Consider the following 121,415-nt stretch of genomic DNA (forward strand, 5'->3'; position numbering starts at 1 on the left):
ACACTTGCAGTTGAATCCAAGAAGCTGTTCCACCAAGTTCTTCTAAGCTCTTCTAGCAGAGAGAGGTAGTTGGGCAGAAGCTGCTGCCTTCTCCTTTTTGTGTGCTGATCTGCTGCTTAAGATAGGGCAGTAGGAGGCTCCAGGAAGGGGCATTTATTATGAAACATGATTTCCCTAGTAGAATCCCATAGCCATGTTTAAAGTTTAAGCTAACAATCGGAGTTCATACGTTTTTTTTATAGCCTTAGCTGAATGGCAGCAGTTTTTCCAATGGTTTACAGATTCAGTCTTGAACTATTTACCCTCCATTCCCTCCACTTATACAAGTGTCTCTAGTCCTGCAAAAAACATATTTACTTAATCCCTTATCAGTGAGAGGCTGGGTTACCCATGGGTTCCCTGTAACAGCAGAACACAACACTATGGAAAGTAGAAGTATTGCCGCTCCTAATTGTGCGTTGCGTGCCATATAGTAAAGCACATGAAAAGCTTCTTCAGTCACTTAACGTGTTCGTTTTGCGGTTACGTGAGGCACTGCATGCATTGTCTTTATTCTTAGGGAAAGTTATAATTAATGACTTCTTTACTGTATCGGCTCCATTGGGGAACACAGAACATTGGGTATATGCTGCGGTTTCTAGGAGGTTCGACACTATGGCAACCAAAAAGTCAGCGCCTCCCAGCAGGATATACTATTTCTGTTTTCAGGTGGGGACTCAGGAACGCACTGTTCACGGTTTTCCCATTGCGAGAGGTGGCAGGCATCTTGGATGTACTGTTAACCCCTTCTCGCCAATGGTCAGTGCTTGGGGTTGTACCTCATGTACCCTACCTCCCTGTTCGCCTCACTATGAGCTTGGCTTGCCGCAGGTGAAAATACTGACTGAAGACTCCATGAGGTAAGTTCTTCAGACAAGGTGAGAGTATCTCCCTCTCTCTACAGGTCCTGGATGAGCCCTTGCAACCTCTGGAGACCCCTGACTTGTGACCATTCTTATACTATTTTTCTGGGGTCTGCCTGGAGGGTATTGTTCCCTCCTTATTCTCTATATGGAGCCCCCCTTTTTATATGGAAAGGGGCTCTTTTTATTAATGTGGGAAAGTACAGTGGTGCTTTTGTGTAGTTTTTTTTTTCCCTGCACTCCGGGCCAGGGATTACTATTCGCGCGGCTGTCGGCTTCAGCGGCAGCAGCGCTTTTACTTTCATTTGTCTCGGCGGCCGCGTGTGTGCGCTGGCCGCCGTCAGCTGGGAAACGGCCGGCGGGTTATCTCCGCTCCCGTCCTTCACACATGCGGTTCGCAGGTGCGCTCGGGGCCGGGAGCGGGCGCCATTACAGGGGCGTCACAATAGTGCGGGTAGCTCCGCCCACCGCCTTGTACTGTTCTCCGGCGCGAAAACTCTCTCCTATAAGCGCTCTGCGCGCACAGACTGTGGAGTTTTCTCAGCCAATCAGTGTGCCCTTACTCTAGCCCAGTCCCCCCTCCCCTGCTCCTTGGTCAGTCCCAGCTAGCTCACAGGAGTTCTTCCAGCAGCTGCCTGGTTCAGGGACCAGACTTGGGTGAGGCGGTTTCTTTCACTTTTAAAGGCTTTTAACCCAAAAATGTCTGGTTCTGCAGAACCAGCTTGCTCTGCCTGCACCACTGCTCCCCCAGATCCCCTGGTTTGTTTTTGTTCCAGATGTCCCATCCAGTCCCTGTGGTTTCGGCCGTCCTTCCAGCCTGGGTTTCTCCCTGGCCCTCCAGAGGGACCCGTTCCTCTCCCCCCTATGCTGACCGCGCTCGTAAGAGTCATCGGGGTGTTTCTTCAGGGTCTTCCCCTGAGTCTCCTGGCAAGCATGGACGCTCCTCTGAGGAATCGCTCCCCTGCTCCGCAGGTTGTAGAGGTCTCTCTTCCAGAGGACGCTCTCGTGGTCGCCGCTCTGGCTCCCCAGACCCGGGTACCAGGTCAGCCTCTCCCTCATCCAGGGCCACCTCAACTCGCTCCCATTCTCCTGGAGAATTTGCGGATGAAGTCTCCAATTTGGCATCTGATTCAGAGGACCGATCGTATATGGCTGACACAGTGAACTCGTAGGTTTTTGCCATAAGAGACACCTTCCATCTAGAGGACCCAGGATCTTCGGACTTAGTTCCTGAATTAGCCTTTCATCGTGTCCGTCCAGCACCCAAGATGTTGGATGCTGGAATCCGCCTGGAGGCATTCTGACAAGAGGTTTCAGGAAGCAAGAAGGTTCTGGCGCAGTTTCCTTTCGCCAAGGACCTCATCTCAAGTGGACTTCTCCTCCTTTGACGGACCCGCCAGTCTCTTGCCTCTCTAGGGCTACGACGCTGCTGCTGGCAGATGTGGCTGCCTTCAAGATCTGGCAGACAAAAAGGGTAGAGACCTTGGCAAAGTTTGAATTCGAAGCGGCGGGCTCCTCTCTGCTTTCCCGCTTCTGAGAAGTCTCTTACCGAGCTTCCATTTGCCGGCTCCCGACTTTTTGGCTAGCGACTTGATGTAATCATCTGAGGCGATGGGCGGCAAAAGTTCCTTATTACATTGGAATAGAGCTTGCACTACTTCCCGTAGGAAGTCCTTTGCCTTTAGGACTGCTAGTCCCAATAACTGGTCGGGGCAGGTGCCCTCGTGGGACAAAAAGGTTCCCTCCTTCTGGGCGCGCCCCTCTTGAAAATCGGAAAATCGTTCCGGCCGTTTTTCAGCCAGGCAACTGCAAATCCACTTCCGCATGAATGGACACCCCCCACCCGCAAATTTTTCTCGGGTGGGAGGTCGTCTTTTATTTTTTCAAGACTTCTTGGCGGTGCACATTCAAGTCTCCTGGGTCAGGGACATGGTGTCCAATGGATACCGGATCGAAATTGCTTCTCTCCCGTTGCCCCCCGGTCTCCTTCGCTAGCGGGGGAATTGGGGGGGCGCTTCAGTCCCTTCTCATCCAGGGAGTCATTGTCCCGGTCCCTTCCAGGGAGCGCTTTCGGGGTTCCCAAGTAGGGCGGTTCTGTGCGGCCCATCTTGGGTCTCAAGCGTCTCAATCAACACCTTCTAATCCGCCATTTCCGAATGGAATATCTCCGCTCAGTGGTGGCGTCTATGGATTAAGGGGAGTTTCTTTCCTCAGTGGATATCTAGGATGCCTACCTCCAGGTTCATATATTCCCGACCATCAGGGGTACCTCCGCTTGCGGTTCCGGAAGGTCATTTGCGATTTGTGGCCCTCCCTTTCGGTCTAGCCTCTGCTCCGCGGGTCTTTACCAAGGTCTTGGCACCCGTCATAGCCCTCCTACGGTTGCGGGGTGTCTCAGTGATTCCTTACTTGGACGACCTCCTCGTCAAGGCTTCCACCAGTGCCCAAGCTTGGGAGAATGTGATTTTTCCCTCTTCAGACCTTTTGTCGCTTCGGGTGGATGGTCAGAGACAAGTCTGTTCTTTCCCCCAACCAGTCTCTGGTCGTCTTGGGGCTTCAGTTTCGACTCTGCCTCTGCTCGGGTTTGCCTCCCGCGGGACAAACGTCTGGCCCTCTTGTCGGGAGTCCTCTCCCTCCGGATACCATCCCCAGTCACCATCCGTACTTTAATGGAAGTCCTGGGCCGGATGGTGGCATCCATGGAGGCCGTACCCTTTGTCCAGTTTCTTTTCGTCCTCTTCAGCTGGCGATTCTTGCCCGGTGGGACTCTCTTCTCTCGATCTCAAGATTGTTCTCCCTCTTCTGACCCGTCGGTCCCTGCGCTGGTGGCTCTGCCTTCCCCAGTTCGACAGGCTGGCATCTGTCGTGACCACCTGCCAGTGGAGGGGGAGTGTTTTCAGGGATCAGACGGTTCAAGGCCCCGGCCTCCCCGAGAAGCCTTTCTTTCCATGAACATCCTAGATCTGAGGGCGATATATCTTGTCTGAAGCATTAGGAGTCCCTGCTTCAGGGCCTCCCTGTCCGTGTCCAGTCGGACAACACCACGGCCGTGGCGTACACCAATCGGCAGGGTGGCACTCGCAGCTCAGCAGCCATGTCCGAGGTGACAAAGATTCCCCTTTGGGCGGAACGCGGCGTTCCGGACATTTCGGCTTTTCTCATTCCGGGAGTGCTCAACTGGGAAGCGGGTTTCCTCAGTCGGTCCTCACCCGACCCTGGAGAATGGTCTCCTCTTCCGGAGGTGTTCGCACAGATCTGCGGCCTCAGGGGGACCCCGTACGTGGCTCTCTTCGCGTCTCCACACAACCGGAAGATTCCGACGTGTCAAAGTCCAGGGACCCCCCCTGGCTCTGCCCTAGTAATTTCGTGGTCGGGTTTTTTTTCCTGCCCTATCTGTTCCCTCCCCTCCCTCTTCTTCCAGGGTTTGGAGGAAGCTCAAGGTGGAAGGAGTTTCTGCCATTCTGGTGGCTCCAGACTGGCCCCGAAGGGCATGGTACGCCGACGTGGTCTAGCTACTGGACGACGTTCCGTCTCCCACTTCGTCCAAACCTACAGGGTCCACTCTGTCTCCCCTTTTTACAATCGCTGCATTTGACGGAGTGGCGGTCGAGACCGCAGTTCTAAGGGACCGTGGCTTCTCTTCCCAGGTCATCCACACCTTGCTCAGGGTTCGCAAGTCCCCCTCTGCAAGGATTTATCATCGTACCTGGTGGGCTTACTTTCGTTGGTGCGAAACTCAGGCCTTTTTTCTCCAGTTACCGTTTCCGTTTCCCGTCTCCTCTCCTTTTTGCAGTCAGGGTTGGAACAAGGGCGGACTCTCAGCTCCCTTGAGGGTCAGGTTTCGGCCCTTTCCATTTTCTTCAGCGTCCTCTGGTTTCCAATTCACATGTCCAGACCTTCCTTCAGGGTGTGGCACACGCTGTCCCCCCCTTTACCGGTCCCCTTCTCCCTCTCGGGACTAGAACTTAGTCCTAGATGTTCTCCAGGACGCACCTTTTGAGCCTCTTAGGGAGGTCCCCCTTCACCTCCTATCCTGGGAGATGGTTTTTCCTTGGCTATTACTTCCATTAGTAGAGCATCTGAGCTGGCAGCTCTTTCCTGCAGTTCTCTTTTCCTGATAGTTCTTCAGGACAAGGTTGTTGTCTGGCCAGACCCGTCCTTCTTGCCTAAGGTCTTTTCGCCTTTTTCATCTGAACGAGTACATCGTCCTTCCGTCCCACTCCTTCTCATCCAGGGAGCGCTTACTCCACAAATTGGATGTGGTACGGGCTGTTCGGACTTATCTTTCTGTCACCTCTTCCCTCCACCAGGTGGATCCGATGTGCTATTTTGGAAGCTTACCGCTGCATGTGGAAGGTCCCGCTCTTCAAGGTTTTTTTGGGCTCATTTCACCGCTCTGTGGGAGCATCCTGGGCTCTCCGAAACAAGGCCTTGGCCTCGCAGATCTGTAAACCGGCCACCTGGGCGTCTTTGCACACTTTTTCGAGCCTTTACCAGGTTCATGTCTTCGCATCGGCTGATGCTAGTCTGGGCCGTAAAGGGTTGCAGGCGGCGGTGGTACAGCCGACTGCCTGACCTTTTTTCTCTGACCACCCAAGGGACGGCTTTGGTACGTCCCAAGGTTCTGTTTCCCCCAATGGAGCCGATAGAGAAAAGGAGATTTTTTTAGACTTACCGTAAAAGCGCTTTCTCGAAGGATCCATTGGGGGACACAGCTCCCACCCTTTTCTGGGGTTCCTTTTCGGTTATCTGTCCGAGGGAGTGTTCAGTTGATTTTTCTTCTGGTACTCGAACAGTTTGTGTTTTTTTCCCCCTTTGACCTGTCGGTCTCCTCCTATTGTTCTGGGACTAAAACTGAATTGCTCAGTGGCCTGGAGGCGGGTATATCCTGCTGGGAGGAGCCGACTTTTTGGTTGCCATAGTGTCGAACTTCCTAGAGACAGCAGCATATACCCAAGGTTCTGTGTCCCCCAATGGATCCTTCAAGAAAGAGATTTTATGGTAAGTCTAAAAAATCTCCTTTTTTGTGAATTGGGACATTTACACTTGCTTTTTTTTTATTTATTCCAATTTAAATTTAGTAGGAGTCGAAGTCAGTGCATTGTTTTCCGACTCCAGGTACCCAAAATTTCGTCCGACTCCACTGCTTCTGACTTGAGCCCGCGTCATACAGGCCGGCCCTCAGCTGATTGCTGTAGCTGGGTGCCGGGGTTAATAGCAGACATGTGGCGATTGCTGCGCGCGGCTATAAACCCTTTAGATCGCCGCTGTCAAAGCTGGCAGCAGCATCTAAGTGGACATTTAAACCATTACTGGTGGTCCATTAGGGACCTCATACATCCCTGTATACGGAAAAAGAAAAAACATTTTAAACATAAAATTATAACTACATGTACCAAAATTTGTAAGTATAATAAAACCTATATAAATTAGGTATCCTTGTAACTGTAAGGACCTACAGAATAAAGATATGGTCTTTTTACCAAAAAGTGCACTGCATAGAATAGGAAGCCCCCAAAAGTTACAAAATGGCTTTTTTTTTTATTTTGCCCCACTTTTTTTTTTTTCTGGTTTTGCCGTAAATTTTGTGGTGAAATGATTGATGTCATTATGAAGTAGGTGGTGCAAAAAAAATAAGCCATCATATGGGTCTGTAGGTGCAAAATTGAAAGCGTTATGATTTTTAGAAGGTAATGAGGAAAAAATGGAAAAACCCTGTGTCCTTAAGGGGTTAATTGTCAGATCGGTGGAGGTCCAACAACTCAGGCCCCAGCCAATCTCTTGTAACATTAGCACCTAGAATGAACAGAATGGGACAGCTATTGCTCCATTCATTAAGGGTTTTCTGAACATGCAGCATTTGGCAATGTTCAGAAAGTCTATAGAGAATGAATGGAGCGTGGCCGTGCATGAGCTTCTCACTTTGTTCATTTGGGGCGCTAATGTTATGGCGGTCTGGGAATCAGCAGGGGTCTGACTGTTGGACCCCCATCACGAATGTGAAAGTTATCCCTTATTCTAAGGATAAGAAGGATACCGTTCTGAAATGTGAATACCCCTCTATGCAACTTGCTAAGTGTTAATTTGTCTGGTGCCGCTTCTCCCCATTTAAAGACATGGGGGACACTTATGGTGTCCCAACAGCAGTGATCTTCTGTATGGCGCCCCAGCTCTCCTTGTGCACATAGCGAAGGGGGGGGGGGGGGTTGACACCCCCTCCATCCATCTCTATGGGAGAGCCAGCAGTACACGAGCTGGTGTCTAAAATACTGAATCAGTTGCTGGTAGCTAAGTGGAGCTGATTTGGACTACTGCAGCCAACCCGTGTGCTCCTTATTTATCAGTTGAAAGGCCGGTGGAGTGTCCCTACCTGCCTCTATCCTGTTGTTGCTCCAACTCTGCAGGCAGCCTGTAGAAAGTGCTGATAACGCTGATCAATGCTGTGCTATGAAACTACTGAATAAAGATTGCCATTTTTACCAAAAACTGCACTGTGAAACAAAATCCTCCAAGTTGCAAAATGTTTTATTTTGCCCCCACTTTTTTTTTTTTCCCCCACCATAGATTTGAGGTAAGAGGGATGTCATTACAAAGTACAACTGGTGGCATAAAAAAAAAAACAAGCCCTCATACCACTCTTCTCAAACACAGGTTTTTAATAAATCTTCCCCAAAGAATCTAAATAGTGCACTAACCAAGATGGATACGTGTTTATAAAAAAAAAAAATACACTGTAAGCAAATAAGTATAGGTATAATTAGTCTCATAACTAACTTTATTATCTAAAAATCTCATGAATTGCGAGATGAAAAACATGGGTTTACCTTTTAGAGAGATCGTCAAACTAATCTTAACATTTTTTTTGATTGACTAAAATAATAGATGGTGGAGATGCAGCAGATATCACTTCTCTAGATTTTAGTAAGGCTATTGATACGGTCTCACATAAAATACTATTCACTAAACTGCAGTCTTTTAGCTTGCACTCCCATATTGTTGAATAGATTAGGCAGTGGCAGGAGGGACGGGCAACTAAAATTTGTGGATGATACTGTACTTGGGGCATAAAAACCCAAGTGCAGAATATATAATGTTATTTAGTCCTAACCTCAGTATCTGAGGAATGGGATATAGGGGCAATTATTTCAGAAGACTTAAAGGGGTACTATGGTACTTCAAAACCTATTCCCTACCCACAGGATGGGGATAATTGTCTGATCACAAGGGGGGGTCTGACCCCTGTGATCGCCTACCTGGTGCCCTGGCTCTCCCCATGCACTGAGCGGGTACTGCTCCATGCATGGAACTGTGTCGACCACTGCACGGTTGTTGGCACACCTCCTTCATGTATCTCCATGGGAGACCTGGAGATACAAGAGCGCTATATCTCCGTCTCTCCGTTAGAAATGTATGGAGGGGGTGTATCATGCGATGGTCGCTCAGTGCGTGGGGAGAGCCAGGGCACAGGGCAGGAGATCGCGGGCATCTTAGCGGTCCGACCCTCTGCGATTACACACTTATCCCCTATCCTGTGGACAGTGTAATAGAGCAGAAAGAAATGCCAGCAGAATGCTTGGGTGTATAGGGAGGTATTAGCAATAGAAAGAGGTAAGTGCTCACACCGCTGTACAGAGCACTGGTGAGACCTACTTCCAGCATATGGCATAGTAATATGCTGTAACAGACAAACTTAGTTTACTTTTATACTGGTATATTTTTCATTTAAGGGATAAAAGCATTTTAAATATTCAGGCAAACATCTCCAAAAGACCACCCCTTGTCCTATGCAGAAGTTTTCTAGGCATGTTCTGTGACTTGTGAAGGGAGGAGGTGAGCTGTAACAATCAACTATTGCTGGTGCCAGAAAGTTACACAGATTTGTAAATTACTTCTATTTAAAAATCTTAATCCTTCCAGTACTTATCAGCTGCAGAGCAGTGATTCCCAAGCATGATTCTAAAGCCCCCCCAACAGGTCATGTTTTCAGGAATTCCTTCTTTCACAGGTGATATAACTATCATCATTGCATCAGGCTTCACTACAATTATATCACATGGGAAAATCCTGAAAACAGCATTTAGAAACGCTGCTCCAGAGAAAGTTGTGTAGTTCTTAGCAGTCTGACCACAGTTCTCTCTGCTGATACCTCTATCCGTGTCAGGAACTGTCCAAAGCAGGAGCAAATACCCATAGCATACCTCTCCTGATCTGGATAGTTCCTGAAATGGACAGAGGTGTTAGCAGACAGCACTGTGATCAGATTGGAAAGAACTACACAACTTCCTCTGAAGCACACAGCAGCTCAGTACTAGACGGCTTAAAGAGAACCAGACAGCCTGTTTACCTGCACTAAGCTCAATATACTGGGTTATAATGCTGGTAAATAGCTCTAAAAAGAGGAGTTACTCACTTATAGGTATAGTACTTGCAGAGTTATGTCCATTTATTTAGTCCTTGCTTTTGCTCGATCTTGTCCCGGAGTTTTAACCCCTCCCCTGAGTAATGGCACCACTTCTGACCAGTTCCTACAGCCTACATCACTGTCATAAACATATCTATCTTTATTGGGACATTTAGGAAGAATGAAGTGTGTTTAGCGTTGTGTTGCACAATGACACAGAGGAGCTGACAGGGAATGACTAGCAGGTGCTGCAGCCTTACTGATTATGCAATAGTCTGCTGTGAAATGAGATGTTCTTGATGGGAACTGGCAGGAGTGCTGTTGTAGGGGAGAAGGCAGAGTGGGGGGACTGTGATGGAGCTGAGTGAAAGCATTGCATTCTGGGAAGTGTAGTGCTGAGCAACTGCTCAACCAGGAAGTACAGGACTAAGACCCTAAAATTAGATTTTTGGTGGTTTAAGAACTGGGGAAGACAGGTAAGCAATGCTTTATGCTTCGCCAGCATTTTTTGTTTTCTAACCTGATGTCAGGGATAGCCCTTTTAAGTGGGTTTAACCAAGCCCATTTTGGCCTTAACTGGTTAACGACCAAGGACGTATATACACACCACCTTTGGCCAATAACTGTGTATGGCGCGGGCTCCCGACTCGAGCCCGCGCCATACCGGCAGGCCCCCTGCTAATTCTTGTAGCTGAGGGCAACAGTTAATAGCAAACATGCGGTGGTCGCCGCGGCCGGCTATTAACTCTTTAGATCGCCACTATCAAAGCTGACAGTGGCGTTTAAAGGGACCTTTAAATGCTCCTTGGTGGGGTGGATTGAAGCCCCCCCCCCGGCACTGAATGATTTGAGCTCTCTGCAGATCATTCACTAGGTCCCCCGTGGTGTGGTTCTGGGATTTTTGCTCACCGTTCTTGTGATCATTTTGACATCACGGGGTGAGATCTTGTGTGGAGCCCCAGATCGAGGGAGATTATCAGTGGTCTTGTATGTCTTCCATTTTCTAATAATTGCTCCCACAGTTGATTTCTTCACACCAAGTTGCTTGCCTATTGCAGATTCAGTCTTCCCAGCCTGGTGCAGGTCTACAATTTTGTTTCTGTTGTCCTTCGACAGCTCTTTGGTCTTGGCTGTAGTGGAGTTTGGAATGTGACTGTTTGAAGTTGTGGACAGGTGTCTTTTATACTGATAACAAGTTCAAACAGGAGCCATTAATACAGGTAACAAGAGGAGGACAGAGGAGACTCTTAAAGAGAAAGTTACAAGTCTGTGAGAGCCAGAAATCTTGCTTGTTTGTAGGTGACCAAATACTTATTTTCCACCATAATTTGCTAATAAATTCATTCATTAAAAATCAGACAGTGATTTTATGGATTTTTTGTCTTTCTCATTATGTCTCTCATAGCTGAGGTATACCTATGATGAAAATTACAGGCCTCTTGTCTTTTTAAGTGTGAGAAATTGCACAATTGGTGGCTGACTAAATATTTTTTGCCCCACTGTAGTTATATGGAACTACATTGATCTGTATGAGGAATATAATGATTCTTCCTAAAAGTCCCCTAAGGGGACTAATAAAGAGTAAAAAAAAAAAACACCCATCACCCTCCTTTTCTCAAATTTCATATAAAAATATATAAACATAATAAAAATACACATGTGGTATTGCCGCGTGCGTAAATGTCCGAACTATAAAAATATAACTTTAATTAAACCGCACGGTCAATGGCGTTTATGTAAAAGAAAAGGTCCAAAATTGCATATTTTTTGGTCACTAACCGATCAAAAATTCCCATGAAAACAAATGGTACTGATAAAATCTGATAAAAATGAGCCCTCACATCCCCATATATGGAAAAAATCTAAAAGTTATAAAATGCTTAAAGCTGCTGTCGGATAGCAGTTTAAGCATCCCGGGCAGGTTCGCTTACCTATTCCCGCTGCTCCGGGTCCACTTCGCGATCCTCCGGCATCTTCCGCATCTTCTCCAGGATCCGGGCCTTGCTTTCCAGCGTCGTTATTAAGTCACTACGCACGCCGCGCCGGCGCAGCAGCGTAATAACGTCACCAGAAAGCGAGGCCAGGACACTGCAGAAGATGCGGAAGAAGCCAGAGGACACCGGAGCAGCGGGACAGCATCGGGAGCGGTGAGGACCTGGTCCGGAGCGGCGGGGAGCGGTGAGGACCTGGTCCGGAGCGGCGGGGACAGGTAAGTACAGCTTCCTATACTTAACATTGCACGGATCCCTCAACATACAATGGATTCGACAAACGATGGGCCGTTTGGAACGAATTACCATTGTATGTTGAGGGACCACTGTACTGATAATGTACAAAATCGTGAATATCGGCCGATAATCTGTCGATCCCTAGTTAAAATCAATGCGCTCTTCGGCGCTGGGGTTTCCTTGTGTGTATCCCACTCTACCCTGGCGGCACAGGGATAGAGATTGGTGAGTGGGATATAGATAGTCTCTTAATTGTAATCCTGTGGGTGCATGAGGCTGCGCTCTGCAGCGCTGGAGGCCCCTCAAATGTGGACCACTCTACCCCGGCTGCACAGGGAACGTTTTGAGTGGATTTGGCACACTGTGCCTCTTACCAGCAATGTCCTGGAGCCTGGTTGCCGGAAAAAGGTTTTCGCTGGGGAGACGTCCGCTGGCAGGCGGGATGTGTACAACCCCGGAAGCCTGCTCCGGTAAATTTCTTGCAATCCGGTGAATGATTGTAAAGATCGTCGGGTTTGCCAATACTGGGGTACAGGTGATGGGGGCTAGACGCGTTTCGAGGTACTCATCTACCTCTTTTTCAATAGCAAAAATTGGAAAATTGAAAGCGTTATGATTTTTTGAAGGTGAGGAGGAAAAAATGAAAGTGCAAATATGAAAAAACCTGTGGTCCTTAAGGGGTTAAACACATTGGGCTATTTCTAACCCACTTTAGGCCTCTTAGTATTTTAGTCAGTATTTTGTATCAGTCAAAACGAGTTAGTCCAAAACGCAGAAGACATGCAAATATACTATAGATTCCATTAATGGTTTTGATTAAATAAATACAAAAATACTGGCGAAAACCTGTATGTGTTATTAATTCCTTAAAGTGGTACTCTGGTGGAAAACAAATGTTTTCAAATCAACTGGTGTTAGAAGTAATTTACAAATCTGTTTAACTTACTATTTAAAAATAGGGCTGCAACAAACAATGATTTTCAAAATTGATTAATCGACTGATTTTTAATCGTGAAAAAAAACAGCAAAATGACAAAATAAGTATTTTTTTTTTTTTGTATTTTTTGCTTTTATTTGAATCCCTGATGCCCTGGTACTTAATGCACCAGGATGTACATTTACGCATCATGAACGGCAGGTCCCAGCTGCTATCAGCAGCCAGGGACGCGCCGGTATTGGCGGACATCAGCGATCGGCTGATGTTTGCCATTAAACCCCTCAGATGCCATGATCAATACAGATCATGGCATCGGCAGCAATGTGGTCGTTTAGCCGGATCATCGGATCGCCCGCAGCGTTGCCACGGGGATCCGATCATCCAACATGGCTCCAACCTGCTCCAGCCCTCATCCCGGGGTCTTCTCTGGTCTGACATCGAGCAGACCAGAGCAGAAGATTGCCAATAATACTGATCAGTTCTATGCATAGCACTGTTCAGTATCTGCAGTCTGTTGATTGCTAAAAATAGTCCCCTATGGGGACATCAAAAGTGAAAAAGTAAAAAAAAGTTACTAAAAATGTGAAAAAGCCCCTCCCCAATAAAAATTTAAATGGCCCCTTTTTCCAATTTTTTTCCCAAAAAGCGTAAAAAATTATTAATAAACATATTTGGTATCTCTGCATGCATAAATGTCCGAACTATCAAAATATGATGTTAATGATCCTGTACGATGAACGGTGTAACCGTAAAAAAAATTGTCCAAAATTCCTTTTTTTGTGAAATCACATTCCATAAATTTATGAAACGTTATATATACACATAAAAGTGGTACCGATAAAAAATACAGATCACAGCGTAAAAAATGAGCCCTCATACAGCTCTGTATACAGAAAAATTAGAAAGTTATAGGTGGTCAAAAAAGAGTGATTTTAAACATACTAATTTTGTTTAAAAAGTTTTCAACCCCTTAAGGACATGTGCAGTAAATGTACAGTGCTGCATAGTGTCACTTAGCGCACATCGCTGTTCATTTATGGTACGGCTGTGACGCGAGCGCAGGAGATGCGCTCGCTTCATTCCCGGCGGGTTCCGGTGGCTGTCAGTAGCCGCGGACCCGCCGGTAATGGCGGACATCAGTGATCGCGCTTATGTCTGCCATTAACCCCTCAGATGCCGTGATCAATACAGATCACGGCATCTGCGGCAGTGCCGCACTTATAATGGCTGATCTGATCGCCCGCGGCACTGCAGCAGGGATCAGATCAGCCAAGATGGCGGACGGAGGTCCCCTCACCTGCCTCCGTCCGTCTCCCGTGGTCTTCTGCACTGATCTGCCTTTCAGCAGACCAGAGCAGAAGATCGCCGATAATACTGATCAGTGCTATGCCCTATGCATAGCACTGAACAGTATTAGCAATCTAATGATTGCTATAAATAGTCCCCTATGGGGACTAATAAAGTGTAAAATAAATGTAAATAAATTTGAAAAAGCCCCTCCCCCATAAAAGTTTTAAATAACCCCTTTTCCACATATGAATACAAAAAAGCGTGAAAAAAAGATAAATAATAAACATATCTTGTATTGCTGCGTATGTAAATGTCCAAACTATAAATATATAATGTTAATGATCCCGAACGGCGTAAACGTAAAAAAAAAAGTCAAAAATGTCTTTTTTTGTCACATCAAACTGCAAAAATATTTAACAAAAAGCGATCAAAAAGTCACATATATGCAAATGTGGTCCCAAAACAAACTACAAAAAATGAGCCCTCACACATCCCTGAATACAGAAAAATAAGAAGGGCAATTTTAAACATACTGATTTTGTAAAAAAAAGTTTGATATTTTTTATCAGCAATGAAATAATAGAAATGTATGTAATCATGGGACCATTTTAATCGTATTGACCCAGAGAATAAAGAAACATAATTTTTACTGAAAAGTGCACAGAGCGAAATTAACCCCCCCCCCCCCCCCCCCCAAATTTGCAAAATTATGATTTCCGGTTAAATTTCCTTACACAAAAAATATTTTTGGGGTTTACCATACATTTTCGGGTAAAATGAGTGATGTCATTACAAAGTACATCTGGTCACGCAATAAAAGGTGAATTTTAGGAAGCGAGGAGGAAAAACTAAAATGCAAAAATAAAATTGTCCTTAAGGTCAAAATGGACTGTGTCCTTAAGAGGTTAATCTTATTAACCCACAGAATAAAGAGAACATGTTATTTTTACCGTAAATTGTACAGCGTGAAAACGAAACCTTCCTAAATTTACAAAATTGTGGTTTTCTATTCAATTTCCCTTCACAAATAATATTTTTTTTGGTTGTGCTGTACATTTTATGGTAAAATGAGTGATGTCATTACAAAGGACATTTGGTCGTGCAAATAACAAGCCCTCATATGGTCTGTGGATGAAAATATGATTTTTGGAAGGCGAAGAGGAAAAAATGAAAATGCAAAAATAAGATTGGCTGTGCCCTTTAAGGGGTATTCCGGAGGAAAACTTTTTTTTTTTTTTTTTTTTTTTTTAAATCAACTGGTGCCAAAATAGTTAAACAGATGTGTAAATTACTTCTATTTAAAACTCTTTAACCCCTTAAGGACTGAGCCCTTTTTCACCTTAAGGACTCGGCCATTTTTTGCAAATATGACCACTGTCACTTTAAACATTAATAACTCTGGAATGCTTTTAGTTATCATTCTGATTCCGAGATTGTTTTTTCGTGACATAATCTACTTTAACATAGTGTTAACATTTTGTGGTAACGTGCATCCTTTCTTGGTGAAAAATCCCAAAATTTGATGAAAAATTTGAAAATTTAGCATTTTTCTAACTTTGAAGCTCTCTGCTTGTAAGGAATGGATATTCCAAATATTTTTTTTTTTATTCACATATACAATATGTCTACTTTATGTTTGCATCATAAAATGTATGAGTTTTTACTTTTGGAAGACACCAGAGGGCTTCAAAGTTCAGCAGCAATTTTCCAATTTTTCAAAAAATTTTGAAACTCTCTTTTTTTCATGGACCAGTTCAGGTTTGAAGTGGATTTGAAGGGTCTTCATATTAGAAATACCCCATAAATTACCCCATTATAAAAACTGCACCCCCCAAAGTATTCAAAATGACATTCAGTCAGCGTTTTAACCCTTTAGGGGTTTCACAGGAATAGCAGTAAAGTGAAGGAGAAAATTCACAATCTTCATTTTTTACACTCGCATGTTCTTGTAGACCCAATTTTTGAATTTTTGCAAGGGGTAAAAAGGAGAAAATTTTTACTTGTATTTGAAACCCAATTTCTCTCGAGTAAGCACATACCTCATATGTCTATGTTAATTGTTCGGCGGGCGCAGTAAAGGGCTCAGAAGGGAAGGAGCGACAAATGGTTTTTGGGGGGCATGTCACCTTTAGGAAGCCCCTATGGTGCCAGAACAGCAAAAAACCCCACATGGCATACCATTTTGGAAACTAGACCTCTCGGGGAACATAACAAGGGGTAAAGTAAACCTTAATACCCCACAGGTGATTCACGACTTTTGCATATGTAAAAAAAAATAATAATTTTTTACCTAAAATGCTTGGTTTCCCAAAAGTTTTACATTTATAAAAAGGGTAATAGCAGAAAATACCCCCAAAAATTTGAAGCGCAATTACTCCCGTTCAGAAAACACCCCATATGGGGGTGAAAAGTGCTCTGCTGGCGCACTACAGGTCTCAGAAGAGAAGGAGTCACATTTGGCTTTTTTGAAGGAAATTTTGCTCTGGGGGCATGCCGCATTTAGGAAGCCCCTATGGTGCCAGGACAGCAAAAAAAAATCCACATGGCATACCATTTTGGAAACTAGACCCCTCGGGGAACGTAACAAGGGGTAAAGTGAACCTTAATACCCCACAGGGGTTTCACAACTTTTGCATATGTAAAAAAAAATACAGAATTTTACCTAAAATGCTTGGTTTCCCAAAAAATTTACATTTTTACAAAGGGTTAAAGCAGAAAATACCCCCCAAAATTTGAAGCCCAATTTCTCCCAATTCAGAAAACACCCCATATGGGGGTGAAAAGTGCTCTGCCGGTGCACTACAGGTCTCAGAAGAGGAGTCACATTTGGCTTTTTGAAAACAAATTTTGCTCTGTGGCCATGCCGCATTTAAGAAGCCCCTATGGTGCCAGAACAGCAAAAAAGAAAACCACATGGCATACTATTTTGGAAACTAGACCCCTCGGGGAACGTAACAAGGGGTTAAGTGAACCTTAATACCCCACAGGCGTTTCACGACTTTTGCATATGTAAAAAAAAAATTTTTTTTTTTTTACCTAAAATGCTTCTTTTCCCAAAAATTTTACATTTTTAAAAAGGGTAAAAGCAGAAAATACCCCCCAAAATTTGTAACACAATTTCTCCCGAGTACGGCGATACCCCATATGTGACCCCTGCCTTGAAATACGACAGGGCTCCAAAGTGAGAGCGCCATGCGCATTTTAGGCCTGAATTAGGGATTGCACATAGGGGAATTCTACGCCAGTGATTCCCAAACAGGGTGCCTCCAGCTGTTGTAAAACTCCCAGCGTGCCTGGACAGTCAGTGGCTGTCTGGTAATACTGGGAGTAGTTGTTTTGCAACAGCTGGAGGCTTCGTTTTGGAAACCGTGGCGTACCAGACATTTGTCATTTTTATTGGGGAGGGGAGGGGGGCTGTGTAGGGGTATGTGTATATGTAGTGTTTTTTACTTTTTATTTTATTTTGTGTTAGTGTAGTGTTTTTAGGGCACAGTCGCATGGGCGGGGGTTCACAGTAGTTTCTCGCTGGCAGTTTGAGCTGCGGCAGAAAATTTGCCACAGCTCAAACTTGCAGCCCGATACTTACTGTAAACCTCCGCCCATGTGAGTGTACCCTGTACATTCACATTGGGGGGGGGGGGGGGACATCCAGCTGTTGCAAAACTACAACTCCCAGCATGCGCTGACAGACTGTACATGCTGAGAGTTTTAATTTTGCAACAGCTGTAGGCACACTGGTTATGTATCACTGAGTTTGTGACCTTACTCAGTGTTTCAAAACCAGTGTGCCTCCAGCTGTTGCAAAACTACAACTCCCAGCATGTACGGTGCATGGTGTAAGGTGACTGCTGGGAGTTGTAGTTTGCAACAGCCGGAGGCACACCGGTCGTGAAACACTGAGTTAGGTAAAAAAAAACTCTGAGTTTCACAACCAGTGTGCCTTCAGCTGTTGCAAAACTACAACTCTCAGCAGTCACCGACAGCCAATGGGCATGCTGGGAGTTGTAGTTATGCAACCAGCAGATGCACCACTACAACTCCCAGCATGCACTTTAGCTGTTTGTGCAAGCTGGGAGTTGTAGTTATACAACAGCTGAAGGTACACTTTTCCATAGAAAAAATTGCGGGAGTGACACCCGCAGCAGGCGCCATGATTGGTCGGCCGGTAAACCGGCCGACGAATCAGGGCGATCGTGAGGTGGCATCAGTGCCACCTCACCCCTGCTGGCTCTGGCTGTTCGGGGCCGTCAGAGACGGCCCTGATCAGCCAGTAATTCCGGGTCACTGGAGACCCGATTGACCCGGATTCGCCGCAGATCGCTGGACTGAATTGTCCAGCGATCTGTGGCCATCGCCGACATGGGTGGGCATAATGACCCCCCTGGGCGATATGCCGGGATGCCTGCTGAATGATTTCAGCAGGCATCCGGCTCCGGTCCCCATCTGATCGCGGGGGACCCCCGCTCTCTTGCATGCAGCACCCACCTCTGGGAGCTGCACACAGCGATGCAGCCTCGGAAGTCTGCTTGGTCACGACTCCGGGGCCAGTATAATGATGTCACGACTTCGCCCCTGTGACAACACACCCCGCCCCCGCAATGCACGTCTGTGGTAGTAGGGGTGGCGGCCGACTCCGAGGCTGCAGCGCTGTGCACAGTTCCCAGAGGTAGGTGCTTCATGCGAGATAGCGGGGGTCCCCAGCAGGACCAGAGTACCCCTTTAATCCTTCCAGTACTTTTCAACTGCTGTATACTACAGAGAAAGTTTTTTCCAGTCTCACCAGTGCTGCCACCTCTGTCCGTGTCAGGAACTGTCCAGAGCATGAGCAAATCCCTACAGAAAATTCCTATGGCATATCTTGTGGACATGGAATATTTCCTAACAATTGTAAGCAGCTCTGTAATCTTTACAGTGTATACAAGAAAGAAATGTGTGCTCTTTACTTACCTGTAACCTCAGTCACCATGTCTAGAACACACAGGCAAGTCTCGCTCCTCATTACCATGACGATGACTTGCATTCCGCTCATGCCGCAATGCCATTTTTGTGGCCTTTGTGGGCTCCGTTCTTTTGTTCCTTCACCTGCTGTTATTTAACCGCACTGTTTCCTCTTGTACAAGCTATTATATACACTCTTCTTTGCCTTCCCAAAAACCACAACCTCAAGTAAAACATCAGCAAGTATGAGTATTGTGCTTGGCCTGAGTGTGCCTCCCATTGGGAATGGATTTATGATCCCTGCAGGTCTCTATCATGTCACCTAAAATAATGCTGACTAGAAGATCTGTGTGACTTAAAATTACAGCATCCTATATTGTTTCTTTTTTCTTTTTTTATTAAAATACTCTGTGCAATAGTGATAACATGCAATCTCTGTGTTTTTACCCTACATATTTTTGACCCCCACATGTGCCAATTTATCACCCCTTCATCACCTACTGTGCCATTTTATCACCCTCTGTACCATTTAAACACCCCTTCATCACCCCCCCCCTGTACCATTTTATCACCCCTTCATCACCCCCCCCCTGTACCATTTTATCACCCCTTCATCACCCCCCCTGTACCATTTTATCACCCCTTCATCACCTCCCCTGTACCATTTTATCAACCCTTCATCACCCCTTTGTACAATTTTATCAACCCTTCATCACCCCTTTGTACCATTTTATCACCCCTTCATCCCCCCTGTATAATTTTATCACCCCCTTCATCCCTGTGCCAATTTATCACCCCTTCATCCCCCCCTGTATCATTTTATCACCCCTTCATCCCCCCCTGTATCATTTTATCACCCCTTCATCACCCCTGTATCATTTTATCACCCCTTCATCACCCCCTTTACCATTTTATCACCCCTTCATCCCCCCTGTACCATTTTATCACCCCTTCATCCCCCCTGTATCATTTTATCACCCCTTCATCCCCCATGTGCCAATTTATCACCCCTTCATCACCTACTGTGCCATTTTATCACCCCCTGTACCATTTAAACACCCCTTCATCACCCCCTGTACCATTTTATCACCCCTTCATCACCCCCCCCCCCTGTACCATTTTATCACCCCTTCATCACCCCCCCTGTACCATTTTATCACCCCTTCATCACCCCCTGTACCATTTTATCAACCCTTCATCACCCGTGCCAACTTATCACCCCTTCATCCCCCCCTGTATAATTTTATCACCCCTTCATCCCCATGTGCCAATTTATCACCCCTTCATCACCCCCCTGTACCATTTTATCACCCCTTCATCACCCTCCCTGTACCATTTTATCACCCCCCTGTACCATTTTATCACCCCTTCATCCCCCCGTGCCAATTTATCACCCCTTCATCACCCCTTGTACCATCCCCCCCTGTATCATTTTATCACCCCTTCATCACCCCTGTATCATTTTATCACCCCTTCATCACCCCCTGTACCATTTTATCACCCCTTCATCCCCCCTGTACCATTTTATCACCCCTTCATCCCCCCTGTATCATTTTATCACCCCTTCATCCCCCATGTGCCAATTTATTACCCCTTCATCACCTACTGTGCCATTTTATCACCCCCTGTACCATTTAAACACCCCTTCATCACCCCCTGTACCATTTTATCACCCCTTCATCACCCCCCCCTGTACCATTTTATCACCCCTTCATCACCCCCCCCCCCTGTACCATTTTATCACCCCTTCATCACCCCCCCTGTACCATTTTATCACCCCTTCATCACCCCCTGTACCATTTTATCAACCCTTCATCACCCGTGCCAACTTATCACCCCTTCATCCCCCCCTGTATAATTTTATCACCCCTTCATCCCCATGTGCCAATTTATCACCCCTTCATCACCCCCCTGTACCATTTTATCACCCCTTCATCACCCTCCCTGTACCATTTTATCACCCCCCTGTACCATTTTATCACCCCTTCATCCCCCCGTGCCAATTTATCACCCCTTCATCACCCCTTGTACCATTTTATCACCCCCTGTACCATTTTATCACCCCTTCATCCCCCCTGTACCATTTTATCACCCCCCTGTACCATTTTATCACCCCTTCATCCCCCCGTGCCAATTTATCACCCCTTCATCACCCCTGTACCATTTTATCACTCCTTCATCCCCCCCTGTAACATTTTATCACCCCCTGTACCATTTTATCACCCCTTCATCCCCCCGTGCCAATTTATCACCCCTTCATCACCCCTTGTACCATTTTATCACCCCTTCATCCCCCCCTGTATCATTTTATGACCCCTTCATCCCCCTGTATCATTTTATCACCCCTTCATCACCCCCTGTACCATTTTATCACCCCTTCATCCCCCCTGTACCATTTTATCACCCCCTGTACCATTTTATCACCCCTTCATCCCCCCTGTACCATTTTATCACCCCTTCATCCCCCCTGTACCATTTTATCACCCCTGTACCATTTTATCACTCCTTCATCACCCCCTGTACCATTTTATCACCCCTTCATCCCCCCGTGCCAATTTATCACCCCTTCATCATCCCTTGTACCATTTTATCACCCCTTCATCCCCCCCTGTATCATTTTATGACCCCTTCATCCCCCTGTATCATTTTATCACCCCTTCATCACCCCCTGTACCATTTTATCACCCCTTCATCCCCCCTGTACCATTTTATCACCCCCTGTACCATTTTATCACCCCTTCATCACCCCTGTACCATTTTATCACCCCTTCACCCCCCTACTGTACCATTTTATCACCCCCTGTACCATTTTATCACCCCTGTACCATTTTATCACCCCTTCATCCCCCCTGTACCATTTTATCACCCCCTGTACCATTTTATCACCCCTTCATCCCCCCTGTACCATTTTATCACCCCTTCATCCCCCCCTGTACCATTTTATCACCCCTTCATCACCCCTTCATCCCCCCTGTACCATTTTATCACCCCTTCATCCCCCCCTGTACCATTTTATCACCCCTTCATCCCCCCTGTACCATTTTATCACCCCTTCATCACCCCCTGTACCATTTTATCACCCCTTCATCCCCCTGTGCCGCCGACACACTAATGTGTCCCAACACTCAGTTTGGAAAGCACTGGTCTAAGGTGTACGGCAGCTTTGATACCCAGAACCTCTTTGGGCCAGCCTGGGCTAAATTGAGTTTAGTGTGGGACATGCCTCCCTATTCTTTGGCAGTGTGAGATCAGCGGGCCAAAATAAATTATTCTTTAAAATCACAATACTGTGTGCCAACTATGAAGCACCTTTCTATGCCAATTTTATGCCATCTATTTTTGTCTGTTTTTAACTGCAATCCCCTCAGGGCAATTAAATTTAAATGACTATTATAAGATTTTTCTTTATTTTGAAACAAAAAATAAAATTAAAATACTTTTCCTATAAATAAGAAACCAACTTCAGCATGGTGTTTTCCTGTGCTGATACAGTGTAGCAAATCCTCACCACAGGTGAAAGGGTGGTGCAGCTGGATTACAGCCTTTGGCTGTCCGGGCATGCTGGGAGTTGCAGTTTTGCAACAGCTGGAGGCACCCTGGTTGGGAAACACTGAAGTAATGCTTGAATTGCCATATTCTCTTCACATACAGGAGACAGTGTTAGTTTCTGTAAATAAATCCTAATGACAGGTGAGCTAGTCAATAATTATATCCTAATGGATCCAGTCATCGCTCCCACAATAATAAACACATTCCCCACATATGAGACAGCAGAAAGCTTCACACACAAACACATATATATATATATATATATACATATACACACACACACACATATATATACATATATATATATATATATATATATATACACACACACACATATATATATATATATAAATATACATATATACATACATATATACACACACACACACACACACTCACTGTGCAGCTGTATACTCCACCTGCGTGACGTCACTCTCCCGCCGAAAGGTGTGTCCAAAATCTAGGAAAAAGTTCTCAGAGGAAGTCCCGCCCTCAAACTTTTTCCCGGAAGCCGATTGGTCGGTGACAAATCAATCTCCACGAACGCTGGAATCTGATTGGTCGTCGTTAGAGGAGCGGTTCAGAGCCAAAGGGAAAATATAGGGAAAGTTTAGGGGAGTGAGTCCGGGAGTGAAGAAAGAAAGGAGACGGGGTACAATGAACTGAGAGCCGGGGACTGAGACTACCGAGAGCCGGGTGAGAGAAAGAGCTCCGAACCGCCATGAAGAGTCTGAAATCCCGGCTGAAGAAGCATGAAGTCACCATCACAGTGAGTGCAGGCTGGGTGGGACACACACATGCTTTAGGAAGGGAAACAGACCTGAAGGACTACAACTCCCAGTAGGCACCTGACATAAACTGGGGATTGTAGTTTCAGCTGATCTAACTACTCGTCGTCTTACAGGGTTGCAATGTATCAGCTGCCATTTCTTTCTGAAATCGGTGACATGCTGGGACTTGTAGTTGGAGCTGGTCTAACCACCTGGTGCCCTTAATAATTTCTGATGACATCTGTAAAATGCTGGGAGTTGTAGTTACAACTGCTCTAACCAGACAAGGTCCTTTAGGGGTTACAGTGTATTTATTTATTTTGTTATGATTTCTTTATAAAAATCTATAAAATGCTGTGAGTTGTAGTTGCAACTCATCTGCCAATACAAGGTTTGCAGGGTATCTTATTTTTTTTTCTTTATGAAATGCTGGAAGTTGTAGTGGCAACCGACCTAACCACACAAGGCCCTAAAGCAGTGTTTCACACAAGGCCCTAAAGCAGCCTTTGGCTGTCCGGGCATGCTGGGAATTGTAGTTTTGCAACAGCTGGAGGCACCCTGGTTGGGAAACACTGCCCTTAAGGGTTAATGACATCTGTGAAATGCTGGGAGCTGTAGTTCCATTAGCAGTTGATCTAACCTTCAGAGTTCTATGGGTTTGCTAGATATTCCTTTATATAAAAAAAAAAATCTATGCTGGGAGTTGTAGTTGCAACGCATCTACCAACACAAGGTCCTAAAGGGTTTGCAGGGTATCCTTTTTTTTTTCTTTATGAAATGCTGGGAGTTGTAGTAGCAACTGATCTAAAGGGTTAATGAATTCTGTGAAATGCTCGGAAGTTGCAATATATAATTTCTTTATGAAATCTATGCTGGAAGCTGTAGCTGATCTAACCAGACGAGTTTCTCTTATGATTAGAGATGAGCGAACTTGCAGTAAATTTGATTCGTCACGAACTTCTCGGCTCGGCAGTTGATGTCTTCCTCCATAAATTAGTTCAGCTTTCAGGTGCTCCGGTGGGCTGGAGACTCTTTCCTAGGAATGTATCCACCTTTTCCAGCCCATGGGAGCACCTAAAAGCTGAACTAATTTACGCAGGATAAATCATCAACTGCCGAGCCGAGAAGTTCGTGATGAATCGAATTTACTGTAAGTTCGCTCATCTCTACTTATGATGTCTTCATGTAATGCTGGAAGGTGTAATTCTAGTTGCAGTGGATCTAACTATTCAGGGTTCTACAGAGTTTTAGAATATATCATTGGCCATTTTTTTTTAATGAAATCTGTGAAATGCTGGGTGTTGTAGTTCACTACAGCAGCATTGTTGATCACTTATATGCACGCTCTGGGTCTTATAGGTTTACAATCTACCTGTTGTTTTTTTTATTTATTGTTAATTTTAAGTTCATTTATTTCTTTAAGTTTTTAATTGTAAGCTCCCATTTAAATGGGTACTCCGGTGGAAAACTTTTTTTTTTTTTTTATTATTATTTTTTTTTTTTAAATCAACTGGTGCCAGAAAGTTAAACAGATTTGTAAATTACTTCTCTTAAAAAAAAAAATCTTAATCCTTCCAGTACTTATTAGCTGCTGAATACTGCAGAGGAAATAATTTTCTTTTTGGAACACAGAGCTCTCTGTTGACATCACGAGCACAGTGCTCTCATCTCTGTCCATTTTAAGAACTGTCCAGAGTAGGAGAAAATCCCCGTAGCAAACATATGCTGCTGTGGACAGTTCCTAAAATGGCCAGAGATGTCAGCAGAGAGCACCGTGCTCGTGATGTCAGCAGAGAGAACTGTGTCCCAAAAAGAAAAGAATTTTCTCTGCAGTATTCAGCAGCTAATAAGTACTGGAAGGATTAAGATTTTTTAATCGAAGTAATTTACAAATCTGTTTAACTTTATGGCACCAGTTGATTAAAAATTTTTTTTATTTTTTTTTAAATTCCACCGGAGTACCTCTTTAAATGTAAACCTATAGATGACTTTGGGAATACAGTGGTTAAAAGGCTAATCCCGATCCCATTTGTCATAATAAATGTCCTAATTATAAAGCTAATAAAATAAGTAATGCTGTGCCTGGTGCTGCACCAGCCGCCCATGACTCAGCAGCACATCGCCTCAAGCCTTATATTCTTATTCTCCTTTTTAAAAAGCGGAGGGTGGAGTTGGGCATCAATTTCCTTTTTGCTTTGACCATCCTGCTTGTAATGTTGTTTAACTAGCTCGGGCAGTGTGACATGGTATACAGGGGTGAGCATCACATTGCATGGGTTGCAGGGTTTTACTGGGCTGCATCATTCCGCCATTCATTGTCATGTTGACACATGGGAGTATGGTTATTGTTTGTTCATGTAAAGCTGTATGGTTTAGGTGCGTCAGGTCAAGGTGACAACGCCTGCTCTAATTGTTTTCTGCCCAGCAATGCCTATAAATACCTATACATTGAACAGGGCGCCATTCATTTGGCTCTATGGTTGAATAGTAGCTGTAGACATAAGGTGATGGGTGCGTGCTCCATCAATATACAATCCACAATATACAGGGTTATGTTTAGAGATGAGCGAACTTACAGTAAATTCGATTCGTCACGAACTTCTCAGCTCAGCGGTTGCTGACTTTTCCTGCATAAATTAGTTCAGCTTTCCGGTGGGCTGGAAAAGGTGGATACAGTCCTAGGAAAGAGTCTCCTAGGACTGTATCCACCTTTTCCAGCCCACCGGAGCACCTGAAGGCTGAACTAATTTATGCAGGAAAAGGCATCAACTGCCGAGCCGAGAAGTTCGCTATGAATCGAATTTACTGTAAGTTCGCTCATCTATTATGTTAAATGCATATCTTAGGACAGTGTTTCCCAACAAGGGTGTCTCCAGCTGTTGCAAAACTACAACTCCCTACATGCCTGGACAGCCGTAAGCTGTCCAGGCATGCTGGGAGTTGTAGTTTTGCAACAGCTGGAGGCACCCTTGTTGGGAAACACTGTCTTAGGAGGAAGCTCCTAGAAAAAGGCATTGGTGCCAACCTGTGAAGAGTATCTGCTGGTTGCGTAATAGGTGTAGGTGTTTGTGTAATATATATATATCTATCCCCAGGAAAAAAAACTTATATATATCAACTGGCTCCAGAAAGTTAAACAAATTTGTAAATTACGTTTATTAAAAAATCTTAATCCTTTCAGTACTTATGAGCTGCTGAAGTTGAGTTGTTCGTTTCTGTCTAAGTGCTCTCTGATGAACTGTCCAGAGTAGAAGCAAATCCCCTTAGCAAACCTCTTCTACTCTGTTCAGTTCCCGAGATAAGCAGAGATGTCAGCAGAGAGCACTGTTGCCAGGCAGAAATGAACAACTCAACTTCAGCAGCTGATAATTATTGGAAGGATAAAGTTTTTTTTATAGAAGTAATTTACAAATTTGTTTAACTTTCTGGAGCCAGTTGATGTGTATATTAAAAAAAAAAAAAGTTTTTCCTGGAATACCCCTTTTTAGGGTGCGTTCCCACAGGGCGTATAAGCAGCGTATTTGACGCTGCGCAAATTTTACGGCAGCAGCGGGAAATAAGCTGCGTATCCCTTGCTCACTAAACACACAGGGCTTTCCGGCGGCAGCCCTATGTGTGTAGTGAGTTTTGGAGGCGGGGCCGTGTGCCGGTGAGAGGTGTTTTTTTGCGCCCCCGTAGATCCATGCGTCTGCTCCTCCCCCAGCTCTCCGAACATTTCCGAAGCTAGAACTAGTCCACGCCCCCTCCCTCATCTCCCCTCCCTGAGCTCGGCTGGACGCAGATCTCTATGGCACGCCCCCTCCCTGAGGACATAGATCGCCACGGCAGGTCCCTCCCTCATCTCCCCCAGCTGAGGACGTAAATCTCCACGGCAGGTCCCTCCCTCATCTCCCCGAGCTGAGGACATAGAGCAGTGCTCCCAATGAGCTCTATGTGTAAAGGGGGACATACTGCATGGGCTAAAGGGGAACATTTAGCCCGTGCAGTATGTCCCCCTTTAGCTCCTGCAGTATGTCCCCCTTTACACATAGAGCTCATTGGGAGCACTGCTCTATGTCCTCAGCTCGGGGAGATGCCGTGGAGATCTATGTCCTCAGGGAGGGGGCGTGCCGTAGAGATCTGCGTTCAGCCGAGCTCAGGGAGGGGAGATGAGGGAGGGGGCGTGAACCTCCTCCCTCCCCTTGCTCTGCCCTCCCTCGAGCTCTAGCTTCGGAAATGTTCGGAGAGCTGGGGGAGGAGCGGACGCATGGATCTACCACCTCACAGGGGCGTGTCTGTGACGCGCGGCCCCGCCTCCAAAACTCACGCCCTGTGGGAACGCACCCTTAAGGTCAAGTTTTTACCGGTCAGTTAGGCTGTCAGAGTGCAAGGGCCTGTCAAAAAAAAAATGATGCTGACGTTTTTCCTGACGGGTGACCAATGGGCCTGTAGACTTCAATGCGCCAAACACATTCTGAACGTATGAGCAGGGCTCAAATTTGTGGTCAACCATGATGTATCACAAAAGAAATTTCCTGTTGCCATCCCATCATGGTAGGATAGTCTCTGGTGCACCTATGGTATTACCAGCCTGCCTGCTGTTAGATGTAGTATGCTTTTTTTTTTTTTTTTTTGGCAGCTGATGGATCCAGCAAGGATAGAAAGAGGTGTCTTCGGCTATGTTCACATTCCGCTGCAGCAGAGTCCCATTGATTTCAGTGGGTTTCTGCTCCACTGTTCACGTGGCATAATTTCCGTGCCAGATGTTTCTGCTGCAGAAATTCTGATTTCGGAATCCGCAGAAAGAATAGACATGCCCTACTCTCTGCCAAATCCGCAAGGAAATGTATTGCCGTCTATGAGACTGCACATTTCCGAGCGGTCCTTGCGCCTGCTGGATCGGGCATATGTGTGGAATGTCCGCTTGTGCTTTCTGTGTGGACATTCCGCACATTTTCTGAACATGTGAACATAGCCTTTAACGGGGTACTCTGGTGACAATTTTTTTTTTTTTTTTAAATCAACTGGTGCCAGAAAGTTTAAAACAGACTTGTAAATTACTTCTATATAAAAACCTTAATCCTTCCAGTACTTATCAGCTGCTGTATGCTTCACAGGAAGTTATTTTCTTTTTGTATTCTTTTCTGTCTGACCACAGTGCTCTCTGCTGACACCTCTGTCCAGAGAAGGAGAGGTTTGCTATGGGGAATTACTCCTTCTCTGGACAGTTCCTGAAACACAGAGGTTTCAGCAGAGAGCACTCTGGTCAGACAGAAAAAAAATTCCTGTGGAGCATACCACAGCTAAGTATGGGAAGGGTTCATGGGCTAAATGGATGAAGCAAAAAAAATCCTGGAATACCCCTTTAAGAACGCAAGGTGCCTCTATATAAAGTAAATGTACCTGCTTGTGGTTTAGTACCTTATGTTAGATAAAAGCTTTTCTAACATATCAGAATAGCTGACTCATGCACAAAAGGCTTGGCTATAATCTTTTGTACTTGCAAGATTCAAACATGCTCTATTAACACCTTAAAGGGGTACTCCAGTGGAAATTTTTTTTTTAAATCAACTTGTGCCAAAAAGTTAAACAGATTTGTAAATTACTTCTATAAAAAATGCTTAATCCTTCCAGTACTTATCAGTTGCTTTATACTGTAGAGGAAGTTAAAGGGGCATTCAAGGAAAAAACATTTTTTTTTATATCAACTGGCTCCAGAAAGTATAACAGATTTGAAAATTGCTTCTATTTAAAAAATCTTATCAGCTACTGAAGTTGAGTTGTTGTTTTCTGTCTGGCAACAGTGCTCTCTGCTGACATCTCTGCTTGTCTCGGGAACTGCACAGAGTAGAAGAGGTTTGCTATGGGGATTTGCTGCTAAACTGGGCGGTTCCCGAGACACATGTCATCAGAGAGCACTTAGAAAGAAAAGAACAACTCCACTTCAGCAGCTCATAAGTACTGAAAGGATTAAGATTTTTTTAATAGAAGTCATTTACGAAACTGTTTAACTTTTCAGAGCCAGTTGATATATAAAACAAAGTTTTTTCCTGGCTAACCCCTTTAATTTCTTTTCGTTCTGACCACAGTGCTCTCTGCTGACACCTCTGTCCATGTCAGGAACTGTCCAGAGCAGGAGAGGTTTGTTATGGGGATTTGCTCCTGCTCTGTGCAATTTCTGACATGAACAGAGGTGTCAGCAGAGAGCACTGTGGTCAGAAAGAAAAGAACAACTCCACTTCCTCTGTAGCATACAGCAGCTGATACGTACTGGAAGTATTAAGATTTAACCTTCTGGAGCCAGATGATATGAAAACAATTGTTTTACACAGGAGTGTCCCTTTTCAAGGCTCACAAAACAGGGTAATTTTTTTCCCAAAAACTTGTCATCAGGATGTATGTGGTATTACAGCCCAGTTCCCATGAAGCAAAGTTGTAATATCACACAAGTGTAAAAGTGTTCTAACTGAGCTTCCTTCAGAAAAGTGAGCTTATATTAGAGATCAAGGACCTGAGCTCAGTGAAACCTTTAATCTGAAAAAAAGGATCACAGTTCTGTGTACAAAGTGTGCATTACCAAATAACTGAAACTAAATGGGACAAACACAAAGGGAAAGATTCATCAAAACCTGTGTTGCCCATAGCAACCAATCAGATCACTTCTTTCACTTTTGAAAAGGCCTCTGAAAAATGAGAGAAGTGATCTGATTGGTTGCTATGGGCAACTGGTCAGCTTTTTCTTAATGAAACTCCCCCCAAAGTCCTTACATATGTATTGGTGCATAGAAGTCCTTGTGAGGGATCTTTGATGGTAAAGTTTTCAAGGAGTAGTCCAGTGGTGATTCAGTGGTGAGCAACTTATCCCCTATCCTAAGGATAGGGGATAAGTTGCAGATCGCGGGGGGTCCGACCGTTGGGGCCCCCCGAGATCTCCTGTATGGAGCCCCGACAGCCGGCGGGAAGGGGGCGTGTCGACCTCCACACGAGGCGGCGGCCGACACGCCCCCTCAATACAACTCTATGGCAGAGCCGAAGCGCTGCCTTCGGCAATCTCCGGCTCTGCCATAGAGATGTATTGAGGGGGCGTGTCGGCCGCCGCTTTGTGCGGGGGTCGACACCCGCTATCTCGGCGGAGAGCCGGGGCCCCGTACAGAGAGATCGCAGGGGGCCCCAGCGGTCGGACCCCCCGCGATCTCAAACTTATCCCCTATCCTTAGGATAGGGGATAAGTTTTTCACCACTGGACTACCCCTTTCAAGTTGTCACCAAGTTTACTGGGTTTGTAATAAAGAAATTCCCTCCGTTCTTCAGAATTGAGGCCCAGGCGACTGACCTCCGAATCACCTCAAGTCTCCAAGTATTGCTGGTCCAGGGCTGGGATTCCTAATGTCATCCTTAGTTATTTATGACTGGTGGTGTCCTGGGTCCTGATCAGAGGTATCCAGTCAGGTCATCAGGTTACAGTACATGCCCCAATAAGACTGTACAATACACAAATACACATAAAATACCTCAGTATTTATTCCAAACTCAAACCTTGGGCCTGGCGGCCTTTTTTTAATGTAATTGGCTGTAATGGGATGGGGAAAGTAATTATAAGAACCATAAGGGGCTGGAACTAATGTATGTACGTTTGTTTGCACAAGGCTAAGGCCGGGTTCACGTTACAGAATTTCCGACTTGAATTCCATTTCTGAATTTCGGTCGGAAATTCCGTTGCATGATCGTAACGTTTCTGTTTTCCATTAACCCATTCACACTGCGTAATGTCCTTCAGAAAATTCCAATCAAATAATTGCGCCAGAACATTGAACCTGCTCCAGTGTTCTGGCGGAATCCGCGCTGCAGTCAGTATTTCCGTAGTGGGAACCTGGCCTTAAAGTAGTATTCCCATCTTAAACGGGTACTCCGGTGAAAAACATAATTTTATTTTTTTATTTTTTTTTTTTAAATCAACTGGTGCCAGAAAGTTAAACAGATTTGTAAATTACTAGAAGTAAACAAGAAACAACAGTGGCACCGATACCTTAGGCCTCCTTAGACCACGAGATGGAGACGGCGTCCCGCTAGACTGGAAATCCACCCTGGCAGCGGAGGTGCTAGGACAATAAAGACCGTAGTCACTAAATTGTAGTAAATAAAGAAAAAAGGTGTCCTGCACTCACCGCTTCTATCCAGGTAATCCTGCTCCCATCTCGGGTCACGACTCGAACACGGAGGACATGGGTTGTGGAGCGCTCAGAGGCCTCTGAGCGCTCCACAACCCATGTCCTCCGTGTTCGAGTCGTGACCCGAGATGGGAGCAGGATTACCTGGATAGAAGCGGTGAGTGCAGGACACCTTTTTTCTTTATTTACTACAGATTTGTAAATTACTTCTATTAAAAAATCTTAATCCTTCCTGTACTTATTAGCTGCTGAATACTACAACGGAAATTCTTTTCTTTTTGAAACACAGAACTGTCTGCTGACATCACGAGCACGGTGCTCTCTGCTGACATCTCTGTCCATTTTATGAACTGTCCAGAACAGCATATGTTTGCTATGGGGATTTCCTTTTAACCTGGACAGTTTCTAAAAATGGACAGAGATGTCAGCAGACAGCTCTGTGTTTCAAACGGAAAAGAATTTCCACTGTAGTATTCAGCATCTAATAAGTACAGGAAGGATTAAGATTTTTTAATAGAAGTAATTTACAAATCTGTTTAACTTTCTGGCACCAGTTGATTTAAAAAAAAAAAAAAAAAAAAAAAAAAAAAATTTCACCGGAGTACCCCTTTAACTAACATACTAAAACTTGTAGGACATGTCAAGTTAAATATTTTTACAAATACATTAATTTACTAAATTTGCCTCTTCTGTATATTCTGCTCCTTTCCTCCCCTTGGTGACAGCACGTTGCTTAGTTTATAGACCAGTGTTTTCCATCCAGGGTGCCTCCAGCTGTTGCAAAACTACAACTCCCAGCATGCCCAGACAGCCTTTGGCTGTCCGGGCATGCTGGGAGTTGTAGTTTTGCAACAGCTGGAGGCATCCTGTTTGGGAAACACTGTTCTAGAACATCGCTCCACTCTAGAAGCTGTGGTTGGGCTGTTGTTTGTGTGTATTTGCTAAATTAATGTAGTTGCAAAACTTGACGTGCACTGCAAGTTTAGGGTGCGTTCACACGCTCTTTGTTTTTGCGGGATTTCCGCTGCATATTTGAAAGGGGTCGGGCTCTTCTCGGCTGTCCGCAGCAGATTTTCTGTGGCGGAATTTACAGTGCAGAAAATCCGCCTGCAGTCCCTACTGACTTCAACGGGGCTTGCGGCGGATTTTCCGCAGCGTAGCAGTGGAAAATCTGCTGCGGACAGCCGAGCAGAGCCCGCCCACTTTGAAATTCGCAGTGGAAAACCTGCAAAAACAAAAAACCTGTGAACGCACCCTTAAAGGGGTTTCCAGGATTAGACTAATTCTGTTTCAATCTTGCAAAAACAGCACCAATCCTGCCCATTGGTTGTGTGTGGTATTGCAGCTCGGCTCCCTTGTAATTAATGGGACACACAACCTGTGGACAAGAGTGGTTCTGTTTTTGCAAGATTGAAACAGAATTTGGCTGATCCCAGAAACCCCTTTTAAGGCTGGGTTCACACCACGTTTTTGCAATACAGTTCCCGTGTACGTTTTCAATGTGAAAACCATATGAAACCTTATTGAAAACCGTATGCCAAACGATGTGTCCGTTTCGCATCCTGTCCTTTTTTATTTATTTATTTTTTTTCCCCGTACCCAAAACCGTAGCCTACCACAGTTTTTTGGTGGAGTAAAAAAAAAAAAAAAAACGTAAGGAAACAGTATACCCTTTTTTTTATTTTTTTTTAAACATGGGAGTCAATGGAAACCTTACAAAAACGTATATGTGCGTACGGTTCCATCCGGTTTGCACCATACGGTTTTTGACACTGAAATTTTGTATTTTATTTTTTCTCTGAATTTCAATCAAACAAGTGAAACTTTATTCATAATGAGTAAAAACTTATTTTTGTTTTTCTTAAAAAAAATGGATTCAACTGGACATCACTTTTTCAAACCGTATATAGGTTAAAATTTGTACACATGTTTTGGTACAGTTTAGTCCGGTTTTGAGGAATCCATTTTTCATCATAAAGCTGATTGCAAAAAAACTGTATTGCAAAAACGTGGTGTGAACTTAGACTAACTATGTCAGTTGCTATAGGAATACCCCCTACGTCCACACTTGCGTTTTTTGCTGTTGATTTTTTGCTTCTCTTTGATTTCAGTGGTTAGCAAAATAATCTGCAGCAAAATACGCTCGTGGGAACATGCATAAGGAATTTCCGAACGTAATTCTGCCTAGAAATTCCGATGCAGCGGTGTTACATTGTTGGCAATAGGGTTCTGCTGCACAGTCAACAATATGACATCTAATTATGTCATTCTTTTTGGCGAAATACATTGCAGTCCATGGGATGGGAATGTCCACAGGATACCCTTGGATTTCCAACATGCTTTTTGATCTGTCCAGAGGTCATTTCACAGGAGGAAGCTAAGATCTGAACACCAGCTCTTGTGAATGGTGGTAGATCCTGTGATATCTATCTACTGGTGTCCCCTTTACTGTACTACTGTCTGAGATGAGGACGACACTGCTAATAAGAGATTTGTACAGATCCGGAAACCTCAGATTATTAGCTTAAGGGCTTTTTTACGCCTTTGATTATCTACAGAATAGGAAGACATCAATATATGTAATAGGGCCAAGGATCAGTCGAACAAGCAAACACTCATTACTCGGCAAACAGGTTAAACAATATCTCCATCAGCAAGACCCAGCACCATAGAATTACATTACACTGGATCTCGCTGCTGGAGAAGGGTGCTATGGAGACGCAAAGGGAAGCTAGCTGAAAGCAGCGAGGAGAGGAGACATTTAGGTGCCAATTAAGTCAAAAAAGCACTAGTGGAACACTACAGTACTTAATAACTTTATTTATTAAAGAAAAATGGTCATCCCAATCACGCACACTAAAACCAATAGACTGGGTTATAGTGCGGGTGAACAGGACACTGATGAGGGGTCTCTAACATACGTACCTTCAGTCCGGCGCCCTGTCCCTCTGAGGGTCCGCTTCTTTCTTTGCCGAATTGCGCACTGGAGGCGGGCCTCCTGGGTGAATTTGAATATTCATGGACGCTGGTCAGGTGAGCGCTCAGTAGGCGCAAGTGCTCATGTGACCAGCACCACATGAATATTCAAATTCACCCCTCATCGGTCTCCTGTTCACCCGCACTATAACAGTGTATTGGGTTTAGTGTGGATAAACGGGCTGACCATTTTCCTTTAACTTTATTTATTTACCACAGGTCCTTTTTAAGAAAAAGAAAAGTCGAATAATAACCATATGCTTTGTAGAAAAATGAAATGATGTTTTAGGAACTACAACCATATGTTACAAAATTGTTAAGGACGTGTGGGGACCAATGTTTCTTAGCAATTCCTTACTCCTGAACCTGAAAGTACCCCCGAAGGCTATGAACAGACAGTATGCTGCCTATTAAAATCATGTCATGAGCACAGCGCTGGTACCCCTTGGAGACATGGCATGTACCCCCTGCAGCAGATTGAGAACCTAGGATGCAGGCCGTTGGTCTACTGTATGCACAGAGATTCCAGGAATCTGTTAACTAATGCACCTCTGCCCTGGAACACTTGAGATGTTTAGTATTGATGTATGTGGATGGTCTCTACTGTCTGACCCCGAAAGCTTAGATAAGATACTGTAATTGTCTTACTGGCATCCTAAATCTATAAGGTTTTATATGATGGTACCTGCAAGTAGCATGTATGGAATCCTTCTTAGGCCTGGGTTTGAAAAATTTCATAATCTAGCAGCCAGGATGTCGCATGTCATGTGACGTCACACAACGGGACATTGTCACATTAACAGAAGGCCTGTAGATTGGATGGCATTGTCAAAGAGCTGAGCATATTGAAATATACAGGGGTATTTATCAAACTAGTTACACTGCTTTTATCATCTACATTTTTCGGACCATGAAGTTATCTGATTTAGATCACCTGGTCACTAATTTGTCATGTGCGACTTTTCTGAGAAAAGTCACACGAACCAGATATAGAAGAAATCACAGGGCAATTTAACCCTGTCCCTGACAATTGTATTAAATGGATTATCCAGGAAAAAACATTGAGATATATATATATCAATCAACTGGCTCCAGAAAGTTAAACAGATCTGTAAATTACTTCTGATAAAAAAATCTTAATCCTTTCAGTACTTATGAGCTGCTGAAGTTGAGTTGTTCTTTTCTGTCCAAGTGCTCCCTGATGACACCTGTCTGGATAACTGTCCAGAGTAGAAGCAGATCCCCATAGCAAACCTCTTTTACTCTGTGCAATTCCCAAGACAAGCAGAGATGTCAGCAGAGAGCACTGTTGCCAGACAGAAAAGAACCCAACTTCAGCAGCTAATAATTATTGGAAGGATTAAGATTTTTTTTAAATAGGAATAATTTACAAATCTGTTTAACTTTCTGGCGCCAGTTGATATAAAAAATAAATTCCTGGAATACCCCTTTTAATACAATTTGCGCACAGCCCACCACTGCTCTGCAATGCGACATTTAAACAGAGCAGTTCAGCGGGCATTCATCAACGTCTGAATGCCATGCTGGGAGTTGTAGTTTTACAACAGCTGGAGGCACCCTGGTTGGAAAACACTGCTATACTTGATCACAGATCCCATGTTGTTTATCACCTCTCCTATTATATTAGACTTTCCTGTGTACACATTCTTTCTTTATTGAAGTACTTGCTGCACTTGGCCTGTATATTCCAGTATCACAGCTTGCTTTCTGGGTTCTTTCTCCCACATACATCCAAGGACCTTTTAGCGTTCCTTGGATTCCATCTGCAGGGTGTGTGTATCCGAGGGTGGGAGCTATTATTCTTTCTAGTCATCTTATTCCAGAGGATCTTCTTTTTTATGCAGGAATACATTCCATATGATGACAAGCTGATCTAATCCAGATGTTAAACTACCTGATGCTGCCGCTGATCTCACAGGAGTTAGGCTGAATGGGGGTGAGTGTTAGATCAAGGCCCTGTTTGGGGGATGAGCAGAAGAACAGTCATGTGTATATAATGAATTTAGTGAAAGGCTTTTTTCTTTACCACACCCTGATTTTACAACAGTCCTGGAAAAATCACAGGAGGCAAGTACTTCTTTTTTTTTTTTTTTTATAAAACTGTTTATTTGTAGTTTTTACAATTTTACAAAATGGTAACAAAGGAAAATAGAGCTAAGGTATAAAGACAAAAATGGAAATTAAAACATATCAGTGTCATGTATATATATCGCAAAGTTATGACATCACAATAACAATGAGTAGCATTGTCACAATGCTTCAATATACAATACATGCTATTTAATAATAATATTTTTTTTTTTTATACCTAATTAAGTCGATAGAAAATAGATTAAGCTTACCATTCTACACATGGCAAGTTAGCTTATCTACATGACCAGTATAACCGCCTTGCTGAACATATTCCATTTTAAGTAAAGAGAGAAGAAAAATAAAAATAGAAAAGAAGAAAATGAAAAATAAAAATAAAAAAAATAATCAAGAAAAAAAAAGGAAATAAAAGTAGTTATAGATAAAATTAAAAAACACAAACTAAAAAGACAAGCTGCATGATCCCCTTCAACCTTTTGGTAGTTTTTTATTTTATTTATTTTTTTAATTATTTTTTACTTCTTAAAAATCTGCTGCTGAAGTGTAGCTGCGCTTTAGGTAGCTGTTCAGGATATGCTGTGAGATGTGTGTACGGGAGTAATATCAATATTTCTGACCATTAAACTGCACATAAAACTTGTTTGTGCAACTTTTCACTTTAAAAAAAAAATGTTTCCACTGCATGCTCAATCTCTAAGTTTGAGTTGACCCTGATCTAGTCGGTGGAGACTAGCTGCTACTATATCTCCCATATACTGCACGCACACATATAGAGGACATCCTGCTGCAGTAGCATCTCTATGCTATCTCTACACTGCGGTACTCCGGTGGAAAACCATTATTTTATTTTTTTTATCAACTGGTGCCAGAATGTAAAACAGATTTGTAAATTACTTCTAGTAAAACATCTTTACCCTTCCAGTACTTATCAGCTGCTGTATACTACAGAGGAAGTTAAGTTCTTTTCTGTCTGACCACAGCAAACCTCTCCTACTCTGGACAGTTCCTGACATGGACTGAGGTGTCAGCAGAGAGCACTGTGGTCAGACAGAAAAGAACTACACAACTTCCTCTGTAATATACAGCAGCTGGTAAGTAATGGAAGGATTAAGATTTTTGTAATAGAAGAATTTTACTAATATGTTTAACTTTCTGGAGCCAGTTGATATTCAAATTTTTTTTCCACCGGAGTACCCCTCTTAAGTTTTGAAAACAAAACCAGATGTGAATCATGATGAATAAGATAATGTAACAAATTAGTTTTTGTTTGTTTTATTTTATTTGTTCTGATCCACACCTGGTTTTGACAGGAAAACTGTACTGTCTGCAGATATGTATGTGTGAATGTACCCTTAAGGTAGGGTCACATGTTCTGTATTTGCTGTTGCGTATTTTTCTACCATCACCTTTGTGTAGCCGACAATGATGAGATTAAAGGTCCACACGATTGGTCCAGCCTTGTGAAGGCTCCGCTGATAAGAATTTTATGGGCACATCAGCCCACCACTGTCTTATGTATATGGCCACCTATAGCCAAAGCCTTGTGCATGGAGCCTATAGGGCAGCATATGGAGTTCAGTATAGTTCTCTGTTCATTATTAGGGAGCCATAGGACCTCTCTGTGCTTCCAGATGGTACCTCTATAGCTCACAATGATTTTATTTTTATTTTTTCCCAATGTGGAATTTGTGAGGAAAAATATCCCAATATACACTGCTCAAAAAAATAAAGGGAACACTAAGATAACACATCCTAGATCTGAATGAATGAACTAATCGTATGAAATACTTTAATCTTTACATAGTTGAATGTGCTGACAACAAAATCACAAAAAAATTATCAATGGAAACCAAATGTATCACCCCATGGAGGTCTGGATATGGAGTCACACTCAAAATCAAAGTGGAAAACCACACTACAGGCTGATCCAACTTTCATGTAATGTCCTTAAAACAAGTCAATGAGGCTCAGTAGTGTGTGTGGCCTCCACGTGCCCGTATGACCTCCCTACAACACCTGGGCATGCTCCTGATGAGATGGTGGATGGTCTCCTGAGGGGTGTCCTCCCAGACCTGGACTAAAGCATCCGCCAACTCCTGGACCGTCTATGGTGCAACGTGGTGTTGGTGGATGGAGCAGGACACAATGTCCGAGATGTGCTCAATCGGATTCAGGTCTGGGGAACGGACGGGCCAGTCCATAGCATCAATGCCTTCCTCTTGCAGGAACTGCTGACACACTCCAACCACATGAGGTCTAGCATTGTCTTGCATTAGGAGGAACCCAGGGCCAACCGCACCAGCATATGGTCTCACAAGGGATCTGAGGATCTCATCTCGGTACCTAATGGCAGTCAGGCTACCTCTGGCAAGCACATGGAGGGCACATAGGCAGCAGAACATTCTCCACGGCATCTCCAGACTCACAGGGCGCCAGTGGCGAATTTGCCAATCTCTGGCAAATGCCAAACGTCCTGCACGGTGTTCGGCTGTAAGCACAACCCCAGCTGTGGACATTGGGCCCTCATACCTCACTCATGAAGTCTGTTTCTGACAATTTGATTGGACACAGGCACATTTGTGGCATGCTGGAGGTCATTCTGCACTGCACTGGCAGTGCACCTCCTTGCACAACGGTGGAGGTAGTGGTCCTGCTGCTGGGTTGTTGCCCTCCTACGGCCTCCTCCACGTCTCCTGATGTACTTCCCTGTCTCCTGGTAGTGCCTCGTTGCTCTGGACACTACGCTGACAGACACAGCAAACCTTCTTTCCACAGCTCGCATTGATGAGCCATCCTTAATGAGCTGCACTACCTGAGCCACTTGTGTGGGTTGTAGACTCCGTATCATGCTACCACTAGAGTGAAAGCATTGCCAGCATTCAAAAGTGACCAAAACATCATCCAGGAAGCATAGGAACTGAAAAGTGGTCGGTGGTCACCTCCTGCAGAACCACTTTTTTTATTGGGGGTGTCTTGCTAATTGCCCATAATTTCCACCTGTTGTCTGTTCCATTTGCACAACAGCATGTGAAATTGTCAATCAGTGTTGCTTCCTGAGTGGACAGTGTGATTTCACAGAAGTGTGATTGACTTGGAGTTACATTGTGTTAAGTGTTTTTTGAGCAGTGTACATCTGTATATGTATACAGTATGGGCCCATAGATTTTATTTGGGCAGTTGTATCATGAGTCCCTAGTATGGCTGTGTACATTAGCCCTCACTGTCTTTGGCGTTGACCTTTTTAGATCTTGCCGTCCTTTCTGCAGGTAGTATTACTGTGGTGACACATGGCCATTTTGTCCATGCACTTGCAGAGAGTGTTGGCATTCTCTCCCCTGGCTTACATCATGCACCGGACATTCCACGTCCAGCAGACAGAACATGATCTCCAGGATTACGAGCTGCTGTTAGATCTGTTTTCACCAGTGTAAAAAAACTACAAGCTTACATTTTAGATTTTATATAGAGCACTGTTGCCCAACCTTTGTACCTCCAGCTTTGGCAAAACTACAACTCCCAGCATGCCCGGACAGCCGAAGGCTGTCCGGGCATGCTGGGAGTTGTAGTTTTGCCTCAGCTGGAGGCACCCTGGTTAGGAAACACTAATATAGAGACTGCATTTGCTTTGATAGGTTATATGTATGAGTACATTTTTAGCATCACTTGTTTTAAATCACTTCTTTACATGAGACAGGTGCGTTACTTTGCTCCCATTGGTTCATACCTAATATAAATATTCTACTATCTGATCACAAACCATACTCCTCGAGAAAGCCCCTTTGCGGGCGAAACGCGTCGGAGATCCATAGCAGGTGTGGGGTTTAGTCTGGTATCTATATGTCCCTTTTTATCTGCTCAGCTGCTGTTTCTTTATTGCACTTTTATGTTCCTTTTATTTATCAGCACAGCACGTGTTATTTCTTCTTTTTTATATCACTTTTAGTCAGCACGTTATACTTTGCCTTGTTATGCACTTTGTGATATTTTCTACTTTTGCAGTGAATGACTTTTGTTTCCTAGCACTTGCACTTTAGTTGTCTTGGCAGCTCGGGCCACACTATTATAGTACGTCCCTGTATATACTTACCTCAGTATATTGTACTTTATCATTTGTGTGTATATATATATATATATATATATATATATATATATATATATATATATAGATAGATATAGAGATAGAGATATAGATAGATAGATAGAGATATATATATAGAGATATATAGAGATATATAGATAGATATAGAGAGAGAGACATATATATATTTTTTAATTTTTTATACATATTTTTTATTTTTGTTTTATATTTTTTAAGTAATATATACATATCTTTTTATACTCTACTTAACCGGACTTCACCCTCCCCTACGTTTTATCCTGCTTTAATTATTAATTATTATATGTTGAATTTTTATTAACTAACAATTATGTATCTATGTTGACTGTGTATGAATTTTTTATTCCCGTCTTATATGCATATATTTTTTTAATTGATGTTTCTATATCCAATAAAATTATACATATATTTTTATATCCAGATTATTTGTATTTTATTTCTATTGGGGCATAAGGGTTACGCTTTCTTTGGCGTGACTGTAGGTTTATATTCTTGTTTTATCTTTACTATATGTTGCCTTTCTGCTACGTTGACTGAAGCACATGGGGGGAGACTCATCAAAACCTGTGCACAGGAAAAGTTGCCCAGTTGCCCATAGCAACCAATCAGATCGCTTCTTTCATTTTGCAGGGGTCTTGTTAAAAATGAAAGAAGCGCTCTGATTGGTTGCTATGGGCAACTCGGCAACGTTTCCTCTGGACAGGTTTTGATAAATCTCCCACATGGTGTCTATAAAGGGCAAAGTGCTCAGATTGCAAAGGAAAGAATGTCTCGTAGGGTATGTTCATAATCAGCGGAAAATGTACACCATGTACGCCATATGTTAGATACAGATTTTTGCATTGCAAGGGATGAAATCCACATAAAAATGAGTATCTTTTGGGGATGCTGTGCAGCTGATAACTCATGGCGTGACCTGCAAACGGGATCCCTTGCCAGATCTGTCTTCAGCTTCAATGAGATGGAGATATTTATAGAGTGTTAGAATCTAGTCTGGAAAATCTTGGGTGATATCACTTATAGAAGTCAGTCCACAAGTGTCTTAGATAAAAGGGAGAAGCACGACCACCATATCTACATATGGATTTATATAGAATGCTGGTAGGTACATTTCATTGCTAAATGAATATGATCGTACTTTTATCTATGTGGAAGGATAGAGATAACATGAAAAAGATGTCGTCATCATCCTCATTTGAACAGGATGATGTGTGATGGCTTCCAGGCTTGGTTTGCATTGAGACGTATGTTCACACACAACAGAAATCTGTACTATACAAGTCAATGGGGCTTTTTCTGCTGCATGTGCATGGAAACTGAAAAAAACTGCAGACAGGTGTTAGCTGGAAGTCTGGAAGGAAAATATAGAACACTGAAATGCATTTTTTCTGTTTTGAAATTTGGAGTGTTTTTTTATTTGTTATTTTTTTGTGTGTGAAAAATCACATAAGCAGTCAATATTAAAAAGAAGAAAAAAACTGAAAAACAACCGAAAATGTACATTCTAAAATGCACTTGTTTAGTTTGGAAAAATGCTACAAAAACTGCATGAAAGAAAAAAAAAATTTAAGCGCACAAATACCCACTACATACATTTTTGTAACCTTTTTTACATGCAAATAACACCACAGCAAAAGTATCTCACGTGAGGGAGGCCTTACCAACACAGTGACCAAATCAGCTGCGTCTGACTATACCCGTTTCCAGCATAAATCTAGCATTATTATTTTTATTTTTTTAAAGCCATCGGGACCCTGGGAAGGCGGGAAGGGGGCGTTAGTGCTGGGCTGTTTCCTGTCCTGAGTGACTAATCTCTCTATACACTGTTAGGGTGCGTTCCCACACTGCTTATACGCGGCGTATTTGACGCTGCGCAAAACTTACGGCAGCAGCGGGAAATATGCTGCGTATTCTTTGCTCATCATACACACACAGGGCTTTCCGGCGGCAGTCCTATGCGTGTAGTGAGTTTTGGGGGCAGGGCTGTGTGCCGGCGTGACTGTGACGCGCGGCTCCGCCTCCAAAACTCAATACACGCATAGGACTGCCGCCGGAAAGCCCTGTGTGTATAGTGAGCCAGGAATACGCAGCGTGTTTCCCGCTGCTGCCATAAATTTTGCGCAGCGTATACGCCCTGAGGGAACGCACCCTTAGGGTATGTTCACACTGAGGTATTGGAGAGGAATTTACTCAACTAATTCTGCACGTTTAGGCAATATTCAGGCTACGGAATATCTGCATGGAGAATCTCTGTGCGGACATTCTGTACACTGTGGGGCCCCGGCATAATCTGCCGGTGCTAGGACTGTGTGGGAATGCGCCGTCTCAGACAGCTATGCATTCCTTGCAGTTTCTGCACAAAGAATGAACGTGTTCATGCTTTGTGCAGACATGGGAATTAAAATTTCTAGGTTGGAAACATCTGGCACAGAGATTCCACCGTATGCACAGTGCAGCAGAATCTCGTTGAATTCAATGTGACTCTGCTGCAGCAGAATTTCCATGCAGACATTCTGCACGGAAATTCTGATGTGTGAACCTAGCCTTATTCCCTCCAAATCATCCAACATTGAAAGTTCCATTGACTTAAATGGACTTTCCACTGCCCTGTCCACACTGAAGAATTTCTGCTAGCAGGATTCTGATGCTAAATTCTGTTCCGCCTTAAGGTTTGGTTACACTGAGGAATTGGAGCGGAATTGAAGAGGACTCATTTCTGTCAGGAAGATCTTGTTTTTTGGCATTTCCTCCTTTTTGAGGAATTTGTGCGAAATACACATGTTCATTCTTCAGGTGGAACAAAATTCAGCATCAGAATCCTGCTAGCAGAAATTCCTCAGTGTGAAAAGGGCTGATAAAAGTCCATTAAGGGTGCGTTCAAATGCTTTTAGTTTTTGCGGGTTTTCCGCTGCATATTTGAAAGTGGGCATGCTCTTCTCGGCTGTCCGTAGCAGATTTTCCGCAGCGGAATTTACGCTGCGGAAAATCCACCGCAGTCCTTACTGACTTCAACGGGGCTTACGGCGGATTTTCCACAGTGTTAATTCCTCTGTGGGAAATCTGCTGCGGACAGCTGGGAAGAGCCCGCCCACTTTCAAATACGCAGCGGAAAACCTGCAAAAACAAAAGGCGTGTGAACGCACCCTATAGTCAATGAAACTTTCGTTGTTGGATGATTCGGAGTGGAATTTGAGTAAATTCCTCTACAGTTCCTCAGTGTGAACATACCCTAAAGATAGAACAGGCAGAATCAATGCCCAAAGGCCCATTGAAATCAACAGGATTTTTTTTTTTTTTTTTTTTTTTTTTTACCGACAAAATTAGTTTTGTACAGAAATACCATGCGGAAATTCAGCATGAATTCTGCTGAAGGGAGAAAATGCTTTTCTTGACCAAAGTTATTCCTTTGCAATTTCGCTTAGGGAAAAACATGTCACTCAGGGCTGTCGGAGGGCTTTTTAAGGCCCCTTTCACACTACAGGTATCATCCTGCTTTTCTACTGTTGTTATTTTATAATAATGGATGGGGGAAAAAACGGATGCAATAACTGGTAATAATGGATGATAACTGATGAACATCATCTGTTATTTGTAATTTTTTTTTCTTTAAAAAAAAACTGATGATGTTTATCTGTTACCAGTTACAGCCCTTTTTTATTTTTTTTAATCAGGTTTTTAACCCTTTATTTGTAAAGCTGAACTGTACTGCTCAGTACAAAAAAAAAACGAATGTTAAAAAACCTGACAATAACTGATGATGATGGATGTTTCTTTTGAACATTCGGTTCCCATAGACTTCAATGTAAAATTTTAAAGTCCGGTTTTTCACTATTTTTATTGCCGGACCAAAAATAAGTGCATGCGCCATCTTTTGTGCCGGCAAAAATAACTGACATTAGTAAAAAAAAAAACAGACATGCCTGATGCAAAAGAGTGTTCAAAAAATCCCATTGATATGAATGGGATTTTTTGACGGCCATTTTCAGGACTTTTTGCCGGGATTAATAACGGAGGTTTTTTTTACAGGATGATACCTGTAATGTGAAAGGGGCCTAAAACTGTTTTCCTGAAACCCCCCAGCATTGCTAAGTAAATCCTAATGTGTCAGTACCCCGTTACCTGTATCTGTTCCATGCTGCCTGTGGTTTGGGGAGTGTAGAACAGGTGACAGGGTTACCTTTTGGTGATTCCATAATGATCTTGCCTAGGGTGGTATTTGTATATGATGATTTGTTCTCATTTTTCCACTAGTGTCACAGATTTTGGAGAGAGATGTCGGTCTCGGACAACATAAACCTGATGATAACTGAGCTGTAAGGTCTTATATATGACAAGAGGGGTGTGTAGTTACAAGTTCAGGTCATGAAGAATGAATCTGACCTAACAAAAGGAAGGTGGCATGGGTCTATAGGTGAGGCCTGCTTTACAAACACTTGCATACATGTTCACAAAAAATGCCTGTTTAGAAAAACCTTCATATAAAACCCGTTAAGACTGCAGGGCTGTCCAGATGTCCAACTATTCTGTATAGGACGCTCAGTTTGAAAACCCATACTTTTATTCTGCTCACACTTTATATCTCTTGTCCGTGTAGCACAGTGCTTCCCAACCAGGGTGCCTCCAGTTGTTGCAAAACTACAACTCCCAGCATGCCTGGACAGCCGAAGGCTGTCCGGGCATGCTTTGAGTTGTAGCTTTGCAACAGCTGGAGGCACCCTGGTTGGGAAACACTGGACTGTAGCATATCAATAAAAGGAGTTTTTAGTTTTGTGGTTCTACATATGAGCTTCCTCATAGAATCCGGAGTATGTAGCATGTTTTTATTTTGCAGTGTTTTGTGGCATTTCTTTATTTGTATTTTTTTCTAGTGGCCTCTCTATAGACCAGGAAAAATGAATGTACAAGAGAACACTATATAGAAATAAGAAAAACATAAAATGCATATTACATTTTAGAAAACATTGGCATTTTAAACTGCATTTGAACTTGTCATACCCGGACTCTGCTGGAGGCCTGAACAGTAGAGATGAGCGAACTTACAGTAAATTCGATTCGTCACGAACTTCTCGGCTCGGCAGTTGATGACTTATCCTGCGTAAATGAGTTCAGCCTTCCGGTGCTCCCGTGGGCTGGAAAAGGTGGATACAGTCCTAAGAGACTGTTTCCTAGGAATGTATCCACCTTTTCCAGCACACCGGAGCACCGGAAGGCTGAACTCATTTACGCAGGATTAGTTATCAACTGCCGAGCCGAGAAGTTTGTGGCGAATCGAATTTACTGTAAGTTTGCTCATCTCTACTGAACAGTCACATGCACAACCTGTATTATTAATGCTGCTTGTATGACTTATAGTAGTATCTAACAGCTGGAGCTTGACTTGGATTCTTATCCCTTACACAGTAAATAGAGCAGTGGTCACACAGGCATGATATTGCTTAATTCGCACCTGAGATACAGGGATTGCTGTTAAAGGGGTAGTCAAGGGATTTTTTTTTTTTTATCAATTGGCTCCAGAAAGTTAAACAGATTTGTAAATAACTTCTATAAAAAAAAATATTAATCCTTTCAGTACTTATCAGCTTCTGAGGTTGAGTTGTTCATTTTCTGTCTAAGTGCTCTCTGATGACACCTGCGTCGGGAACTGTCCAGGGTAGAAGCAAATCCCCATAGCAAACCTCTTCTACTCTGTGCAGTTCCCGAGACAAGCAGAGATGTCATTCGAGAGCAGTTAGACAGAAAATGACTCAACTTCAGCAGTTGATAATTATTAAAAGGATTAAGATTTTTTAATAGAAGTAATTTACAAATCTGTTTAACTTTCTGGAGCCAGTTGATATAAAAAATATATTTTTTTTTCTTTTCCTGGAATACCCCTTTAATGTGATCGGTGGTGGTCCCAGCAGTCACACCTCCCCCAGCCATCATACACTCAACTACTCTGCTGTGCATAGGGGATAAATGTTGTTAGTGGGCCAAGCATTTAAAACCTAGACTTTGAACTAAGTATTATGAATTGCAATCGCAAAGTCTCATTGCATACTATGGAGACGAGTGTAATACTACCTGCTACAATGTACCATCCTGTCTACTTTACAGCTATTATTAGATTCTGTGTCACTTTACACATGGGCGCTATGTGCCACAAATACTGTTACTAGCAAAATGCATAGTATACGTATGTGCAAATGTATGTGTCAGATATATCATTGATGACCCATAATATTAAAGGGGGACTCCACTGGAAAACATTTTATTTTTATTTGTTTAAATCAACTTGTGCCAGGTTAAACAGATTCGTAAATTACTTCTATTTAAAAATCTTAATCCTTCCAGTACTTATCAGCTGTTGTATGCTCCACAGGAAGTTCTTTTCTTTTTGGATTTATTTTCTGTCTGACCAGAGTGCTCTCTGCTGACACCTCTGTCCATTTCAAGTACTGTCAACAGCAGGATAGGTTTGCTATGGGGATTTGCTTGTACTCTGGGCAGTTCCTTAAATGGACACAGGTGTCAGCATAGAGCGCTGTGGTCAGACAGAAAAGAAATTCAAAAAGAAAAGAACTTCCTGTGGAGCATACAGCAGCTGATAAGTACTGGAAGGATTAAGATTTTTTTTTTTAAATAGAAGTAATTCACAAATCTGTTTAACTTTCTGGTACCAGTTGATTAAAATAAATAAATTCCAGTGGAGTACCCCTTTAATGCCAGCATAGGTGGCTGTCCCGTGGTTGAGGAGTGACTCGGGCTGCCTGGCAGCATATATTGATGGGCCCACTGGAGTTACTTTATAATATAAATAAGGTCTATATTGTAATATAAGATATTTTTCTTTTAATTTGATTATTTTATGTATGAAAGTTTAATGTGCCTTCACTGTGCCTTTTAAAAATTGTGAGCAGCAACCCCTAAGTGACCATGTCAGCCAATGAGACCCTTACAGCTCCTTCTGTATAGTGAGGTACAGAGGAGGAGTGAGTACGCGTTAGTCCACCCCAGTGTGTACTCCTGAGCACAGCTAAGCGCAAGTGTGTGTTGTGTTTCCCAAGCTGAGGCCTACTTCAGTTTATCCCTGGTCATCCTACAAGTGTCGCTCATGGGAGAACTCAGGGCCCTGCTGAATCAGTTAGTGCCTTGGAAGGACCCTAGCTACCAGAACCTCAAATCTTACAATTCCGTCCGGTGAAAAGCACCACTAGTCTCGGAACAGCAACAAGGCTCGCAAGGGGTACGCTGCACTCTCACACTAAGGCCAGCTGTTTGTGTTTTACCAACTTTACAAGCTTGGTAAAAGCAGTTAACCGTAACCCTACGTGGCCCAGGAAGACTGCTTCATTCCTTTGGACCGTGGTTTGGTTAAACGGTGCCCTGGTGTCACGAAGTATTTAAGGTACGTCCTACTAATACCCAGTGGCTGCCACATTAAAACTGACTGGTGAAGATTGTCTTGTGATATTTGCCAGCCCCTGACATATGGGTCTGAGCCATGTTGACAGGGAACAAAGTGTATATATTGCTACTCAAAGTGGTCCAAGGAAGCACAGTCGGTGACTGGGTCATGGATGCCTAAGGCCCTTTGATTCTTGTGGGGAATGAAGACTAGCACACTTAGTCTGAGCCCTCAAGAGAAATACTGTACAACAAATTGCTGAAAAGTTAACAAATATCAGAAAAAGTCATTATCACAGCTTGCCGTGCATGGTCCTGTGCTGCCACACACCAGAGTGCCCAGTGTCTATGTATAAAGCTTCTGCAATGGGCACTGGAGCATTAGATCTGTAGCATGGTGCAATGAAAGATGGCGGCCTGGTCTGATTAAATCACCTTTACTTTTACATTGTGTGGGCATAAAGGTATGTTTGTGTTACTTACCTGAGAAATAAGTAGCACCAGGATGTTGTATGGGAACAAAGCCAAGCCGAGGGAAGCATTGCGAGGCTTTGGGCAATGATCTGTTGAGAGACCACGGGTCCAGGAATTTTAGTGGATTTTACAAATACAACCTACTTAACCAGTATCTCAGTCACCCACCTTAAATAGCAGTGGTATTGCCGAATAGCCGTTACCTCCAGCAGGGTAATTCCCTGGCCACACTTCAAAAATTGTTCAGGAATGGTCTGAGGAACATGACAAAAAGTTCTGGGTGTTGGTCTCCATCTATGAGATGTCCTGGAAAAAGAAGTCCGACCCCTGTCGGCCGCATATCACAACTTATAGGCTTACAGCATTTAAAGGATCTGTTGCTAATTGCTGTTCCAGATACCACAGGACATCTTCATAGGTGGAGTCCATGCATCTATGCAGTGTTTTCCAAATGGTGTGTCTCCAGCTGTTGCAAAACTTGGCTATCCGGGCATGCTGGAAGTTGCAGTTTTGCAACAGTTGGAAAACACTGCCTCAATGGGTCACAGCTGTTTTTTAAGGTTATGGCTTTTTAATGTGTGTATATAATATATTATGTGTGTATAGATGGATATATTGATATACTTGCATAGATGCATATGTAAGCAGGGCAGGTAGCAGCCTATAAATCAAGAGCTGCTTGGAAACTGCTACTATCAGCATGTGTTGGCATGAGCAAAAGATTTGGGCATCCACCCTAGACTTGTTTTATGCAAAAAAGAACAGCTTGTCAATATACAGAGCCTATAATATTTTCTTTAACAACTGATGCATTATTCATTTTAAACAACAACAAAGACGTGGTCTCAAATGGCTGGAGGTGCTCAACCAAATGCAGATATGCATTTATACTGGGGGAGCAGATCCTGTACTTGTGGTCTGTTGCTAGGGGCAATCGCATACAATGGGGGGGGGGGGGGGGGATGCCTGCAGCAGATAAAAAGTGCCACAATAGGATCCTACACCAGATGGAAGGTGTGGATGTGTAACAATTAGAATAATACAAGAATTTAGGTGCACTACTGGTAGATATAAACAATGACATATGGATATCCCTCAAAACTGATGGCAGACTATAAGCCCCACCCTTTGTTGTTTAAATCTTATATTTGGAGGTGTATAAACTCCACATTTAACCTCTTAAGGACGTAGGGCGTACCTGTACACCCTGCGCCCGGTCCTGGCATTTAAAGCGAGGTCACGCCGTGACGCCGCGTCATACCGGGTCGGTCCCAGCGGCTAATGATAGCCGGGACCCTGGGCTAATAGCGTGCGGGGCCGATCCTTGCGCTGCACGCTATTAACCCTTTAGACGCGGTGATCAAAGTTGATCGTCGTGTCTAAAATGAAAGTGAAAGCTTCCCGGCAGCTCAGTCGGGCTGTCCCGATCAGCTAGCAAGCGAGTGGAGGTCCCCTTACCTTGCTTCGTTGCGTCTGATCGGCGTTTGATTGCTCCAAGCCTGAGATACAGGCTTGAGCAATCGACCGCCTATAACACTGATCCATGCAAAGCTATGGCTTTGCAGGGATCAGTGTAAAAGATCAGTGTGTGCAGTGTTATAGTCCCCTATTACACTGCAAAAAAAAGTGAAAAAAAAAGTTAATAAAGGTCATTTAACCCCTTCTTTAATAAAAGTTTGAATCGCCCCCCCCCCCTTTACCATTAAAAAAAAAGTGTAAATAAACATATGCGTGCGGAAATGTCCGAATTATAAAAATATATTGTTAATTAAACCAATGGCGTAAGCGAAAAAATTCCAAAGTCCAAAATAGCGTATTTTTTGTCACTTTTTATATGGTGAAGAAATAAATAAAAAGCGATCAAAAAGTCCGATCAATACATAAATGCTACCGATAAAAACTTCAGATTACGGCGCAAAAAATGAGCCCTCATACCGGCCCGTATGCAGAAAAATAAAGTTATAGGGGTCAGAAGATGAGAATTTTTTACGTATAAATTTTCCTGCATGTAATTATGATTTTTTTCAGAAGTACAACAAAATCAAACCTATATAAGTAGGGTATCAATTTAATCGTATGGACCTACAGAATAAAGATAAGGTGTCATTTTTACTGAAAAATGTACTGCATAGAAACAGAAGACCACAAAATTTACAACATGGCATTTTTTTTCTTCAATTTTGCCGCACAATGAATTTTTTTCAGTTTCGCCGTGGATTTTTTGGTACAATGACTAAAGTCTCACTGCAAAGTAGAATTGGTGGCGCAAAAAATAAGCCATCATATGGAATTTTATGTGCAAAATAGAAAGCGTTATGATTTTTAGAAGGTAAGGAGGAAAAAATGAAAATGCAAAAATGGAAAAACCCTACATCCTTAAGGGGTAAATGCACCTTGATCACTATTTATAGGTAGCATTAAGGTCCACCTGTGAGGCCGGCAACATATTGGCCAACTTGGGTGGGGCTTATAGTCTGCCTCCCTCCTCCCATTGAATGTGGAGGTAACTGGGAGCAGCCACACTGGAGGTAACTCGGACCTAAGGGTATGTTCACACTGGTTAAGGTGTGAGCGGAATGCTCGCTTAAAAAATCGGCTCAAAAACGCAGGTTTTTTTTTTCCTGCGCGGAATGTGCGCACTGAATTCCGCGCGGTATTCTGCTCGGAAATGAAAGAGGATAGGACACACAGTTTATGCGGATTTTCCGCGCGAAAGACTGCCAAAATTTTTTACATTCACTTCATGTTCATTCTTCATGCGGAACGGAATTTTGTGACAGAATTCCGCTAGTGGAATTTCCTCAGTGTGAACTGAGGAAAGTTAACTACATACTATGGGCTATGGCACTGCTGAATGAATTGGAGAGGAATAAATGGGCAAAATTACTCGTGGAAATTCCTCTCTCAGTGTGAACATACCCTAATGCTGCTGTATTTGCCCACTGGCCCCTGGTTTTGCTTATCATGCACAGGTAGGTTAGTGTTAGGTCCCGTGCCACTTGAGAAACCTTGGCGTTGGTGTGCGGGCTCCGCTATGTCCTTCATATAAGGATATACTGGCGAATGTCTAAATTTTAACATCAGTTTTGAGGGATAGCCATATGTCATTGTTTACATCTACCACAGTAGTGCACCTATATTCCTGTATTATTGTATTACATTATTCATTTTAACAAATGTTTAAGCAATAGATCACCTTCCACTATTTAAAGTTTGAGTTATGCAGCCAAAGGCTGTCCAGGCATGCTGTGAGTTGTAGTTTTGCAACAGCTGCAGGCACCCTGGTTGCGAAACAGTGGTCTAATGTAACAGCTGCCAGAACCTTCTAGGTGTACCATCCAATGCCATCACATGTGGAAACTTGTGAACCAGAAACACATTGATTAGAGATGTGTTCATAAAGAAAGGGAAATTTGGTGGAGCCTTTAGAAAAAACAAACTTTGTATTTTTTGGAAAGAAGTTCAAGGAAAACAGCAAGAAAGCGGAATGATTCCAGGATCACACATGTGGGAGAGGCCAGTATGGGACACATTAAAAGATTAGATACAGAATGCAGTGGAAAAAATAGAGGGGGATTGGTATGTAAAGCAAATAAGTATGTTAGAGCTAAAGGTTAATACAAGATTGGAAGATTATTTATAATGTTTACTCATCTATCTTGGCTATTGATCTTATAAAAGTATATTGTATTTTCTGCAGAAAACGTAAAGTACTTTTTTGTGCAGTTAAAATAATTGAAATATGCTGTTAATGAAACTGCATGGCCAATAACGTAGAAAGGTAAATAATAAAAATATATTTATTTTATTTTTGATCACTTTCTTATCAGAAAAAAATAATAAAAAGTGATCAAAAGTCCTTATCTAAAAAGAGGACAATTTTTAAGCATACTTATTCTGTCAATTTACATACGTATTGCTTTATTTTACAACTTTTTAAACTTTTTGTAACAGAATATTACAATCCTATAGGGTATGTTCACACTACGGAATTCCACAATCGGAATTACACGTTGTTGTGACGGACTGTCTCTGCCAAAAGTGTCTTCTCCTTCCGGATGACAAGCCCCAGCATATCCCAGGCAATATCCCCAGGCAGAACTAGAGATTATTGCATCCTTGTACCCAAAGAACCAGGCAACACCAGTCTTCAGGTATAAAATCAGAACTCTTTTATTGAGGAACAAGTGTCTTCTTTTATAGGAAGGACATCACAGGGGGAAGGGTCAGTAAAGACAATAGAAGTGAGTCTGTGAGATAATCCAATAAAGGTAATCCAGGTGACAGGTAGTCTGGGAGATAATCCAATAAAGGTAATTAGCTCTCCCTATACAGTGCCTTGAGTGCCAAAGGTGTATTGTGCACAGAAAGTGTATGAAAACAGTAAATAAAAGTATTTTCACTCTGAGCTTTATGTCACTGGACAACATAAACTGAGGGGTACAAATAGTGATGTCCTAAAGTCCATCCAAGTAGATAGGGTGACTCTAGGATCCGTCACAGTTGTGAATATAGACATCAGTGTGAATGGGTTTCCGCGAAACCCGTTCACACTGAGCAATTCCAGTGGCGGACAATTCCGCCACTGAAATTGTTCAGCGCAATGAAAGAACATCTACTGCCAAAGTATTTCTGCGGCGGCCGCCAGAATCGAATCTCCGCTTGCGGAATTCTGCTAGCGGCGATTCAGTTCAAACTCCGAGTGTGAACATACCCATATAACAGAATAAAGATAACCTGTTATTTTAACCGCAAAGAGCTTTGCATAAAGACAACCCTTTTGTCATAGTTTTTGAGCTAAAATGAGTGATATCATTTACAAAGTACAATTGGCCCTGCATAAAACAAGCCCACACGGGTCTGTAGATGGAAAATTGGAAGAGGTATGGCTATTGGATGGCTAAGAGAGAAAAAAAACGAAAAATTGATGCATCCTTAAAGGGATTGTGTGGTAAAAGAAACAACCTGTGTATGGTGTCAAAATGTCAAGCGTATACACCTAACAGATGAATAGGGCACTTACCATAAAGGCTCAGTGCTGTCTTATCTAAGAATGACTTCCTGCTGCCTTAAAATCGAATGAGCGGTAATATGAGCTCCCCTCTTATCATCACTGGGCTCTCCCTGAGTGGACAGGAGGGAGCATGAATGGAAGCTGTGTGTTAACTTATGTCACAGCTATGAGCTGATAAGGAGAGATCTGTGCACTATGGAGAATAACATTATATTAGTAAGTGGCTTAATTATACTCTTCAACACCATACACAGGGTTTCATTGCTGGACAACCCCTCTGACAGGTTAAATAGTCTTTCCGCTAATAAAAACAGTATCTCTAGAATGTCACTTCCATTTATTTCACTTGTGACACAATAATGTCTGCACTATTCAGCCCCATCTAGTAGTGTACATAAAAGGACCTTCCAGCCATGGATAAAGATAGAGAGGACTAAACACAATATTTGTCAGTCTGTCTTTCAAATGCATAAGACATTTGTCTCCAACAGATAGCAACCAATCACAGCTCATCCTTCATTTTACCGGAGCGTTTTGAGAAATTAAAGCTGAGCTGTGATTGGTTGCTATCTGTCTGATGAACATTGGACATCTGTCTGAAAGATTGATAAATCTTGGACATTGTCTTGATTGTATTAAAAAGTACCTGTCACCAAATGAACTGTCCTAACTCAGGCTATATTCCCTAACTACTTCTAACACCCCTCCTACCCTTACACAGATTTTTAAAACTCTGACATTTTTTATATCATGCCTTTTTTTTATTCTTGCGCACACAGTGCAATTTCCCAGCAGGAGATAGTTAGTGTTTCCCAGTAGGCATGACATCACTAAAGCCTGCTGGGGGGACCACTTCTGCCCTCACATGGTTGCAGTGCTGTGATGAATAGAAGACCTAAAGCTCTGTGTAGCCTTCAGCGAGGCTCTGTGCAGCTTTCAGCGAGACTCTGTGCATAGAGAAGCACTTCCTGAGTGGTCTCCTGCCAGGCTGGGAGGAGACCAAACTCACCATTAATCGTGGCAGGGAACAGAACCTAGCCACCTAGTGGCCGTTTTTTCTAGTACATTTTAAACATATTGATGTTGATGATTTAAAAGCAACTGAATGGGAAAGTGTCTGCTAATTACACAAGGAACACTATATATTAAAAGTTTTATTTGGTGACAGGTACTCTTTAAGGGTCTAACCAGGGTACCCCCAACTGTTACAGAACTAAAACTCCTATCATGCCCGGACAGCCTTTAGCTGTCTGAGCTAGCTGATTTGTAGCTTTGCAATAGCTGGGGGCTCCCTGGTTGGGAAAAACTGGTATAAAATTGACTTGATCACTGCAGGAGCTTGAAGGGACATGCTAAAGAAAAATAAATATCATAGGATATGCCATAAATGTGTAGTCACTGAGATCCTGATGACTTGCCATATAGCTGCCCTGACAATGGGGGATGTATACATCTGAGTGAGAGTGCATTCTATGTCAGCGTCTTCCATAGAAATATATGGTCAATACATACGCCCAACACTTTCCCTTGTATGTTTTTTACGTCTTTCATCATAGACCTCTATGGAGACTGCTGTGTAAATACCCAGTAGGAATGCTGACTGTCTTTTCCCAGTTTGGTGTTATGGCAGCAATAAGGGGAGACGTAGGGAAATTCCAGCAAACAGTTGGGAGTTGAACCCTGCAGAGCCGACCATTGCTAGTCTGGAAAGAGATTGCTGGAGCACCACATTCCTTTTCTTGAGACTTCTCGTACATAAATTTGGTAGCCAAAGTTAGCTAGTGAAAGGATAAGCATCCATAGGTCACAACAGAGTGCTCTCTTCCCCCCCCCCCCCCCCCCAATAAATCAAAATGTACAATTATAATATTTAGTCAAAATTTCTATAAGAACTACTCGAAAGTTGTTTTGTGAAATGGCATTCCTAGTTCTGAAAGTCATATGAAGATATGTAAAGTTAATAACGGCATGTATTATACTTAAGATTTATTTTATGGCGGCCGGGCAGATAATTCTCTCATCTATAGGCAGTCATTTACCAGCTGACCACTAGGTGGCGCCACATGACAAAACTGTTGTTGGTGGATTGTATTTTGTATGATACAGCTGTTAAGACAGTAATGAGTACGGTTTGATTAAAGAAAGCATTCAGAATTGTTTGTTTGGAATGAAGCAGCATTTCCCAACCTGTGTTCCTCCAGCTGTTGCAAAGCTGCAACTCCCAGATAGCATGCCCGGACAGCCTACGGCAAAAAAAATTTTATATAATATAATTATAATATAATTTGACCTGTGGTGTGGATTGCGAATCTACAGCATGTCAATCTGGATGTTGAAAACATATAATATATGAAACCTCTTAAGGACATTGGATGTAAAGTAAATGCTGTCCTGGTACTTAACAAACCAGGACGTACATTTATGTTCTAAGCAGCCGTGCACTGTCCCACCAATTATGTCGTTAACCCCTTAAGGACTCAACGTTTTTCAAACATTTTCAATTCAACTGGTGCCAGAAAGTTAAACAGACTTGTAAATTACTTCTGTTTAAAAAAAATCTTAATTCTTCCGGTACTTATCAGCTGCTGTATACTACAGAGGAAGTTGTGTAGTTCTTTCCAGTCTGACCACAGTGCTCTCTGCTGACACCTCTGTCCATGTCAGGAACTGTCCAGAGTAGGTTTGCTATGGGGATTTGCTTCTGCTCTGGACAGTTCCTGACATGGACAGAGGTGTCAGCAGAGAGAACTGTGGTCGGACTGAAAAGAACTACTCTTCATCTGTAACATACAACAGCTGATAAGTACTGGAAGGATTAAGATTTTTAAATAGAAATAATTTACAAATCTGCTTAACTTTCTGGCACCAGTTGACTTCAATAAATTTGTTTTCCCACCGGAGTACTCCTTTAGTTTGTTTGTATCTTTTCTTGTGGTTCAGAGCAGAGATGAAGCTATTGTTGCAAATGCCCCTAAATAAAAATATAGTATATGAATTTACTGAATATTTTCCTTTTAAAAACAGTCTACTCTGTCTGATGCTCTTTAATTTTTTATTGTACACTTAACAAGCTCCGCATGCTGCTTGGGCAATTAGCCCCTTGGACCACCGACCTGGAGCATAGACGGGTTTAGACAGTCTGGTATTGGTTGGATACAGAAGAGGTCAGAAGACCAGAAAAAGATTTACAGCTCGGATGGATTCCTGTCACATTCTTGCTGTGTGTCCCTGGTAATTCTCTCTAATGTGTCACCTTGTGGGATCTTTAAATACTGTGTGTCTTTTTATACCTCCCTGTGCTCTTGAAGTTCATTACGAGCCTTGAGGGTCCCGCGAAAAAAATGATATTTACAGTCCGTGCTCAGACGGAACGTTTGGTGACGCTAGGCAAGAATCCTATGCAGTTATAGACTGTCTGTTATAAATCAGGACTGGCCACTGTGTCAGTCAGATGTGTTTATGTTCTGCGTCCGTCTTATTTTATTTATAAATAGTCTTTTTAAAGTTCTCCCTGATTTATGGCTGTCCTCAAGCATTGTAACCCCAAATGCTATTTCACAACTTCTACACTTCAGCTTCATATGGCACATATCACCGATTCATGGTATAAATCTGATCAAAATGTATTTTTCGTCTGCAAATGTTGTTTCCCCCTTTAGAACTTACCAGTTGGTTACAGAGCAAAATCTTTTTTCCATGCAAAAAAATAAAATCTCTATGAACAAAGGACATGCGTGTTAAAGGGTAGATTTTCTTTGCTTAAAGGGGTACTCTGCCCCAAAGACATCTTATCCCATATCCAAAGGATAGGGAATAAGATGTCTGATCGTGGGGTCCCGCTGCTGGGGACCCCTGACTTCTTGACTGCGGCACCTGGCACCTTCACTGCGGATGACTGGCGATGCGGAGCGGAGGCTTGTAAGGTCATGTCTGTGCCCCCTTCGTGATGTCACAGCCACGCCCCCTCAATGCAAGTCTATGGGAGGGGGCGGGATGGCAGTCATGCCCCCTCCCATAGACTTGTATGGAGGGGGCGTGGCTGTGACGTCACAATGGGGGTACAGACGTGACCTTACAAGCCTCCGGCGCTGAACCAGACGCTCTAAACGAACAGCGGGGCAGCATGGAGATCTCGGGGGTCCCAGTGGCCGGACCCCGTGATCAGACATCTTATCCCCTATCCTTTGGATAGGGGATAAGATGTCAAGGGGTGGAGTACCCTTTAAGTGTTAAGTTGCCAAAGTAGCCCACATACAGAAAGATTTACTGTATGTGCAAATAGTATGCTGAAGACGATGTGATAATATTTATGATTTAGAAGAAATAAATTGTTTTAAAGTGATTATCCTGGATTAATCTCGTATCTATATCACAGATAAACTATTGAATTAATAGAGGAATTATGCATTCCAGGTGGAGTTGTGCATGAAGTCCATTACATGCTGAGCTCTGTGCCCTCTGCTTGACAGAAATCAGCAATCATTGGAAGGCGTGATACCACTTGGAATACCACCCAGCATTTCTAGTATTTGTTCTCCATATTAATCTGATGCTAAAACACGGATGCCTGTTTTGTTCAGTAAAGTTTTAGGCAGGGTCTACATAATGACTTTAGTCACAGACAGCAAGTCACATGTAAGTTGCGTGACCATAATAATTTGTGCGACTTTATTGTGCTGCAACTCTATATCCAAATCGCACAAAATTGCAAGCAGGTCTGTCACATGTGACTTACATGTGACCTGCAACCAACAATCCATTATGGATTGATTTTTTGCAACATCTTACACATAACGTTTCATGACGTTTGTTTCTTTGAGATGGTGGGGGTACAGACATTTTTTTATTTTATTTTTTTGTTAGATAGGATACCCTGACACAATATGGGGGGGGGGGGTGGGGGGGGGGGTGTCTTTGCTTAGTCCAAACACTTCTCAGGCTGAGAGAGGATATCCTGTCACATGTGAAAGCAGCCCAGGGGAGACCTCAGCTCGCCCAGGGTCACTTTAAGTTTACTTTTTGTTAAGAGTGCTAGTGACAGAGGCTTACACATTTTGCAGTCAGTAAGGAGAAGTTGAATAGCCTGTATCCCACCATCTAGCCTGTGATGGAGATGAGCTTTGGCACTACAAGGCCCAATCTGATTGCAGGTACCCCTTTACCAAACAGCATTTTTCCTGGGCTGATGGGATACATGATTAAAATAGCTTAGCTGTGTACAAGCAACATTTTTAAGACCTACCGTATTTAACCAATCACGGGTTACAAAAGTTGTCCCAGAGGATTAGGAAATTAGCAAATGTCGTGCCCATTTGCTCAAAAACGTAGTAGGGAGGAAACGGGCGACTATTGGCCAGTAAACCTGACATCCTTAGTGGGGAAATAAAAGGAAATCCTACTAAAGGATAGGATTGTGGAACATCTAAAATCACAGAGATTGCGAGATAAAAAAAAACAAAAACAAAAAAACATGGGTTTACTTCAGGGAGATCATGTCAAACTAATCTTATTGATTTTTTTTGTTTGGGTGACTAAAATATTAGAGAGTGTAGGTGCAGTAGACATTACATATCTATATTTTAGTAAGGTTATTGCCACTGTCCCACATTAGAAGACTTATTAATAAACTGCAGTCTTGGACTTGGTTTTCCAAAAAAGCAGAGCAGAAACAAAGGGGTACAGTGTTCATCGGTTTGGGGAGGGGGGTGTCTCAGCACCTGGACAATCTGGGATAAAAACTTCTGACAAACCACTATAACACTTCAGAAGTTTTTTTAACAGCTTAGCCACAGTTTAAAGAACACCTTACAGCCATACCATTAAAAGCACTGAAGGTGAATCTAATTTATGATCTTCTGACAGTGGCATCTGTCAATGGGAAGGGATATTATCAGGCAGGAAGTGATCTGTCAGTTCTTGAAGTTGATGTGCTGGAAGCCAGAAAATGAAAGAATACAGAACTATGCCCCATTGTGGGTGGCCGAATTGTCATGACTAGACAACTCTGTCAGAACATCTCCAACAGACTTGTGAACCACAAAGTGGTCCAACGATGTGCAACTAGTTAACTGCTTGTAGGATCGTGGGATTCCAAGGCTCATCGATGTCTGATTCTACAGAGCTGTAGCACACATTGCTAAAAAAAAAAAAATTGTTACTGTCACCTATGTTGGAAAGGTGTTCGTACATCCCAATTTTCAATGGGCACATGACCATTGGTACTGGGCCTCGGAGCAGTGGAAAAAGATGACCTGATCTTCTTCTGGATCATATTTTCTTAACATTATGTGGCAAGCCAGGTGAGCTTGCCGGTGGAATAGATAGCCAGCTAGTTAGTTGTTGTGTGTATTTAAAGGGGTACTCCAGTGGAAAACAATTTATTTTTATTTATTTTTTAAAATCAACTGGTGCCAAATTACTTCTAATTAAAAATCTTCATCCTTCCAGTACTTATCAGCTGCTGTATGCTACATGGGAAGTTGTATAGTTTTTCTTTCTGTCTGACCACAGTGCTCTCTGCTGACACCTCTGTCCGTGTCAGGAACTGTCTAGAGTAGGAGCAAATCCCTATAGCAAACCTCTCCTGCTCCGGACAGTTCCTGACATGGACAGAGATGTCAGCAGAAAGGACTCTGGTCAGACAGAAAAGAACTACACAACTTCCTCTGTAGGATTAAGATTTTTAAATAGAAATAATTTTCAAATCTGTTAAACTTTTTAGCACCAGTTGATAAGAAAAAAAAATTTCTACCGGAGTACCCCTTTAAGACCAGAATAAACGCCTTGTTTTTAGAGAGACTAGATCAAACTTCCTTTTAAAGGAGTACTCCGGTGGAAATTATTTTTTTTTATCAATTGGTGCCAGAAAGTTAAACAGATTTGTAAATTAATTCTATTAAAAAATCTAAATCCTTCCAGTACTTATTAGTTGCTTAATGCTACAGAGGAAATTCTTTCCTTTTTGGAACACAGAGCTCTCTGCTGACATCATGACCACAGTGCTCTCTGCTTACATCTCTTTCCACTTTAAGAACTGTCTAGAGTAGGAGAAAATCCCCATAGCAAACATATGCTTCTCTGGACAGTCTCTAAAATGGACAGATGTCAGCAGAGAGCAATGTGGTCATGATGTCATCAGAGAGCTCTGTGTTCCAAAAAGAAAATAATTTCCTCTTTAGTATTCAGCAGCTAAAGTACTGGAAGGATTAAGATTTTTTTTTAAATTGAAGTAATTTACAAATAAGTTTTCCACTAGAGTACCCCTTTTACCTGTTAAGGACTGTGGGCGTATCCATATGCCCCTGTTTTAAAGTCCTTAACCCCCTTATGGACCAGGCTCATATGAGTATGTCCCTGCGCCCTGGGTCTTAAGGACCAGGCACGTACTCATACGTAGGTGGGAATTTCACATCCCACTGCGCAACGGGTGGGTTGCGAAACCGGACGCCTCCTGAAATCATTAAGCAGGCGTCAGAGGCTAACGCCAAGGGGGGTGGGTCCTGAGACACCCTACCCCCCCCCCATGTCAGCTATCGCAGAAAATCTCATGTTAATTCAGACATGCGATTTTCTGCTATTCCGGGCTCATCGGGTCTCTGGTGACAGCCTGTCAGTGACAGCCCAGATCATCTTGCAGGGTAGGACTGAGGTCGCAGTGCTGCGATCTCCTCCTATCCCCTGCCATTAGTCAGAACTGATTCTGACCAATGGCAGAGCAGGACAGTGGGTTGCCATGGCAACCCCCCATTCTGCCTACCCCTGGATGTCACGGGGAACATGGGGAGAAGATGGAGGTCGGTACCTGCAGGAGAAGATGCCTGGGAACAGCTGATCGTTGCTGAAGACTGCTGGATCCTGGCTCAGGTAGGGAAGCGACGTGGGGGGGGGGAAATGTAAGTGAAAGTAATGTGATCTTTACTGTGGCAACCACTAGGAAGGCCAAACTGCAACTCCCAGCATGCCCAGACAGCCAAAGGCTGTCTGGGCATGCTGGGAGTTGTTATTTTGCAACATCTGGAGGGTCACAGTTTGGGGACCACTGTTACAGTGGTGCCCAAACTGTAGCCCTCCAGATATTGCCAAACTGCCCAGGCATGCTGGGAGTTGTAGTTCTGTAACATCTGTCCCTTCAGATTTTGAGATTTTTGAAAATTGCTGCTCTACTTTGAAGCCCTCAAATTTTTTCAAAAAGTAAAAATATGCCCATTTTATGATGCCAACATAAAATAGACATATTGTATTTGTGAATAAAAATAAAATTTATTTGGAATATAATTTTTTCTTACAAGCAGAGAGCTTCAAAGTTAGAAAAATGCTAAATTTTCAAAATTTTCATGAAATTTCGGGATTTTTCACCAAAAAAGGATGCAAGTAACGACGAAAATTTACCACCAAAATAAAGTAGAATATGTCACGAAAAAAGAATCTCAGAATCAGAATATTCGGTAAAAGCGTTTTAGAGAAATTCTTAAAGTGACAGTGGTCAGATGTGCAAAAAACGCTCTGGTCCTTAAGGGGTTAAGGACTGAGGGCGTATGGATACGCCTGTGGGAATTCCGGTCCACGCCGCTAGCCGGTTGGGGACCTGATCGGTATGCCTGCTGAAATCATTCAGCAGGCATGCTGGCACATCGCCGAGGGGGGTCCTGAAACCCCCCCATGTCGGCGATCGGAGAAAATCGCATGTCAATTCAGACATGCGATTTTTCTACAATTCTGGGCTGATCGGGTCTCTGGTGACCCGATCACCCGGAAAATAGGGATGATCGGAGTTGTCAGTGACAGCCCTGATCATCCTAAGGGATAGGAGTGAGGTCGCAGTGCTGCGATCTCCCCCTATCCCCTGCCATTAGTCAGAACTGAGTTCTGACCAATGGCAGCGCAGGACAGGGGGTTGCCATGGAAACCCCCCGTTCTGCCCACCCCTGGATGTCGGGCAGAACGGGGGGGGGGGGGGGGGGTGGAGGGGAGAAGATTGAGGCCTTTACCTGAGGACCAGATGCGTGGGGCCCGGCGATCATCAGAGACATCAGCGGAGATCACGGCACAGGTAGGGAGTCGACGGTGGGGGGGGAGAAGTGAAAGTAAAGTGATCTTTATTGTGGCAACCACTAAGAAGGCCGGACTGCAACTCCCAGCATGCCCAGACAGACAAAGGCTTGGTGGCCACTGTTACAGTGGTGCCCAAACGGTAGCCCTCCAGATGTTGCTAAACTACAACTTTCAGCATGTCTAGACTGCCCAGGCATGCTGGGAGTTGTAGTTCTGTAACATCTGTCCCTTAAGATTTTGCAATTTTCATGACATTTAGAAAATTGCTGCTCTACTTTGAAGCCCTCTAATTTTTTCAAAAAGTAAAAATATGTCCATTTTATGATGCCAACATAAAGTAGACATATTGTGTTTGTGAATAAAAATAAAATTTATTGGGAATATTCATTTTCCTTACAAGCAGAGAGCTTCAACGTTAGAAAAATGCTAAATTTTCATGAAATTTGGGGATTTTTCACAAAGAAAGGATGCAAGTAACGCCGAAAATTTACCACCGAAATAAAGTAGAATATGTCACGAAAAAACAATCTCAGAATCAGAATATTCGGTAAAAAAAAAGCGTTTTCGAGTTATTAATTCGTAAAGTGACGGTGGTCAGAATTGCGAAAAAGGGCCCAGTCCTTAAGGTGAAAAAGGGCTGCGTCCTTAAGTACACACGGATATGCGGGACCACACCTTCAATAGCAGTGGCAGCGATGAGCTGGACTTGGTGTCTTGTGTAGGATGGATGACACCAGTTTACACCATAGGAAGAAGTCAAGAGGATGGATGTAGAGTGATGACCTTGTTATGTTCTGCTGGCTATGTTCTTATGTGGATGTTACTTTAACACGTACCACCTGCTAAATATTTTACAGACCAGGCGGCAGTGGTCTCTTTATTATGCCAGGCCAAGTTACCAGGATTGGTTTGAGTTCAAGGTGTTGAGATTCCCCAGATCTCAATTTGATCAGGGATGTGCTAGAAAATGTTAATCTACTGGTAACCTATTTGGGGCCCTTTTGGTGCCCATACATAGCCTCCACAGGTAAGAATTATTTTGTGCTAGGAGGACCTACGCCAGTGTTTGCCAACCAGGGTGCGTCCAGCTGTTGCAAAACTACAACTCCCAGCGTGCCTGGACAGCCGAAGGCTGTCCAGGCATGCTGGAAGTTGTAGTCTTGCAACAGCTGGAGGCACACTGGTTGGGAAACACTGACCTACACTATAATCATGTCATGGCTGATCAGTATAGATGTTGTTCTGTTTTTCTACTTTTCTTTTGAGATGTCCGTTTTGAAACTGTCCAAATGTTTTCTTCTACCAAGCGATTAAGTAATTTTTCCATTCTAAAGTCAGTTTTCTTCATGTAGATGTATAGAACAGTCCCTACTGGGGCCATGGGAATTGCTGCTGTGATTTCCTGGCTCTTTAATCCATTTTTTTTTTATCAGACCATGTAATGAGCTATTGTTCCACTGTGCTGAGTTTTTGGGAGGGGGTGGGTGATTGGCAGACTAGTCCTCCTGTTCCCCTCTGTTCACATGTCCGCTTCCCTTGCAGCACAATGTCCATTCACCAGTGGCGGTCTGATCCCACAGCCAAACATCAGGTCCCTGCTTTTATTTTTCTCACGCTTGCTGAATGAAAATAATATTTAAGTGACAAAAAAAATGTGAAGTTTATTGTGAAACATTTCAGTGCAGGGAAGAAAACATTAATATTCATGTACATTAGGTGCTTGGTATGCGCAGCCCATTGCCTGTTCCCATTAACAAGTTCTTTCATTTCATTCATTCTTTAACTCCTGAAAGGGAAAAACTGCCTTGATGCCAAGCCAAAACCAGGGAATAAAATGTTTTATTCCGTGATAGGAAAATTAAATGTAAAAATCATGCTTGGAATTTTTACTATGTATGTATACATATATATGGGACAATGTAATGGAATAATATGGGACAATTTAATGGAATGTAGTAAAATGTGTTCTGATTGTGTTTGCCTAGAATTGTAACAATCTAGGTAAACTAATAACACACAGTCGGTTGTACTGTGTTTTTTTTTATTTATTTTTTATTGAGCACATAGGGTAAACCTACACAGTGCAGGGAGAAAAATTTAAGGGAACCCCTGTGTTAGGCTGCGTTCACACCACGTTTTTGCAGTACAGTTCCCGTATAAGGTTTTTGAAAACCTGATTAAACTGTATCAAAACGTGTGTACAAATTTTAATCCGTGTACCGTTTGAAAAATGATGTCCGGTTGCATCCGTTTTAAGAAAAAAAAAAGTAAAAGTTTTTAACTTTTTTCATTACATTATGAATAAAGTTTCACTTGTTTGTTTGAAATTCCAAGAAAAAAACAGTGCAAAGTCAAAAACCGTATGATGAAAACCGGATGGAAGCGTACGCACATACGGTTCGGTACGGTTCCCATTGACTCCCATTTTAGGAAAAAAAAGTATATGCTTTAATACGGTTTTTCAGCTGGACCAAAAACCCCGGTAGGCTACGGTTTTGGGTAGGTGAAAAAAAACTGACAAAACCGTACAGGATGCAAGACGGACATAACCGGGTGCATCTTTTGGCATATGGTGTTCAATGCAGAGTCAATGCATACGGTTTCCAATACGGTTCCGTACGGTTTTCAAATTGAAGACGTATATGGGAACTGTATTGCAAAAAACGTGGTGTGAACTAGGGATCGACCGATTATCGGTTTGGACAATATTATCGGCCGTTAACTGCGATTTTGGACATTATCGGTATCAGCAATTACCTTGCCGATAATGCCCCGGCCAGAGATGACCATCGCCGCCGCTGCCCCATTGCCTCAACCCTCCCAATCTTCCTCTGCCCACATACCGCCGCCGCTGCCCCATTGCCTCCCCCCATCTGCTGCCCCATTGCCTCCCCCCATCCTCCGGCCACATGCCGCTGCCCCATCGCCTCCCTCCCTCCCCCATCCTCTGCCCACATACCGCCGCCGCCACATCGCCTCCCCCCATCCCTGATGTTATAATTACCTGTTCCCGGGGTCCGCGATCCTTCTGGCTCCTGCGCTGTTGCTGTGCGCTGCGCAATGACGAGTGATGTCCCGAACGCAACGTCACCGTCAGTGCGCACTGTGACAGCGCAGGACGCCGCTTGAGCCAGAAGTATCGCGGATCACCGGGAACAGGTGATTATAACACCGGGGATGGGGGGAGGCGATGGGGCGGTGGCATGTGGGCAGAGGATGGGGTGGCGGCGGCAGTATTTGGGCAGAGGATAGGGGGGGGGGGGGAAGACTATGGGGCAACTGTGGTGGTTGGACTCAGGACCCCAGGACAGGCAGGTGCAGAAAAGCGGACGGCGGCAGTCTCTGGCACCGCAAAAGCCGCTGCGATTCATTGATTTAAAGCGCACGCTTTAAATCATTGATCTGCAACGGCTTCTGCCCCGCCGGGGGGGTTGAAATAGCCGATAACTTATACCGGAATATCGGTATAAGTTATTGGCTATCGGCCTGAAAGGTCACAGATTATCGGTATCGGCCCTAAAAAAATCGATATCGGTCAATCCCTACCTAGTGTGAAGCCAGACTTACCCTGCCTTAAAAACTAATGTAGGTTCATCAGTGTTTGCATTGGTTATTTGTAGCGGCAATACATAAAGCCATATCCCATCTGTGAAGCATGACGAGGGGGAGTAATGTTTTTTGGCTGCTTTGCTACCTTTTAGGCCCGGATGCCTTGTGATCATTGAGGAAGCAATGAGTTCAGAGGAGATTCAACGCATTTTACAGGAGATTGTAGGGGCCGCAGTCCGTGACCTAAGGCTGGGAAGACTTTTGTTGGACAAAGTGATTGTTGCCTACTCAACAGCTGGGAACAGATCCATGACTGGAGTATGGACTTGTGTAGAGGTGGCTGAATTTATGGGATTTTTGTCCTAGTCTGAAACTAATAAATCTGCTGCCAGTTCATTTAGTTTGTTATATTCAAGATTTGTTCTATTTACAAAGTGCCAAGCTTGTTTTGGAAAGTCAGGTATGGCTCTAGACCGGGGTTTCCGAACCAGAGTGCCTCCAGGTGTTGCAAAACTACAACTCCCAGCATGCCTGGACAGCCAAAGGCTGTCCAGGCATGCTGGGAGTTGTAGTTTTGCAACATCTGGAGGCACCCTGGTTGGGAAACACTGCTCTAAGCTCTCCTCGGACGCTGTCTCATGCTTCACTGTTCTGTGCAAGCGTGGCATATTGAAAGGGCAGAGACTAAAATCGTCAATAAATTTGATTTTGGGGAAAAAATACTGTAGATTTACTCATCCCTAGATTTGTATGGACATGGATTCCATATAACGTGTGCAGCTGCTGCCTGTTTTTACTTTAATTCACATTCTGAATTATGGCTGGTAAAGGCTCCTACAACATCACTATAGACTTAAAGGGGTACTCCTACGGAAAACATTTACTTTTAAATATACTGGTGCCAGAAAGTTAAACAGATTTTTTAATTATTTCTATTTAAAAATGAATCCTTCCAATACTTATCAGCTGCTGTATCTTTTCTTTTTGAATTTCATTTCTGTCTGATCACAGTGCTCTCTGCTGACACCTCTGTCCATGTCAGGAACTGTCCAGAGCAGAATAGGTTTGCTCTTGGGATTTGCGCTTACTCTAGACAGTTTTTCAAATGGACAGAGGTGTCAGCAGAGAGCACTGTGGTCAGACAGAAAAGAAATTCTAAAAGAAAAGAACTTCCTGTGGAGCATATAGCAGCTGATATGTACTGGAAGGATTAAGATTTTTAAATAGAAGATTTTTCAACAGTTAATTTAAACAAAAATGTTTTCCAATGGAGTACCCCATTAAGCTCCCTGTCAAGATATCTGTAGGAGGAAATATTTTTGGAGTGAGGCGTACTGGAAATGAAGGAATAACCGTTTCCGCTACTCGGAGAGATACAGCATTTAAGATAAAACTAATGGCACCGACTTCCTCTCATTCATCACAATGAGAAGTGACCTCATGTGAGGTGCTAAAGATCCATAAAGCATCCAAAATGGTCACAGCACAGGATATAAAACGCCCTTTTTATTTAATCCATTAAAATCCAGGCAATACACAAGAAGGTGCAATCCGACATAGTGGGGGAGGTTTTACCTCGCATATTTCGGATTGCACCTTATTTTGTATTGCCTGGATTTTAATGGATTAAATAATAAGGGCGTTTTATATCCTGTGCTGTGACCATTTTGGATGCTTTTATCCTGACTACACGTGCACGGGGGGAGGGGAGCGCTATTCAAATATGTCTTTCTATTTTTCTGCTAGAGATTCATACCTTCTCTGTTCATGAAGCTTTTCTCAGGAGGTTCAAGGTGGGCTTCAATTTAGAACAAAAGCCTTGATCCGTCCTATGACAGACCCCATTGACTTATATTGGGTCCTGTGGCGGGGGGGGGGCTGGGGCATTTAGGTTTCCTTTGTTTTGACAACATTATTAAAGGGGTATTCCAGGAAAAAACTTATATATATAATATAATATAATATAATCTTTCTCAACTGGCTCCAGAAAGTTAAACAGATTTGTAAATTACTTCTAATAAAAAATCTTAATCCTTTCAGTACTTATGAGCTTCTGAAGTTAAGGTTGTTCTTTTCTGTCTAAGTGCTCTATAATGACACCTGTCTCGAGAACCACTCAGTTTAGAAGAGGTTTGCTATGGGGATTTGTTTCTAAACTGGGCGGTTCCCGAGACACATGTCCTCAGAGAGCACTTAGACAGAAAAGAACAACCTTAACTTCAGAAGCTCATAAGTACTGAAAGGATTAAGATTTTTTAATAGAAGTAATTTACAAATCTGTTTAACTTTCTGGAGCCAGTTGATATATAAAAAAATGTTTTCCCCTGGATAACCCCTTTAACTCTGCATGCTGTGCTGTTCTTGCTGTCTAAAGCCAATAAACCCAAGTGCCCTCTGCTTTTATATTGGCCTTGAAGGGTACTACTTTAATACATTTTTTTTTAAGCCTTTGGTTATTATTTTAACCATTAATAACAAGCTATTGAAACTGGATATGTGGTGAAAGTAACAATATGTTGTCGGTTCCATGTTGGTTGTACTACAAGCAGCATGAAACGGGCAGGCTCCTTTGTTACAATCACACAAGAAAAGAGAGACCATATGGTAGCAGGTATGCGTCTAAAGGAATCGGAATCATCTCTTCTCTCAAGCCAATCCTTTATTACAGTGATATATGGTTTATTCTAACAATTCTGCAACATTCAGTGGAATCAAAGTTATAATGCCAGCTGGGAGCAAGGCTTTGAGCTTTGGGGAGGTCCTCGGCAGCTTCCCCCCCCCCCCCCCCCCCCCATGCTTGGATTTATGGATCTCTTTACATATAGTGGTGCGTTTATCATTCAATGCAGATGGGGCAGAGATTTGCCTCTGGTGAATTAGGCTGCATTCACACCACGTTTTTGCAATACCGTTCCCTGATACGTTTTCAATGTGAAAACCGTATGCATTGACTCTCCATTGAAAACCGTATGCCAAACGATGCATCCGGTTGCATCCATTTTGCGTCTTGTACGGTTTTGTCATATATATTTTTTTTTTTTCCGGACCCAAAACCATAGCCTACCACAGTTTTTGGTCCAGGTGAAAAACCGTATTAAACCGTATGTTGTTTTTTTAAACATGGGAGTCCATGGGAACCGCAGAGAACCGTAGGTGTGTATTGTTCCATATGGTTTTCACCATACAGTTTTTGACTTTGCAGTTTTTTTTTTTCATGGAATTTCAATCAAACAAGTGAAACTTTATTCATAATGTAATGAAAAGTTAAAAACTTATACATTCTTTTTTTCTTAAAAAACGCATGCAACCGGACATCATTTTTCAAACCGAATACGGGTTAAAATGTGCACTAGAGATGAGCGAACTTACAGTAAATTCGATTCGTCACAAACTTCTCGGCTCGGCAGTTGATAACTTATCCTGCATAAAAGAGTTCAGCTTTCAGGTGCTCCCGTGGGCTGGAAAAGGTGGATACAGTCCTAGGAGAATCTTTCCTAGGACTGTATCCACCTTTTCCAGCCCGCCAGAGCACCTGAAAGCTGAACTAATTTATGCAGGAAAAGTCATCAACTGCCGAGCCGAGAAGTTTGTGACGAATCGAATTTACTGTAAGTTCGCTCATCTCTAATGTGCACACACGTTTTGATACAGTTAAGTCCGTTTTTGAGGAACCCATTTTTCATCAGAAACCTGATGCGGGAACTGTATTGCAAAAACGTGGTGTGAATGCAGCCTTACAAGGGATTTTTCTGAAATTCCGCAGAGTTTGAGTGAATCTTATACTATTGTAATATGTGTTTCATGCCGTTTGTGGTTCGGGCAACATGAAATTTAATACATTTTTGACCTCCAGGAGCAAGATGTTAAAAGAAATCTGACAGTAGATGAAGTATTGAACTTTCTACTTCACAAAAGATGTTCATCTAGTACCCGATTTAAAATAAGGACCATTAGGCCGTCAATGCTAAACCTTCCATTTTTGGTGTGCAGTTCGCCGATGGTGAGTGGATCACTTGGTTAGCAGATCCCTGTTGGCCACAGTGATCTGCTTGTTCCTGAGTTTCTGTTTAGTTTGTATGTGTTCCATCCATGGGATTGTGTCTACAGCAGTGTTTCTCAACCAGGGTGCCTCCAGCTGTTGCAAAACTACAACTCCCAGCATGCCCGGACAGCCTTTGGCTGTCCGGGCATGCTGGGAGTTATAGTTTTGTAAAAGCTGGAGACACACTATTTGGAAAACACTGGTCTACAGTCTCCTTAGATGGTATAGCAGGCGACTTTAGGTTCTACCACAGTTTTATGGATGAATAAGCCTAGATCGTATACTTGTTGGCTAAATAGGGGAAGCACTGCAGCAGATTGCTCAAAGATCAGATCAATTATATGAACATCTCCCACCCATCATAAAGACTGTCCACACAAGATGATCAAAATTAGAGATGAGCTCACTTACAGTAAATTTGATTCGTCACGAACTTCTCGGCTCGGCAGTTAATAACTTTTCCTGCATAAATTAGTTCAGCTTTCAGGTGCTCCGGTGGGCTGGAAAAGGTGGATACAGTCCTAGGAGACTCTTTCCTAGGACTGAATCCACCTTTTCCAGCCCACCGGAGCACCTGAAGGCTGAACTAATTTACGCAGGATAAGTCATCAACTGCCGAGCCGAGAAGTTCGTAACGAATCGAATTTACTGTAAGTTCGCTCATCTCTAGTCCGAATCTGCTATTTAGGACAGATCGGCGTGCAGAAATTACGCCGTCAGCCCAGATCTTTTCATCACAGAAAATTAGATTTATTTAGTATGATTTAATTTATTTAGTATGATGATTTTAATTTAATTTAGTATGATGATTTAATCGCCATCAGATGACACAATGCGTCATTGTGATAAATAATCCACTTTCCTTATTGCCAGAAAAGATTCTTCTTTCATGTTTCCTAGAAATATATCTCTATATTTTCCGTCTTCGGATATTGTAAGGAAGTTACAAGATGTATTATTTTGGTCGGTGACAGGGACATTCAGCCAATGAATTGTGCAGTCTGGCGTCAGGGCTGTAATTGTTATTCTAATGCTCCCTGCCCTGAGTTATGAGGCAGGCCGGATGGCTCAGTACATGGGAATGCAGGGCATGTGTCTACAGATCCTCCTCACTATCTCAGCTGTTAACCTCCTCCAAGGCAAAAAATAGAGCAACCCTCCCCCTGGGATAAAGGCCAGAGAAGCTGTGTTTACAAGGGGAGCGATTTAGGAGAAGCCACTATTTGTGTGAGGAGCTGAGCCTCCAAGAGTAGACTGAGGGGTCGAGGAGGAGGGGACGCAACACCACAAAGAACCTTACAAGTCCCTCACAGAGAAGGAAGCCAGCGAGAAATGACTAGGATATGACCGCTTGTGCTCCCCTGTCTCAGGGCAGGAAGGGGGCACCTATCATTGGGGCAGATGGATGTTGGCATAGAGTGTTCAGGACCTGAACATGTGCTGACGGTGTGGAGCACCAGTGTGGGCAACCAGCTATCCCTGTGTAACCTGCTATCTCTGCTTTGAAGCGTGGGAGGACCAGGATGACACCCTGGTTTACCTGTTCTTCCAAGCACAAGGTAAGAGTTGCTCTGCTTTCCTGATGCTGTTAAGTCCGTCCGACATAACACTTTGCTGTTATGTCCTCATTGACGAAAACAGTTCCTTTCCGTGGGCACTTGGCAACATAGCTTTGTCTATGGAAGACTCATTGTCTTTTATGTTAGTGTGATTGTTTTGCTGTACCATTTAGTCTAGTCTTATTTACATTTGATCGCTAAGCGATCACTAAGACCCTATATTTCCCACCCAATATAAAACTTTTCATTTATTGAGCCAAGATTAAAATAACCTCACACATATTGATCCATATTCCATTAATTGGCATGACACTGCATGCTATCTGATTAAATTGAGGAGATTGTGGCTGCAGTCCACAATCTAAGGTGTGAGACAATTTAAAATCTAACACATTGCCCGCCCGACGTTTCGCCACAAGCTGTGGCTTTATCAAGGGCTAAGAGGCAAATGGCAAATTTAGTCTAGTCATCGCTTTTTTTTAGTCTTTGTGTAACCTCTTTTCATTTTGATGTTGTAGCGATCTCTACCTAAATCTGTGTAATAGAAATATTTGACCGAAACAACAGCTATATACAGTATACTGCTACATTGTATTGCCTGCACAAAGCAAATATGCCTATATGTTTTCAACTTTTTTTTTTTACACTGCATTGTATTCTAGGCAGCAGCGCTTCAAAGGAGAGTACTTGACAGGTGCTTTAACGCTCTGTAAACGGGGATAATACACCTGTGATGTCTTGCATTCCTGCTATGCTGCCCTCACCACCATACTAGGATGCTCTGTTTCTAGCAACATAGCTATGGTGCAGAATAGTAGCCAATGAGCAGCAGCACTCCAGAGTTGTGAAGCAAATGGTGTTTGTTTGTTTTTGTTTTTTTATTCAGACAACGTGTGCCACGTTTCAGTTTGCTGACCAAGCCATTATCAATCAATGGTTAGCAACCCGAAACATTGCACACGTTGTTGTCTGAATAAAGACCACCATTTGCTTCACAACTCTGGAGTGCTGCTGCTCATTCACTACTATATTGTCTTGGACCAGAATCAGGGGTCCGCAAGTAGCTTGCATCCGTGTATCCATACACCTCAGGTGTGCTCTCCATGGGAACTCTATGGTGCAGAATAGCTACTGAACAGTACTAGATGTTTGCATCTACTATATTAGGAATATTGCGCAGCATACGATTTAAATTTTACGTTTTTTGCGCATACAAGACCAATTTCACAATAGAAAAGTCTGGTTGACTAGGTACAACAGTGTTTCCCAGCCAGGGTACCACTGGCTATTACAAAACTACAACTCCCAGCATGCCCGGACAGCCTTCGGCTGTCCGGGCATGCTGGGAGTTGTAGTTTTGCAACAGCTGGAGGCACCCTGGCTGGGAAACACTGATGTACATGTTATTTGTCTCAGCTAATTTTCAGTGTTTTGACCATTTTTCACGATGAAATGTATGACGCATAATTGTTTTGACTCTTCAGCCTTTGGGGCATGATCATATATGTGCAGCTTTCACATGAAGGGGATGGTTTTTATGATTATTCCAACATGAAAGCCATGATCCTGGTATTGCAACCAGCCTAAACTCTCCAATAGAACAGATCGAAGTTGTTGTGGGGCTCAAGTTTTACTATGTCATAGTTGTTTTTGGCTATTACAGGCTTTAAGAGATGATTGCGGATGATTCACGACAATGGAAGCATATCATCTGATTTAGCTTCTGACATTTCGCAAGGCTACATTTTTGTTTCCCCACAACAATAACCTATTGGATGTAATAACAAAGTTGCATAATTTGGCTGCGGATCTAGATTATACGAAGCAGTGAATACTTAGCTTTCATGTTATCTGAGTTCCTTGAAATGAGAGAACCCTTTTAAGGAAAGGTGGTGCCCCCAAAACTTCATGTAAAGAAACCTAAAATCCTGTTTACTCTCTAAGCCGTTTCTTTCTCCACCATCTCTGCGGCGTCTATTACTGTCCATCCTACTTGTTTTAGTTGTCATTTCTTAGAAATATGACATTGCACATAATAATTTGCAGATAATATGAAGTGTAACATTAATCTTTCCATTTTTTTCCCCCAGCAAACTGCTGACTGGAATAAGTATGATGAACGGTTGATGAGAGCAGCGGAGAGGGGAGATGTAGAGAAAATTTCTTCAACTCTTGCCAAGAAGGGTGTCAACCCCAGCAAGCTAGACTTGGAAGGACGCTCAGCGTAAGTTTCAATACCACCATTGTACGTTGGTTCTGCCTTAGTTTTTGGTTTGGTGACCGTGATTTTGATAACATGTAAGAACAGCAAAGCAGGGAAAGGGAAGGGAAACGGCACAGGGCTAAGTCCTTCGCCCCAAAAACTGCATTAAAAACTTCCATAATTGGCTCAAAAATTTGCATGGCAGATTCCGTGCTGATTTTGAGGATTGTTTGTCATCATGGACTTTCCAGTGTGAACATGTCTTTAGAGATGTGGAGGGAGGGCATTGGCAAAAGAGTGGATAGCTCCCTATATTAACCCCTTAACTACCACGGCCGTAAATGTACGTCCTGGTGCCGCGGTACTTTGCTCATCAGGATGTACATTTACGTCCTGTACATGACCGCGAGCATCGGAGGGATGATCGGGTCATGTGTGGCAGGTCCTGTCTGCTGATAGCAGCCAGGGACCCGCCGGTAATGGGCGACATCCGCGATCGCGCGGATGTCTGCCATTAACCCCTCAGATGCTGTGATTAATACAGATCACGGCATCTGGCAGCGCAGCTATATTTTATGCTGATCTGATCGCCCGCTGCATGGCCGCGGGGATCAGATCAGCTAACATGGCGGGCAGAGGTCCCCTCACCTGCCTCCACCGCCTTCCCGGCTTCTTCTGCTCTTGTCTGAGATCGAGCAGATCAGAGCAGAAGAACGCCAATAACACTGATCAGTGATATGCTCTATGCATAGCACTCAAAAATATTAGAAATCAACTGATTGCTATAAATAGTCCCATATGGGGACTATTAAAGTGTAAAAAAAAAATAATAATTTGAAAAATCCCCCTCCCCAATAATGTAAAATGTCCCTTTTTCCCCATTTAACCCCCAAAAAGTGTGAAGAAAAAAAAAATGTATAAACCTGTTTGGTATCGCCACGTGCGTAAATTATTAAACCATTCCGAACTATTAAAATATGTTAATGATCCCGTACGGTGAACGTAAAAAAAAAGTCCAAAATTGCTGCTTTTTTTGTCACATTTTATAAAAATTTTTTTTTTTTTATAAAAGTCTTAAATACACACGTGGTATCAATAAAAAGAACAGATCATTGTGCAAAAAATTTGCCCTCATACCGCCACTTATACAGAAAAATGAAAAAGTTATAGGTTGTCAAAACTGAGGGGTTTTTAACATACTAATTTTAGTTAAAAAGCGTTTTTGTTTTTTTTAGCGCAACAATAATAGAAAAGTATGTAATCATAGGTATCCTTTTAATCGTATTGACCCACAGAATAAATAACACATGTAATTTTTTGCCGTAAATTGTACGGCGTCAATACGAAACCTTCCAAAATTTGCAAAATAGCGGTTTTCTTTTTAATTTTCCCATACAAATAGTATTTTTTTTTGGTTGCGCCATACATTTTATGGTAAAGTGAGTAATGTAATTGCAAAGGACAACTGGTATCGCAAAAAACAAGCCCTTATACTAGTCTGTGGATGAAAATATAAGGGTTACGATTTTTAGAAGGCGAGGAGGAAAAAACTAAAAATGTAAAAATAAAATTGGCCTGGTCCTTAAGATCAAAATGGGCTTGGTCATTAAGGGGTTAAATTTTCTTTTGGGGTTTTTTCGCACGTACAGTATCCTGCACATATTTGATGCAAACAGGTAGAGTTTATCCAGCTTTCCCGGCTACAAAGTACCACTGTTTACTGCACTGATCCTGTATCCTTTAATTCCGGGAAACAGTAAAAGTTTTTGTTAAAGAGATCGCTTAGCAGCTGAAATACCGACATGTTTCTGGCACCTCCCCTCCCTTCATCATGGCATATTTGATGCTCAGGATTTAAAGCTGCAGATTTGATGCTGTGTTCGGTCATTTAGTTAGTATAAAATCTGCAGCATTAAATCTACGCGCAGGACACTGTACGTATGACTAGATCCTTAAAGGGGTACTCCGCTGCCCTGTGTCGGAAGCTCCGCTCCCCAGCGTCCGGAAGTTTATTGTTCCGGACGCTGTGTTCGGGCTTCCATGTTCAGGGCCGCCCCTCGTGACGTCACGCCCGCCCCCTTCGTGATGTCACGCCCGCCCCCTTCGTGACGTCACGCTCGCCCCCTCAGCAAAAGTCTATGGGAAGGGGGCACGAGGGGCGGCCCTGAACACGGAAGCCCGCACACAGCATCCGGAACAATAAACTTCCGGACGCTGGGGAGCGGAGCTTCCGACACGGCAGCGGAGTACCCCTTTAAAGGGTTTTGTAAGGTTAGAAAGAACGCCACTCTTATCCATGTGCTGCCTAAATGCTATAGTAAATCATGTTGAACCTTCAGAACCAGTTTGCTGGCATGAATGTCTTGGCCATTTATAGAGAGATGAATATCTGGCAGTGGGAGCTTAAGGGCATAAATCTGATTTATTTATGTAACCCATGAGCAGAAACTAAACAGGATCAGTCAGACATGTGGTTCACTTTTAGGCAAGATAATATCTGATAATATATGCTGCGGTCAGTCTGAACCTATGAGAATAAGAGCGAGGGAGTAACTTCCCTTTATGATTCTAAGGCTATGTTTCCACATTTAATTTTGGTTACATTTTTAACATGCGTTTTCTGTTTTGACGGGTGAATTCCCATGTCTATGAACGAGTTCACCATTCATAACAAAAAACGCATCTTAAAAATGCAATGTGGGAACACAGCTTAAAGCTTTTTGGTGGCAGGTTAGCCAGTAGATTATGGCCCCTATACATGTTGTTCCAAGCAATTGCTTGGTTTGCCTGTCCTGTTGCGACCTCCCCGCCGAACCCCGGGACTGACTCACCGAACTCCTGGGGTTCGATCGAGCACAGGTTAAGGACCACTGCTTTAAGGTAACTCCGTCGCTTAATACAATTAAAGGACAAGAGTTGAGCGTAGAAAAAAAAATAGTGCATGTGCTGTTGTCTTCCCCTCACTCCACTCTTGTAAAATACCAGACACCCAATGTACCTTATTCAGGTCTGTGGAATCCGGTGGTGTCCCTTGTAAATAGGCTGTTCGGCCTCTGTGTAAAGGAGTCCTAATGTGTACGGCCTGCTTTAGACTAGGTTGTGTTCTTTTTCCATGTATTTGCTTCTTTGTATAATATATAATATCTGTATATATTTTTCTAAAGTGCTTTTTTTTTTTTTTTTTTTTTTACTCTTGTTTGCATTCAGGTTTCACATTGTTGCATCGAAGGGTCACCTAGAGTGTCTGAATGGCATCCTCTTACATGGGGTCGATCTCACAGCCCCTGATGCAGCTGGTAATTACATCATGGGAAATAAAATATCTGCCCCCCTTCTAGTATTACTTTATGCTTCTCAGAAGTGTGTGGACACCACCAAGGGGTCCTGTCCTGAATGTACTGCTGAATCTAGCAGCAGTGTAATATAGAGTATAAGCAGCTGAGCAGATTGATATATATATAGTTTTGTTGGAAAGGATTCAATAAAACTTGTAATATATTGATTGAAATCTGCTTTGTCTATGCTTGAGTCCAGTGAGCCGTCCTACCCTGGGATTGCTAGCCTTTCCTATATAAGCATTTATACAGAGAGAGCTGTCAATCAGTAGGACAAAACTATGTATCAATCAGCTCAGCTCCTCCTGCTTTATAATATAATAGCAACTGATCAGACTGCTTGTTCAATGTAAAAAGTTTTAAGTATAGGGTCCGACTGTTGAAACAACACCCCCCCCCCCCCCACAAATCTCCTGGCCCGGCAACCTGGCTGTCCCCATGAAAGAAGCTGTGCTGACCATGTTCGTGTATCTGCAGCTCTCCCATAGAGATGCATGAAGGGAGCAAGTCGGCCACCGCTTTTTGCCTTAGGAACCAGGGCTCCAGGCAGGAGACTCCCTTTAGTAAATTTCCCATCATCTAAATAGATGTTTTATAGTTTTTTTTCATATCATATTTGTTAGGTTTAGTGCTTTTTCTATAACTTATCCTGCATCTGCTTTAATCCTGCTCTTACTTTATCCCAATGGGTCATCACTTTTTACATCTTGTTTTCTTGTGTCAGGACGAAATGCATTGCATCTATCTGCAAAGTATGGACACTCCCTTTGTCTACAGAAGCTTCTGCAGGTAGGTGGTCCAAAGTGATTTATGTAGGCGTATGTCTCAGAAATCTACTTAGAGGAGTATTTTAATTAAAATAAATTAAGATGCGGCTTCACATAAAGGCAGATTTGCTGCTGACTGTGTTGAACCTCTGCCAGCAGTAAACTGAGGTTTTCTCCAACCCCTCCAAATATTTGCCCTGTCTTTTAACCACACTTAAAAATAGTTAAAGCACCATTTTAAGAAGACATGTTTATCAAGTTCAACCAAGGCCTGGTATTCTGTTCTTTATTATAGACTATTGTCACAGTAACTCCAAGGTTAGAAGATGCCTTTGGCTATGCAACTAAGTAATGAAACAATTACAGTAGACAACCCTCTAATTATTACAAGGGGAAAATTCCTAGTTTTTTAACTGTAACTTGAGTGCAATTCAGCGGAGGTTACTATTTATATTGGCCACACAGAACTGAATGCATTGGGGGACTAAATAACATTTATCAGGAAATCTGGTGGAATTTGCTCCAAAAACTGTCTTACACGGCTTTCATCATGTTTTCTTTGTTTTCGACACCTTATCACATTGTTCGATAAAGAGGTGTGGGGTGTTGTAGAATGGGGCAGGGTTTCAATGTAGGGGAAAATTTGCTACAAATGCGTCAAGTATGTGCCAAAAAGTAAGCCAACTTATAGAATGGGAAAATTTCAGCTAGGCCGAAAAATAAACCTTGTAGTACTGTTATAAATCAGATGCATTTTTAGGCTGTGTTCACACACTAATGGGCACAAAAGGACAACACTAGTAGTAAAGGTCCCAGCACTGCACATGTCAGTTCTTGATATTTTATTTAGAAAAAAAAAAAAAATGCATGGTGTACGAAAAAATATATACAAACAAGATGTTTTTCCGAATTAATGTCCTTTGTCAAGGTCTGAGTTATAATCCTTCTCTGAATAGGTAATGCATTAGTCGCACCCTCTCTAAAACCCATCCCTCCTGTTTTAACCCATCCAATTCAAAATGGAGCACCACCACACACCGTACCTTATATCAATATAGAATATTCTTCAATGTGTACCACATGTGAAAACTAAGAAATGCTGCTCACCACCAAAAGAAAATCCTGATATTGGGCTTCATTCCGAATGGTGATCTGGTTCTAAGCTTAACAATCCAAAAAGTCTCACATGTGAGGAGCTTCCATATCCAGTCTCCCCCACAGAGAGGCTTGTTCACTTGTTCAATTGGCATTACAGGCATGGAAGCTATACTTCCACCATGTTGGTTATGTAATTGCTTTTAAGGCTGCTGAAACTACATGGGTCTGGATGGTGCCCAAGACTTGTGCGCCAGTCACATGCTCCGAGATTGTTTGATTCTAGTGGTAGAGACTACATATTAAATCCCTGGGATGTCCCATTACTTTATGGTCCGACCCCATTGATCATAAAGTGATGGCATATCCTAGTTATAAGCCATCATTATTTGAAAGAGAAATGTCCTTGTAAAATCTTCTTAATAAATAATCATACATAAATTAGTAATGTATCTAGTATGGTTAATAACCTTTTGTTTCTTATCTCCAGTTTAACTGTCCAACCGAGAATGTGGATTTGCAAGGCAGGACAGCACTGCATGATGCAGGTAAGAGAACACCTGATGAAATGTCTGATCATTTTCTGCCATTCTAAGAAAGGATCTGTCCCCAACCTCTGAATCTCTCTTATGTTTTGTCTTGTTCAGCCATGTCAGATTGCTGTTCCAGTGTGCAGCTTCTGTGCGATCATGGGGCTTCAGTAAATTCTAAAGACTTGGTGAGCATTTCAGCTTTACATTTCTTCTACAGGGACTCCCGACCTATGATGGCCCCGACATACGATCATTTCAACATACAATGGCCTCTCAGAGGCCATCGCATGTTGAAGGCAGCATCAACATACGATGCTTTTGTATGTCGGGGCCATCGCATAAACGGCTATCCAGCAGCGCAGACTACTTCAGCTGCCACCGAATAGCCACCGGAGAACCGTTTACCGCCGACGATCACTTACCTGTCCTCGGGGCTCCGGTGCATCCTCTTCGGGATCCCCTGCATCGTCGGCGCTCTCCATCGTCGTCATCACGTCGCTGCGCACGCCGTCCCGTCATCCAATAGGAGCGGCATGCGTAGCGACGTGATGGCGGCGACTGAGAGTGAGGATGCCGGAGCGTCGGAGACACCCCGGGGACGCGGCGACAGCGATGGAAGGCGACATCCAGGGCAGCGGTGATGGTCCGGAGCATCGGTGACATGTGAGTATAACCTCCAGTACCAGTGGTCTTCAACCTACGGACCTCCAGATGTTGCAAAACTGCAACTCCCAGCATGCCCGGACAGCCAACGGCTGTCCGGGCATGCTGGGTGTTGAAGTTTTGCAACATCTGGAGGTCCGCAGATTGTAGACCACTGTCCTATACTTTACATTGCGCGGATCCCTCAACATACGATGGTTTCAACAAACGATGGTCCATTTGGAACGGATTACCATCGTATGTTGAGGGACCACTGTACTTCATTGCTACTTTCCAGAATCTTACTCAGTGTTGAATATTTCTTGAGCCTTTTGTCAAAGGTACTAACCTCAGATTTTGATGCTGTCATTCAAGGATGGTAGGACGCCGCTTGCACTGGCTACACAGATGTGCCGCCCAGCAATTTGTCAACTACTTATAGAAAAAGGAGCAGAAGTTAATGCCCGGGACAAGCAGAATAAGTAAGTAATAGCAATGGTATTTAGATATGCCATATAGATAGGTTCATTTACTGAGACCTGTGATTCAGAGGCTGTACATTCACTGATGTGATGCTGTGTGTATCTCTCAGGACTCCGCTCATGCTGGGTTGTGAGTACGGATGCCGAGAAGCTGTGGAAGTCTTGCTGAGAGCAGGGGCAGATGTTACACTGGTTGACTCTATGGGACATGACTGCGCCTATTATAGCAGAATTGGAGATAACCTCGAGATCTTGTCTCTCATCAGGACTGCAGTGGAGAGCTCCCCAAGAGGTGACCTTCTTTATGGTGATTGTAATCCATTGCACAAAGGATTCTTCTCAAGAAGTGTAAGGCTGACCCATATACTGTATTTTTCTTACAGGGCCAGAACCTGTAAGGAGCATGGTGTCTTTACGTGCTGTGAGTGTTATCTTTTTACAAAACCTATTCCCTTCCATATTGTAGTTCTAAACGTTGTTCAAAGACATAGTCCTAACTTAAGGCTTCGGGGCCCCAGTGCTAAATTTGTTGCAGTGTCCTCAACAGCCATATGACATGTATAAGACAAGAGTTTTCTTATGTTACATAGTTAGTATGGTTGAAAAAAGACATACGTCCATCAAGTCCAACCAGGGGATTGAAGGGAAGGGTGTAAGGGGATAAGGGAAAGGGATGTAGTTTTATAATTCTGCATAAGCTTTAATGTTATTTTGTTCCAGGAATGTATCTAACCCTGTTTTAAAGCTGTTAATTGTTCCTGCTGTGACCAGTTCCTGAGGTAGACCGTTCCATAAATTCACAGTCCTCACGGTAAAGAAGGCGTGCCGCCCCTTTAAACTAAACCTTTTCTTCTCCAGACGGAGGGAGTGCCCCCTCGTCCTTTGGGGGGGTTTAACCTGGAACAGTTTTTCTCCATATTTTTTGTATGGGCCATTAATATACTTATATACGTTTATCATATCCCCCCTTAAACGTCTCTTCTCAAGACTAAACAATTGTAACTCCTTTAATCGCTCCTCATAGCTAAGATGTTCCATGCCCCATATTAGTTTAGTCGCGCGTCTCTGCACCCTTTCCAACTCTGCAGTGTCCCTTTTATGAACAGGCGACCAAAACTGAACAGCATATTCCAGGTGAGGCCGTACCAATGCTTTATAAAGGGGGAGTATTATGTCCCTGTCCCTTGAGTCCATGCCTCTTTTTATACATGACAATATCCTGCTGGCCTTGGAAGCAGCAGCCTGACATTGCATGCTATTCTGTAGTCTGTGATCTACAAGTACACCCAGATCCTTCTCTACCAGTGACTCTGCCAGTTTAATCCCCCCTAAGACATACGACGCATGCAGGTTATTAGTACCCAGATGCATAACTTTACATTTATCCACATTGAACCTCATTTGCCAAGTGGATGCCCAGACACTTAGTCTATCCAAGTCATCTTGTAACTTATGCACATCCTCTATAGACTGTACTGTGCTACAAAGCTTGGTGTCATCTGCAAAGATAGAAACAGAGCTGTTAATACCATCCTCTATATCATTGATAAATAAATTAAACAACAGTGGTCCCAGTACTGAACCTTGGGGTACACCACTAATAACCGGGGACCAATCAGAGTACGAATCATTGACCACCACTCTCTGGGTACGATCCATGAGCCAGTGTTCAATCCAGTTACAAACTAAAGTTTCCAAGCCCAAGGACCTTAACTTACCTGTCAGATGTCTGTGAGGGACAGTATCAAACGCTTTGGCAAAATCCAGAAACACTATATGTGACAGGGTCTTTCTCAAGCATCTGGGCCCTGGTGTGGGTACTACCTCTGCACCCCCTCAAGTTACACTCTGCTCAAAGGTGTTTTTTCATGATGGCACAAAACATGCATATGCCATCACTATATGATTGGTGGGGTACTAACTTTTGGCACCCCTACTAGTCCTGAAAATGAAGGAATGCAGTGTCAGTGTATCAGTCACTGTTTTTACCCCTGTATAGCAATGCCCAGGGAACTGCTGCTGGATCCCATTCAAGTGACTGTGGTCAGCTTTTTTTTTTTTTTTTTTAATAGTAAGAAACAATCGGCAATAAATACCAGGAAAATAGAACTCTTCATGCATACGAGTAGGATAATGCAGAAGAGGTCAGCTGCAGTTCTCTGCACAATTGTGGCTAGGTCCCTCCTCTGGAAACTAAACCCCTAAGGTCCCATAGATCTCATCCATACTGATCAAGAATTGATGGCATAAATGGAAAAGCCCCAAAAATAATAAAGACGAAGCTGGGTGCTGGGTTTTGTTACATAGGACATAAGAAATTGGTGTTTGCTTCCGCCCTACACGGTCTTCCCCCTCCCCTATGTTTGCCATCTATGCAGTTTCTTTGGTTGGATGTGTCCTGCAAACCCTAAAATGTCTTATCTTTGTTATGCAGTTGAATAAAATCCATTGTTTGCTGACTATATAGGGTTTTTTTTTAAGTGAAAGTAATGACCGGATGTCCAGGAAATGACTGTACTGGTGATCACAACTTTATTTTCAGTCTCTAGACAGATTTACATACATGTGAGTGAGTGACAATAGTGACACTTCATATTGGGCTGGGTATCCATCATAGGGGGATCTTCTCACTTGGAGAGTGTATGTTTATCATGATTGAAGCATTTTTGCGGTTTTCCTCCAAAATTATTTAACCTTTCCCTGTCTGTAAGCACTGGCTAGACACCGCCAGCCATAGCCATTCCAGATACTTTACAGTATTGTTCCCTTCTTAATGTCAGCTATTCATTTACACCCACCCAACCTACCGCTTCCACTGACCATTTCAGTACTTCAACAATGATTTGACATTACCACTGTAAGATGCTATCGGTGGGGTTTGTACTTTAAAATATTAGAACAGTTTTTGTGTGTTTTGCACGTTCTTGCTCTGATGGCAGCAGCCTGTAATTGTTGCTATACGTGTTACTTCTACACAGAAATGGGCAAAGTATAACTCAAAAGAAGACACCCCAGCAAAGTCAAAAGAACAGTCCCAGGTATGTGTAAGCATGATTTTACCACTATTACTATAAGCAATGATTTATGGACATGCTGAGGAGGTATAATGATTCCATCACCCAGAGTTCTCATCTCCATCATCATTCCTTTAGGACTTGGAAACTGAGAATGAAGATCTACGGGATAAACTGAAAAAAATACAGTATGATCATAAAACGCTGCTCGATAAAGTTGGAGGCTTAAAGCATCAGCTCAGCCAGGTGGGGTTCAGTGTCTGCCAGTCATTTAAAAGCAGGTGGGTGGGTAACCTGTCTATAAGGCCTCCAGTATGTCATCAGAGTGAATAGTCAAGCGTGTGAAGCATTTTATAGCTTATTACATCTGTTTATACAGTGGTATGGGTGTGTGTCTATGATGAGAGTCACCACCGCCAACCTCCAAGTGTGTTCAGTCAAGTACTGTCATAACTATTGTAATTGTCACTAATAAAACACTGTGGGGTTCTGCTAAAAATGCTGATTTAATGTTACAGTCCAATTTACCATAAAAAAGGAGTAAGTGGGGAAACAAATCTATATGAACAAGTGCACTGGAGGCAGGAAATAGCTGCAGCTTGTCCCCATGGGGTGGGGGTGTGGTGGATTGTCTCTCTTCACAGGGAACTAGGTGGGGTTTCCAGTTAGGGTCTGTGTGTCCGAAAGCAGCGAGTGATATAGAGGGACTGGTCTGTTGTTTCAGACAGGGATACTTACATTGACTTCATATTGCAGGAGCAGATGATAACAGATGACTTAGAGAATGAGGTAGGCTGGTATTTTGGGGGTATAGAATATTCTTTTTTTTTTTTTTTTTGCACCTCACTTTTATCTTTTATTAAAATCGCAGAAAGAGGAGCTGAAATCTCTGTTGGAAGGAAGAGAAAAAGAACTTGAGGAGAGTCTGAGAACTATGGAAAATCTGCGAGGGAAACTGAGATATTATGAGGTGAGCATGGGTCTTGGTATAAGTCAGTGCTATGAAATGACATAGAAGAAAGAATGGGCATATCAGATTGTGTAGTGTTCCGAAGCCGAGTGCCATGTGAGGATAAAGAAATAAACTGGAGCAGACAACTGTTGTCTATAGGGAAGGAAATGTTATTGTTAGAGATTTCCCAACCTTGATCTCCAGCTGTTGTGAAACGACAAATCTAATTATGCCCTGACTTTGGCAGTCAGGACATGAGGGGAGCTGTAGTTTTAAAACAGCGGGAGGGCCACAGAATGGTGACCACTGCTCTAGGATATTGCCGCAAATTTAGTGTGAGGTGTGGGAACTTTTTCATCTAACTGCTATAGCAATTCAGTCCCACACTGATCTCAGGGACTGGGGTATATGGAGTTGTCTGTACTTAATTTTAATATATTATGTCAAAGTAATAGCTGCTAATGTAATGTCTCCGAAAACTGCTTACTTACGGCTGCAAATATTTTTGTTTTTGAAACCTGATTGATAATTTTCTAGGATTTCAAGGGTTACTACTGATGGCTGGTGACTCAGGGATTATAAATGATCCTCCTGGTACCAAATACAAAATTATGATATTTTACCTAACATGCAATTTCACAGTGAAAACAAATTGTATTGGTAATAAGAATTTTTTTCTATAAATTAATTTTTTTGCCAACTTTATTTTTATCAGAAAAATCAGTCGTCCCCTAGCAGCCCTTTCAGCAATGGTAAGAATTAGTTTTGTATACACAAGATATGGGTGTTCCTCATGTTTGCATAGGTCTGATTTTTTATTTTTTTTTCATTTTTTCTTCCAGGTAAAGAAGACATAGTTATAAAGCAAAATCTTGTTCTTAATGCTGATCCGCAGGTAAGGAGTGTGAAGCGGGAAATGTATATTGACTGTAATGTTTGTTTTGTGATTGTCCAACTGGGTTTGGTACCAAATATGCAACAGCAGTGCTCTGAAATGCAGTTATATGGGTTTTCCCAGGAAAGCTGCAGGATAGGTGAGCTGTGTCTCATTGGTTGAGGTCTGACTGCTGGGACCCCCACTGATCGCAATAACAGGGGTATAGTGTTCCTATAGTTGAAAAGAGCGGTGGTAAGCTATGCATGCTTCCGTATTTAAATGAGCCCTGGCAGATACAGAAACTTTTTATGTTTTAAATATTGGCAAAACTTTAACCTTTCTAATATACTTCATAAGAAATTTTTATTTCCTTTTTATAGAAATATAAAATCTGATAAAATCATAGCTTTGTCCAGGCTGTAGCACAGACATGGACAAAGTCCAGGAGGTGAGGGTGGGCTAACACTCCTCTGTGCTCTCTCCTGTCTGATAGAACTCCTCTGTGCTCTCTCCTGTCTGATAGAACTCCTCTGTGCTCTCTCCTGTCTGATAGCACTCCTCTGATCTCTCTCCTGTCTGATAGGACTCCTCTGTGCTCTCTCCTGTCTGATAGAACTCCTCTGTGCTCTCTCCTGTCTGATAGCACTCCTCTGATCTCTCTCCTGTCTGATAGGACTCCTCTGTGCTCTCTCCTGTCTGATAGAACTCCTCTGTGCTCTCTCCTGTCTGATAGCACTCCTCTGATCTCTCTCCTGTCTGATAGGACTCCTCTGTGTATTCTCCTGTCAGATGGGACTCCTCTGTGCTCTATCCTGTCTGATAGCACTCCTCTGTGCTCTATACTGTCTGATAGCACTCCTCTGTGCTCTCTCCTGTCTGATAGGACTCCTCTGTGCTCTCTCCTGTCTGATAGCACTCCTCTGATCTCTCTCCTGTCTGATTGGACTCCTCTGCGTATTCTCCTGTCAGATGGGACTCCTCTGTGCTCTATCCTGTCTGATAGCACTCCTCTGTGCTCTATCCTGTCTGATAGCACTCCTCTGTGCTCTATCCTGTCTGATAGCAGTCCTCTGTGCTCTATCCTGTCTGATGGCACTCCTCTGTGCTGTCTGATGGCACTCCTCTGTGCTCTCTCCTGTCTGATTTCAATGTGAACAAGGGTATGGGTGTGTTGTAGCACCTGGGTGTAACGAGATGCAACTGAGTCTCCACACTACTCAGTATATATCCAATCCAGTCCAATGCAAATAGCACTCGTACATGGACACAATGCAAAAATCACCCAGTGCATACTCGCCGATCCACGGTCACAGCATTACAACAGACCTTTTCGGCTCCAGCCGGAGCTCCATATAAACATGTCCATTTATGCTGTGCAAAGTGCGTAGAACGCTCTCCTGTCTGATAGCACTCCTCTGTGCTCTCTCCTGTCTGATAATAGAGAGCACAGGGGAGTACTATCAGACAGTAGAAAGCCATGATTTCTATAAAAAGGAAATTAAAATTTTCTTATGAAGTATGAGAGAGGTTAATGTTTTGCCATGATGTACAACATAGAAAAAGTTTTTCTATCTGACAGTGCCCATTTAACTTTAGTTAAGTAGGACAAACCTAGTGTAATGTTGTACGTGGCAATTTTCATCTGGCCTGTATAGTTTGTTACATTTAGTCTAACCCAAAAAGTCATGCTAGTATTGGACAATCTTGGATGATTTTATTTACCAGATAGTACACAATTTGTATGTCCTTTTATTTTTTCGACCAATGCAGTTGTAAAATCATTTAAAAGGAAGCAATGTTTTAAGTAGTTATTCTTCCACGTTATACATTTTGGTTACCTTTCTGCACAACCTGTACAAATGATACCAGTTGATACTACTATATAGTGATGGACCACAATAAAGGTGTGTGGCTTGACCACTTTCTGTTGTCTTGCATGTCAAACAAAAAGACTTTGTATTTACGCTTTGTACCTCTGCTCTTTTAGCTTGCAGCTCACCTACCGGCCAAGTCTCAGTTGCGACCTCTGGAACTTCCTGGGGAAAGCGCTGACCACCGGCAGGAACAAGAAACCATCCGCAGATACTATGAAATGGCAAGAGAGGAGACGGCGAGACTGCAGCAGGAGTTATCAAGGAGATCTTCTGAGTGTGTAGCTCTGGCATCCGAGAGGGATCGGAGTAAAGCAGAGTCAGACAAGCAGATCCGTCAGTTAGAAGAAGCACTGCGCGATGTCCAGAAGCGCATGTTGGATTCTGAAAGTAAAGTGAAGCAGATGCAAACACATTTTCTTGCACTGAAAGATCACCTAACTCAAGAAGCGTTGAGTGGCAACTCTCGTGCAGAGGAATTGCAGGAGCAGCTGCGAGAGATAAAAAGCAAGTATGAAGGCGCATCTGCTGAAGTTGGAAAACTACGCAACCAACTGCGTCACAATGAGCTTCTGGTGCAGGAGCTGCGCAGAGAAGATGCACGCTTGCGTAAAGAGAGCCGTCGCCTACAGGATGAGCTGGCTTTGTGTGAGGAAGAAAAGGAGCATGCTCAACGAAGGTCACAGGAGGCTGGAGAGCAGCTAGCTCTTGCTGTCACAACAGAAAAATTTGAGAACATGAGATGTCTCCTGACAAATGAGGTAAATGAGAAGTCACGGAGCTTGGAAGAAACTAAGCAGGAACTGAGCAAGGTTAGGGATGAGCTTGAAAGTTCAAATAGAGATAAGAAGAGGTTAGAAGCAAAATGGGACATGCTCAAAAAAGAGTCAGATGAGTTGAAAGTAAAGTATAGTATGCTTAGTCGGGAAAGTGAAAAGCTGCAGACAGAGAAAGTTCTGCTGCAAAGGCAAATTGAAGAGCTAAAAGGAGACATGAGAAGTCAACATGTCCCAGTACAACTGCATGCAGAGACAAAGAGAGCCTGCGAGGAAACAATCGCTCTACTGAGTCAGAAATTAGTGGAGTCGGAGGCAAGTCACAGGAAGGCGGAAGAAGAACAAGGGCGGCTTCTGGAGGAGAGGAAGACATTGAAGGAGGGTATGATGCTTCTCCAGTCATCCACTACTCCCCGAGAAGAGCATGAGAAAACTATGAAGGATATGCAGCTAAGGATCAGAGAACTGGAGAAACAACTAGCGGAAGTCTCTAAGAAATGGGAGGAAGAGGCAAAAAAAGCTAATTCTCTCCTGTCCGAGAATGCTAATCTAAGAGAAAACCACATACCCCTGACTACACATCTGCAGACTTCTGCATCACTGACTGCTGAGTTAGAGAGATCTAAAGCTGAGGTTACCATGGTCAGGAAACAGCTGGGAAATGAGACAAAAGAGATGGCAAAGGTTCAGGCAGAGCTGGAGAAACTTGTTGCTACGCAAACATCACTGCAAGCACAGCTAGAGAGTGAGTCTACACTTAAGTCTGACTTGCAGAAACAGCTGAAGAATGAGGTTGCCAAGCAAGCTGAAATGCATGAAAAGATTAAATGTGAGATGGCAAAAAATGCAGAGTTGCGTGATCAGGCAACCAAAGAGGCAGCTACACGAGTAGAACTGCAGACACAACTGCACAGTGTGAAAACACAGCTGGGTTCTGATTATGTGACGCAAAAAGAACATGAGGAGAAATTGTCAGAGCTACAGAAGTGCAAAGAACAGTTTGAGCAAGACTATCTACAAGCATATTCCAGCTACCAGAGTGAAAAAGAGGAGGTGAGGAGGCTACAGCTAGCTCTGGAAGAACAGAGGGCAGAACTGGACATGTTGCAGCACTGCATTACTGAAAAATATGCCCCTCTTACCAGCATTGAGGAGAAGGAGAAAAACTTCCAAGCAATAAGAAATGAGATGCAGTCTGAGTTGCAGAAACAACAACGTATAACAAAGACAGCACAAGATGATCTTGCCAAACAGCAACAAGAAACCTTAAATCTTAAGCAAGAACTGGAGATTGCCAAACATAGCCTTGCTGAAGAGCGTATGTCACGTAAACAAGAAGAGAGTGCAATGATTATCGAGTTGGAGGAACTAAGACGCTGCTTAGAGCAGTTACAGAAGTCCCAGATAGACTCCAAAGAGAAGAATCAGGAGTTGCAAGAACAGAACCTTCAGGCCACAATGAAACTCAAGGAAATGCAGGAAAGTCTCAGCATTCAATACATTCCTTTAGGGAAATACAATGCGTTGCAAACCACGCTGAAGAACACCAAAGCAACTCTAGAGGCCGAGCTTAAAGCCAAAGCTAACTTGTATGAGAAAATGCAGGAGAAAGTCCACAACCTAGAACAAGAACTGGAGATCCAGAAAGCTGGTATTGTCTCAAGCACCAAGCATGCCGAGGAAAAGGAGGTCTGGCAGAGGCGCGCTGCAGCAGCAGAACAGAAAATAGGGGAGAAAGAGGAGAAATTGCAGATGGCTGAGAAGGAAATAAATAGTCTCCGTGAGGAATTGAAGAAGACTCGTCAAAATCTGGATGAGCTGGAGCGTTACAGCAATAGGGAGAAATCTGATTTTGGTGTAGCCAGGACTGCTTTAGAACAAAGAGTGACTCAGCTTGAGGAGACCAGCAGCAGGTTCAGAGAGGACAGCAAACGGGCAGCTCAGGACCTGCAGGAAGCGCTACGGCAGAGCGAGAAATTAAGGCAAAAGAGCAGCAGTCAAGAACAAGAGATCAGTAAACTCATAGAGAGGCACAAACAGTCACTGTCTACTATTGAGGGACTGAAGGAGAGTATCCAAAGATCAGCAGCAGATCTGGAAAGCAAGGATAAGCAGGTTAGTAGAATGAGTATATTGTACTAGATGCATCAGTAGTGATGGGAAATGCAAGATTTAGGGGTCATTACATGGGTTTTTATTTACTTCAAGGATCTAATTTTATGTTTCTTCACTTGTTGCCAGATCCGATCTCTTCTTAATGATGTGGACAGACTGAAGCAGAGCTTGTCCCTGCTCCCTGAGAAGATTCAGTCTGAGGAGGCCCTGCAGAATCAAATAAAAACTCTACAGTGCCAGTTAGATGTAAGTTGTGATGTTTTATATATCCATTGTACCTGTATCACATAGGTACAATGGATTCTTCGCTTTGGAAAAATCTTTGTTGTTAGAAGTGTCCATTGACCATCAAGTGTCCATTGTCCATTAAATCAAATCATTGTATTAAGGTTATACAGGAAAGGTCCTCGTTGCAAGAGATGCTCTGCATACCTGCTTTTCACTAAGGCCAAAGATAAGGATCCTTAACAGACCCCATGTGGTAACTAGAATTCTCTAGTAAGGTGTAGGAAATTGGGTTTTCAAGACTGGACAACAAACTGGGCAAAATTGAAGTTGTAAGACTATGGTTTAGGGTATGTTCACACTACGGAATTCCCTGCAGAATTCCGCGGTGTGAACTTAACATTAGTGTGAATGGGTCTCCGCGAGACCCGTTCACACTGCGGAATTTCAGCGGCGGACGATTCCGCCGCTGAAATTGTTCCTCGCAAAGAAAGAACATGTTCATTCTTTGCGCGGAAGTCTGCGAGCACTGCATAGCCATCAATGGTGGCGGCGCAGTGCCGCGCGGTCCTACCTCCACTGCCGGCTGCCAGACTGAATCTCCGCTCGCTGAATTCAGCGAGCGGAGATTCCGTTCACACACTGTAGTGTGAACATACCCTTATGTTGGCAGAACATGTAGTTCGCAACTCAAGATGTAGTATGTAACAGTGTATTCTTTCCAATTTTATGATTTAATCTGCTGTCCTTATCTCACCATAATTCTTTATCACAGGACGCACATCGGAGACACCAGGAAATAGTTTCTATCTATCGTGCACATCTTCTGAATGCTGTACAGGTAAGGAGAGAGTATAGATTATCATTTATATACATTTTTATCTAATGTCTGTGTTACCAAGAAAAATCCTTTTTTAATGTCCTACATGCATCATGTGACATACAGCATAGACTTTTGGTTACCCATGCTAAAGCCTTGTATTTTTTCTTTATAGGGTCATATGGATGCAGATGTACAAGATGCATTACTACAGATCATACACATGCGACAAGAACTTGTCTGCTGATATCTTGTCAAGAAATGGTCTATAAATTGGTGGGGTAGTGGGTAGCTAAGTTTTTGCAGGAGGCAGAATCCACATTTATACATTATAATAATGGTGGAAATAAATAAACACACCCTACACACACTCTGCTTAGAAAGAGTGGCATGTGCTAGTCACTTGAAAGATAATGAATGTAATAACAGAAATATGGATAAAATAAGAATGTGAGGGGAAAGAAGGTGAACTTCAGATTTTCAGAGGGTAATGGCAATGTTGGTTGTGATGGAACAGGAAAGTGGTCAACTAAAGTGGGTTGAAGATGAAATACTGTGAATGATGGCCATAAAGGATGACAAGCGTGGAATACATGGAAGTTATGTTGAAAGCTTAAGAAAAAAGATGCAAGATTAACTGGACTTGGATTATGTCAACTGTGGACACTGACATTGTACTATGCTGGATAGAGATGAAATGGAAAATTACAAGACAATGTGACTAGTTTTATGCAGAAGGAAATTTCTATGTATAGGCAGTGACTTAAACAAGTATTTGGGACCTGTGAAGTTTAAAAATGGAGGTTCCCACTGAAAGGCCGCAGAAAATCCCACTTTTTAATTGTTTTTGAAAGGGCATGTCTTGCTTTGAACACCACCTTAGATATAATTTTACATGAAGCATGAATAGAGATGAGCGAACTTACAGTAAATTCGATTCGTCACGAACTTCTCGGCTCGGCAGTTGAGGGCTTTTCCTGCGTAAATTAGTTCAGCTTTCAGGTGCTCCGGTGGGCTGGAAAAGGTGGATACAGTCCTAGGAAAGAATCTCCTAGGACTGTATCCACCTTTTCCAGCCCACGGGAGCACCTGAAAGCTGAACTAATTTATGCAGGAAAAGTCATCAACTGCCGAGCCGAGAAGTTCGTGAAGAATCGAATTTACTGTAAGTTCGCTCATCTCTAAGCATGAAGTCGCACATGGTAGATCTGCTGCAAAAGTTTCAGCGACTGTCAAATTTCGTCTGAATGAGGCTCTCTGAAATCCATCTGCCTGCCAATTTGACATCCCCATCTAGATGAAAGGGACAGGTTTTCAGTCGCAGAAATTTCGGCCACATATCCGCTGCATGTGAATTCACCAAAAAGTTCAGTAGCTTTGTGAATACTTTGCACTACCTATCTTAGGCTGGGTTCACACTACGTTTTGTCCCATACGGAAGCGCATACGGCAGGAGGGAGCTAAAACCTCGCGCTCCCGTATGTGACCGTATGCGCTCCCGTATGCCATTCACTTCAATGAGCCGACCGGAGTGAAACGTTCGGTCCGGTCGGCTCATTTTTGCGCCGTATGCGCTTTTACAACCGGACCTAAAACCGTGGTTGACCACAGTTTTAGGTCCGGTTGTAAAAGCGCATACGGCGCAAAAATGAGCCGACCGGACCGAACGTTTCACTCCGGTCGGCTCATTGAAGTGAATGGCATACGGGAGCGCATACGGTCACATACGGGAGCGCGAGGTTTTAGCTCCCCCCTGCCGTATGCGCTTCCGTATGGGACAAAACGTAGTGTGGACCCAGCCTTATACTGATGCTAAGTTACAGCCAGAATTATACACCAAAGCTGCATATATAATTCTGCTAATTGTCAGTGGTAACTGTTGACAAGCATGTCCGCAGACACATCCCCTATCGGATTACTGTACACGTCTATCAGATTGCTGTAGAGGTCTTGTGCAACTCCAGTCTGGAGCGGTGTTTCCCAACTAGGGTGCCTCCAGCTGTTACAAAACTACAACCCCCAGCATGCCCGGACAGCCTTTGGCTGTCCGGGCATGCTGGGAGTTGTAGTTTTGCAACAGCTGGAGGCACCCTGGTTGGGAAACAAAAGTATGGAGTTATGTACAGACATTAAACAAGCAAGAAAAGCTTTGTAATGTGAGCTCTGAAGCCCGCATCATTGTGAATGCAGCTCTGGACTGTAATTCAGGATATAACTCTGAATTAGTAGATTAAGTTAAGCAGAGCATTTACATAGTTATTTAACATTGTATGTGGGTTATTTTTTTCCTAATGTAAATTACTGTTGGCAGACACACCATTTATCTTCTAATGTCACAGCAGGCAGGTGGCTTTGACAGGTTTATATTTAATTATTATTATTATATTTTTTTTACTGTCCTTTATCTGTATACATTGTAGCAGGACTAATTCATCACTCTTGGCTCTCAGCATTTTTGATCTACTGATCATGGCTTGGCACTATGAGCTAACACTAGGCTTACATGGGCCGAATAAGCAGACTGGCTGAGAAAGGTCATTGCTAGCTGACAAATCTGTAGATTTGCGCAGTGTCAGATTTTCTTCTGGCCTCTTCATTTGGGATTGTGCTTGATTTTGCTCCTAGTAGACTTGCTCATGATATTCGGGAAAGTATAGCTTATTTTAGAGTTTGAAGGACTCAACTAGAGATGAGCGAACTTACAGTAAATTCGATTCGTCACAAACTTCTCGGCTCGGCAGTAGATGACTTATCCTGCATGAATTAGTTCAGCTTTCAGGTGCTCCGGTGGGCTGGAGACTCTTTCCTTGGACTGTATCCACCTTTTCCAGCCCACCGGAGCACCGGAAAGCTGAACTAATTCATGCAGGATAAGACATCAACTGCCGAGCTGAGAAGTTTGTGACGAATCGAATTTACTGTAAGTTCGCTCATCTCTACACTCAACCTGTTAGGCTTACAAGGTGTGGAATTTATCATGTTTGCCATCAGCCTCTGTCACCTGCTATGGGGAACCAATGAATCAAAAATAAAAAAACTGAGGTTCATAGAGATGTGATCTAGGAGACTTGTAAGGATGTAATTTAGCAGAGCAGTGTGTTCCGTAACCTTCTGTCACCCAAGGTATGGACTTGGCTGGCCAGGTTCAGAATCTGTGCTTTTTTTTTATGCCAGTTTACACTTTCCAATATACGTTTACACTCCCAGTATATAGAGATAGAGATATATTTATATATATATATATTTTGTATGGATATTTTGATTCATTTACCTGTTCTGTGGAATCGATCAGCTGGCCTGATCTTACTATGTAGTATAGTCCTTGGGGTGGCAGATATTTATCGTGTAGACCTATAGGCTATTGTGCTTTCTAGTTTAGCGAACACCGATGTCTCTTTCCATAGTGGGATAAAGCTATATACAGTGACATAGGTTGTGGACTGTGTGGTGTCCAGAGCTATGCATATCTACACTCCTTTGAGATATACTACAGGTTTATGTGTTCACTGGTTCTGAACTGGATTCATATAAATTATAATAAAAATACTTTGTGGGGCAATTCCTGTTGTTTTGTCTTATTATTGCTCATTGCATGGAAGTTATCCAGCAATACACATCCAGTAGGCAGACTTTTATCATAAAATTCCTTTACCCTTAGGTTACATAAACTAGTTCCGCAAATTCTTTTATAAAGGGGTAATACATCTGATCGCGGGGGGCCCGCTGCCCCCGGCCCGGGGGTGCTGAATCTCCAGTATCGGAAACCTCGGGGTTTCCGGGACTGGGGACGTGACGTCACGCAACGCCTCCTCCATTCAGGTCTATGGGAGGGGGCGTGACGGTCCCGGAAACCCGGAGGTTTCGGAAACAGGAGATTCAGCACCCGTATAGAATGCGGGTGCTGCAGGGAGATCGCAGGGGGGTCTCTGCCCCACGATCAGACATCTTAGGGAATAAAATGTTTTTGCCCGGAATACACCTTTTAAATGGTACAAAGGTTGACTCAGCACCTAATGTATTATCACACATATGAGAGAATTATTACAGTACAGATATCAGAGCCCTGTGTTGCACCCTGTCCATGTTTATATTTATGCATGATCAGGACACCTTTTGGAAATTCGGAAGTTCCTAACGAGCGCTGAAGAATACAGCAGATTATTGGTAGTTAGAATGGCACAGAATTGAGTTTGGAGCTGCAATACACTGCCCTTACATAAAGCAGCCTAATTAATACCCTAAAGAGGTTATGGTGCTAAAAGAATTGTGTAAAATACCTGTTTAACCCCAACTGATTTCAGAACTGCTGCTCTCATTTTCTTTCTGTCACTGTCCTACTATTTCTGCTATATTAAGTTCTTATTGTGAACTGGTAGACACAGCCACCAGTACATGCTCCTAGCCGACAGACATGTTTACCAGACATTTACCTGGTGATATTATCTATTCATCATCTGAACTACTCCTACATAGATGCCATTATACCCATATGGGCTTGTAGTTTGCTAATGCAGTCTGTCATTTGCAGGACACTGCCTACAGTGTAAATGCAGCAAATTCTTTTTGTATGTTTAATTTGCTGCAAGGAAAACTACATACATATTTCAGATTCAGAACACAATCTGGTAAGTGCCTTGCATAAATAGAATACCAAAGGTGGCAGCAGATAGCCAAGACATGGACATCTCAGCCTCAGAGGGTGAGTGCAATTTTCCTTCACTGTCAAACTGTTACTGTATATTCACTCGGCTATAAAAACGTATAGAATTGGCCTCCAAAACCGCTTGCAAATCATTGTGGCTTTTAAAGTATTGGCATTTTTGTGGATACTTTTTTTTTTAAGCTCCCAATTTGTTTTAAAGTGAGCTACTTTACATCGCTCCCACAACATTTGACCTTAGATTTCTATGAAGCTGCTCCACCATGGAAACCCACTTTATGGAGCTCCAGCTTCCGATCAGTGTCATATTCAGGCTAAAGCTACATGGTGACTTTGGCTGTGACATGGGTCATGTGGTCACAGACCACTGTGTTACATTCCCGGACTCGTGCTGCATCTTAGCTAATGACTGAAGTTGCATTACGACTCAATAATCACCATTCAGGGTGGATTTCTGGATGCTAAGGCCAACACCATTCAGAGTACGAACTGGTAGAATCTCTAGGGATTAAAGGGAATCTGACAACAGCATCACCTGCACGAACTAGTCAATACTGCCTGTTAAGAGCGGGTGATGCTGATCAAAATAGTGTGTTTGATATAGCCCTAAAAATCCTTTTATGGAAATAAGGGTCTTTGGTGCACTCAGGATGTTCCCTAGCCCCGAGATGCACTGGTCTTCCTACCTGGCTGGCCGCTAACTCACGCCCCCTAATAAATAACCAAATTTTCCCTCTTCTGCAGACAACTGTGAAATCTCAACACATTGCAGATATGTGCAGAAGAGCTAGAATAATATTGGGGGCATGAATTGGGGAGCAGCCAGGTAAGAGGACTAGTGCTTTTGTTATGTTGTACTGCAATAACTTTTTGTGAAGACCTCACAATAATACTATAAATTTTCTAATGTCACTGGAACTTATTTACAAAAAAATTATTTTACATTAGGAGATGAATATTTTTTACACTTACAGGGCATTTCAATTGTGTCCCTAGTGGCCCCAAGTCTTGCAAACATCTATGTAGCTCATATATAGCCTTGGACCCCACTGTGCCCCTCTGGTTTGGGGTCAAGACCTAGTGCTATGGCTGGTCCACATGTTCTTATGCTTGGCCCAGCTTCTTTGGACTGAGTGCCAGGACGTCGGTGATGTGCCTGCGCCATGCTACCTCTCGGCAGCAACTACTGAACTGCGGGTCTGTCCCTGCAATGCCATGCACAGAGTCTCAAGCCAAGCAGGACGACACATGGCCGGTTGGGACAGTAATTATCCAGCGTGTGTCCCGATAAGATCTTTCAGGACATCCAGAGATCGCAGTCCCAACAAAGGCACGATCCTGGTAAAACTAGGAGATCTGGTGAAACTGCAAGAGAATTATTACAAATTACTTAGGAGATGGTACAGGACACTGGGCTTACTCTTTAAAATGGAAATCACATCAACGTGTGAATGCTGGAGGTTCAGTTACATGATGGGCACCATGTCACTTATTTGGTGGCATTGCTCTGTTATACAAAGTTTTTGGCAAGATGTATAATTCACTATTGATAAGACGTGGCACAAAAATCCAGCTGTCCTGGCCATCATTGCCTTATCACTGCCAACTAGGGAATTCAAGCCCTCAAATGGTTCTCTCCTGGCTCACCTGATCTCAGCAGCTAAATTGTTGGTCCTGCTCCAATAGCTACAAAAGCTCCCTCCATCAATGGCTGTCTAATGTCAGAGGGATCTGCAGGCTAGAGTTGGCCAGCTTGGACGACTTATACAATGATCCCTCAACTTACAATGGCCTCAACATACAATAGTTTCAACATATAATGGTCTTTTCTGGACCATCGTAACTTGAAACCAGACACAACATGCAATACTACAGACAGTCCAGATCTGTGAAACTTGTCACAACTGGAGGAACTGACCAATGAGAATGGGCATTCACTGGTAAATCACCTCTATTACTGAAGCGCATGCACTGACTGGCTGTCTGGTAGCGCCCCCTACAGTACAGGGAGGAACTACAAGTTCTGTACTACTCCTTACCTGTGCCAGGGTTAGCTGCTCCTTTGGACACCAAGTAAGGGCGGCTCCATTTGGGACACTGTGTGTACTGTATAGGACCCTGAAGAAGCTCCTGTCCTCTACATAAACCATTGTTTCCCAACCAGGCTGCCTCCAGCTGTTGCAAAACTACAACTCCCAGCATGCCCGGACAGCCTTTGGCTGTCCGGGCATGCTAGGAGTTGTAGTTTTGCAACAGCTGGAGGCTCCCTGCTTGGGAAACACTGACATAGACTGATTTACAGCTCTCAGCAGATCTTTCTTACTTTTATATGTATGGAATTGCTTTATTTCTATTAGTTATCTACTTATTTTTCTTTAATCCTCACTTTTTCCTATTTTTGGATGACATTTTGGTGGCTTCAGAACCAATTACCAGGTTTCCATAGAGTTCTGGTCTCAACATACAATGGTTTCAACATACAATGGTCATCCTGGAACCAATTAATATTGTAACTTGAGGGACCACTGTACTCATGATTCTTTTTGTCCGTCTGGTCCCCATGGATTTGTGTTTACCAGATGACTCTTTTCGAGATGACCTCTTTTGTATCGCTTCACCTAGATAGTCAGGTGACTCACCTCATATAAGCCCATCATTGCTATATATTTCCTCTCCCATACCTTCCCCTCCTCCTTCTTCATATTTCCACCTCCCTTACTTTGTTCTCTTGCTCTAATATTTTCTTTACTGTATTAAGTTGGATTTTACACACTTCCTATTGTACAAATTATACCTGTCATTTTTACTGCTCCTGACTGAAGGACTGTGTGACCTGTTATCTGTTCTTTGGAAAACTCAATATAAAAAACAGATTTGGTTAGAAAAAATACAACATGGACGATGTGCTTCTACTGTGGAAAGGGGACAGATCTGAGCCGAATGAATGTGAATGAACGTGACCTATTTAAATGGATGTTATGAGTTAGTTCAATTTCAACAGAAATGGATGAGCATGTGATTTAACTATTTGGATGTACAAGTATGGAAGGAGAATTGGGCGGGTTATCACCACTTTATTCTCTAAGGCAGTGTTTCCCAACTAGGGTGCCTCCAGCTGTTACAAAACTACAACTCCCAGCATGCCTGGACAGCCGAAGGCTGGGGGTTGTGGTTTTGTAACAGCTGGAGGCACCCTGGTTGGGAAACACTGCTCGAAGGAGACCGTAATAATTTATTGCTGCATACGAGTCTTCATGCCCCTCAAAAACTGAATAAGATAAACCAGTAATCGGACACCTATCATGATCTATGATAAACATACATAGTTGATGTGGAGCACGATATGCAGATATTGGGGTCAGTCAGTTTGACCCCTGATACACAATTCCAGGTCTTTTTCTGAACTATCCAGTCGACTGGTATTCAGCTGGTGAAGGCTGACAATATAATGAATAAATCCTTCTAGACAATCTTAGATACTACAAGTCAGAGTACAGGTAATGCTATTTCTCATCCTATGAAGGGTACTTGGGTCCAAGTCAAAGGGAGGTTTACATGTTCATCTAAAAATGTAATTGTGTTGAAATGACCTTGTGGCAAAGTGTATATAGGCCACACCACTTGCATGATCAGATTGTGTTTGAACCATTCTCTACTCTATATTTACTGTAGCTTCAGATTTATCTGTATATTTCTATTTTTCTGTAACTGTATATGTATATATTTTCTCTGTCTAGATTTCTTATATTTTTCTTTTATTTAGTCCTGTGACGAGTCCTTTATAGACTGCAGACCCCTGGTTGCGGTCGGAAGGGTAAGGGGCTTCGTTCTCTATTTCCACAGATTTTCCCATCCCTGTTTTACTCACAGACGCCATCTTAGGTCCTCTGTGGCTTTCTTCCCCTTCCCCTTCTTCTCACTGCTAAACCGCGCGCGGGAACCTTTAGGGGCGGAGTCGCATAGTCCCAGAGGCGGCCTGCCGCTCCTCCTTGCAGCCAATCATAGCACGGCTTACCGCGCGTCTGACCAATTGCGGCGCTCACGGCCGTAATCGCATGTGATTACGGCCCCGAGCGCTGTATACTAACAACCCCTCCTTCCCCTCTCGCCATTCCGTGGCGAGCGGTGGAGGGTTTAGCATCGGAGCAGTCACTGTCTGCTATTAGATAGAGCCTCAGGTATCGCTGTATATATATTAACTCATTGTACCTTACCTGTCAGCTTGTTAGCTTGTCTGGTAGGAGACTGGGCACTCTGATAAATTTATATAGATCATTCCCTCTGACATAAAAGGTCACAGCCTGAATTGTGTTACTTATTATTCTAATCTATAATGGCCGGAGAATCTTCCCAGTCAGGCTTGGGGCAGGATATACTCTCAGAAGCTCCCCTATCTGCAGCACAAATACAAGAGCTTATTAATAAATCAGTTAAGGCAGCTCTGGCGACAGTTGCTGCACCATCGGTATCTCATATGCCAGTTACTGCTGACTCTGCCAAGAAAGGCAAAGCGCTTTATAAGCGCAAACATACTGTCGCATACGACTCCCCGGCAGGGGAAGAAACATATATGCAACAGACAGAGCCCACCATGGCCTGTCATCCCGCAATGACAAACGACCCCATTCGACCCCCGGGCCTCGGCGAGTGTACTAAGAGGCATAAGTCCGTCAGGCGTTCCAAGCCGAACTCCTTCGATACGTCGGAGGAGGACTCGGCGGAGGAAGAATCTGGTGAACCAGAAGGCACAGATTCTGGGTCTGAAAATGAGGCGGGTTTACAGGCGGATTTCCCATCCACCGATCTGGGTGTCCCAGTAGAGACTATCCTGGATACTTTGGGGCAACCCTTTTTCCATCCAGAGGCCATCATACACCCCCGCTCAGGGGATTGGGCCCCCTTGCCCCAGGTGGCTGCATATATAGAATACTGGACCCGGCGAACCCTTGATCGGGTCAACCGTAATAAACTGAGGGCAGAATGCCCACGGCCTTTCCTCTCCAAGAAAGTGGCCATAACTCCGGAAATAGATCCTGTCCTTATGAAGTACTTAACAAAATCCGGAAAATACTCAAAAAAGGGCATTGAAAGGTCGTTCAAGGCCATCCAAGACAGGATTTTGGACCTATTGGGCCCACTAACAAAAATCCTTAATCTTTCGGAGCAAGCAGCTTCCTCTGGTGACCCTGTGGATATCATGCAACTCAGAGGATGGGCGCAACGTGCAATGTGCATGTTGGGAACGGCGAATACCACCTGTTCCATTGAACGCAGGAGATCCATCCTCATGAAGCTGGAACCCCAGCTTTCACATTTGGCGGAAAATGAACCCGGCCCATCGGCAGAAGGCCTTCTTTTTGGGGAGGACCTTCTCAAGAATATTAATAAATTTGTAGGCCTATTTACAGGACTGGACAAAGCGCAAAATTCACTTAAAAAATCCAGTGGCAAGGTTTTTAACAAGGCCGGCAGAGGAAGAGGTCGTTCTGCCGGCCGAGGCAACTATTATAGACCCTATGCTAGACCTCCCGCTCAGCCCTATGTGCCACCTCCACAACAATATACCATGCCAATGGCACAACCTGCACCTTTCTTTCCACCCCGAGGTCGACCCTGGAGAGGACGGGGCGGTAGAGGCTACCCTCGTTCCAGACCATCATCTGGTGAGTACAGATTCTCCACATCTTCCACACACCTATGTGGGGGGCAGGCTGAAACATTTTATCCACGTCTGGTCCATGATTACGGCAGACGCCTGGATACTGAACACAGTGGCAGGTTACCAAATAGAACTCCAGTCCCTGCCAGACATGAGGTTTACACCCCAACCTATTCATTTCTCGGACATAAACAAATCCCTTATAGACGAGGAGCTTCAGGAGCTCCTAGACAAACAAGCGGTACGGGAAGTAGACCCCTTGTCACCGGGGTTCATAAGCAACCTCTTCTTAGTCAAGAAGAAGGATGGCGGGTACCGCCCCGTAATAAACTCGAGGAACTTAAACCAACATGTGACTTACCGTCACTTCAAGATGGAGGGCATCCATCTGTTACGCGACCTTCTATGCATAGGAGACTGGCTAGTGAAAATAGATCTGAAAGATGCTTACCTCACAGTCCCTATGCATCTGACCTCACAACCATTACTAAGGTTTTGGTGGGGCGATCGCCTGTGGCAGTTCACTTGCCTTCCATTTGGCCTGTCGTCCGCCCCTTGGTGTTTCACAAAGTTGATGAAACCCGTTGTGGCAGCTCTCCGGAGCAGAGGGGTACGTCTGATAATTTATCTGGACGACCTGCTCATCATGGCCGACTCCAGAAAACTGGCCAGATTACACTGTCATTGGACGGTATCTCTGTTAGAAGAACTAGGTTTTCTCATAAACCTCAAAAAATCGGTTCTGTCCCCAACACGAGAGATGGAGTTTTTGGGATTTTTGGTGAACACCAGAAGAGCTGTCCTTTGTTTACCCAAAACAAAACTGGCCCTCATTCGCAAAGAAATCAGAGCAATCCTACGCAAGGGTCAAGTATCCTTGAGGGTAATCGCTCGCATGGTCGGCTTGTTGGCGGCTTCCATTCAGGCGATCTTTCCGGCCCCGCTGCATTATCGGGCACTACAGCGCCTCAAGACCCTTCATCTTCGACAAGGCTTACGTTATGCAGACGAAGTGACTCTTTGTCCGGAGTCGGTCGAGGAGCTACGTTGGTGGCTCCGTCACCCTGTGGAGTGGAATGGCAAGACCATTTTCAACTCTTGTCCAGACGTGATCATAGAATCCAACGCGAGTCGGCAAGGCTGGGGAGCCCGCTGTGGTCAGGACACAACAGGCGGGATTTGGTCAGAAGAGGAATCTCTTCTCCACATCAATGCTCTAGAACTTTTGGCAGCATTCTTTGCGGTCAAGAGCTTTCTATCACAGAGGTCCAATTGTTGCGTACTTTTACGCATGGACAACATAGCAGCGGTTCAATACATCAACCGCCTTGGGGGCTCGAGGTCCAGGGTGTTAGCGAACATAGCGTCCGACTTCTGGCATTTTTGTCTGTCTCGCGACCTTATTCCTATTGCGGAATATATTCCAGGAGTCTCCAATTCTGTGGCAGACTGGAATTCCCGTTACTTGATCAACTCCAGCGACTGGACGCTGGACCGGTCAGTCTTCCTGTCACTTCAGGACCTTTGGGGTCCATTCTATATGGATCTTTTTGCCTCGCGACTCAATCGACAATTACCTCGGTTTTACAGTTGGAGGCCAGATCCAGAGGCGTCAGCTGTGGACGCTTTCTACCAACGGTGGCCGGAAGGGACGCATTATGCATTTCCCCCCTTTCCGATGATCACCAAGGTTCTTCTCCAGATCCTGTCTCAGAAAGCAACAGTAGCGTTGATCACCCCATGGTGGCCGACTCAGCCATGGTTCCCCCTTCTGTTGGGGATGACGATAGATTTCCCCAGGTTGTTACCCCCTCTGCCTCATCTACTCTCGAATCCGAACAAGGGTCTTCACCCTCTAGTTCTGGATGGCAGCCTACCTCTCCTTGCTTGGTTGGTTTCGGGGTGCCGACATCAGGTAATGATCTTTCTGAATCAGCTAGAAATCTCCTCGCCCTGGCCTGGGCCCCAGGGACTAGATCGGCGTATCGATCTGCATGGGGACTCTGGGTGCGTTGGTGTGATCAACGGGAGATTAGTCCCGTTCAGGCACCTGTGCAGGCGGTAGTCAACTACCTAGCCGACGCATTCGATTCAGGCAAATCTTATAGTTTTATAAATGTTTATAGATCAGCTATTTCTGCATACCACTATCCGGTGGATTCCTTACCGGTGGGCAAACATCCTTTAGTTTGCAGACTCTTACGGGGAATCAAATTTAAGCGTCCTCCTCGCCCTAAATATCAAGCTACGTGGGATGTTTCCCGCGTGCTAGATATGTTTTCTTCATGGGAAGATAACAAGGATCTTTCTTTGAAGCTTCTTTCAGTAAAACTGACCGTTCTCTTATGTCTGGTCTCTATCAAAAGGGTATCGGATGTTCGAGCTTTAGATGTCTCTCGGCGTCAATTCTCGCCTGGAGGTGTTCAGTTTTCGGTTGTCCGCAGGACTAAGACGGGTCTTCAATCCGTCTTTTATCCGTTTTTTCCGGCTCATCCCAAACTATGTGTGGTTCGATGTCTTCAGGAGTATGAGACGCGAACAGCACCTCTCAGATCTACTAGTCATACTCAATTACTCATCTCTTATGTCCAACCTCATCTCCCGGTCTCCTCGGCTACATTGGCTCGGTGGGTTCGTCTAGCCATGGAGATGGCGGGGATTGATGTATCCTTATTTGGCGCCCACTCCTCTAGAGGGGCTATGGCCACTAAGGTTGCTATATCAGGAGGTTCTCTGTCGGATCTCTTACTGGCCGCCGACTGGTCGTCCCAGACCACTTTCCGTCAGTTTTATTTTCGACCCGAAGAACATGTCTCTATGTCTGTTTTATGATTCTGATTCCTACTTATCTTGGTAAGCTTTGAACTTGCAAGATATGAGCCTCCTGTCTGATATATAAATCGAGATTTTCCTAGCTAATGTGACGGAAAATATTAGTTATATGAAGACAGGAGGCGAGTATCTTTCCTCCCGACCCAACCCTATCATGGTGTTCTTTTTGTCTTTCCAGGTTATTGAAGAGAAAGTCTTCCACCTTCTGCAAGGAGGCTGATATGTTCCTGATCCGTTGTTCATCGGGTTTTTGTTCCAGTTCGTTCAGGTCACGGCGGTCCTGTTGACCACGTTGTCAAGAAGCATCATCACGTGGCAGTTCCTGTTTTTCATATGGAGTCTGCTGTGCTGGATGCCGCATAAAGAAAGAGGAGGAGATGTCCCAGACAGCCCTTTATATAGGAGCCAGTCGAGCTAGGAGGGGTGAAGAGAGTCCAAAGGGCTGCTGGGAGTTGTAGTTTTGAAGATTTTTTCTTTAATATACGTTTTAAAATTGTATAAAAAATTCTGCTATGGGCATTAAAGAAGAAAGATTAATGCAAGATACTCGCCTCCTTTCTTCATATAACTAATATTTTCCGTCACATTAGCTAGGAAAATCTCGATTTATAGTCACATTGAGCAAAATAAATAGAAAAGGAAAAAAAATGTTGTTTTGTTTGTGTGACAAGACTTTTTTCCCCCCTATGTAGTAGGAGCACATTCATGGCAGCCACAGTGGCCTTAAAGGGGTACTCTGGTGCTTAGACATCTTATCCCCTATCCAAAGGATAATGGATAAGATGCCTGACCGTGGGAGTCCCGCCGCTGGGGACCCCCGTGATCTTGCACGCGGCACCCCGTTTGTAATCAGTCCTCGGGGCGATCACAGGGCGGGCGGCGTGTGATGTCATGCTCCGCCCCTCAATGCAAGCCTACGGGAGGGGGCGTGATAGCTGTCACGCCCCCTCCCATTGGCTTGCATTGAGGGGCGGAGCGTGACGTCACACTGGGGCGCAGGCGTGACGTCACACGCCGCCCGCCCTGTGATCGCCCGTAATCAGACCCGGAGCGAACACGCTCCGGGGACTGATTACAAATGGGGTGCCGCGTGCAAGATCACGGGGGTCCCCATAGGCGGGACTCCCGCGGTCAGGCATCTTATCCCCTATACTTTAGATAGGGGATAAGATGTGTAAGCACCGAAGTACCCCTTTAAGTCTTCCAGCTGCCATGACAAATGGTCAGCAGCCCATGATTATGAAGTGACCATCAAACAAGATCTGACTGCCTTGATGCCACGGTCTCCATTGACTGTACTATCTAAGTGGCTAAACTAGGTACGTATTCTCTCTGATCTCAGCCGTTTGTGGAGGCTGTTACAACACATAAAATAGTAGTTCACATAACACAGACCAGCAATTATTCTGTTACATAGATACATAAATGATTCACCCCTGTGTGCCTACAGTAGATTGTTCCTGCTCAGTCCTAATTCACTCCAATTGGAGCATTTCAAACACAAGTTTCCATCAGAAGGAAATGAAGCGGATCCTTCTCCTTGCTGAACACAGCTACATTTTAGGGTCACCGACCACCTGTTACCCAGTAAATATGGCGAGACTACGTCTGTAGGTTGATATAGAATACACATAAATATACGAATTACACATTTTCCAAAGATAGTAACTAATAGAACAACACATAGTATTTATAAAAACACATTAAAATTACAAGACAGGTTGAGTCCATTTAAAGGGGTACTCCGCTGCCCAGCGTTTGGAGCAAACTGTTCCGAATGCTGGAGCCGGCGCCAGGAGCTTGTGACGTCATAGCCCCTCCCCTTAATGCAAGTCTATGGGAGGGGGGGACGGCTGTCACGCCCCCTCCCATAGACTTGCATTGAGGGGGCAGGGTGTGACGTCACGGCTGCCGACTCCAGCATTCTGAACAGTTTGCTCCAAACGCTGAGCAGCGGAGTACCCCTTTAACGCCCCATGGACCATCCACCTCAGGTAACAGACTTGGTGGTTAGCTTCAGCAAATCTTTGCTTAACCTGTTTCCCTGTATTTTGGTCCTCTATCAATTTTGGATTTATTGAATTTCTGCACAAAATGTTCCTATGGTGTTCAATAATATGGGGTTTACAATTCTCATCATTTGCCCAATGTATACTTTGCCACATGGGCCCTTTATAAGATATACCATTTGTTTGCAACTTCAAGTATGCCAACCCCTGATAAGGAACATGGTATCTCCACTTCCACGGTCTTCTCCATTTTTATGATGCCATAACAATTTTGGCATGACATGCATGGGTATGTGCTAGAATATTTTGCTTGCAGAAAGCTTTTGGCTCTGATTTTATTTTATTTTTTCTGGTTTCCTGTCTGCTCTCACAATAAAAATTGGACAGCGAGTTAGAGGAACCGGGTAACTTTTACCGGGGAAAATGTCTTTATTCCGATCATACTCTTCGATAGAACTACAGATCCAAAGTGCCTGTGTAAATTGGCCCTTGGGAATTCCATCAAACATTTGTGGAGCGTGATAGCTTTGTCTTAGCAGTAAATAGTTGCGATCACTCCTTACAGTACAATGTAGTACTCAGCCTGTTACCTAATTGTTGTACATCCACGTCCAAATAATGGATATATTGGCCATCACATGTAACTGAAAACTCTATCGAAGAATTACATGAATTTAATTTGGTGACATCTTCATCAAGTTGTGGCTACTCAATAGTAGCAACCATACATATTGTTCCTCGGATTTAAACATGAAGATGTTAACAAGACTTGGATCCACAGGGGACCCCATCACTGTCCCCCTGGATCTAATGTGGCTCATAAAAAACCTAAAGTTAGGGCACCATAGACTTCTAATGAACAGCAGGAGGTCCGGGAGTTGAGCAATACAGGACCATCTAAAAGTGACCTAAACGGAATAATGCATGGTGTGGAGTGGAGTCTGCTTTCTCGGGCGTTTGGCTAATAATACAATTTATGGGTCCTTGTTATTAATCTTTAAAATGTTACGTCTTATTTTACTCCTCTTATAAAAGACTATTCCTGGTGGATCACTGCTACTGTTTTGTACAGTCCAGGCATAAAATAAGCTTTTCTGTCCTGGAATTCCCTGGGGTGTTAGAGCTCGGCTTTTATTAACTCTCCTATTAGGACTAGATAAACCTGTGATTGAAACATGAGACTAGAGAGATGTTATGATGTTAGTGTAACTGCTGGCCGCATGTGTAACGTCTGCCGTATGTGTCTGTGCCAGGAGCTGCCAGTGTAAATAACTGGGCTAAGTAGAGAAGCTGAGGTCCAGACTGGAGCCTTGCACCATAATTAGCTAAGACCCATTCTAGCACTGAGCAGACACTGGAATGTGCAGCATCTGACCCCTGCCACTCTGTATATCCAGTAGCAGTCATTAGCTGCCCTCAGCTCATCTAGCTGTCTGTATTACCCCTGAGCATATGAACTGGCACATGTGAGGGCACACACTGCTGCCCTAGGCACTAATCTTGCCAGCATTCAGAGTGTTTGACCTGTAAATAAAAGGAACGCAACTGTAATTGAAAAATAAAGCTCTTTTGGGATAGGGGACCTATGTATTAAGCCACTAGTTATGTGGATAAAGCTACCAGTTATGTGGATATTTGTTCCCCAGCTTCAGTTGTTGTTCAGTGCTAAATAAAGCATTAATTAGCTTGGTAAATTGTCATTTTCTCCTACTTAAAGTGGCCCTCCAGGCTACCCCTAACTTAGGCTCATTCCCCTTAGTGCACATGTAACATGTGTCTGATCATTTTGTTTTTATTTACTAGCAGTTTGTAGTCTATATTTTATAGTTATTTTGCCTTTGCTGCAATAAAAATCCACTCTACATACACTTACTTGTGACTATGTAATAGACATATGTTTAAAAACAGCAGCCAATCAGAGGAGGCAGAGCTGCAGGAGGTGGGAGTGAGCAGCAACCTGAACCAATGATAAGAAAGGAGGTGTGTCTCAGACTACCACAGACTCCCTGCAGGCACAGTAGCCACATTGTAGTCTTATTACACAGCTCTGCCTTAAAGGGGTACTCCACTAGCCAGCGTTCAGAACTAAATGTTCCAAACACTGTTTTTGCAATTCGGGGTCAGTCACGCCTCTTGTGATGTCACGCCCAAGCCCCCTCAATGCAAGTCTATGGGAGGGGGCGTGACAACATCACGCCCCCTCCCATAGACTTGCATTGAGGGGGCATGGCCGTGACATCACATGCACGTTCAATACAGTCGGATACACTCAGTACAGAGGACATGCACATGTTCACTCAGGGATACTTTTATGCTCAGTACATTAAGGCACACGTGCACACTTATACAGAGACACGCACATACACGCTCAGTACAGTCAGGTACACGCGTATGCCTTGTACAGAGGCACTTCCATATGCACGCTCAGTATAGTAAGGTACCCGCTTACATTCACTAGAGACATGCATATGCACATTCAGTACAGTCAGGTACACATGTACACTCAGTAGAGTCAGGGACACACACTCTCAGTACACAGGTATGCTAAGAACAGAGACAAATGCACATGCACGCTCAATATAGTGTGGTGTCCCGGCACCGTATTTCATACTGTGCTTTGGTTATTAGTCCCCAAAGTCAGAGTCCATAGGACTAGCGGGGTTCGATTCCCTAATAAGCCCCTAGTCACCCCTTAGTAATTTGATATTTATGAATATTATCATTGTAAATATGTATATGGTCTCACTAACTTGTTTTAGCGTCGCAGAACCTGCGGGTCATGTGGCGTGGTTCAGAACTCTATGGTATGTTAAAGGACCTTAGGTGGTTCTTAAGTCACGTGTTCACCCATAATGCCGTGTAACGGTGAGTGACAGTTGTTTTGGACCAATCCAAAACGGCCAGCCCCTGCCCATATAAAAGAGCTGCAGCCATTAATCTCGCTGTTGTTCCTGTGCTGTCAAGCAAGCAGCATCTCTTGGGTTGCTGGCATTGAACGAGGTAGGACCTCCGCAACTTTCAAGTAGGTTTATTAGGCCAAAGCCTTGTGGCCTCGGCCTACATCACAGCGGTGTTAGATATTTAGTTCCCCGCTACTCTCCGCAAGATCACTGGACCTAAACGCACCCCTAAATCCAGCGGATCTATCCAACGGAATCTTTCCTAAAGCTAAACTGAGCTTACCTGATCTCAACCAACTGTCAATCGCTGCTCAAATATAAATAGACTTTGTTCATGGACTGTTATTGCTATTGTCTGCTTCAGAAAATCTTCAGTAAAAGTTCCTGCAAGTTTCAGTTGACAGTGGTTCTGGACAATCCATTTATTTCGCACTCACCTATCACTCTTGGGAAGGGTGGCGATAGGCCCTAGCAACATTACAGTATTTAACCCTCACCCTGGCGTCACGAGTGACAAGGGTTAACAGTGCCCTTTTATTATCCAGAACAGCAACACCCCAACTACCCTACACCCCCACAAGGCTATACCACAAAGTATGCTACCACAATAGTGAGGTACACACTTACACGCAGAGACACATGCACGTTGTGAACGGTCAGGTACACTCAGTACAGAGACACATGCACACTCAGTACCGTCAGGTAACACATATGTTCAGTACAGAGACACATGCGTGTGCACGCTCAATATAGTGAAGTAAATGCGTACGTTTAGTAGAGACAGATGCACCCAGTACAGAGACACATGCACGCTCAGTATAATCTGGTTCATACGTATGCTCAGTACAGTCACATGTACACTCAGTACAGTCAGGGACTTTTACACTGCGGATCCGCCGATGATGGACTCTACGGTGTGCTTCCAGCTGTGCCTGCTTGTAGCGGCAGTCCGTCACTACCAGCAGATACACAGTTTACTCACAAACGTCATGCTACACTTGGCCTAAATCATGGAGCGGCCGCGATGTCCGCGAGTACAATTCGCAATTGCTGTGCTACAAGCAGGCAGACACAGCTGGAGGCACACTGTCGGGTCTGTCATCAGCGGCTCCGTAGCATAAAATATGCTGCGGATCCATTGTCTGACTCTACCCTATCATTGTAATACTATAAACCTACAAAATAAATATAATGGGGAGTTTTTTATTTTATTTTTTTCAAAACCTGTGCAGAGGAAATGTTGTCCAGTTGCCCAAAGCAGCCTATCCATTTTACTTTTACACTTACGGTTTAGTGTCTCACTGGCTGCTCGGTCTTCACATTGTTTTATCAGAATCGGAGAGCCATCCCGCTTCTCCTTTCTTTTTACATCCACTTCTTTTCTCAGTAGTTGATATATTTTTAACATACTCCCCTGCCCCCCCCTCCGCTTTTCCCTGTGCAAATGTAGTCCCAAGTGAAATTCTCTTCTTTCACGAAATATGACCTATTATTTGTGTGCCTGTATGCTTCTTTAAGTTGAATGTACCAGAATTTGTGCGCTGCTTCTTATCTGAACGTGAACTTTAACGTTTTTTAATACTGTGTCTTGAAAAAATTGATGTATTTGGGTGCTCCTATGTAAAATCCAAAAACCTTGTTGCTGAATTTTCTTAAACTCATTATCCCATAACCAGTTAAACCACATATTTTCTTTACAGTTGTCCAGGTTTCCTTCAAAATTCTACCGGGATCTGTCCCACCTGTAGTACACACACTAGTCAAAATTGATGTTTTTCAAATAATTAACTGTGGGGGAGTCTCTCCCCCATTTTAGGGGAGTCATGGTCAGTTTTTGAATATAAACAAACAAACTGATCCTGATACACATGACACAACTGAATATGTGTAATTCTGGGTCCACCTAAACACTATAGAAATTATATCTTTTCAATAAAAGGCAATAATGGAACCCAATAATAACAATAACTGAAGACAGTTGTCCTTATTTCCCGTTGTTACTATAGCCCCAACACAACTTTAAGGAGTTTCTATGTTCTTCCATCAGATATGATTCTCCAGGGGGCGATGCTTGGCGCGGCATTTGAGCAGACGTGTGGTCCGTAGCTCTGCTGGGCATCCTGCTGTTATCCTGGGCATCTGGCCTAAAATATTTTCCTATTTGCCACCTACCTATTATTAAAGTTATCCGGAGCATTGCTACGTCAGGATGGCCTGGCGGAGGCGTAATACCAGTACACAGCGGGCGCAGGAAGATGGTAAGGCAGAGATGCTGGGGGAGCTGGCGCCATTTTGTGTGGAGGTGGCGGGAGTTGCGGAGTGCCTGGAGCGCTTCGCACGTGTAACTGATCAGCCGGAGTGGGTCCCGGTAGATGAGTGGAGTGAGGAGACATATGGGGCTGGCTGGGGCTCCGGTCTCTTCTACTGATGTGGCCTCCTGTACTGTGCTGAGCGCCCTGAAACCGCAGGTCAGTATGGGGTTAACCCCCTGCATACAGGATCATCCTCTGCATATCCAGAGGACTCCTCTACCACTGCTGCCCTCTTTTCTAAAGACCCTACTGAGCCTCACCCTGATATGCTGGGGCAGTGAAAGCTGTGGCTGCGCAATTTCCTACTACCATTAACTCCTCCTCTGCTGGTGTGGTGTCTGCTTCTATGGGGGCCTCGCTGCCTCCAACTGCTACTGCTGAGCCTACCCTGAAAGATGTATTTTTGGCTGTCTCCAAGGGCAACACTGATGTTAAAATGTTGCTGGGAGGGTTGCGTGAGGACATTAACCTTATCTGCCATGATATGCAAAAGGTTTCTGAGAGGATTGGTGCAGTTGAGGAAAGAGTGGGAGATCTGGAGGATCAAGTTCTTTCGCTCAAGAGAGGTATGCATCGTGTGATTAATAATCTGACTGCACTTGCCGCAAATTTTGATGACATGGAAAATTGCCTGCGGCAGAACAATGTGCGCCTGGTGGGCGTCCCTGGAAAGGCAGAGGGTCGTGACCCTGGGGAGTACTTTGAAAATTGGCTCCTTAATACATTTGGGAAAGAGACTTTGACACCTCTCTTCGCTGTTGAGCGCGCCCATAGGGTGCCGACTCATACTCTTCCTCCTGGAGCCTCGCCTTGAGCTGTCCTAATCTGCATTCTACAATTTAAGGACAGATATATCATCCTGCGCAAAGCCAGGGACATGATTTCACTTACTATTAATGGCAGCCGTGTTTCTATCTTTCCGGATTTTTCAGCCAAAGTTCAAAAGAGGTGGGCCAAATATGTGGATATCAAGCGATGCCTGGTGCACTAAATGTGGTGTACTCTATGCTTTACCCTGCCTGTCTCAGGGTGGTCGCCTTAGGAACTACCCATGTGTTTGACACCTCTGTGGAGGCTGTGGAGTGGCTGGATGTTCATGAGGCGCAAATACGGCATGCCCGTACCTGAGGTTCCTGCGCGAACTTTGCATTTAATTGTGGTCCTGTTCATCTGATTAGGCATTATGGTCCTGATTGTGCTCCTATGCCCATGTTATTCTATTATTGCCCTTTGTTTTTTAACTTACTGCATTTATTAATATTCTTCTGTTCTGTAGGTTTCTATATATGCTGCCAGATGTGCCTTTTATATTGTGTTTGTATTTGCTCGAACTTGAGCACGGCATGTTTGTGAAAAAGTTTTTTTCTGTCTACATGTTACCTGCTCACTCTACCTGGGCTGTTTGTTTGCCCTCTGTGTCGCAAGTTGCAACTGTTTTTTGTTGTCTGTCTGGGGTGTTTGTTTTGTTTTGCGTCCTTCCTTCTGGCCTTTATGTAGTGCTCGATTTCCTATGTCTCTCTTCCCTACTGTTTCCGCCCCTCTTTGTTTTCACTTATGCTTCCCTGCTTTCCTTATGGCTACCAATTTACATGTAGTGGCGTGGAATGTGAGGGGCCTTAATGACCCCACTAGGCGTCTTACTATATTTCAGGAGCTTAAATCCTACCAACCTGCTGTGTTGTGCCTCTCTGAGACACACGTGCTAAACAAACCGTGGTTTGGCCACACCTTTCACAAGGGCTTGGCGAAGCGCAACCGGACGATACGGACCGTCGCCCTGTGTGACTGAGAACCCCTGCATTACATCTTGTCTGCCTTCCCTTCTCCCCTGATGTTCCTGTCGACATGAGATTATGAAATAAAGAAGTACCCACTTGTTCACCGAATCTGGGGAGTGCTCCGTTATTCTTCTTATTATTGACAAATGATACAAAACGTGCTGAACAAACCGTGGTTTGGCCACACCTTTCACGCCACCTTTTCCCTCACATGCCCGGGGTATAAGTGTTTTTATTCATAGGAATATTTTGTTTTCCTATACTTCTAGTCTTATTGATCCAGAGGGTAGGTTTGCTTGCCTTTACGGTTCCTTTAATCGTACTATGTGTGTACTGGTTGCACTCTGTTTCCCCCCCCCCAAACTCAAGCGATTCCTTGCCTAGGGTGGTATCTTATTTATTCTCCTTGCCTGATGCGCCCCTCTTGGTGGTTGGGGATTTCAACAATCTTTTACATCCAACACTTGATAGGTTTGGTACCCGGGGACCTCCCAGGACTCCTTCTACTACGGGCTTGGCCAGGTTTGTGGAGGAGGGGGGTGGGCAGATCTTTGGAGGAGACGTAATCCTACCAAGGTGTAATACTCTTGTTACTCTAGCTCTCATGGTATGCTTTCACGCATTGATCTTGCGCTGGGCGGTGAGTTGGTATTTCCCCTGGTTACATTGGTGGAGTATCTCCCCTGTAGTCTCTCTGATCACTCCCCTATTTTTGTACATCTCACCTTGTATTCTCATCCTAGGTTGCGGGGTTCTCTGTGGCGACTGAACCCCTTTTTGGCTTCAGGTCCCTTCAGTTGGCCTTATGCTCAAGACTGATATAGAAGCCTTTCTCAAGACCAATGTGGGTACTGCTTCGGTGGGTACAGTGTGGGATTCTTTTGAAGGCTTATGTGAGAGGTATTTTTTATAAGACATGTAACGACCTGTAAATCTAAGAATAGAACGGTCCAGGCCTCCCTACATCAGCAAGTGCTCCTAGCGGAACAAAGGTTTTTTTTGTGACCCTTCTGACCTAGCTAGAGATAATTGGCAGTCCATGCAAGCCCTATTAGACTCACATTTATTACAGATGGCAGACAACAAGTGCTTCTTTCAACAGCAGCGCTGCTTTGAGAGTGGTGAGAGCATGGGTTGCCTGCTGGCTCGTACTATTAGAGCCCAGAAGGGATCTGCCTCTATTTCTTGTCTCTGTGATGGTGCCAGGAATGTTGTCAAGGAGGATGCTGACATCTTGAATGTATTGGTTTCCTTCTATGAGAAGACTTATTCTTCCAAGCTGCCACATGATCTGGCTGCTATTGATCAATTTGTTTCTGGTATCTCGCTCCTGGCGCTATCGCAGACCCAGAGGGATCTCCTAGATTAACCCATTACTCTTGAAGAATTAGAGGTTGCGTTAGGGGCCCTTAATAATAAGTCGTCCTCGGGTGTTGACTGGCTTCCCAATGAGTATCTTAAACAATACGGTTCTGCTGCCCCAGTAGCTGGGGGTTCAGTGGGCTACCGAGGAAGGGGAGGGTCTGCCTGGGTCTATACTCGAGGCCATTATAGTATTGCTACTGAAACCCAGTAAGGACCCGCTCTCTGCGTGCTCATATAGACCAATTTCCTTACTGTGCTCCGATGTTAAGCTATTAGCGAAGGTCTTAGCCAACCGGGTCCTGGGGGTCATTACTACCTGGGGGTCATTACTACCTGGGGGTCATCAACGGCTGATAACATCAGATGGCTCTTTTTGAATCTCCAGTTGCAGCCAAAGGGCACTGTTTGCAGGGCTGTGCTTTCACTTGACGCTGCCAAGGCTTTTGACAGCGTTGAGTGGAATATCCTGTGGAGTGTCATGCGACACATGGGATTTGGGCCTCGGTTTTTGATTTGGGTGCGATTGTTATACGCTGCCCCTCGTGCTAGAATTCGGGCTAATGGTTTACTTTCCCATTCTTTCTGGGTCGTGGTAAAAGGCCAAGGGTGTCCCCTCTCCTCGTTTCTATTTTGCTATAGCAATAGAGCCATTGAGGGTACTTATTAGGGCTTCCATGGAGTTTAAGGGCTTCCGTTACGGGGATATAGAGGAACCTATTGCCCTTTACGCAGATGACATGCTTCTCTTCCTGGAAGATGTTGTGCATTCCTGGCCCCCCCCCCCCCCCCCTAATGGCTGTTATAGAAAAGTATGGTAGTTACTCTGGCCTGTCCATCAACTGGGATAAGTTCACGATTCTTCCCCTGGATCCCCTCCCCTTGTGGTTGCTCCCCTGATTATGTTTCTCTTAATTTTGTTCCGTTGCTAGACCATAGTCCCCGCAAAGTGGCTACTTGGCGTAAACTTCCTCTTTCTTTTTAGATTGTTAGATCCAACTTGGTTAAAATGGTTTTATTGCCCCATTTTTTGTATATTTTACATAATACCCCTGCCTGAATTCCTATGAAATATTTTCTCAGGATTCAATCATTATTTAGAGAGCTTATCTGGAATGGCAAGCCAGTCAGGAATTGCCTTGAAATGTTGCAACGTGGTAAGGAGGCGGGTGGTTTATCCATTCCAAATCCTTGGTTGTACTTTTTTTGCGTCACAGGTCGAGCAGTTGAAAGGGTGGGCACAGTTTACTACTATGGGGCGCACGGGAGATCTAGTATCAAGACGTATTGGTAAGGTGACCCCTATTTATCTGTTGGAAATGGCTGCACAGACAGGCCCCCCAGTCCTCCCTCCTACCTTTGTACTTTTCCGTAAGGTGTGGACGAAATTTAGGACCCTTTTGCATTATCCTATGTTTGTCACGTATTCTCCTCTGTGGCATAATCCTAGCCTGTCCGAATTGCGTATACTACCTGATGTCTGCCTTTGGGTCACCCATGGAGTTTTGTATCTCTCTCAGCTGTATGATGGGCTGATATTGAAGTCATTTGCTCAACTGCGGTAGGAGTTTTTGCTGCCTCAATCATTTTTTTATTGTTATCTACAATTGCGTCATGCGCTCAACTTGACTGTTGGCTTATCCGTGGCAGTTGATGAACTGTTCATTCAGATTTCTACTAAGGGTGTGATATCTGTGTTGCATAGGGACTTTCTGTCCTCTTAACAGGAGGCCTATCCATTGAATATTAATGATAAATGGGAGTCAGATGTGGGTCCCATGTCAGATGAGCAGTAGGCAGATTGTTTCCCTGGCTTGCAGTGTCAGAAGCTCACCGAGTGTTCCAATTATTTTTGCTTCATCGGGTGTATCGAACTCCCGCCTTTTTGCACAGGATTGGGGTGCGGATGGATTCCTGCTGCCGCCGTTGTTCCTTGCCTAATGCTCACTTGCTTCATGTGATGTGGGCAACTCATCTCGGGCACTTCTGGGACAGCTGATTAGACGAGTGTATGGTTGTCTGTCTGCTTTGACATGTGTGCTGGGATACCTGGAGGGATTAGATGAGGATGGTGGCTTATGTATTCCCTTACGTCCTAACCAGTGGCACAGATGGGGTATTAACCCCCCCCCCCCCCCCCGTGTACTGGTGAGGACCGGTGGAAATTTATTTACAACCTAAAAATAAATGCTTTAGACCCTCCCACTCCCCCTATAAGTAGGGGAAGGAGCACAACCCCCTTGTGTTTTTTTCTGTCCTCCCGGACAGAGGTTAGACTGGTGGTGGGGTCCTGTCTGAGCTTTGCTCCAGGCCCCCCTTTATATTTTGACAGCCTGGGGCTTATGGTTTTTTCTCCTAGTCCCTCTTTCTTTTTGCAGACGATTTTCTGCCTACCTTAGTAGCGGCTCCCTTCTCTCAGTGCCGCATTTCTTCTGTGTCGGCGTTCCCTTCGCCTCCAGCTTGGCGCGGGAAACGCCGTCTCTCCTCCCCATGGCGCATTCTCGTGCGTTGCTACGGGGAGGAGGTGGGTCGGAGGTGGTGTCTGACGTCACCTCCGTCTCTAGGAATTCAATTTCCGCCTCCTTCTGTGTGCGCTCTGCACGCTCTGTTCATGGAGGGGGTGGGTCGGAGGTGGGGTCTGTCATCACCTCCATCTCTGGGAATTGAATCGCCCTTCCTTCGGTGCGTGCTCTGCTTGGAGGGGGCTGGTCGGAGGTGGCGTCTGAGGTCACCTGCGGCCCTTTAGTTTCTTTTCCTATAATAAGGATAATCTTTTTAGTATTTGAAATTTTGTGATGTGCGGTTTTAACCCTTTCATATTTACTGAGGCTGGTAAGCCTCTATTATTATTTTGTCTTGCCATTTAGAAATTTATGTTGAATCCTCCCACATTGGCAGGGGCTTATGGTCCAATTAGTGCTGGGCCCTATATAAACCCACTCAGAAGGTCCAGGCAGCCTCCTAGAGCGGTAGTGCTTGCTTGTTTCAACAGCCTACTATATCTTGTGAATTGCTATCAAACCTTGTGGCTTCTTAGCTTGCTACCTGTGATTTCTTTTGTTGCTTTTATTGCTTTCCTTCTGGTAAAGCTTTAATTACTGGATTAACACAGTTTTCTCCTTTTTTTCCCTTCCCATTTTTTAACTGCTCTTATCTTACAGAGCATGTCGTCGGCTGATGGTTCCCGGGAGGTTTCTTCAAAGAAAACGTGCTACGACTGTCAGACCTAGCTAGAGGACAACTATCCGTTTTCTCGCTGTCCCTCGTGCCGTGACAGATACCATACCCAGCAAGAACCCACTATCGAGGACATGGTGGTCTGGGTCAAAGATTTCGTGTCCATGGGAGCTTCCATCGATGAATTAAAACACATGATGTCCGCGAAGCGTTCAAGACCATCTTTGCCTCCAAGATCGATGGAAGTGTCTGGGGGAAGCAGCCCGTGATGACCCCCAGTCCTCTTCATCTGAGGAGGAAGACAAATTCCAGTACTTCTTCTTTCTGGAGAAAACACAGCAGCTGCTGAGGTCTATCAGGTCGGGGGACCATGATGCCGAAGGGGGTGACGCCTCTACATCCGCCTCTAAGGGGCCTAGGGCCTTTAAAGCGGATGAGTCCCTGGTGTCTTTAATGAAGACCAAATGGGAAAAGCCGGAGAAGGGTCCCGTGCTTACCATGCACTTTAAGAGCATGTTCCCTATGCAGGAAGACCAGGTATCTTCCTGGGGACCTGTGCCTAAGGTGGATTTGGCCATCTCCAAGTTATCCAAGCGGACATTGGTACCCTCTGACGATGGCTCCAGCCTCCAGGATGCCATGGACCGTAAGCGCGATTGCGCTTTACGGCGCTCTTACTCCTCCGCCTCGGCGTACGCCTCTGTGGCGGTAGCCTCTTCTGAGGTGGCTAAATTTCTGAGAAATAGATTTTCTCAGATTCAGTCTGACCTAGACCAGTGGGTCTCTAGGGATGACATTTTGGCCTCTTGTAAGATGGCTAGTTTAGCCATCGATTTCCTCTGTGATGCCGCCCCTCAACAGCTTAAGTTGGCTGCTAAAACCATGGCCCTTTCCTCTGCGGGGCGTCGCCCCTTATGGTTGAAGCCATGGAGGTCTGATACCTCCTCTAAGCACACTTTGTGGGCCATGACATACGAGCCTGGCATTCTTTTTGGGACTGAGCTCGACCGCATTATGGAGGGACTGTCTGATTGGAAAGGGAATTACCTTCCTCAGCAGTCCTTTCGGGGTCGAGGTGAAAGGTATGGAGCCAGATCTGGCTCCCAAGCCAGACCCCAAAAGATTGGGGGTCCCAAAAGCAAAGGGGCGGTAGACACCCCAGGGGTTCCAAGGGTGGAAGATCCTCAGCGCCCTTACTACGGGCCTCCTCGAGGCTCTTGGATTCCAACCTGTGCTCCCATTCTATCCCCACTTCCCTTCCCGTCTCTTCCTGTAGGTGGACGTCTCCACCATTTCTTAGATGCTTGGAGGACCCATATCCAAGATCCCTGGGTCCTCCCAAATTATTTCGGAAGGGTACAAAGTGGATCTGGAGGATACTCCTCCAGTCAATTTGTAAGAACCAGACTTCTACCTTCCAACAAACAAAAGATTTTGGAAGCCTATATTCTGGAATATCTCCAGAAGGGTGCCTTGGAGGAAGTTCCCTCTCAAAAGCAGGGGGCGGGCATCTATTCTCCAGTGTTTCTGGTTCCCAAAACCACAGGAGATCTGAGGATGATCATAGACTTAAGGTTCTTCAACCAGTCTATTTCCGAATGGAGACAATTCAGTCAGTTATCAATCTTCTTATGCCAGGGGACTTCCTGGCAACCTTGGACCGCAAGGATGCTTATTTTCATATCCCCATCCATCCTGGGTCCAGAAGATTCTTAAGGATCGCTGTTCAAATTCAGGGATATCTAAGACACTATCAGTTTGTCGCCCTCCCATTCGGGATCTCTTCGGCACCTCAGACCTTTACCAAGGTAGTAGTTTCTGTGGTAGCCGCTCTAAGACTGCAGGGACTGTGTATAGTCCCTTACCTAGACGACTGGCTTCTCAAAGCCTCCTCCCTAGCGATCCTTTCCCAACATATTCAGACTGCTGTGTCCTTTCTCCATCAACTAGGCTGGATAATCAATTGGAACAAATCCAATCTCCAACCAGGCACATCTGTGAGATTCCTAGGTTTTATGATAGATGAATAGTCATTGCTACGGAATCTAAAACTCCCGAAAGGAAGCTACGAGTACAGGACACAGCCCGATCTCTCTTAGTCCCCAAGCGAGTAACTCTCCGCTTTCTAATGAAGATGTTGGGACTAATGTCTGCAACTGCGGTAGCCTGGGCTTTGTTACACCTACGTCCGCTTCAGTCGGAAGTACTAGCCAAGTGGGATCACAGTCCAAGGGGACTAAATTCCATGCACTCCCTGTCCTCCTGAAGTCCGGTCCTCTCTACGTTGGTGGGCTCACCTCCAGGATGGAAAATCTCTGATCCAACCTGTCTGGATCATACTTATCACAGACGCATCCCTTGTAGGTTGGGAAGTGCATCTTCTGGACATGACGGTATATGAGAGAGAGAGAGGGGAGAGAGAGAGAGAGGGGAGAGAGAGAGAGAGGGGAGAGAGAGAGAGAGAGGGGAGAGAGAGAGAGAGGGGAGAGAGAGAGAGAGGGGGGGAGAGAGAGAGAGGGGGGGAGAGAGAGAGAGGGGGGGAGAGAGAGAGAGGGGGGAGAGAGAGAGAGGGGGGAGAGAGAGAGAGGGGGGAGAGAGAGAGAGAGGGGGGAGAGAGAGAGAGGGGGGGAGAGAGAGAGAGGGGGGAGAGAGAGAGAGGGGGGAGAGAGAGAGAGAGGGGGGAGAGAGAGAGAGGGGGGAGAGAGAGAGAGGGGGGAGAGAGAGAGAGGGGGGAGAGAGAGAGAGGGGGGAGAGAGAGAGAGGGGGGAGAGAGAGAGAGGGGGGAGAGAGAGAGAGGGGGGAGAGAGAGAGAGAGGGGGGAGAGGAGAGAGGGGGGAGAGGAGAGAGGGGGGAGAGAGGGAGAGGGGGGAGAGAGGGAGAGGGGGGAGAGAGGGAGAGGGGGGAGAGAGGGAGAGAGGGGAGAGGGGAGAGGGGAGAGGGGAGAGGGGAGAGGGGAGAGGGGAGAGGGGGAGAGGGGAGAGGGGAGAGGGGAGAGGGGAGAGGGGAGAGGGGGAGAGGGGAGAGGGGAGAGGGAGAGGGGAGAGGGGAGAGGGGAGAGGGGAGAGGGAGGGGAGAGGGGAGAGGGGAGAGGGGAGAGGGGAGAGGGGAGAGGGGGAGAGGGGAGAGGGAGAGGAGAGAGAGAGAGAGAGAGAGAGAGAGAGAGAGAGAGAGAGAGAGAGAGAGAGAGAGAGAGAGAGAGAGAGAGAGAGAGAGAGAGAGAGAGAGATATGATTCTGGATTGGGCAGAATTGAACCGCACCCACTTATCGGCCGTTCATATCCGGGGTAGTCACAATGTAATAGCAGATCGCCTGAGAAGAGGAGAGTGGTCTCTCCATGCAGACCTCTTTTATCAGATCACGCACAGGTGGGGCATGCAGAGATCGATCTCATGGCAACGAGGTTCAACGCCAAGGTGGACAGATTCTGTTCCCTCTAAAGAGAGGACAATCCCTTGGCGGTAGATGCTCTATCAATCCCTTGGAGGTTCAGGCTGGCCTACATCTTCCCTCCTATTTCCTTGATCCCCAAGGGTATTGATGAAAATCAGGCAGGGACCAAGCCTCTGTGATAGCCA

The 121,415-nt window shown here is 44.0% G+C and overlaps 1 protein-coding gene across 4 annotated transcripts; it reads left to right on the forward strand.

Annotated features, from left to right (window-relative positions):
• Positions 1-22,824: 22,824 nt before the first annotated feature.
• On the forward strand, positions 22,825-92,121 carry UACA (uveal autoantigen with coiled-coil domains and ankyrin repeats). Of its 4 annotated transcripts, XM_056571588.1 has the most exons (21): positions 41,122-41,468; positions 44,619-44,778; positions 52,200-52,381; positions 73,533-73,666; positions 76,853-76,941; positions 77,705-77,769; positions 79,333-79,390; positions 79,490-79,560; positions 80,393-80,499; positions 80,610-80,791; positions 80,883-80,920; positions 83,478-83,537; positions 83,652-83,759; positions 84,270-84,302; positions 84,385-84,483; positions 85,181-85,217; positions 85,308-85,360; positions 87,330-90,104; positions 90,231-90,350; positions 91,105-91,170; positions 91,325-92,121. In XM_056571588.1, exons 3-21 carry the CDS (start codon positions 52,286-52,288, stop codon positions 91,394-91,396), a joined length of 4,263 nt encoding a protein of 1,420 aa, XP_056427563.1. In that variant the 5' UTR covers positions 41,122-41,468; positions 44,619-44,778; positions 52,200-52,285; the 3' UTR covers positions 91,397-92,121. The 4 variants fall into 4 exon arrangements, with proteins under 4 accessions (XP_056427564.1, XP_056427567.1, XP_056427563.1 ...); XM_056571589.1 differs by lacking the exons at positions 41,122-41,468; positions 44,619-44,778; positions 52,200-52,381 and adding an exon at positions 22,825-23,014; XM_056571592.1 differs by lacking the exons at positions 41,122-41,468; positions 44,619-44,778; positions 52,200-52,381 and adding an exon at positions 35,799-36,095.
• The last annotated feature ends 29,294 nt before the right edge of the window (positions 92,122-121,415 follow it).

Source organism: Hyla sarda, chromosome 4 (genome assembly GCF_029499605.1).
Source record: "Hyla sarda isolate aHylSar1 chromosome 4, aHylSar1.hap1, whole genome shotgun sequence".
NCBI classification, from domain to species: Eukaryota; Metazoa; Chordata; class Amphibia; order Anura; family Hylidae; genus Hyla; species Hyla sarda.

What these genes read in the sequence shown, in the direction of transcription:
- UACA (XM_056571588.1), top strand. Translation starts at nt 52,286, where the DNA reads ATGACAAGCCCCAGCATATCCCAGGCAATATCCCCAGGCAGAACTAGA. An exon ending in GTCTACAGAAGCTTCTGCAG is followed by an intron (nt 77,770 to 79,332) that starts GTAGGTGGTCCA and finishes TCTTATCTCCAG; the next exon opens with TTTAACTGTCCAACCGAGAA. An exon ending in GACAGCACTGCATGATGCAG is followed by an intron (nt 79,391 to 79,489) that starts GTAAGAGAACAC and finishes TGTCTTGTTCAG; the next exon opens with CCATGTCAGATTGCTGTTCC.